The sequence below is a fragment of the Melozone crissalis genome, unplaced genomic scaffold, assembly GCF_028551555.1.
Source record: "Melozone crissalis strain CALT ecotype California unplaced genomic scaffold, PUWL_Pcris_2 ptg000027l_1, whole genome shotgun sequence".
NCBI classification, from domain to species: Eukaryota; Metazoa; Chordata; class Aves; order Passeriformes; family Passerellidae; genus Melozone; species Melozone crissalis.
Window position 1 is genome coordinate 9,826,602 of NW_026535805.1, and position 133,164 is coordinate 9,959,765.

Here is a 133,164-nt window from a genome sequence, read left to right on the forward strand (position 1 = left end):
TCAGCTACAAAGAAGGTATGTGGCCCCTGGTCTACTGATGACAGAAACTGCCTGTAACTGCAGAGGGTGGCACAGCACAGAGGACAATGCTTCTGTCCCAGGGGCACAGACAGCCCTGAGGCAATGCAAGGTGCCTGCCCAGCAAGGGAGCGAACACATAGCAGAAAATTAAATTCTCCTGAGCACCTCATTTCAGGCTAAGAAACTCGGCTCTGAAATCTCTCCATGATAATTTTTTTAAAAGGTGAGCCCAAGTCACTGTGTTAATCTAAAGAGATAAAATAGAACACATTCCAAAATTATTTCTTATTGGGCATGACTTTATTTGGATAGATGAATGCCCTTGCATGATGCCAAACATGTTGGTGATATGATGTCAAATCAGTCACAGTTTTCTTGAGGAAATCAGTTCATTTTCCATAATTGGGCTCCTGTGTGTATGACAACTGAAATCTTCTATGTATGATTGGTGTAGGGAGGGAAAAAATAATTAAAAAGCAGGAAAAAAAAAGGGCAAAGAGAGTATAATAAGCTGAATTTTTAAAGAACACTTTTTCTAATTTTTGTAATAATGCTAAAGCATCTTCAAGGATGTTCTGGAACAGAATGGGAATATCTACGTGCTGACAGAGATATAGGTTAAGGAAAGGAGTGACTGAAGATAATGTAGGCACAGACTCACAAGGCAGACTGGAGCCCATAGGAAAGTGGCTAGGAGCTTAACTCTCATTTATGGTTATCATGTTCCTTGCCTAGAAATTAATTTAAAAATGGATACTGAATATGGGCCTGTAGGTAAATCTTCCAAAAATCTCACCTGTAGGCTTTTGAGGAGAGAATTTGTCAGCAATCCCTTGTACAGTACTCCCTGTGGAGTTGGCTAGGGGCCACCAGGCAGTAAGAACAGTGTATCACACTTCTTTAAAATGTAACATAACAAATATCCTTTTGGTAGCTCAGACAAGGAAATTTTTCATGGAAATCTACCTTAGACAGGGGGGGTTCTTACTGCCTCCAGCCCAGTCAGAGCACAACTTTTAGGGTACTGTCCAGTCATTAGCTAGAAGCCAGTCCCATCCTTTTAACTGGCCAGAACTAGGCTGACATTTCAGCATGTGAACTGAAAGTCAAACCTCTTGTTTCCAGGTTTGTAGGACTTGCTGCAATATATAGAAGTGGGTATGAGACATAGATTTCATATCTTAGAAAATATTTGGGTTTATACTAAGTCAATCAAATTGTTCATTATTGAGTTTGAGGAAGAGGAGCAGAAGAGGAAGAAAATAAAGCCAGTTATTTTGGTGGCTAACTAATGTCCAAGGACAGGGTAGGCAGGAGGTAACAGACTCTTCTTCCCCGGTTTTCCATACAGAAAATGTGAAACCAGCTGTCCCAGTTCAAGGGCCAGGACACAAGCACCACAGAGATTCTGTCCTTGGCTGACTTCATGACTGGTGTGTTGCCACAACAAACTGATGCTTATTGTTGGCAAGGTCATGTTCTGTCACATTTCTGTTTTGACTGCTGAGGCAGTATCCAGGCTCCTTGAGGGGACAGAGCTTACCACCTCCATCACAGACCGTCCTACTCAGGCACAGTATTCTCCCCTATAAATATATCTATATCTTGTAGGGAAGCTTTCTGCCAGAATTTGTGTACTCCCAGACTGTCGTTGTGCACAAGCAAATGAGCTTTTTTCTGAGAGGCAGGTTTATTGGATCAGAAAAGGCAACATGAAAATGGCTAAATGGCTATCCCACTTCAGTGTTCCTGAAGAGTTTCTCATCAAGGGGTTGCACTGAATCACATAGATATAATAAACCCAGGAATCTCTGCACTGTTCTCTATTTCCTACTGTAGATATACCAGCATTACCATTTCCCAGCTGTAAACTGGAATTCCTTGCAGGAGCTGGTCACAAGTTCACAGTGACTTTGTGATACAGCAAAAATGTCTGTAGTAAGGTAACGTGAGGCCTTTGACAATCTTACAAAAGAGTTTCTTCTTTGTTATTCAGGCATAGGGAGACAAAGTTCTACTGTTATTAGTCTATATAACCTTTCAGAAAAGGATCTATCAATTACAGTTTATAACATACAAATAAACACAACACCTCAGTTGCTTTTTGCCCTGTTCCATCTATCATACACACTAGTGCAAAGCGAGGATATTTGCTCAGTAGGTGATGTGTGGAGAGCTGCATGACAGATACAGTGAAGATAAGAAAGACTAATGGAGTTACTGAGACCACTTCCTATTGAATCATTTATCAAGTGTTCTGTCAGTTTACAGTTTTTTCAAATCCCAAAGCACACTGAAGACAGAATGATACACAGTTCTCTAGAATTCCATCATTAGTTCTAGCTGAATATATTAGTTTTTAATTGCTTTTGGTGCCAATGATCCAATTACCTAGTTAAACTATTATTCTAGTTACTGAATAATCAGTAAAAGAGCAAGAAGGGATAGAGGGTACATGTGTATTTGCATATTTACCTTATGCTTTCCATATGTGTATTTTCTAAGAAGACACTGAAATGGAGCTATGGCAGTCTCTTTGCTTTAATTAGTTAGCTTCCCTGAATTCCTTGTGGAGAATGCAGATATCATAATGCCTTAAATGCTTTCTAATTATGTATTTGTTCAGCAAGTCTCAAGACATCCTCATGAATTTCTTTCCTCATAAATCTTCAAGAACTGCAAAAAGGATTTTCATCTCTGTCCAGGGATCAAACCTTGCAGTGCAATCAGGAAATCAATTTGGTTTTGCTGAATGACTTAATTGGCAAATGGGAGGCATAGGATACTGTTTGGCAGACATTACAGTAAACCTCCTACAGTAAATAGGTACAATATCCCTCATTCTCCATGTACCCAAGACTTTTCAATTTTAAACATGCTCTTGGTTTACTGATTTAAAATATGTCTTGATATTCAAACCAGAGAAGAAGCTAATATCACTTCTTCTTTCGCCCAAAGATGAGGCTGCTACTTCCACTTACAAGTTATGGTCTCTCTTGCTCTGTTTTACTTTCCTTTTCTCTCTCCAAACTTCCTGTGGCTTTGCCAGCAGAGCTGAAGTTAACTCATAGCAGGACAGTATATTGTTTTCATCACTTCTGCTGCAGTTATTGCCAATTTTTACTTTAATTTCCTTTTTTCTATAAATTTTCCATAGTTGCAAGGGCCCAGTAGGGTACATAACTGCATATGTTTCAAGAGCTAGAGATGTTCATGCCTGAGTAGCAATTGTCTCTTCACTATGTATTTCAATATCTGAAGATAATTTCTCAGTAAAGCCTGATGCATCTCATACCAGCATCTATGCTGAAGGCCAAATTTAGAGTAGGATGTCAGTAATAAGGGATTGTGAGTAGGTGCAAAGAATTCCAAAGGAATTCCAGAAGTTGAATTTTTGCTAGTCAGCCACTGAAAAATTTCTACAAAATATTTAATAAATGGGCAAATCAGCAAATGGTGTTGTATGTAGACACCAGCTGTTTCAGAAGACTCAGGTTAGACAGTCTTCCAATATACTGGATCAAAGCACTGTTATTTGGAAAAAATGGGATAGGGCTGGCAAAATATTTCCTTACATTGCTGCTTTTAGGCTGTTAAAGTAGCCAGGTTGTCTTCCTTAGATGCCTGTCAGGAAATAAAACATTAGCTGCTCTGCAGGACACACACTATTGCTATAGATTGTTTTGCAGTTGGGTTAATTTGTGGTTAAAAAATTAATCAATAACATTGTTAATGGTATGGTAAGAGGAGTTATCTCCTCTTTACATACGGGGAATTGAGCCACTGGCTAAAACAAATTATATATCCAAGCCTATTCTTTAATCTTACACCCTACATGTGCAACCATCCTTCTTTGCTCATATTTTCTCCTTCCAACTGCAGCAATAGATAAAATAAAATTCCTCTAAGAAAGGAAACAAGTATCAAAATTCTCATATGTGCATTGCTTTTTAAAAGCAGACAAAGGCTAAAGTGCCTCCTCTATTAAGTTTTTGATCCATCTCCATGAACTTTTAAAAATTATTCAAAATTATTCTAGCCAGCTGTGCTTCATTGCTCCTTTTAATGAATTTTGATGACCACTCAGAATATACATTTGAATTTCCTGAAGATAAGCACAAAATAAGCAGAAATGTATGTACATACACCCTGGCTGTACATAGATAACAAAGACAATACTACTTAAAGTGTCCTGAGAGAAAGTAATCTAATTTTACCATGAAACACATTCTTTTGTTTTTTCTACAGCTTATCTGATAAACTCAGGATCTGTTCCTTTGCCAGCACTGGGTACTTCACTTTCATAAGATGATTTATTACAGTTTCTTTTCTTTGTGCACCAAGAAAAGAGCTCTTCAATTTTGTACAAATAGTGAAAAACTATTTACCTGTAAAATCTGATTACCACATACAAACCTACTTACATATCTACATATATGACTATTTTAAGATGTTTGTTTGTCATGAAGGACAGAACAGGAAATATATATAATCCTGTGACCCATTAGGGCACATTAATTTTCTGAATGATAGTTTGGTTGAATGATATTGGTGTTTTAGTAATTTGTGAAGATATTAAAACCCTCCAGGGATCAGATTACCATCTAGACTAGTTTAGCAAACCTCATTTTCTTCCATGAGATTCCACTGTTTTTCATCATCCAGGAATTTCAGCTAGAATATTTCACAAAAATTCTCAGGCACTGTAGACAAAGCAGTGCTCTTTTGCCCAAAAGATAATGACATACCCAAATCCAAGTAACTTCTTATATCAGTTGTTTATGGAATGACAGAATTGTTTCATTAGGCCTATATTTTGGAGCTTCCTTAATTTCACACTTTACTCTGTAGTCATTAAAATTCTAACTACACTTCAGAAAAGCTAATTTCTTGAAGCCTGGGACCAACCCTACTTACTTTGGTGAAAAGGTGCAGCATGGCTTCTCCCATGACAGGTATTGAAACAATACTGTCAAGCTATCTAAGCTTGAAAGAAACTTGAAAGATGAGTAGAAGGCTGTGCATGTCATGTCTGGCTCCTCTGAGTAAGCAAAGAAAACCAACATGTGCCAACAGCCAGCTCAAAAGCCTGACCAGTTTGTTTTTCCTGAAATTCTACATTAACTTCTGCAGTTTTCCCAGGTAATATTAGAAATTACCTCTGAAAAAAACATAAAATTATTTGCAAAACCTGAGCTACATTTGCTGCATGCTTCACTGCAGTCAGTGTATCAATCACTGAAGCATTACAGAAATTTTTGCTTCCAAATCTATTGCTCCATGTTCTAAGCCCCAAGTTTTGTTCAGGTTCTGGATCATTGCTGGAGTCTGAGCCAAGAAAAAGCCAATCCCGAAAGATGAACACATCCTTTCTTCTGTTGGCTGTTCCAGTGCTATGGAAATTATTTCTCCCATTGCTTACCTACATGAGTTTCACAAGTGCCTGCAGCTCTGCTGGAATATAGGATTCCTTCAGAGACTGGTAGCTGACAAAATGTCATTTTTTCCTGTATAAATGTTGGTTGGGTGCTTCACATTTGAGATACTTTCTACTTTTCTCTCTAGAACCAAATCTTACTGCATTTGTTATAGGCATAGAAGCTGGCAAATCTCATTTTTTTGAATATTCAGGATATGTGTGTTCAGATGAAACAATTCAGTAAAATTAGAGGTTTTAGAAAACTTAGCATCCACAACGTAGCTACTTGAGAAGCCATCTCCAGTCTTCTGAGAACAGAGAGGTGCCACACATGCTGTTAGCAACTGGACCCTTGCTCAAGCCCCATACCACCACAGAGCTGGTGGATTTACTTGGATACCTGCTCTTATTATCCTCCCACTCTGGGAACTGGCTCACGATGACAGCTGTACTTAGAAGAGCCCCCACACTAATACTACTCACATTAAATGTCAGCCTAGTTACTCAGCCTGCTCCAGCTCATACTACGTGGTCAGAACTGCCTCAGAATGACATTAACATTTGAGATGTGCTTCTGAGTTATCAGCAATCCTTCTCCAAAAAAAGAGTTGTTGCTTTAAAGAGAAAAAAATCACTTCTCAAGCCATCAAAACTACAACATCCCTTTATATTTGGATATGAAATACTGTGAACATTCTCCATTTCTTCTCTTTTTTCTAATATATATTTATATACACATCTGTCATTTCTATCAGCTTTTGGGGTGGTGCTTTCCTCTTTATGACTAACTTTACTGAACACTAATATATCTGTCTTGATACACATATGTCCCTTCTCCCAGAACATTACCATATAAACCAAGGTCAGATGATTCAGTTAAAAGCCAGATTGTTTCTGGCACAGCTCTACTTCTGTAAACGGAGCACATTACTTATTTATCTAGCTTTTTTTTTTTTTTAAACAAAGCAGAATTCCAATAAGAGCAATGGAAGCACAAAGTACTTCTCAGTCCACTGGTTGGAAGTTGATAATTCAGGACGCACATATAAATAGCAATTTGGGAGATGATGCTTGGCATTTTAGAGAAGATAGGCAAAAAAAAGAAGGCATGAAAATCCATGTAGGACAAAGATACAAAAGTAGAAACAAGTCAAATACTTGGACAGAATAAAGAAAGCAAGCTAACAAATAGCTTTAAATGGCACTTGCTCCCAAAAACCAAAAAAAATTAATATCATCGAGACTCAACTCCCTCACAGAGAAGCTCAGGGAAACAAAGAACAATGGATGACTCAGAGAGGAGCAAAAGAGCAATGAAATATTAACTGAACATAGACACTCTTGATGTGAAAGGCAGTCTCTGTCTTCAGTCTGCATTTGTGTTTATTGCACAGAGAGGAAGACAGCACTGCACCATCCCAGGGCACGCATCCCCTTGGCAGAACGTAACCCTGCTCACATCGTGTCTTGCAGCTCCCTTTACATTCTCCCAGCAAGTTAGACAGGTCCTAGACAGCATCTGCCTTCTGGGGATTTTCATTTACTGAAAAATTTAATAAGCAACACAAGATTACCCACCCAGCCTTTCCAGATGGCTCGAGATCTTCCTTCTTAGTCCTGAGTGTAATTCCTACCAGCACAACTCATCTTTGTCATTGAGGCTATCAGCCTCCTGTTTCCTTACATATTTTCTGTCAGCTAAAATGTCTAGAGAAACTTCCTAAGCATCTCCCTTTTTCAAAGAGCAGATCACAGTTTGCCTTTCAATACTTCTCTGAGACAACTAACAGATGTTCTTTTAATGTTGACTGGGACATCCCCACCTGGTAAGCACATGGCCCCATTCCTCAGCTTCTCTGCTGCTGTCCCAAGCAGCCATCTCTTTAAATGGCAATTGTGGGCTAGTGCAGAGGGAAAGGCTGTAACACAACCTGCAGAGCATAAATCAAAGAATGGTGCTGGCCATCAAACACCATCAAGCTCCTTTACACCCTGTTTAAAAGACAATACTTATAAGCAATGACAGCCTTATATAATGAAGAAGCAGAGTGCTGTATGACCCTAAAGTGACCTGCTGCAGTTGTCATTCCTGCTGCCAGATAAACTACTGTGGCAACATAATAACAGCAAAGAAAATGCATCAGTCTGTAAGGCTTGGCAAACCATTCTGGAGTGAGTCCAGGAATGACAAATGGGTTTGCAGAGCCAGATGTAGCAGCATGAAGTGACTAGGCTGTATGGACAAAGACAGAACAAACTTGAGGGAAGTATCTATCACCAATACAATTATAAATAATTGTCATGTTGGGAGATGGAGCACACATGCTGAATACTGTCATGATCTGTGTCTCTAGTTAAATAGCAACTAGGCAGCCTTGGAGTAGATATGGCTATGAAACTGGACAGGAACAGCCTATAGGAGACTTTCCTCCATTACCGAACTTGCTGCAAAAGCACTCTACATTGAAAAAGTTCCGGTGCTCTGGGTGTGTGAATTTTATGCCTAATTATTGCCTATATTGTCTAGATGGCCATGTAACATATAATCAGTATCCAGAAACAAGCAACAGCATTACTAACTTACTCTTGGACACAATTTATCCTGCCTTACCCCACTTCCAATGGAGAAGCTAAAGGAGCAGTATCTCATCTAGATAATGAAAAGGAAACCAAGAAATAAACAGCTGTGGTGAGAGAGCAGAGAATACCTGCTGCAGCCCTGCATTGCATGGCCACAAACTCTTGCTGCAATTTGTGTTTGCAGAGAAGCTGAACATGAGTCAGCAGTATACTTTAACGGGGGAGGAGGGTCAATGGTGTGCTAGGCTGCACTAGTGAAAGTGTAGACAGCAGGTCAAGGGAAGTGCTTATTCTCTCTGTTCAGGACTTTTGAGATGACATCCAGAGTACTGTACCCAGTCTGAGCTCCCCAGGGCACAAAAAGACACTGTGAAACTGAAGGAGGTCCAGTGGAGGTATCATAAGATGACTCAAAAACTGCAATACGTTAATTAGATACTTGTATTTGTTCAGCCTACAGAAGAAATGTCTGATTTGGTGGTGCAAGTTCACATATTGAACTGAGAAGAAAATTTAGAGGAGTGAAGAGTACAGCAAGTTATAAAAGAGGGCTTTCTTTTCCTGTGGATATGCCTTTTCTCTCATGGAAGGAGAAAAACATATCCAGAAACTCAGTGTTTAATGAGTCAGATATTAAAATATCTTTTTTTTTTCAATTTCTCTTTTTTTTTTCCATGGAGCAAAAGGAAGAAGAAAGTACATTTATGTTATTGTGAAAATCCGAAAACCTAAAGGCTATTTCGAAAGTATTGTAAACTTTTTTTCCCCAATAGTATTGTGGCCATCAAAAAAAAAACATGCTTTCTTTTGTGTAAACCACAGCATTCTCCAGAAATCAATTAACTGGGAATGAAAATAAATCTTTTGCACCCATAGGAACTCTTGATTTTAGCACCATTTTGGTGATAAATGCCTGTTTAGATCACAGACATATGACGTCTTAGTATTATGCTCGAGCTTTCAGAAAGCAGAGAGGAGGTTAAAGGTTTCAAGTCAATACATACCAGCACAATGATATATAATAGCTATGCTGTATGACCATCAGGTTCTCTGCTAGCAGTGGTAAGAGGAAACAAAAAAAGAAAATAGAAGGAAGAGATTTTGAAGCAGAGTTATGGCTGTTTGACACTCAATATCTGAAGGAAGATGAAAAAGAAAAGAAATTATGCTCAAAAGAAAATACCTATAAAAGAGAAAGTAACCTGTGTCAGATCTTAAGAATGGATGATGGATTTACTATTAGCTCAAATAAGCTCATTGCTATGAACAGTGTCCAAGCCTTTCAGACAGTATTTCTATAGTCTGATATTTTCCAAAAATGGGAAAAGCAGTGTGAATAGGTCACTGGATTGACCCGTAGGTATCCCATTAGGATAATATATGGAAAAATATGCCTAAATGAGCATTTGTCAAAGCTGATTAAACAGCTTTTTCTGCAAAACATCTGAAAGACTTAGAACATCTTTGAAGGATGAAATTTACAGAATATTATGGAGGATGTGGTAGGATTCAGAAACAAAAATCCCAAAGCCCCTAAACATGTAAGGTGTTTGAGGAGGAAATGGAGAAGACATGTTGAGAGTCAGCCCCCAAATGTGTAAGCAAGGTTGGGGAAAGGAAGGCTGGGCAGGACACAGAGGGAAGTATCATCTCCAGCTCAGTTGTGAAATGCTTCTGCATTTTGCTAACATCTCCTTCCTTCAGAAATAACTCTTCAGAATCCTCTTAGTCTGCTTTAAATTAGATCAGGAAATATGCCAATAGTGCAAACACATTCACAGACAAAGCCAAAACACTCCTTGGAAAGCTCAAGTAGATGAGGTAGATTATTAAAATATGATGAAAGTATGATGAGTTCTGCCCTGAAGAATGAAGGTGAAAAGTTCAGAAGAAAAAAAATATTAAAACAGAGAAATATATTCAGACTGCTGAGAATAATTGACTTGATAGATTACTTCAGTTTTTCACCTATCCCCTAAGGAAAGTTATCCGATCAAAGTGACCACCTGACATGGATTGTCAGGTCCTTGTGCCATTACATCCTCAGGTCTTCATCCCCCCTTGCTTCACAGAGCATCAAAACTCTAATTCCTGTGGACATGGGCCTATTATGTGTTTTGTCTACTTTGCACAAAATAGGACCATAAATCTGCCTTCCATTTTGACATCTACTAACACAGTGATTTGAGTGGTCACTTGGAGTGATGTGGACATCCAAATTCATATCTCCACTCCAAACCAGATGAAGGATTCAAATAAATCCAAATTCTACATTTCAGTTTTTCAAAGAATGTCACAGCTTGAAACCCACAGCTCCAGCAATCATGAATCATATGAGGAGAGCAAAAAGCTGTCCATGAAGAAACAAAAAAAAAAAAGTCTATTCCTCCACTTAACATTTTCAGATGGTTATCTTGAAGGTCAGAATACTGATCAGTAACTTTTGAATTCCATTGAGCTACAGTTGAATGCCATAGCTCCTATGTTCCTTCATGGTGAGTCTGATTGCTGATTATATTCACATTTCTATTCTATGCACATTGTGATGGTGCTACATGAGTACTTTCATCTGCTCTTTGAAATAGCTTTGACATTAATTTTGTTCTTCTTTTTGTTTCATTTCTTTTTGAGATTCATGAAGTTATTCAACAATGAGTACATCTGTCAAAGCCCAAGCTTTTATAGCTTTCCCTGTGGAAAACAACAGGCTTTAAGGAGTTTGAGCACCCTCATCTGTTCTTTCTATCACTTCTGTGTACTTAGCAGTGTAGACTCATGTTCTTCCAGGATTTCTTTTTGCCCAATGTCTATTACAAAAGAAAATTGTCTGCTTGTCAGATTTTTTTCCTGTCTCGGTTCCTCTGAAGTACAGTTCTTATGATTATTCCTTTTTGTTCAGTTCTTCAAGTCTGTTTCACTTCATATTCTACAAAAGAAACACAGATCATCTTTTCTTCTTTTGATGCTCTCAGTTGTCTTCATTAAAACTGTTCATAAGAAATGGAGAATCTAGGATGGGGCAGAATAATCAGATATTTCAAAAGTACATTTGTGCTTAGCTGTTCAGTTCACAGGGAGGAGAGAAATGGCATGAGGAAATCAATACCTTAGAAACACATTGTGAAACTCACTTGAAAACACACATAAATGGTGAATGTCTATCTAATGGTGACAACATTTCAGGGTTTGCTGCAGGCCTGCTATTATAGTCTGACTAAGATTCAAGCTTCTGCCCATTTTTCCATCTCCTCCTCCTCCCTTCAGGGGTGACAGCATCATCTTCCTACTCACTACACATGAGCAAGGCACCATGCTTCCTCATGCCATCTCCCATATTCCCTTTTATCTTGCCTCTGTTTAAATGTTACTACTCCTTTCTCCACAGCTTTGCAAAGACCACCATGTTTTGCCTGAGAGCTGCCAAAGTGTTTCTCCATGGACCTATAACCATTTGCTTGACTATGCTCACCTCAACCTTTCCAGCTCTGTTGCCTCCAGTCTTTTCACCACTTTGTCTATGCCAGACGTTTTCACTACTGTTCACTTTACCCTTTGCCTTTGTAACCAGCTCCACCTTGCTTTCTTTTTGCCATCTTACCACTTTAAACATAAGCTTTCTTAAGGCTTTAAAGACTGCTGCAAGGTAACATCACAGATCTCCTTTGATACAAAAATGACAATGCTAGCCCATGTTATTTTTCTAACAAACACATCTGTAAATAACTTTCCTGGTCTGTCATGATTGATAAGTGACATAATATGAAAATCCCTTTCAGAACCCAGAAAAGCTTCACCAGCACATTCTTCACTTTCCTTCTTAAGTCTTTTCTTCTCCAAGTCTTTCAGTTAATCATAAATATTTTTAAGGGTGAACTAAGACCACTCTATAGCATGCAGAATCACACAGATAAAAAGGCATTTCCCAGCATAGAAAACAGAAAACAGGTGTCACCATAGGACACAAAAGAACACAAGCGCACACCGCTGCTCTCAAGGTGAAGAAAAAAGGGAAGTTTATTTTCTGACTCCAACATTTATTGTTTTCCAAAAGTGACAGTGGATTGGAGGGTGACAGTGCCACATCTCCAATGACACTGGACAAACCAACAGTCCATCAAATTTCTCCTCCTCCATAAAAAAATGCAAAACAATGAGTTATTTACAGAAAGTGTGTGAGAAAGTTTGTTACAAGAATGTCAACATCAGAAGGCTTAAGAGAATCTTGAAAAATCAGGGGGACATCCAGGAGATGGGCAGGAGAGAAAATAGGAAATGTGGGTTAGAAATGACAGCTTTAAATCAGGTGTCAGGTAAACTGCATATTGACCTGGCTCTACTCTAAGCTGCATAAATATGAGAAAATTCAACATCATCCAGTATTCCAAGCCAGAGAGACAATGGGCTCTGCAACCCCACAGGGAGAATCCTGGTACAGTGGGTGGGCAGCTCAAAGGTAACAGAAATGCTGTCTAGTTTCATGTTTACTCACTCTTTTTTATGTAGACTTTGAACTGTGGCAGAATTTAACACCTGTAACAGGAAGGGTTTACCTCTTCTGTTTGATCTTTTCTTATGGAAGTTTTTGTCCAGGTTTCCTGCACCTGTTAAATAAAGAGATGTTCAGACAACATCCACTGGCTTACTTCAATTGATGCCATTTTGAAAGGGCACAGAATTAGGCAAGCTTACATGTGATGATGATGGTACCCCTAAGTCCTTTCTTTAAATCTTTATATGCAGCTCTAACTAGAAACCTCCAGTCCTGAAAACAGCAAGAAAGACTTTAAAGGTTTAGTCATGATGATACAGAGCCCTGAAGACAGAAGGGGATGCAAAGCAAAAGAGTCCATGTGATATAACAGGACTCAGAAGTGAGGTAAGCTTCAAAAAATGAGGTGAGACAGTAAACAGTCTAGTTTTCTCTAGCTTTTTTTTTTTTTCCCTGCTTGTAAGTACAAGTGACCTTTGCTTTGAGAAAAGAAAGGCAAGCATGCAACAGTCATCCTGACAGATGTTTGTACCGTCACTTAGAGCTCAGTCCCACATTGCTGGTCTGGCATTTGGCACAGATGACAGGGGAAGACATTTCAAGCAAGGGAAGGTACACAAGCCTTTTAAATTGATAAATAAGTTTGTGAAAATGACAGTCAATAAACTAGTTAACATTGACAAGCTTTAGAGATGCTAAAATTTTTAAAAAAAAAAATTCTATCTTATTCTCACTTCCCTTTACTGGGTCCCCTCTGTCTTTTTTCATTCTGATGTTAGATATCTGGGTCTTCAGTCTCTGCTTGTCAGGAGGAAGCCATGCTGAGGGTTAAGAGACCCTCTTTTTCCTCTAGCCCAGCAGAACTGGAGGAAGTTTCCTGAAACTCACCACTATCTTCAGCTATGAGATCTCATTAAAGGAAGCATGTCTGTTTTTCCCTTCCTTGCCCCAAAGTGTCACTCTACACAGATGCCTGCTGTCTCATCAGTGTCCTCCAACAGGCAGTTTCTTCTGTACTTCCCTTCTCAGCCAGCTTGCCGTGTGGTACCTTGAATATACTGTTTTACCCTCTGCAAGGAGGAGAGGCCCAGAGCCCATTCTCTCCTCTGGAGCAATTTCATACAGCCACTTATCTTTCCAGAATTCCTTGCTGTAACTGCCTGGAGTGTACAGCCCCAAATCTCTTTGACTAGAGGGGAATATAAGCAAGGCATGGCAGAGGTTGGAACCTACACCACACAGGTCACATTTTTTTCTGAGGCAAGGGAATACTCATTCAGTCAGCTCAAAAATGCTCTGTGACTGAATAAACTCTGAGGGAACTGAAGAGGAGATTAGAGGAGCAAATCTCAGGCAAGGGAAAACAAGCAGTTGTGATGGTTAATAGACACAAGGACAGCTCATAGGAAAAGAATAATGAGACATGGAGCATGATGTAACAGAAACAGGCCAGATGGCAGTACAGCTGTGGGGAAACTCAGCTAGCTCTGAAATGAGTCTTCAGTTATTCAGGCTGCTGACTGCAGACCCGAGCCACTGACTGCAAAACAAGCTCTGCTTGTCTCAAGCAAGTGGCAGTTTGTTAACAATTACCCAATTGAAAGCAAAGTGGAGCAGGTGATAGTAAGAAATCTGCTATGGCACATCTGATGAAGAGCCATTCAAAAATGTCCACGGCCTCTTTTTCTTTCTATAACACAGATTTAGAGATACTTTAGAAAGTAGAAATAGAACTTGTAAATAAATCAACAGCTAATAATTTTACTTGGTACTGGATTATCCACTTGAAATCAGTTCCAGGAAATCTTTTGAAATCATGCAATACCTGCATGGATGACTCAGTGTGAAAACAGGAAAATGAATCCAGAAAAAGTTTGGAAAAAATAGTATTTTTGGAATTTCTGTGATATCTGTGAGTGGTTGTAGTCTGCCAATGATAAAAGCCACAAAGGCAAAACTTAACACTAGTCTAGGTCAATTCTCATGTGAATCAGAATAATTCTTCAGAAACACCAGTGCTATTAAATTACTAACTTTCATGCTAGAATTTAGCAGCTACCAGCTACTCAAGATATAGCACGGTGCTGTTGTTACAGTAACAAGAGTTAAATGGAGCAATGTTTTAGTTTTAGAACAGTGTGCTGAATGTATGTCCCAGAAGTCTCTTCTGGGGAAATGGACTATGGAACCAAATGCCAGTCTCCAAAGGAGTGAAAAATGAGAAGTTGCAATGATTTCAAGGGACTTTGCATACAAGCTCCTAGAAACTGTGCAAACTCTACAATTGCCTGAAAGGAGGTTGTAGTGAGTTGGGGGTCAGGTCTCCTGGGTAACAAGGGATAGGATAAGAGAAAATGAATTTGAGATGCGCCAGGGGAGGTTTAGATTGGATATTAGGAAAACATTCTTCACCAAAAAGGTTGTCAAGGTCTTGAACAGGCTGCCCAGAGAAGTGGTTGTGTCCCCAGCACCAGAGGTGTTTAAAAGACATGTAGGTGAGACACTTGGGGGACATGGTTTAGCGGTGAACTTGGCAGTGCTGGGTTAATGGCTGGACTCAATAATCTTAGAGATCTTTTCCAAGCTAAATGATTCTGTGATCTTATGATTCTATTATTTAAGTCATCCTTCAGGATTTAAAGAAAAATCTGCAGCTGATATAAAAATATATAAAATAGTGCTGTTTCTGCCTCTGGTAGTGGAGAAGAACTTCATGCACAAGAAAGGCAGAGTTCAGTGCCAGAATATTCAGAGACATTTAATATTCATCAACAAACACCAGCTGAATGGTTTCCCTAAGTAATGCCATTAGTCTGCAATTCACTGACATTCTCCCATGCAGTTCAAATGGTTTTCAGTGGATCATGACAAGTGTCACTGACAAGTGCTTGCCCTTGATATATTCATGGCTGAATGTCATTCAGGTGGGAGACCAGCTGTTCACCACTGCATGAGCAGTGCAGAGGAATGCAGAAAGAAGGCAGTGGTTTTCCCCACCTGATGAAATCCTCCCACATGTATCATCAGTTTTTGCTCTTTTTGCCTTGCAGCCTATTGAAATATCACAGGACATTTATGTGTCCCAAAAGCAGAGTGCTTTGTTATTTGCATTGCTTCATCATCACGCTCCTTATCCACACAGAAAATGAACTGCTTTTCTTTTTCGTTGAGACGCATCAGCTGTTTGTTATTGTATTGACTCTGTTCTACATAATTTAAAAATCTTTGGAATTATTTACTTGCTATTAGATCTTCCTCTCCACTATCATCCTTCACCAAAATTTCTGATTGCAATCCACACTGTTCAGATGTAAGAATGAATGACTTTACAAGAAGGATCAGCCACATGATAAAAGCTGCATGCATTTTTTTCTGGCATTTCACATCTGAAGAACTCATTCCATCCTTCAGATGGCCTATAAGCCCAGTAAAATATTTCACTGATAATAAACTGATAATATTTCACTGATAATAAACTGATTTTTATCAAAAAAACCCCCAAATTTAACTGAGTGTGGTATAAGAATGGATGAAATGAATATGTACCACAGCATTTTGTCAGTTCCTTGGGAGCTAACAAACTGTCTTCTCTGATTCTATGTGCAATACCATCTTAAATACCCCAGCAAGAGCAATCTGACTACCATGAGAAGTTATTCTAGAGTATAAGAGCTACTGCCAGGAGCATTGGACATGGTGCATTTCTTCCTCCATAATTCCATGTTTTCTCTTCCAGCTATTACTCTTAAAGGAAGCCACCACCAGGGAAAAAGGGAACCCTTACTTTTAAAAAAAGTAATGGCATGTTCTTATGTTGTGCTCCCTTGAAACAACACTGACCAGTAATACCAGTTACATTAAACAGATTTCTGTCTGACTGCTAAGCAAGGGGAAAAAAATAACAAAAGATTAGGGGAGCAAAGAATAGATTTGGGAAGAAAATACTGGGAAAGATTTAAAGGATGACTGAAGTTCTCAGGTAAAGCCTTAACATACTGCTGGGATCACCAGAGCATGGCATGGTTATTCAGAGAGCTGAACCAGTTCACTGAGACACTGCATTATTTTTACACTGATTAGGGCCAACTGAAGGGTATAAAAGGGATTACAAGGCATAGCTGCATACAATATCTGAGAACAAAACTGAGGAAGTCAGTTCTAGTCTCGTCTTTGTAATTCAGCCTGAATTAGACAAAATCCCTACTGTGAGCCTAGAAACAATTTAGAAAGAGAATATTCATGTCTCTCTCTAGTCATAAATCATAGTGCTCATTTTAAAAAGTTCTCTGTGAGCCTCAGCTTGGCACGACTATAAACTATTTAGATTAAGCAAGCTTAGACTTTGCCTCAAAATGAATGGGCAAAAAGAAGAAACGTAGATCAAAACCTCATTCCCACTTCTGAACTCAATTTGGTAAATAGAACCAGCCATAAATCCTGCAAATGTTCTTGACTAGCTCTTTTTCATTAAACTTTATCACCCATGCAAGTCTGGGTTATCAGCTGACACACACACATACTAATAAAGAGGAAGAACTTGTACAGCCACTGGAATGTGAATTAGGAATGTTATGTTTGATTTAGAGTTTGATGCAGAAGAAACAGATTTTACATCTGCATTACTGGCTCAGTGCTGTAGCTTTGCAGCTAGGTTGGCATTTTTCACTTCAGGAAGAAGAAAGTTACTGCCATACTGCAGTTTCAGTCCACTAATTTTCTATTGCAAGGGGACACTTAGATACCCACTGTTCAATAGCATCACCCCCTTTCACCATAAATCATCTCTCTCACTCCCCTTGTAGGAGTCTTTGCAGCTTACATGATCTCTCCAATCTTTTTCTCTAACACCTCCATGAATTTCTGTTCTATCCAACTGTTCACTGTTTACAAAAACCCCTCTCCTGAGGATAAAGATAAATATTTCATCATCTGCAGCTCGCTTAGAAACCTAGAAGAAAAGGGAATACTAGGCATGGTTTCCTGGACAGACTCTGATCTCCACACACACATTGTCTTTTGAAAAAATAAATAAAATCAAGCCCAAACAAATTATTTACTTTATTGAGAGAATAACCTCAATTTCAATATAAGGCCCTAAAGAAGATTACTGATTGTGTTGAAGATCTAGGTCCTTCAGGATCTGAAATTCTGAAGAACTTCTTCACAGGTGTAAGAAGTAACTCTAGCTGATTGACAGGACCATGGAGGGCAGTGAGGAATTTTACCTTTAGTTAAAGAGTGAAGATATATACTGCCAGTTTTAGCTATGGCCTGCAGCCTTATTTCCATCTCAGTCCCTTTTATGAATCTCTTGTCACACAGAGTTCTCATGAAGTAATTCCACTGAGGAGGGTTTGTTTTATAATGTCACTGAAAAAACCAGTGTTTTTACACAGAAACTGTCATCAGAGCTATCCCCTGGAAAGTTTCATACCTGCATATGTTTCTCAATGTACACAATAACCCCACTATTATCTACAATTATAAAGAGATACCAGTCATATGACTTCTAAATTACAGCTGAAACAATTTGTGGTGGAATAAAGGATAGGCATCTTGCACCCAGCAGCAAGCAGTAACAAGAATTCTTAGCTATTTTCAAGATCAGAAAATTCTGAGGACACAATAAAGAACACTGACAGAAGCTTAAACACTTCGCTACAACAGAAAGCCAGAGCTGTCTCTGGGCAAACACCTGCCTGTTATCAAACACCTTAGCTATTAGATTAATTTCTTGTATGGTGAGATGCATGGAGAATACTTCCTTTCTCTGTGCAGGGTGAAAACTTGAGTGGGCTGACCAGCCTTAAACCAACAGATTTCTGTAAGCATCTTGGCAAGGCAGAGAAAAATGTCAAGTGTTTGGAAATAAAAGAACATGTGATATGATTACCCCTGCAGAAAATCAGAAACTAACCAATTTAATCTCCCCAAGCAAGTCTTCCTGGAGTGCATTGTTAACATACCCTAAAGTATTGATAAACTGTGTCAGTTTTAGAATTCTTTCCCAAACACAAAACATTGTCCAGCCATTCAGACTGAGATCTGAGATGACTATGTGCAAAATATCCATCCATTAAAGTCTAAATTTAGATTCCACAATACACAGCAGGAACAGGACCAGGGTTAGGCACAGGCCTTCCTATTTTCTTCAAATCTGGGGCAGAAAGGATCCTTTCTGGTCTCTGGCATGATTCAAAGCGACTTTCTGTCTTCTTACAATTAGAGCCTGCTTCACTGAGCCAGTGGCCTTTGTGGAATTGTCTCTTGTCCTACTTCCTTATTCTAAGGGATGTCACCTTTGTGGGTGAATAAGGTTGATTATCTTCCCTCAATAGAGAACTATTTTAAATTATTTATTTTTTTAGGGAACCCTGTTAATTATCCATGTAGACTGATGGCAGCTGAAGCAGACCCAAGAGTCAGGTCCTACACACATTATTAAGGATTCCTTTCAGGACAGGAAACCAGCTTGATACTCTTCCTTTGTTAATTCACTTTCCTGGGTGATGAAATGAGCTAAATCGCAGGTGCTGGCATGTGTGGTGGAAGCGTGCATAGGAACAGGAAAAGCAGAAGAAAACTGCTACAATAAAGAAGAAATTAAAAGAAGCTGCAGTGCCATGAGGACAGGGAAGAAGTAAGCAGCAGATTTAGGGTGACAGGCATGATGATGCTGTAAGAAAAGAGGAAACAACATGCATTTCAGCATACATAAGTCATGCATAACCATAAATGATAATTGAAACAGCCATCATTAGAATGCCTAAGAGGTGAAGCATTTCCTATGGGATATAAGGGTAACAAAGCAAGAAAAATAAGTGGCAACCATTTTAAAATACTTTTCACCATTTCAAGTAAAATGAAATTTTTTGTATTTTCCACATGCCACTTTTTTTGAGAGCTTACTTGGTATATGGAGGGACTTCTGTGTACGAAGTCCATGTAACAGTAACTTACTTAATGTATCTGATAAAAAATCAGATATTTTTTATATCTGATTTATATATATATATATATATATATATATATATAATATATATAAAATATATATTTTTATATATCTTTATATATTTATATATAAATATATTTTTTATATTTTTTAATTTATTTTTTATATATATTTTATATCTGTTTTATATATTGAGACACACTAGTCTTTATTCTGCTCAAAACCCCTCATTGAGCTTAGTGGAGTACAGAGCCTTCTGGGCGAACAAACAGCTGCTCTGATGTGAAAATTCCGTGCGTTTCTGAAGAATTTTGGGAACAGTAAGGATAGGCTTTCTAGCCACCGGTGAAACGTGCCCAGTTTTTCCGCTCCCGGGGCGGGGGAGGGAGGCAGATGTCGGACGGAGCTGGGGGCAGGACAAGGGGGTTCCTCACACGTGCACGGAGAGCAGCCGCGGAGGGAGGGCGGAAGGTGCCGGCGGCCGAGGCCAAGGAGAGGACACTCGGCGGCACACAGAGCCCGATTTAATCGCCCCGAGGCGCCGCCGGCCCGGCCCCGCCGACGTGACCGGCGCGGCGCTGTGGCGGCCCCGCTACGTGCGGCCCCGATCGCCGCTTCCCGGGGCCCCCCCGGCTACGTGAGCGCCGGCAGCGCCCGCGGCGGGGCAGCCGGAGCTGGAGCCGGAGCTGGAGCCGGCCCGCCCGGCCCCTCCGAGCGCGCAGTCCGGCCCCGCCGGCGGAACCGGGGCAGCGCCGGGAGGAGCACGGAGCAATGCTGGCCTGCGGATGCTGAGGTCATAGAATTGGGATGAGCCCCAGTCTGTACATTTCAGGGATGAAGAATCGCAGTTTATGCTAGAGACTGAGGATTCATCAATTTGGAAGTGACTGAGAAGGGGGGATGCAGACTATGAGCTGCCCTGCTTGCAGCCCTGACAAAAGGATACTGTGTCCAGCTCTGGATTCCTCAGGAGGAGAGAGATGTGGAGCTCCCGGAGAGGGTGCAGTGGAGGGGCACAAAGATGATGAGGAGTCTGGAGCATCTCTCTTATGAGGAGAGACTGGAAGCTGGGCCTGTTTAGTCTAGAGAAGAGAAGCCTAAGAAGCGATCTTTTAAGTGCATATAATTATCTCAAAGGCAGGTGCCAAAAGGATGGGGCCAGACTCTTTTTGGTGGTGCCCAGCGACAGAACAAGGAGCAGTGGCCATAAACTAAAACACAGGAAGGTCCATCTCAACACAAGGGAGAATTTCTTTACATTGAGGGTGTCAGAGCACTGGAACAGGCTGCCCCAGGAGATTGTGGAGTCTTCCTCTCTGGACACATTCAAAATCCACCTGGACACATTCCTGTGTAACCGGCTCTAGGTGACCCTGCCTTAGTAGGGTCATTGGACTAAGATGATCTCCAAAAATCACTTCAAACCCCAACAACTCTCTAATTCTGTGAAATGTGATCCTAGGTGCTCCCAGTGTGAAATGCCACAGCACAAGTGTGAATATTCAGTAGGCCACAACTGAGATGCTACCTGCAACTCTGGTTCAGTCATCTGATTCTGGTCACTCACACTCAAATACAGGTGAACTGAGATGTGCATACCTGCTGAGAAGACTTAAAAGCAAGATAAGGAGGATGGAATCTTTTGCAAAACAAAAGGAGAGGGAAGAGTACTGAATACTTAGCTAGCTGGAGCTCTATCAGTTCATGACAAGTTTTATATATAAGTATATTTGCAGCGGCAGGAAAACTGGACTTGAGCAGGGTGTCATTTCCAATCTTCTGGTAGATGGGCCAGAAGTGTCTAGATATCTCAGTGATAAATCATGCAAATAAGTAAATACACGAACAGAAATGACATTCCTAATGTACTTATGCAGGGGGCTCCAACAGCTGTGCAAATGTGAGTGCCAGACACATATCTATCACTCAGCAAAAAGCTAAGCAGGAATTATTGGCTTCATGTTGAGCTGGGAACACTGCTGTATAGGGAGGCTGAGTATCTGGAATGAGCCTATTCCACAGGTTTTCTTGTCAGTAACCACAAAGCTCCATTGGGCTGGACTAGCAACACACAGAAGATCTGGAGTGCAAATACCCTGCCTGCTGTAAGAACCACCCACTGCTTAAGATGGGATGAGGGCCCTGTCAGTTTCTGGGGACTGGCCTATGCTGTACTGTAATGCTGTATTCTTTATAGCCCGGGGATAATAGAAAAGAATCAGAAGCTTCTCTGTCAATTAAAGCAACCTTGAAGTGGCTCTATATTTTGCTTGGGCACATCACAACAATGGAACAGTGTTCCCCCTAAGTGAAAGAACCATGTAACTGGGGGGAAAAAAAAAGTGAGTAACAGACAGAACTGAAAGAAACCACAGTAACCCTTAAATCTCTTTTACTACACTAAATGCAAGTCTTCATTTACATTCAACCAGCAACAAAAATCGCTTTGCATCAGCTGTCCTTCACTGGCCCATACTTCCCAGATACTTGTCCACACTCTCAGCATAAGCCTGTAACTACAGGCAACCTAGTGAAAAAGCAGACAATTTCCTTTGGCCCATAAAGAAAACACAAAACAAAACCAACCAGCTAGAAAAACTTAGCTACAGGATTTCAAGAATTCATCAAAGAAAAAGTGTTGGTCTACCTGTGTAGTCACTGGCCTCATAACAAAGGCCAGCTCTCAAAATACACATCAGCAGCAGGAAAAAAGGTGAAGTCTCTCCCTGGTCTCAGTCCTTCATGTCCCACACCCCAACCCAGTGGTCTTAGGCAAAGCTAAAACACAAATCTTTTCATCTAGAAACCATCATTCTCCCATTGTGCCTGAATTCTGGGCTGAAAAAAATTGTAGAGAGCAAATAATGCATCAGTCTAAAATAGGTTCTCTGCTTTTTTCACTTTTCCCACACAGGTTATATTTCTGTTCCTTGAATACCCAGCTTCTTCCCTGAAGTATTAGAGAAGCCCAGCAGAGCCCCAGCACTTTAACTTTCTAGCACTCCTGATACCCACAACCCTCCACTTAGTGGGAAGCTGAACCTGACCTTCTTCCATTATGCTGGGTAAATCTTGGGAGTCTCTCCCAGCTCTTTCATTGGTTTGCTACAGGATTTGTACAAGTGAATTCCTTTTTGTCAGTTTTCTCTACTAGAAAAATAATGGTTCATTTTAGTCTCATGATGTTTGAGTGTCTTCTGAGTCATGAAAGGTTGAAAGACAGAGAGAAGACATTCCCCATGGAATGGCATCTGTTTTCATAAGTTTTATTGCATAAGTTTTATTGCAGTTGAGTTATTGGGCAGCTTCAGCTCATAATTTTTAATCCTATCTAGTTATGTTCCTGCAAACAAATCTCCACATTTCATTTGCCTGGGAAATTAAATAAGTTTGTTTTTTTTTTAAATGGCATTAAGCAATCTGTTTCCTACAGGAGATACAATTTTTCCTTTCTGTGAGGCATTCATCATGACACAGGACATATAGCAGAGAAAAATTCTGGGCTGGACTCTAGCATTGCTGTTGAGTCACTTACACCATTGCTAGCAGCCACCAAGTGAAATGTTTGAGGAAACTTTTTATGTCAAATGCAAAGCACTGGAGCATTGTATATTGTGTTCTTTCTCACATGTTCTAAGCTTCACATTTTGGCACAAACATATAATTTCCCCACATTTCTAGGCAGTAGTCATATTTGTATTTAGGCCTGCATCAAACAATTCTATAAACTCATGTGAGACTTTTCCTAAATAACTAAGGTAGGAAAAGCTATTTATTTCAAATTTATGAATGCTGGATAAAGCTATAAAATTGCTGTACTGTGGAAAGGTTAATACTGTAGTGAATCAGCAATTTTCTATCACAGCTGGTGTCATATAACTCCCTGAAAAGGGAAAAATGCCTATGTGAGTCACTGCCATTAATAGCCTTCCACTTAAAAAGCACTGAAGAACTGTCTTAGAAGAAATGCACGACTGCCCTAGCACCCAGTGGTCTGTAGGAACTGGAGATGTGTCATGGAAAAATCCCAGAAAAAAGAAGAAGGAACAAAAAGCAGGAAGTGGCTTTTGAAAACAAAGATGTTAAGAGTTAAGGGAACTCAAAGGAGCACACTTTGACCAAGGGAAGTCTTTTGACCATTGTACTAGAAGGAAGAGGTACTGAGTTGTGAGGGAAGGAGATGGGGTTTGGAATACACACAGACAGCAAGTGGCAGCCTACCTCTTGGGAAGAGGCGGGAGAGAAAAACATGAAGCTGAGCAGATTCTTCATGTCACAAAAGAAGTACATGTGTGAAAAAGATGAGGCATGGGAATATGGCACTTTTGGAGAGATGCAGGAACTCATAACACCTGCAGTGAAATCTTTCCACAGAAACTAAAAGGCATGTTGTTTTCCTCATTGGTTGGAATTGGGTTGTTTACCCAAGAAATCTGAAAATCTGTGGATCTTTGGTTTGCTATTGTATCAATTTCAAGAGTTTGCTTTCTTCTGTCTTCCAGTTTCCTGCATAATCAATCTCACTGTATTAGGATGAGTGTACTAAATTACCTGGTCTTGGCCAATGGTCCCACTTCCAAAATACTTTCCAGGCAGAGTAGCATTAGAGCCAACCTACAGTCATCACAATTTGTGTGTTCATAACCACCTACTGCAGCTGCATCTCCCTACAGAAAGCAGAAAAACTTCTGGGCTGTGATAGGAACCTAGAAAACAAGGCAAAAATGGTCATAGGGAAAGGAGCATCTTCATGTTAACCTTTGAGATGATTTCCAGTTGTGACTTTGCACTGAAGCAGAAGAGAGCACAATTTATGAATCTGTTTCTTCAGCATTGACATGGGGCTGAAAGGACCATAGCTACACCCTTTAGCAGTGAAACTTCTGTTTTCTCTTCCCCTTGTGAGGAAAACCAAGCAAGCAGAGGAGGGAAATGGCCCTGCTTTGACTCCTCTGTGCAACCCTCAAGCCCCAGTGAAGACTTGCCAAGCAGCATCTCAGGTTTTTGGTGCTGATATACTGAGGACTGGCAGGCAGTTCAGTGTCTTGTTCTCTAAGTAGGTACAATGGGAAGGAAGAAGAGGCACTACTGCTTAGTTAATTGCTCTTTATGGACTGGCAGGGCTGTACCCCTTTTTAGTGGTCACAGGGATAAGAGCATCTCAAAGTTTTAGGGGAAAGATGGTACCAGGGACTTGCAAGTGGGAACAACAAAGCAACAAACAGTGGTGCAGCTGCCCTTGGTTTTTCATTATCTCCACACTGGCATTAGATACAAAAAGAAACCATGAGAACTGAGCCATCAAATAAAAATGCTCATTGATGTAAATTAAAGCACAATTAATCACAGGTGAAAATTATGCTTTTTAACTGTCCAGAGAGTACTGCTATTGATGCCTAAGCACTTCTTGTGTAAAAGCAATAATGTCCCAATGTGTTTGATTAAAGAAGGAATGTTTGCCAATAACAGCAGATACAAAAACTGAAGCCAAAAGTTTTAAATGGTCACACAATATTTTCAGATATGAGAGCCATGTTAAACTGTGACTTAAAATTGGCAACAGCTATTTCTTAAGGACCCTGTCTCTTGGTGACATTACTCATTAACTCAGTCTTTCACTGTTGACTCATTCAGACTCTGTCTAAGCAGGGAGGAGCTTACATCCTTCTCTTTTCAGCTATGAAATGTAAACATTTTTATGAAGGCAGAAATTGTGGTTAACATGCTACATGCTTGAAATTACATTAGAAGTCTCATGACTTAGCTGAAAGTAGCTGACAGGAAGCAGAAGAAAATGAGAGCTCCCTCAAGGCATTAAATATCTATCTCTATACCAAAGGTATGCCCGTGTATAGAAGTTATTCAGGCATGAGGTCTCAGAAGAAAAAACCAAGTGATGCCTCTTCAGTTCAGCAGAAAGCCTCAAAGTAAGTAGTAATCCAGTAATAAGGACCTCACCTGAGAGATGAGGAAACAGCCTAATTTAGAGAAGGGACAAATTGTGTCTTCCATCACTTAGTGAGTGTCCTAATCCATAGGAAATAGATGATTCTAGGATTGGAGTTTCTCCTTCTGTAGCAACTTCTGTTGTGATTCAGATAGTAAATATGGAATTGAGAAAGGCAGAAGGAGTCAGGCCTTAGAGCTAAGAGTGGTCTTCCAGGAAGTCTGAGACTTATGACACTCTGGCCTTCTGGACTCTGGATGCAATCTTGCACAAAGCTCTCTTGTAAGCAGTGAGTACTTTGACTGCCTAGACTTACCAGATTCACCTGGAACATACCTATCCTGTCCCATTAATATTGCATTATTGCAACAGGGGATTTGGTTCATCTGCACCTGCATCCTAATGGGCTGTTTTCCCTCTGACCTAGTTACCAGACCTAAAACTTTGATTGTCTAGGTCAAGCTCAGATGAAATTGGGAAATCTAAGCATGCCATTAAAAAAAAAAATAAAAAAAAACCCTTTCTGGAAAGTTCATGGTTTCTTTTGATACAAAATGAAGAAATACCTTCAAGACTTCAGAAATTTTAATGGCCTTTTAATGGCAAATTATTTCCATACAGTTATAGTGCAGTTGTGGATAACTGTAACAGAAACACTGAGAGTGGTATGAATACAAATTGAGTGTGGAAATTCTGAAAGGGACCCAGCCACCACACTCCCAGTCACCATCTTCCTAGGGCAAATCAGGAGTACTCCAGGAGCTCTGAGTCATTATTGCAGTGAATGAAGCCTGCCAGTCCTAGGACTTAGATCCAGGCATGTCTGCAGGCACCCATTTTTCAGTCATCTTGGGTACATTCACGTCCTCTTTTGCCTTAGGAAAACAATCTGGCCTACTTTGGCCAGAAAATTTGTGCATCCATTCCCTATGCTGTCCCTCAGAATTCCAAAAGCAAAAGTTTAGGTGCTTGACTGTAGTGAATCTAAAAGAAGACAACTCTAATAATCCAATGGACGACTAAGGACTGTCTTAATGTAATAAATAAATAATGTCTTCAGTCTTAGCTCTTTGTCATGCACAACAACCAGTAGATGGAGCTTATTTACCAGCACTGGAAGAACCAAAAAGCCTCAATTCCAGCATTTTTTGGATGGTAAAAAGCAGCAAGTCACACCAATGACAAATTTATGTACTGTGCCTTACAGTGCACATCTTAATGTACAGCACTGGCCTTGGTTGTGGCATTTTGTCAGTCCTTGAGTTTAAGAGACAAACCCTTGTGTCATGGATCTCAAGGTCCCCAATACAACTGGAAAAAGAATTACTAGATTAATGTACCTTAAAATGGCCTTATTTATACACTCAAAAAACATCTGTAAAAGATGAAATGTGTATACAGATTAAGATATCTAAGCATTTGTGTGCAAAATTTTAAAAAATGTGTTTTTTAAATGAAGTGTTTCTTCCCTCTTATCATAGTTTTCTGGCTTTCAAAAACCCTCTTCTTTCTAAATTTTCTAATTCCATTTCAAAAAAGAACTTGTATAAGAAAATCTATTTAAAAAGGAAAATGCAAAATAATTAGCACATTTCAACCATCTCATCTAAGAACGCTGCAGATTTTACTTGGGCATTTCCAGCCTTGAAATCTGTTTTGGCATTATCACACAGAGGTGAGTAATCTGCTGACAGCACTTCCTGCTCCAAGAGTCCCTCTGGGCTATGAAGAACTGGTTTAGGACTGACACATTGGCTTTTCTCCCAGCTCCAGCACCCAGGGAAAATCAGAAGCCCAGCCAGTAGACACTAAGCTTGGGGTAGTCTCTGCTTCACAGCACCTCAAGAGAGGCAACACAAATGACCCCAGCCCTGGGGAGGCTCCAGCTCACACTAAGAATTGTTGTGGGCCCAGCAGGACTCCAGAGTGTGGCCCCAAAGGTAATTGGACAATTTTGCTCCCGTGCCTGCAATCATTCACCTCTTGCCTGCAGTGCACAAACTGAGTAACAGGGTAAAATTCTTTAGGTTCCTCTGCAGCATTAAGCTATAGAAGCATTTTTTTTTCCCTGTGAAAACTGGATATACAAATCAAAACCAGTACTGCTGGCTCTTACAGATTCTATTGTAAATCACAGCCATCAGTCAAGTAATCACACAGTAAACACTTTCAAGTTTCCAGCTCTCATAGTGATGAAAACTCCAGAACAAGTAGCTCAGAAGCCAGATAACATTTTAAAATGCTCTAAGGCTCTTAAAAAGAAAAATCCCATGAGTTTTAAGTCCATCATGATGCTAGGATCTGAGTCATGATTTTTGAATATTTAGCACAGGTGGGGAAATCACTGGTTTTGCAGCACTAAAAAATGGTGGGTGCAGTCCTGAATAAGAGTGGAGCACCAGCAGCCTTGTAGGAGCAGCCAGAACAGTGAAGGACAGCACAGACAGCAGAGGTTCCAACACTTTGTAGATTTTTCAGCCCCTATGGCACTTACTCAGAGAGGGTTTTGAGAGTGGCAAAATCACGTCCACCTCATAGCAACAGCACATCCATGGCAAACTTCATCTTTGCTCCCTTAAAATTCCTTGGCTGGCTCATTGGTATCCAAGCAAAGTTTGCTTGACTGATGTATCGACTACAAGCTCTTTCAATGACTTTCAAACATGGTGCTTCATTTTCTAAAATAAAACTGTTTCTAAAGTTTTGGTTAGAGACAGTTTAAAACTTTTAACTTACGAATATTGAACCAGAAATTCCTGAGGACTACAAGTATAGTCTTAGAGATCTGTCACTTTCTGCCTTACATATAGGTACTCACTGGACATACCATCAGTTAGAATATCCCAAAGCACACTCTTGAAATTGACACAGTAACAGACTGACTTGGATCTTCACAGGTTTGTTGTCTGGGGTTATTTAACCACTGGCATATAGCTTTGAAATGGAAAGTTACCTGTTACCTACTACAATTTTACCAAGGAAAGAACTTTGGTTACTTTGAGGGTCTCAATAGCTGCCAGTCACTAAATTAAGAATTAGAAGAGAACAAACATCAGAAAACCCTCTACTTTCTCAAAAGAATGGCATTTTCTCTAAACATGCTGTGTTTTGAATCCTTTTAAGTTTTCCATTATTTCAAAACCAATAAATCCTTGAACTGCAAACAAAACAAATTAAAATTGTCAAAATAACCTTTGGAAGAAATGTGTATCTCTCTTTTCATGTGATTATGTGAGTGCTCACTGTCAAGGACCAGGAGTTCCTCAGCCAGGCAGTGCTCAAAGTAATCAGATCCTTTTAGGCATCTCAGCAGGCTTTAGCAATTGAATTGTTTAGTCACTGGAAAAGAAATATTAACTATGTGTGAGATGGTGTTGTGTAGAAAATCACACAGTGAAAGGCACACAGGAGACAGAGGAGCCCTGCAAGAATCAAATTAATTTGAATAAAGAGAGAGAGGCCACTAGGCCATACTCCTGTGGGGACTCTCCCGAGTTTTTGGAGGATGCAGCCTCCTTTTATCCTACATTCCCAACTGCATGTTGCCCCCCTCCTTTCCCCATTGGCTGAGGCACTAGGAAGAAACAGCCACCTGCTACATTTTCCCTTTTAGTATGTATCCCCCCCATCATGCATTCTATGACCATTAAAATTTGTTCTAAGCCGACCCTGGGCAGAGAAGTTAATATTCATAAGTCTCTTAAATCTGTGCATTTCCCCCCAAAGTTCAGAAGTTCAGCTTGTGCTCAGTCCTGCAACAAATTGTGCAGCTTGATTTTTATACAGACACAAAAACACATTCTTCCAGAACCTAACAGGTTCTTTCAGATCAAGTCACTTGTGAAGATGTGAATACCCATTTCTCCTGTCAGTGTCCTAATGACTCCCTACTCCATGCTTTGTCACAAGAGGAAAATGATCCTGGCATTTCAAAAGCTATTGCATTTTTTCTTTGATTGAGGCATAGATACTTTCTTGGAAAAGTAGTATCTCTGGAAAATAGTCCCAAAAGGAGCTGGCACTCTCTTCCATCTTTATTAGCGGCCATACATAAATTACAGATTGTGTTTCTGTTGCTTGCCTTCAGAGACACTTTTCACTGTGGCTGACAGTAGTTGCTGTAGTTTAGATAGGAAAAAAGAAAGTGGCATTGATGTGATTTTGGCTTGATGTGGTGTCTCTAGATCAGAGTTTAAAATCTGTGCCTGAGATTCTTCAGCAACGTGAAGAGGACAAGAGATTTCAGAAATGGGTGTTTTGTCCTCTTGGTTAGCATGAGTTAGTGAGAAGCCTCATTGCAGAGAGTGCTTTGAAGCTGGAATCATTACTCTGAGCATGAAAATCTGTTGAGAACTTTCCTCTGCCAGCAGAGGTCATGACAATATTTCCTTGCATGTGGAAATCTTTGCTTCATTTGCTAATTCTCTAGCATGTGAACATATGCAGTGTTGGTATCCATCTCCAGAAAAGTGTTAGAGTTAATTTTCTGGGATTCTCCACTGTCAGCCACCTCCTGCTAAGGATTTTTACATTTACTTAAAGGACAGATTTCATACCTGCCATGTGAGGTGAACTCTGGCTGCCTCTGCCTGCCCACATTTGTGAGGTTGCTGATGTTCAGTAGTTGCTCTTTTTAGTGTCTAAAGATGCCTGAGAAATCAAGGCCACTTCCTCACAGTCAGGTAGTCCTTGCCCCAAAGACCTTATGAAGCAGAAACTTTAGAGAGATAAGAAAGAAGTTTTTTCCCCTGTTCTTGCTGACTGACAGAGTTTGGCTGACATGATACCTTGCTGTGATACAGGCAGAGTGGAGCAAGAAGCATAAAGCACAAACGTGGCTCTGGTACATGTAACTTCTTTATTGTGGGCAACCCCAAGAGTGACCCTGCCCTTCAGCACTGAGTGTGGCAGGACATCCACTGCTAACCACCTATGTGCCTGTCAACAGATGGGGGTGAGAAACAGAAGATGGAAAGGAAGGCATGGATACAAAGACAAGGTAAAGAACTAAGTGAACTGCTGCAGAGCAGCAGCATCTTATGAAGTACTCCTGCACTTTCAGGGACACCAGGAGATACAAGTTGGTGGTCTATTTGTGTTATATAATGTGCACAGTACATCTAGGAAGTGACACTGTTGAAGTTACCACTACAGGAGCACTGTAGTTACCAGTACTTTACCAGCACATACATACTCGTAAAACCCAGAAATATGGATGCCTTATAATTTACCAGTATTTCTTTTTGGTCAAGTTTGACAACTGTATTAGGATGAGGGCTAGGAATCCTGATGTTTCTGTCAGAAAGAAAATCTGCTCACATACAAGTGAAGCCACCTGTCTTTTGTGAAATTCCAGTGCAAACTCCAGTTTGTAAATTGTGTAGTTGAATTTACACAAGATGCCAACACAACCTTGATACACTGCTCCGTGACACTTACCTTGCTCAATATGTTTTTTTCAAATCACTGTGGGGAGCACTGAGAACACTGCAGCAAAAGGGAATAATGTCAGGAAAACTGCCTAGGCTTTGAAGGAACCCAGTACAGTATTAAGGAGACACTGGGAATATAATGACTTTTCTGTCCTTTGGTGTGATTAAGCACATAAATGCTCTGGGTTTAAAGGCACATTGGTAACTCAAATGTTCTGGTATTTGAAGCTGTAGTATGTATGTCAGTTTAAATCCAGATAGCCAGGGATTAATATCAAGGCTTATTTTAATACAGAAACCACACAGGATTAAATGAACTACTTGCTTTTCTTCTTGTACAGAGAGGGTGAAAATAACTCCTGAAGAGCTTAAGATTTATGCATCATTTAAGTCCTGTTCTGATGCTGCTAAGTAGAGCATTGTGATGTATGTCTGCATAAAGGTGACCTTAGCACAGCAGGAGTACCCCAAGGTGTTTATCTGGCCCCTGCCAGGACATGTGAGAGAACTGAAACTCTTCTTAAAGGCAGATTTATAGCACCGGTAAGAACCTGATTAGACCAACAATTCTCCAAGGGTTTTCTGGCAAAACCTTCAACATAAGTGTTTTATTTAAATATTTATTGAATTCTGTACTGTGTCTCATAAAAGGTATTTGTCTTATTTAAATGTCTTCTACATGACTACTTTTAAATCCTGCTTCTAATCTAACCCCTTTAATCAAGTTCTTTTTATTTTAAATTAAACCACTGCATTGGGATTGTACAGTTTATTGCTGATTTACAGCCTAAACCATTGGTTTTCGACAGTTTTCCAAAATAAGACCCAGGCTGCCAGAGACTGGCATGATGGAGCTCCTGCTGGAGCCTGCCTGCCAGCAGATGTATAGCAGTCTTCCATGGACAAATGAGATTAAATTCCCTTTAAGGGAGCATTGTTCACCTGTGCTATTGAAACAAAATCTCAGTTTCAAAGAATTTAAATTCATACATATCAATTATGATGCTCTAGTCTGATTTCTTTCAGACAACTGACCAAAGTAATCCAGGAATTGCTATTTAAAGTCCAGAGCTCTCCTCTGAAAAGTAGTCAAGCTTCTAGGCAGACATCCTTTCTTGTCACAGAAACAGGGAATTCAGTAAACCAAACTATCTTTCACTGTTAAAAACATGCAGATACATGTACATGAATTGTATCAAGAGTTTCAGGTATTCATAACACACTAGGTCACTCACTTCTAGCCTTTTTGAGTCTTCCTTCCCATGGGGTTTATTGCAATCTTTGCATGCACAAAGGCTCTGATTTTTTTTTTTTTTTTTTTACTTCTTATGGAAATTGTATTTTGACCAGCAATCATGACACTGAATAAAAGCACAGAATCTAGACACTCTGAGTTCTGTGATTCTGTGGGAGCAGAAAAAGGATACTTGTGGCTATGAATGACAATGTGGGGCATTCAAGCTATCCTTCCAGTCACTGCTACCTTCTATGGGTCCAGAGAACCTAGACTCCATGGGGAAGCAAGCAGGAAGGAAAACACCACACATGTTAAATCCCCAGCCTTTTCTATCAGCATAGAAAATAGTCACAGACTAGCTCCTGACACCAGAATGCAGGATCAGTGCATTGCTGTCAGTCTGAGGGATGGATAAATGCCACACTTAAATATTCACAGAAGAGCTGTAATGATTTAGCTAAAAAGTATTGCAGCACATTTCTTTAGTTCAACGAGTGTGGCAGTGTGTGTACCTACATACTCTGTACCAGGATCAGGAAGGTTTAAAGGGAACACAGAGTTAAACTGGTGCAATATCATCCCTCTAATGAACCTGATCCATTTCCTCTGTGTAATGAACTGGTTTTCAGACTCCACTGCCTTGTCTGCACCACCACTTACACTGACAAGAAAAGGGTACCTTACCAAATCAGCGGGGGGATATTTCTTATCAGATCAAAAATTACCAAGGCAAAACCAAGGCAAATCTAATAATGACTTAATGCCTTTCCTGTTTGGTTTTTTATTTATAAATCAATCCAGGAAATGGCAGGGACTATAGGTCAGTATGATTGATCTCCCAAAGTCTGTGAGTATGGGGGTAATGGCCTATTTGACATGTGTGTGTGTGTCCAACAGGTTTCTTTGCTAAGCAAATTCCTCTGTGTAAATAATCTTGTCAAATGACACAGGGACAAATTCTGTCCAGCCTGTACTTTATATACAAGCTGCTAGCAATTCTAGGACTCTGTTTCTGTAGATCCTAGTGAAATGAAATCTTGCCCAAGAGTTCACATGACTACTACCATCTTACCAGGTACAGTGAAGGTCCTTGCTGCATCGTCCTGTATAACAGTGCTGGAGCAACTCTGGGATGCTGCAGCACCTGGATGTCCTGCTACAGGAACAGCTGACTCCTACCCAGCTCAGAAAGCTACAGTCCTTAGGGGCTGGCAGCCGGAAGAGGCAGAGCGCACTCAGAGGATGCAGTATTTCATAGACTCACCCCTGGAACACAGCAGGGATCAATTATGTGTGTGACACACACACACATAATGTACTGCCTCTGCAATTGCTCTGTGGCTTACTGTTAGGGAAGGTGTTAAGCTGTGGAAAACAAAAGGCAGGAGGAGGTGAAAATTGAATGAAGGTCTATTTTATTTCTTTTATACAATGCCAGAAAGGTCTAGTTCCTGGCCTTTGCTCCTTTGAGACCTCCCATCTGAGACATGGGCTGCATGGAGAAGTACATGCCCCACAGATAGCCAGCTGGCTGTGAATAAGCAGAGATCTTATTTGTCTAAGAGTTCCCTTTGCTAAGTAGCACCAGTGTCCTGTGGACAATGGAGTGCAAGTTCTTGCCCTGCAGTCTCTCTTTAGCCCCAGGAACAGGGAGCCCAATGCATCTGCAAGATTTGAGGTAATCAGAGGCCACAACGCCATGCACAGACACATGAGAGGAGCTGGGATCTGTCACAGTCCATTTGGTTGTCAGCTCTATTCTGATACATACAAGAAATATTATCCCTTGCTTTGTAAGAATAAGCTTATTTGCTCAGGATTTGTATTTGAGGCATGACTCTAATGCTGTCTGCCTTAGTCATTCAGCAGGAAATCTGCAGTCTCTCACTGAAATTATAGCAAGTCCCATATTTGCTCTGTATATGTTATGTAAGAGTTACTATTCTGGGCTATGCTAAATTTAAAAGAGAAATCTATCAGGGACTCCCACCAGCAACTTGGGCATTGAAATGTTCAGGAGAATCTCCTTCTTTGATTAGGCAGATTGTGAGCAGAAAAGCACAGTTTGAAGCTTAATTTACATCCCAGTTCAAGTCAAAAGAGAAAATTGTAAAGCCCTAGACAAATTGTCAATGATACTGTAATTTAATTTACCCCCAGAATAAAATTTCAGTTGCAGTGACACACAGCATTTATAAGGGGGCATATCCTGAGGTCCCTCACCAATAGATTAAAATCCTTTTCTAGACTGGTTTGGGAGGGTCTGGTGTACAAGTGATACAAACCATGGATAGCCTACAGTCAAGCCATGTAGGCTTATTAGAACCTTGTGAAAATAAGCTCTCTTCACTCCTGAATGTTCATGGCTTAGGTGGGGCTCACACACAGACCTTGTACTGCTTTACCTCCTATAAGTGATTTTTAACTACTTTTAAGTAGCTAAAACGTCAAGTGAATGCCACAGAATTTTTGATAGATTGTTTGTTCCTTTCACCCTACCCACATTCTACTAAACACCAACAACAACTGGATAACTTCTTAATTTACCAGCACTAAGAAAATTATAAGAGGAAAGAAAGAGATAAACACTAGGAGCTACATGTTCAAATGTTTACTGGCACCTAAATGTATGGCATAAACCTGTAGAAACCTAGATGTTTTGATCAATGTTTATAACATAATGAATATACACTGTCCGAAAACTTTTCATTTAATAGGACAGTAGATTGTAAAAAGGCTTGAATAACTCTTTTTGGAAAGCTTTAGCAAGAAAGCAGATAAAGTGAGACTCCCCAGAGGATGATGTTTGATGTGACAAACAGGTCAATACCTAAACCATGACTGATCCCACTCTGCTCTCTATCCTACTCCAGGCAATCTCATTCAGTTCAAATCCAGCTCCAAAGGCTAAGAAAGGCCTCAAAAGGTGCACGAGCTTTCTGTCCAGCGTTTCCTGAGGTGCTCTGTGCATGCCAAAGGGGGAAGCCTGTTCCAACCTGGGCTAAGTCAGTTTGCTCCACCAGCACCAGGGTGACACTCCCCTGATTTGAGGAATGATGGCGCTGGCCAGCAGGTTATTTTCCCCAAATACTCGCTTCCAATTCAACATTTTGCCATTAAACACCTTATCATGCGCCAGGCTAGGTGAAAGAAAGCCCCTGAGGTTTTTAAATCTCGGTGAAACGCTGAGAGCTGTATTTTCAGCTCTCATTCAGGAGTTGAGTGCAGGCTCACCGTGAACAGGAATGGTTCATATTTATCACCGTGGTTTTTCACATGTTTGGCAACCGGTGTGTTGCAGCGTGAGCAGCAGTTCTTTGCCGCTGATGGGTTTCCACCGGGAAGGTGCCTTCCCACATGCTGGGAAGGAGCTGGGGCTCATTGAGACACCCGAAAATCCCCATTTCCACCCAGCACAGGGAGGCATCACAGGTGGGCTACTGAAACTGCTGCTGCTTGCTGTGCCGAGAATCAGGCGGCCCTACAACACTTTGAAACGCTTGTATTTCTCCCCATAACAAGACGGACAACGAACAAGACGTTCCCCTCAGCCGGCGCCGCTCCCGGGCCGGCGGTGCCGCTTCCCCCCGCCCGACTCCCGCCGCCGGCCCTCAGGGGCCACAAGATGGCGCCGCGCCGTTCCCAACATGGCGGGCGGGGGCGGCGGTGGAGGCGCTGCGCTGCCGGGCACTGCTCCTTTTGCCGAGGGAAAACGCGGGGCCTCGGGTGTGGCAGCCCTGCCCTCGGCCTCAAGTGCTGCGCAGGACACACACTGCGCTTGCTGGGGATGAAGGCTCAACCACCCCAGCACACTCCAAAGGACTACAAGACCCTCGCTTGTGGTCAAGTAGTAGTACTTGACACATGTGTGCCGCACATGCAAACTTCTTGTCCGCAGATTTTCAGGTTTTAATTTTCCTTTGTGTTAAAAACTCCAATCACTTGTTTTTAAAATTTTAAAAGTTTAAAAGTCATGAAATGGTTATAAAAATAGTAATACAATTAGAGTAATAATAATTTGGACAATTTGGATTAGGACAATATGAGACAATAGAAACAAAGAGTTATGGACGTCCGGGTACCTTTTTCTGGGCAGCATAAGCCTGAAAAAGGACTAACCTTAATCCTTAACAAAGGATTAACCCTTAAAAACAATAGCCTGTTGCATATTCATACACTCCATACATGATGCATAAATTCCATTCAAATACAGGATTCTGTCTGGTCATCGTCAACTTCTTCCTCCTAATTCTAATGGCGTCTCCTGAGCGAAGTTCGTTTCTCCTGATACTGGGGCAATAAAGTCTCTTTCTCTGAAAGATTTAGGTGTCCTGTGACTGCTATCTCAGTGTGAGTCCTTTCTTTTAAAAAAGTATGCTACATAGCATAGTTTCTATTTTAAGATTTTGTTATAACCTAAAACTATTTTTAACACACTACTTAAGAGAATTAATACAGCGGTACTTTCTAACACAACAGGTATAGTATTCATTTTAATATTTGTGAAAAGCCAATCCTAAAATACGCATTTTTCACACTTTGTTTAAGAAACTAAGTAGTTACACAAAGATCTTCAGCAAAGTCCTGTAATGGGTCAGGGACAAAGCAGGGCACGAGCAGCAGGGCGCTGAGCTGCTGGTCCTTATGGGAATGCTTGTGCTTCAGCTGGGATACTCCAAATAACCACTGCTCTGTGCAGCCAGAGCTTTTCAAGCCAAGACCTTCATGGAGCTGAAAGCCAAACGTGACTGAAACCCGCTGTGTATCAACAGCCAGTTCTGGTGTGCTGTCAACATTAACCAGGCTAAGTGGGGTATTACAGGTCCAAAGAATCACCACTGCTCTTATAGGTGAGAATAATTGTACCACATTTCAATCCAGCACCAGGACAAAGAAAAGAAGGCTTAGAGGCAAGTAGTTGCACAGCAAATTCTTAGGTTTTTATCTTTTGGTGAAGCTATATGGAAAATTTCAGGTCTGTAGTCCATGAATAGCTGCTAAGTGCAGCCACATTAGCGAGAAAACTCTAAAATATTACACAAAAATCTCTGCACTTTTAGAACACTTCCCATTGGTGTAACTTGTAATGGGGATTAGTGCCAACTCTGGGATTTTAATTCAGGACTTTTACTTCTCAGCCAGCTGGGTTCCTGTGTAACAGTGCTGTGATAGAAAATTGTCCCCATGGAGCCAATTGCACCTTCAGAAATTTGGAAAAGGTGGGCTTCCCCTTCCTGCTGAAGTGGTGTACAGGCTGCTGAGAGAGTATCATACTGGGTTTTCCTCCCAGGACCCTTCTGGGAATTGCATAATTCAGAATCTATGCCAGAAGGAGTGGATGTACTTAGGAGTTCACTCAGCACCCCCGGAAAATCTTCATAAAGTTACTTCCTGGATGTTCAATCCTCCTGTGAAATCACCCTGCCAGAGCATCCAGAGTGGCTTCTGGGACAGCACCAGGGCAGAGATGGCCTCCTCGTGGCTGCAGCATCTCTCCCAGATCCCTAGAGGACCTCAGAGCTTGCAGCAGCTCCACTCTCTGCAGGGTAAACCTGTGAGGAGTCATGGAGGCATTTCTTCCCTCTGCTGTGCCTCCTGCAGATTTTTCCTTGGGAAGGGATGATCTAAGCCCACGTGATTTGGGATTCAATGTTTTTATCCTAACAACAACCGTAGTGCACCTCCCAAGCAGAGCTAAAGAGTTTTGCTTCTCTGCCACTGTTGAGCAGCTGTTAATAGCCTGTACAAAGTGTATCTCTGTGCCAAAATTCAGACTTCTCCTTTAAGTAACTTACAAACTAGCCTTCTGGAAATGCCTTCTGCTTATTTAAGTGCCAGCACTGCCCTCATCACTGGGGGAGGAGAGGAGAGAGCTGAAATATGAGGTCATGCTCTAGTCATGTGACTGCTGCAGCATCTGTCAACTGTGCTACAAATACTAAGCCATAACTGTGCATTTATGACATTCAAACCTGCTCAGCAAAGCCTCTCCTCCTGTCTGGTGCCTTTGTCCTTCCTCTACTTAGGGATCCTCTTAAAAGTTGCCTAAGCAAACTTGCGCCACAAATCACGGAGCATACATTTTGGTGGTCCTGTTGTACTGAATATTGCATTGTACCACAAAAATCACATTCTAATTAAATCCTTTCCCTGCAAAAAGCTTCAGGGCAGTCTCTTGGGTGGGACAGTTTGGAGTGGCAAATTTAACCACTGTGTTTCAGGAGAACTCTGAGCCTGTTAGGCTGAGCAGGAGTGAATGCAGTCCCCTGCCTGGAGAAAATGGGGTTTGTGACATTTTTCCAAACTATCTGCAAGATCCTCACCTCAGCTGCATTGTGGCTGTGGAGGTTATGCAATCACTGGATAAAGTAGTTCAGGATGTGAGGGTTTTTTTCCCAGTGACTGTATTATGACTACAGGGATAGCCAGATCCATTGTGGGTTACGTCAGGAGGTGCAGCAGCACACCACTGTTTTCTCTCTCTCTCTTTCTCTGCAGCCTGCCTTCTGTATTGCAGACTCAGAAGCATTGCCAGCACGGTGTGGACACATTCCCATTGTTTACAAGTTTCCATTTTTATTTGGTGAGCCATGGCAGAGAAGAATGAATACAGATTGTGTACTGGGTAACCCATGAATTATTAGAATCACAGGATTTAATTTAATTTAATTTAATTTGATGCATTTAATTGCAGAGAATCCAGCAATATCCAACAGTATTTGTTGTGAGTAGTAAATTCATCAGAACTGTACAAGGCCCTATAGATTACCCCTGTATGACACAGATTACTCCCTATGTTAGCCAAATGTAGATTTTTTAGGAAAAATATAAGAACGTTATGACAAACCAGAATTCAGCTGTCTCAGCAACCTTACATCAACAGAGGCCAAGGTCGATGCTTTGGGAACGTTTATCTCAGAAGAGTGTTTTTTCTCCCAGAACATTGTAGCTCTTTTTGGCAAAGTTGAAGAGTTTCCTGAGTCAGAGGTGGCATTTGGATCATCATATTTAATAGCCAAGGGTGGAATCATCCTTCACAAATCTTTCCAATCTTTTTAAAGCACGCTCACCCATTTCTGCGGCTACAACTGGTGGTTATGAGTCACAGCAGCATTAAGCACCATGTTAAAGCAATTGTTTTCTGATTGTTTAAAACCTGCTGCCTGGTAATTTCCGTACTTTTCAGTTCACATTTATCTCATCGGCTAAGCACCATAAAACCACTGGTCCCATTTGATGAGTTATAAGCTGATTCATGATTCTCTCCACACTCAGTAGAGAATCAGAGAGAAAAGTAAGCAAGCTATTGAAGTGGAAGAAAGAAGGACTGTGATCCTTGCTGGCAGCATTTGGGCTGTCTCTGACAGCTAGAGGTGATGTGGGAGAAGAGCTGTACTCTGTAGCTACCCTACAAAAGCCATCACATATCCCAGAAGAAATCTGGTAAAGGGGGAATGCAGAACCTCTAAGGCTCTTGCAGCTATTCATTGGAAGAGGTGAACAAAGGAGAAGAAAAGTTCACTTAAAATTCCCCTCAAAGCTTTGAGTCCCTTCTGCTGCTGCAGAAAGAAACCAGACACTCAGCTCTATGCTCCTGCCCATATTCCCTCAGCTGAAAAAGTTGCTTACCCAGGTGACAGTGAGTGTGAGGCTAAGGCAGCCTTAAGGTCCCAAGTAGATGAACTCTAAAGATGGATTTAGATGGATTCTAAAGCACCCTGAGGATGTGGTGGCCAATAATGCCTCAAATTGAAAATCACAATCTCTGGGAAATTTGTGATCCATAAATAATATTTACAGGGCTTACAAAAATTAGCAGAGGCTAATGCTGGCAATGGAGAAGTTACATGGACCGTGAATGTAATTTGCTAGCAGAATCCTTAGTGACTAACCCAGCTCTGACACAAGTATCAATAACAGCAAGAGTGACACCATCCTTTAGACATACCAAAATTTGAATTGGCCTCATCCCATGCTTTTAGTGTTATAATTAATAGCTGTGCTATGAGTGTGATGTTTGTAACCAAGTAGGGACAAGACTTATATCACACCCCTTGACAGAAAATGGAATTGTAAGTCTGACATTGACATAGAAAATTCAAGGGAAGAGACCAGTAGAAGATAAGGGCAGGCTTCACTTTCACTCCTAGGTATTTAATGAGTTAAGCAGTGCTGTCAGGCCCAGCTTCTCACTTTGGAAGGTACAGCACAAGCTGAAGGCTGTGAGTTCTGACTGTCAGCTGTAGCAGTTCATGTGCACTCTGCCCTCTGCTTGTCTGCTGGTAGCTTCTGACTCTTGCATTTGGCATCACTGCAGGAGCTAGGCTTTTCTCAGACTGAAATCTCCTTGAAGACAGCAATATCTTACTGTAGGCCATAGTAGGACAGAGCCTCTAACTGCAGCAGGAGCTGTGTTACTATGAGTGTCTTTGTTTGTATACGTCATATTTTGCATTTGATAAATAAGCTCTGCAATGGGAGAGATTTCCAGATGCAAGAAATTCTCTGAGAGCTTCCTTAATAGAAAAAGCATTTGATGCTTGAAAGAGCATAGTAACAAGTTGGCACTGCATCTAAGCCTTTTATAACAGTTTAATTCACACCCTCTCTCCAAATGTAAATTAATCCAGATTGGGAAATGTTGAAAATCTGAAGCAATGTATGTAATTTGGTACTAGCATAGGGGTGGGGAGGGAAGAATAAGAGAAAACATCCTGCTCAAATCCTTGTATGAGCATTAAGCCAATGTTTCTAAGCTGCCTGGTCTTGAGACTAATAGCACTGCTGACTCCAACAATCAGAAACTGAGCATCAGCCCCAAACTTCCCTCCCTGGACCTGCTGAAAAATTTTCTAGTATTTGAAACTTTACAGTTCAGCTTCCAGTGAAAAGGATTTTTGTCCTTTTCAAAATCAAGAGGGCAAAATTTTTAATGAAACCAAACTGAGTTTGGAAATTATTACTTCAGAGCATGGATTTTGAGGAAAAAAACCCTTTCCAATAAAAAAATATGATTCTTGCAAAAGAAGTACCTGCTGTGCATGTGTAGGAAAAACACACAGATACAGACTGAATCGTGTTTGGAAACACTTTTGTTCAGTTGCGTGGCTATTCTGTAACACGGCTCCATTTTTTAAAAGAAAATTTTCCCCTCTAATTATTGATTTTTTAAAACCAGGCCAGTTCCCATTAAAACGTTCCTAGGCACACCCTAGCAGAGCAAAGGCTGGCATCCTGCAGTCAGTCAGACAGGTGGCAGGGCACTTGCATTACAGCTGCCATTAGCACTCCCTGGCTGCTTCTGCTTTTAGCATTTAGCCCTTCTCTTTGGAAAGGGTGGGTGTATCAAGCCCTGAAGGTGGGAACCCTCTGGGGGGTGAGTCTGTGTTTGTGGAGGTGGTGCAAAGGAGGTGGAAGATGTTTTGGTTACTGCAGATTACCGTGTGAGAGAGGCATGACCTCAGGAACAGGACATACTTGCTGCAAGAGAAGTAAATTCATGGGGATAGCAACCTTTCAGTAATTAATGGAGATGGCAGCACCTTTGTATGCAAACACACAAAGCTGACTTCCACATAACTGTGCTGCATCCAGCTCTACTGCCAGGAAAGGACCTGAGGTGGTGATGTTATCTCTGATTTCAGAGTACAGGTTGTTCAAAATTAAGGGTGTTCATAAACACAGCAGTGTTGCTATCTAAGGGGGAAGGTGGCCTGTATTACTTTCCTCTGATGACTTTATAATGTGCAGTTATTTCTGCAGATGCTTATGTCCCTATGTCTGTCTCTTTGCATTTCTTGTGGTCAGTAAGAGAGATTCTAGAGACCTACACACAGGAAGTGGCAGCATCTTTATCTTTTCCAACCAGAGGATAACTCAAAGAGTGCAGTTCCATGTCTGAAAACATGAAGGAGAATTTTCTACTGGCTTTTGGGATAACATGAAGCTCGATGGTGAGTAAGGGAACTGGGATTTGTCTGGTGCCAACAGACAATTCTAGAACAACTCAACCAGCTTGAAATTAAAATATTTACAACCATTACTCCCAGGATTTTGGCAGCCATTCTAGTGAACAGATGATCATATTACTTATTTCTGGGAAAGGAAGGGGGCACACATTGTAACATGTGAGGAGGTGGCCAGTTTCCTTTAGAAATTTGTGAATTCAAAAGCAAGCCTGTTTTGAACTGAGAAGAAACAGCTCTCTGAAAATATTTTGCATGGCTTCAATCTCACATAATGACTGGTTGCCACAGAAATCTTCCTCAGGGAGACTGTTGGAGTTGTCTGTGCTTGAATACCATTTTTCCTCTCCTGCACTGCTCAACTGCACAAAGGCTATGTAAAATTTATTTCTTAAGCAAGATTTGCTTTGTTTGGATTCATCCACTGACCAAATTCAGATATCACAGGAGCTGATGCAACTGGGCTGATTTATGCCACCGCTGAATTCTTTTCAAAATCTATTACTATAAGCTGAAGTCTACATCAGCTTTTGTCTCCTTGAGCTCTTGATATTGCCCAGCATAAATCACCACTTTTTGATGATAGTTTCATGCCTAGAAGGAGCAGTGAGTTTGGTGGCAGGTGTGCTCCTGCACATTCCTGAATATTCATGAACATCTCCTGAGGTATTTCACCATTCTTAAGTTGGCACGATAATGTCAGTTTTCCCACGGAAAACATTTCTTCATGTTATTATTTGAAAATTTCAAATGCTTAAATTTACTTTAAAAGATTTTTTCTTTGCTCTTTCCACCACAGTGTTTTCCAGCCATCCTGGAAGAAGAGTTTTCAGGTTGTGGAAATGAAAGGTCAAGAAGGTTTCAGTTACCCTTGAGAGGCAGCTGTGGTATACAGGTTTACATCAGAGGACAGAAGGGGTCAGAGGTGTGCATCCCCTGCCTCCACTGGCACTGCTGGTCCTTCCTCTCCACTCTTCTGTCTGCATGACTCTTTTACCACAGCATTTCCATCCTTTCACAGAGCTCTGGAACTGAAAAATTCAGTAATGAGTTTGTGGCTGAGTTTTGACAGAACTTGAACTAAAGGATTAGATTATCTGGAGTCCTAGGCCAAGACTTAAGCTTCACTCTATCTATACACAGCTTGGATCTGTTCATGTACCTCACAAAGAGCTCACTCATATACTTCTCAAAGCCCAGCTGTAAAATGTGCCAGAGAGATCCACCAAGTATTTTGTGAAAAGTATCCTTTTTCTTTTTTTTTTTTTTCCCTGAAGAGATAGAAGTTGAGCTCATTTGAAAACTGGTGCAGTGTTTTAGGCTTCAAACACATACATTTGTAAAAGCTGGTTTCTCTGTATATACCTACAAAAAGAGGGAGCTCCTTGCTTCTGACTCTCATTAAAAACAGATCCCAGGAGATCAGTAAATGAAATAGCAAAAAGGTGGTGAACACCATTCACCTGCTATAAAAGAGTTAGTCAGCAGAAAAGTGTTCAAACCAAACTACCATCCCCCACACAGAAAAAAAACCAACCCAGTCTACCAATGCATCTAGTCCTTATCAGAAACTTCAGGACTCTTCAGAATTTTTTTCTCATCCTGAATCACAGACTGACACATCGCAAAGATGCTCTCTAAATATATTTTAAGAATCAAGTAAATAGTGAATAACAGATCTTTAAAGCATCTTTCCTTTTTACTGACTGACAAAATCCCTTAATTAATGCCAAGTTAGGATTTCCTGGCAGTAGTTGGAGCTGTTATAAAATATCAGCTTCAGCAAAATTCAGATTTTTTGAAGCCAGGAAATAGAGAGTTTAGGTCAACATTCAAGCAACCTTTATTTTTCCCTCCTGGGAGCTGGCAGTGGGAACAGGGAACTGGCAGTATTTGCTGAGCTGATTAATGCTCACCATTAATGTGAAATGGTAGAAAACTTAGTAAACTGATAGTAGGGGAAATGGGAGTCCATGCCTTCAGATGGGGCCTCAGCCCCACAGTGTTCATCACTTCTGTGAGTGGGATCAAAAGTGCAAAGTAAAGTAGGAAAAATATTCTGTGGGCTTAATATTATGTGTGTGACTAAATGGTGAGTCGGGGGAAAAGATAAAATTTAATTGTCATGGAATTTATATCTAGGAAATTGGGTCAGAACATGCATGTAAAAGAAGTGTCTCTTTGAATATAATCCACTTTTCCAAAGACAAGAGGTGCCTGAGCTACAGTAGTTACATACTATGTTCTCTGAAATCACTCATTGAAAAGGTGAATTATTTCCATTGCAGGTATATAAAGGTTGAATTGAATATTGTTTTATTATTCTCTGTATTTTCTGGTTTCTGAGAAGTTCAAATTATGCTGATATTGACTTCATGGAAGCAACTGAGAAGCTTTAAACATATGTCAGCAAAGTTTTCCAGCAAAGTAATGTTTTTAATAAGGACTTTTCTTTTTAGATCCTGGAAATTCTTTAGGTGCTTGTAGTTAATATTGCAGCAACAGCACTAATGAAATCAAATAAACATGTGACTCTGAAGCCCTGTTCTCTCTATGGTTATATGGAAAGAGGTTGTCACCACTCAAAATCTTTGAAATCACCACTTGAAATCTTTGGCATGTGAAGTTATCAACACCATGATGAGAGAATCCTCAGAAATTATGGTTCCTCTTTTATTCCTATACATACCTAAGATGAAAATTATGGGTCTCTTCTCCCTCCCCTCCATTTCCCATCAGGACATATAAAACTCTGACTGAGAAAATTTCCAGCATGTTCTTTTCTTCCAGCCCTATTAAACCATCAGCTTTCTAGAAGCTATTAGCACCTAAGATGTTTCTAATGTTTCACAGTGAGCTGCTTACAGCCCAAGCTCCCCTGCATATGCTGGACTCCCCAAGCCTGGATTTCTGTTCTCAGGTCTGTTTTTAATGCCCTCCAGCTTTCTCCACATGCCACATTACATGACAAGTCGTTGAAGGGGACAGCCAAAGAAGGAGCTGTCTTTCCCTAGCAGAGCAAGGTGTGTTTGGGTCCCAAAGCAGCAGTGGGGGTACTGTGGTGTTGCCTGCCTTTCCACTTGTTTCTCTTGTTCTCCACCTCCATTTCCCAGTATCCCATCTACAACCATACCAAAGATATTTGTATCATCACCATTTTGCTTTACAATTGAATCTTACTGTACATAAGATTAACTCATTTAGGGACTCGCTTCCGTCTGTCAAGCAGATCTAGACTCAAATTCAGAGAATTTGAGAAATTCCTGCTGGAAGAAGTCCAAACTTCATGAAAATTCAGACTTGAATCCAGACTTTATCAAAGCTTGGGGAAAATCCAGATGTCAGTTTTAGGGTCAGATACATTTATAACAAATGGAATTTAAAAGGTAGTTTTTCATGCATATACATCTAGAGCTGGAAGATCTGTTGGTTGGTTAGTTGTTTTTTGCACAAAGGGGAATATTACCAGATTTACCAGAATTAATAAATAATAATTTCTGGTAAGAATCAAGGGAAATAATTTGCTTTGAATTAGTGGAGCTCAATAAAAATGAAATTTGGAACACATAGGCCTTGCAATGCCTTGCAATGATGACATTTATCCTAGTAAATTAAACAAAGTCAGAGTATATTATCAAATGTTAAAGCTCAGTTGCCAGGACTGTAACATCCCTAAAACATTATTTGGGGTAGTTTTGAGTGCAGCAACAGCATGATTCTCCCAGGGAACTCGCCAATGCCACGTAGGAATCAATTTTAACTTTCCAGATCCAGATATTCTGGGGATTATTTTTGTTTCAAAACACAGGAAGGAGTCAATATTCCTTTCTCAAATCATCTCCCATTCATGTAACAGTATCTCTTTGGTCTCTGGCAGTGAACCAAGGTTTAAGATTTTATTTCATTCTCCTTTTGGTACACCAGGGTACACGACAGCCATGCCAGACTATACAGTCTTGAGTGCTGGGATGAGTCAGGGATGAATCAGAGGTGGGTATTTCATAGCACCTGTGAAAGGGATGCTCTGATGCTGTGGGGGTGTATGGAGCCATAGAGGTGGCATCAGCTGAGGAGGTTGAGTGCTTAGTGCTCTCTTCTGTGGCTGGGAATGGGGGTGACTTGTACAAAAAGCCCTATCATGATGCAGATTTTATTTCCAACAAAATGTCTGGTGAACTGCAAGGCATTGTTATCAGGTTGGCCTGAGGAAAAGAATTGCTGCTTCTTGACACTTAGCCCAGTGCTAAGTAGCTGAATAGCAATTTAATTCTGCTCAGGTTCCTTCACTGAATATGAAATAGCACCAAGAGAGCTCTGGCATAATTTATTTTTTATTTTAATACTCTATCTTGAAATGCAAGATTTGTCAAGAGACCTGTGGGAGGCAGGTGCCCTAATCTCACCAAGTTTCCAACAGATTTATTCTCTCTGGTGCTTCAAATCCTTGTGTAGAAAACTGAATTTTATTTTGGCCTGAATAAAACACAAGATTAACTTAAGGCATGGGCCTGGATCTGTGGACTTTCATATTTGAAATTTAGTACCCTCTCAGAAGCTATCTGAACCAGACACTTTTGTTTCTTTTTTTGGTTGGCTGTTTCTTTTTTTCTTTTTCTTAATATCTCTTTTAACCCTGCCAGGAGTATGAGGAGGACATAAGCTGTTCAGAGGACTAAAGTTCACTTTTATGAATATTCTTGAGATTTTTCTTTGTTCTAATTAACAATGCAATCTGAAAATTTTGCAGTCCTTAAAAAACCCCAAAACTTCTGCAAGAAAATGAAGCTGATGGAAATGTTTAATGATGGCACCTTTTCATTTATGTTACACCATATGCTATCACTATATATGCTAACCTGAATTGAAACATAGTGATTTAGAAATTAAAATGTTTTACACTGAAAAAATAAAAATCGAATGCTTTGAAGATGTCAGAACATTTGTATGGCTTTCTTAAAGCATTTTCATGGAATTGACATGACTTCAAAAGGTATTCTTCTCAAAGGATATGATTTTTCAGAGAAGATATTTCCACTGATGTATTTTCCTTGACCACTTTTAAAACTCCTGTACTAGAGTTATTAAGAAAAAGCACAGAGTAGTGATTTTGACACTTTGCAGTGGGAAGTGCAAATTTTTTTTTGAAATATTGTATCTCATTCCCAGCGATGCATTCTAGTTTTCGCCTTGGTGCTACTACTACGCGTTTTCTATTTTGCTACTATGTTGCTTTTGTGAGAACTCCCATCTCAGTTACATCCATGCAAAAAAAAAGAAAGGAAATGTTAATACAGAATCACAAGCTGCAACAGAATAGCAGAATGAGGCCAGACCTGTGCTTGAGCTTTCCAGGTAGGGAGCCCGCTAGGTTGCTCCCTGAAGAGAACAACCTTCACAGCCACTGGGACAAGGGGGCCACTACAGATACAGTAAAAAGCCAGTGTGCTCTAGCAGATGACCTAAAATGTGCCATCCTGTCATTCTGATTTCACATAGGCTTGCCCTTGCTTGGAGGTATCACCATGTTCTTGAAAAACATGAGGAAGGCAAACTCACAGCTGTGACCCTTTAAATTAGGAGGAAATTAGAGTGGAAACTGACATTCAGAAGGAATTAGATCTGCAACTATCAAATTGCCTATCCTTTTCTGGCACATTAGAAATATGTGATTTGTTTCCTCTGTATTAGCTGAGATACAGACACATTCTCGGCATTACCTAATCTTGGGCAGAAAAGCAAAACTGTAATGAGTCATAAACTGTAAAAGTGGTGTTCTCACCACTTATGAAAATTATTCTGACTAAAAACCAGGCTTGTGTTATATTCACTGAGGTGTAACCTTCTGCTTAGGGACATCTCTGCTTGAGGATGAGAGATTGATTGTTCTGAAAGACAATATGGTGCAAACGGGGCGTTCCGATGGCATCGCCCTTCCCACTGACTTTCCTAAAGACTTAACATTCCTTGTAAGTCTAGAAGGATTTTTAGAGAACTAGAGAACCATGGCTGCAATCCTCCACAGGCAGGGATGCCTAGAAAGAAATTAATCCTCTGATGGACTTCATGGGAGTAATTTGGGTGTTTTTCATACATTGCTTTGAGCTTTGACTGGGACCTGGCATTTTCAGGGGTCTTTCCTCAAATATTGGCTGTTTCCATGAAGTCGTTTCAGCCAGCATGGAAAGATGTCCACCTCTGTGGTGAGATGCATGGCCACATGCTAGTGGTGCACAACACCCCCTGACAAAAAGAGGCACTGCAGTTTATCTGGCAGCTGAACAGGGAGTTGGGACAGAGACTTGCTGGAGTGTACTCACAGCACAGAGTGCACAGAGTGGCAGCACAGTTGATGAAAGTAACAATATTGTGTCAATTTCTAGGTTAAATTCATAGATGTGTTAATAATGGACATGGACACATCCACATTTTCAAAATGTGTTTGATTACATGATTAATACCACTTATTTCCTGGTTCCATAGACCAAACAGGTCTTTTGCTGCTTGTACTAAGGCCTGGCTCCATTCCTTTCTCTTCTATGATCCCTGCTGCTGGTAACACAGATGAGGGATGTTTTGATACTGCTTCATTGTCCTGTGCCAGACAACGTGCCTGTGCTTGTTCTCTCTTGAAAAGTCGGTGTACCCCAGAAATTTCTTCCAAGAAATGTTCAGCTGCACAATCAGTACGGAGTTTCACTAGACTTGTGTCCTCATAGGCTTCCCATCATTTATTAGACCTTCTCCTCTACACGCTTCCCCCCATTACTGACCTGAATTGTTTGGAACAGGACCTCTTTCTGAGGATAATCTAGTTAAATTTCTTCCTCTCAATGAGAGCTCAGCCTCATATGCATATAGCAATCTTACAGAAATCCTACAAAGCAAAATTTTAGTTCCTTAAATGAAAAAATTGGCTGTTTATTATTCATATGTGATACTAAAGAAACCATTCAGTGCATAGCCTAGAACTACTCAGAACGTGTCCCTTTTGTGAAAATTAGATGGAACTGTTTTCTCATTTCCGATCAACATTATAGCAAACAATGAGGAATAAAAATACATTTTAAGTATCACTAAGATGATAAGAATTTCTTTTTAACATTTCATACCATTTTATTTTATGACCTTATGAAAGAAGTTAGGGGGGAAAAAGCTAGATTGGGAGTCTTTAATAAAGATATTTTAAATAATATTTGTTATAGGCAATTATTTTAACACTGTATTTGTACTGCTGAAAAATGAAAGCATATTACCCAGAACAGATTGCTAATCTATGAGAAAGAAGGATAAGGTATCTGTTGTGCCAGTACAGCTGAATTGAAACCTCCACTGAGGCAGTTGGTTGACACTGAGCAGATTCTAGCACATTCTTGAGGAGCTGCTGAAAGCCAGAGAAGTTTAAGACAATAAACAAATTCACAGGAACTTTTGAAATGTGTATTCTCTGTAGAACTGCGCCCTCCTTATCCCACTGCTCTGCGTGCTGGCTGGAAAATGATATCTGCAAAGGGTGGAAAACAAACCAAATAATTATGCTGTGCATGAAACCAACAGTCCTACACCCCTATGGATGGTTCCATAGAGCCATATCACTCTTATTAGGACTCTTGTTAGGTTTTTCAAGGTCCCAGTCCTTCAGCTATGTGATTCCCTGGCTGTAGAACTAGCCAAACTACTGAGGAGAGAGCCAAGGTGAGTGTTTCAGTTTGCCAGCTCTGTATCTTCTTCTCTAAATATTTAGTGCAGACTAATTGGCTATGCATTGTCTGAGCAAGATGGAGGACTGGATGAGAATCATTTGGCTGAGATTGTGCAAGTTCCAAATGATGATTGCAAGATTTGGGAAGCAACACTAGCAATTAAGCAAGCAGCAGAGTGGAGGAAGTATACTTCCCACTGAATTGTGCAGACTGCAGCCTGGGCTGCTCTTGCTCAAGAATGTAAGTGTGGGGTACTCCTAAATGTATACATTGGCAAGCAAAGGGGAAGTGGATGTCACCTGGGCCACTGAGTATCTGCATGATTTCAAGTCCCTCATGGATACCTGGAAACCTCTAAAGCAGTTTTCCTGGATGAGGAGCCATAACCCACCCTGAAACAGCTACTCCTGCAGGACGTGTCTTCTCACTAGGAAAAGTTGTTGTCTGGGAGACCTGTGTGCTGAGTTCTGTGCTGGCTGCTAGTTGACTGACTTCTTGGTAAATCCAGCTTCCTTTTAGAGCTGGCATTTCCCAAGGGCTCAGGAAATACCTCCTGGGGTAGGAGGCAGCTTCTGTCTCTTCATTGGTTTGATGCTCTCTGGATGAGAGAGCACTGGAGCAACCAGTCTTGGATGTCCTGCTCACACCCTCTGTTGTCTGAAGGCACTAAAGCTTGATTGACTAAGCTGAAAAACTTGCAAAGTAATAACTTTTGTATTTTGTCCTGGTTTGGAAATGTGTTTCATTGAATATTCAGATAAGCTTTGTGCAATGTGGGATTTGCATTTATTTTCTCCCTGAAGCATGTCAGATCAAATAGAAACAAAAACTACACAACATAGAGGTCTCCTCGTGGCTTGCACTGTTGTGTGCTGTTTTTGTTGTAATTGGATAGGGCTTATAGCATAAATCTGGAAAAATTTTAAACTAAAAAAGGCAATTGTTTCTGTCTGACTGTAGACATATTTCACATCACTTGAAAATGTGAAGTTGGAAACAGCTTGCTAAGGTGACAGCCTAGTGCCACTGAACAGTGGGATTTTTGCCACTGACACTAGTGGGAGCATGATTTCACTCATTTTTCATGCAGCATTTCTTTCTAGGTCTTGTTCTCTGGTCCTTTAGCCTTGACGCCGAGTATTCAAGCCTGTTCAAATGACACACGTTGGTTTTCCTTAATCCGTTCCCACTACTGAATTTAGACCCAAAGCCAACAAACTCAGCGCAGAACAAAATCCTTTTGCCTCCCTTTGATTATTTTCACGCTTACCGGCACAGCTAGGGGCTAATAGCAGGGGATGCTGCCGGAGTTTCCTTTGTACGCGCAGGGCGATGGTGGGGGATCACCACAGAGCCAGCGCTGCTTGCGCGGGGCAGGGGGTGCCCGCAGCGCCCAAGTAACTTGCGGGGCGGGGAGGTGCGGGCTGCTGCCGTGCATGCGTGTGCGGGCAGCGGGGCCGGGGCAGGGCCGCTCTCCACAGCGGCCCCGGCCCTGCAGCCCCGCCGCCCGCCCGCCCCTCCCGGCCCCGGCCCCGGCCCCGCTGCCGGGCAGGCGCTCCCTGCGCGGCGCGGCGCGGCCGGGGGAAGGCGGCTCCCGCCGGGCCCAGCGCGGCGGCGGATGGCGGGGGGGCCGCGCCCGGCGGGGGCCGGCGGGGGCGCCCGCTGAGCGGCGGCGGCGGCGATGCCGAGGGGCCCGGCTCGGCGGGGCGCGCCCGCGGGGCCATGAGGGCGGGCTCCGGCCATGGCCCATGGCAGCGCGGCGGTCATGCTGAAGTGCGTGGTGGTGGGGGACGGCGCCGTGGGCAAGACGTGCCTGCTGATGAGCTACGCCAACGACGCCTTCCCCGAGGAGTACGTGCCCACCGTGTTCGACCACTACGCAGGTGAGCGGGCGGGGGGTCCCGCTACCGCCGGGGGCGGCAGCCGCTCTCTGCCCTCCCTCCATCCCCCGGCCTTGCCCTGCCGGGGGGGCCGGCACAGGGGTCGGCCGGCTTGCCCCCCCTCACCCGCTGTGTTTCTCCCCCCTCGCAGTCAGCGTTACCGTCGGCGGCAAGCAGTACCTGCTGGGGCTCTACGACACGGCCGGCCAGGTGAGTGCCGAGCGCTGCCCGCGGATCCCGGCCCCGTCCCCTCGCCCGCCGGCGATCCCGGCGCTCCCGGCGCTGAAGTTATTCGCAGGGCTGTGGTCCGGGCTGGGCGCTTCAGAGGAGGCTTGGCGGGGGTGGGGGGCGATTGATAAAATCTGGCTTTAAAAGAAAGCCATCGATCCAACCTCGATTCCCGAGGGCGGGCAGGAGGAGACGGGCTTTATTTTTAGCGGTGCTGGGGCCGAGGCGCCACGGCATCGCCCGGCGCTGGGCTGCGGGGATGCCCGGCGCCTGCGGGGCACTGCTCCGGCCGGGCATGGCCACCGGCCAGACCCCCTCGCTCGGGGTGCCGACCCTCCCGCCGGCTCTCGGGGGGAAATGTGCCCCGTTCGGCACAGAGGGCACACGCTGCCTCCGCCGCCTCGGGTCGGATGGAGAGCTAGGTTGCCGCAGCTTGCCTTGGTTGTGATTTACAGCACTCAAATAGCTACTAAGAGTTGTTCGAACTAAAGGTGGAAAATAACAACATGTAATTCTCAGCCACTGCCTTTTAGATAACCTGGGTTTCTTTTGCTGTCCCAGACAACTCAAGTGATTAATTTGGTTAGGATCATTACAGCCAGTTGTGAAAGATGCTGTGATGTCAGCATGGCTCTTAAATAACTTTAATGATGGATAAAATACTGGTTGTTTGGAGGGGTCACTGGTCTAGTGGTTTTTAAAGGGCTCCATGATTCAAATAATCTCTTCCTTAGCTTAACTTGCATGGCACCAGCCACGAGCCAGGTTTGGTCTCCAGGGTTAGAGTACTGTCTGGGGATCTCTTATTCGAAACCGTTTGTGAAGAGCCTGAGCCCAGGAGGTGCAGGGCATATACAGAAACGCAGCATGGGTTTCAGTAAAGTTGTGTACTCCCTATATTAAACTTCTTCTTGCAGTGTGAGCATGTGCTTTGGTCTCACATGACCTCAGACATGCTTCCTTGTTGTAAAGAGCAGCTCGTAAGACAATCTCACTGAAGTGGCATAAACTGAAGCTGTAAATTTTAACCATGTTGTTCCTATACTTAATTGAACAACTGCTGCCTGAACTAGTGTACCTTTTTAGATCTATATATAGCCTTGAGTTAGGGAATCAACATTTAACCAGTTTTATATCTCTGTTAGGCCCGAAATCAGTAAAAAAATTAATTCCATGAGAATTGTAGGAAACAGCGCCATTTCCAGAAAGCTGATACCCTGAAGGATCAGACTCTTCCTACAAAGACTGACTTCATGCTTGTCATCTCCCTGATATAAACACAAGCTAGTCAAATTTATGCCAGCTAAGTGCATTTCTTACTACTATCATAGTCCTGTTTTTGAATAGTAATTAGTTCAGAACACAGCTTTAAAATGTTGTTTAAGTAGGTTGCAAAGTGAGGATCTAGTGCTCAGACAAAGCATTTCGTTAGTGTGCAACTATTTATTTTTCTTATAAGGAGTATTGGAAAGTGTGAAAGTGAGCCTAGCACTTCTGTACATATGCACGGTTTATTTGGGGATGCTTGTTCTGGGCTTGTTGTTGTTAATGTGAGTATGTGTTAGCTCTGTGTAACCTCAGCTAGGGTGGCTTTGTGGTACCCACTCTGCCTGAATGTGCTGACTGCAAACACAGGTGACCTTTGGCCTCCTCAAAAGTCAGTAGGGCAAACTGGCCAGTTTACAACAAACAGCAAATTAAGGTGTTCCTGTTACACTAAGAAAAACTTTTCACTGTGAAATTGTATATAGAGAAAGTTGAGGTAAGCTTTTTTCCCCAGTTTTTGAAAAGCTGAAATTTTAATTTTGAATTCCAGGGCAGTTTTTGAGGCACCTAGAAATAGATCTTGTTGGCCTGATTCAGAGGACCCTCAGTTCACATAAGGTGTTTTAATGAGGCTACCTTTACGGATATATCTGGTCTTGGCAAAACTCCCCTTTTAGTCAGACCTGTGGTACTGATAAAATCTTTACCACTATCCCCATCCCACTTCAGCATGTTTGGGGAACTGGTGGATGTCAGAGACTGCCCACAGGAGCCCCATCCCAACATCCAGTACAACTAAAGAAGGGAGTCTGTATCAAGATGCCAATCTAGCAACTTCATTCAGTTAAAAGCTGCTTTGTCAGAGCAGCTGACAAGCCTGTCTTCCCAAAGCTACACAATAATAGAAAGCTTACATTAAAACATAAATATATATAGTAAAGAGCAGAAAAGACATGAGTTGATGATGTCTTCTCTGTGTTGGGGAAACAGCACGCTGTACCTGGTACATGCCTGCTGCTTCCACAGACTTCTGTATGGATTGGATACATTGCTGCCCAACGCTAGAATTTCTATGCCAGCATGCATCTGGTCTTTTGTCTCTAATTCTGTCAGCCCCAAATAATTTTTCTGTAAAATATTGGCCTGATAGTATAGTTTTATAAAAGTTGGCTGTGTGTGATCACTGTGGTATCTAAGCAGTTCACAATCATCAGCAGGTTTATACTTCCAGCCCTGGACAAAGTAAATAGGTCCAATCTACAGATGTCTATTCAGGGGGAAGAGGAGTGAAAGGGGTTAATGAAAGTTCAGATAGTGACTTACTCCAAATGCAGAAAGCTGTTAGCAGAAGAAAGATTAAAGACAAGATTTTGATTCATAGCTGGTGCACAGCAGGCTCATCACCCTGAAATACTGGCTTATCAGTGTGTGGGTCTCTTTAACTTGCGTGGTTATGTATTTAGCAACTTGTGACAGACTTTGCTTTGGCAGAGGAGTTGCAAGCTTTTGAGTTCATCCAGTACTCACTTCTAGCTCGCTTCCTCACAACACACACAGGATCACATGTAGTAACTATAACGATGACATAAGGCCTCATATCTTTGTGAGTTTAAAGTAGGTTGAAAACAAACCTATTAAAATCCCATTTTTTCCCTGGTAATATATATACAGCAAGGAAAAATGCCACTAGTGGTTCACAAAGTTCAGTTTACACACAGGCCTTTGAGTGTTTGTGAGTTCAAGAAGGCTTTTCTCTGTCTGAAAATACTGAGGCCCTGGTTCAGCAGAAAATAGCCAGCACAGCTGGTGGGCTGTGGAGGCTCAGAGAGCCCATTTGGGCTTGCAGCTGTGGAGGCAGCCTCCCATAGCAGGGAGGTGGGTGGGAATCCAGTGCCATTCCTCCAGCAATTCCTCCCAGAGGTGGAGCTAGCAGCTCCTTTTAGCCTTGCTGTGTGCAAGGGTTTAGAGCAGGTCTTGGTTTCCCCAGATGAGAACTGTGGCACCTACCTACACTGAAGACACATCAATGCACTGAAGTTGAAATATGAGGTGCTTGTGATGCTGATGTTTGGAGGCCTCTGGGCTTGCAGCAGCCTCTTCTGGGAGAGTGTGTCAATACTGCTCTTCATTGAACAGGGGTGCATGGCAAAATCAGCTTGGGAAGAGAACCATGGCTTCATCAGGGGTCTGTTAAGATCACCATGTTGGAGAGGTTTTGAACTGCTGGCAAGTGATTATCATTTTGCTATTCCAAGATATCAGAAGTAATACTGCCAGCTCTCAGGAAGTTAACATTTTTGGAGGATGTGGCACCTCTTTGTTAGTCCACAAGCACTAACAAAGAGGTGCCACATGTCCCTTTGCCATGTCCCAAGTGGTCAGAATAAGTGGTAGGACACACAGGAGTTGCCTTTTGGGGATTTTGCTCTATATTCAAGGCTGTTGTTTAAAATGACAGTTGGGAGTCTATCCTTCTGCTGGTTCCTTTTACTGGAGGATTTTAATTCATGGTGTCCCTTTCTTCCAGCGTGTGCTGACGGCATACAGGAGGAAGCCTTGCTCTGCTCCTGTGTCTTTGCTGTAAAGGATGGTTGGGATCTAGAGGAAGGATGGGGGAGGCAGTAGCAGAGCCTGTACTGCTTGTGTTGCTCTGGGAAGAGAGATGCTGAGGCATGGCATGACTGTTTTGTGCAGATTTGGCACCAAGCCAGCATCTGGGCAGAGCAGGGTATGGTGAATCTTACTATGGTGCAGTGCTTCATTATAACATTTATATCCCTCAGCATCATTTACTGTTGATACTAGAGGGGCCTGGTCAGACAAAGCTGAGGTGAACTGTGTTCCTGGGCTCTCTGCTTTTATATCTCTGCCCTAAACACCCAAATACAGGGTCTGACAAAATGAAGCTCTTGGTGCCTTCTCACCTGTCCCCAGAACAGTACCACAACACATGGTATTCACAAGCACAGAACAAGCCACTTCTTTGCACATCTCAGCCCAGATGGTCACACTGGTTGCAGCCACAGCCATTTTAATTCAGATAAACTAATTTTTTGGCTGTAACAGAAGCCCTGATGCTAAAGCAATTTTATATTTAAGTTGGTCAGGCTGCTGAAGTGTATAAAGCTAACTCAGTTATTAGGGAGATGAGTGTCTGCATTAAGGAGAGGTGTAGAAACAAATGGTTATAAATGTGAAGGTGTCTGTATGTGAGGTGTGGTTATTAAAAATGGATAGTTCCCAAACCTGTGGTGGTTGCTATAAATAAATAGCAGTAATCTTTATACTCCTTCCTCTTTGTCTTGGCTTTGGTAAGTAGCCCTGGTCTAGCCCTAGGTACCACTCCAGTATCTTACTGAGAAGAGAGGCAGCTGCTGCTCTGTTGCAAAATAGAAATGTCCCTCCCCAGAGCACACTGCTCCTTCTGAGTTGCCCCTACCAGGCAGCCGTAGCTGCAAATGTCAGCCTGGAGTGAAGCACTCTCACACAATGCAAAGCCTGCCACCCTTTGCTGCAGAGGTGTAAACACCGAGCCCTCCAACACGATTTTGGCAGATCTAAACATGAAATGTCAGCAGCCAACATCCTGTCCCCTTCCTGCCCCCCCTGTGCCTCCCCCCTCCCACATGCATTTTGCCTCGCTCCCTTTCCATGTCCCAGCCGAGCTGGCAGCTGGCACTGGGGAGGCTGGGAGCTCATGAGCTCACTCCCAGCCCAGCCTATGAATAGCTCAGCCTCCGCTGAAGCTGCTCTGTGCCTCAGGATGTTGCCAGCCACGTAGATTTAACAACTGGATGTATGCAGATAAAATAAAAACATGCCTAGATTCTCCCTTTGGAATTGAAGATTTTCAGTGTAAGAGGAGGTGAAGTGCATGAGCTAACAATCTCTGTGCTTAGAGCTCTCTAGATAAGGGTTTAAGCAAAGACAGGCGTTCTCTTTAAAAGCAAAAGGACTTATACCTTCAGATTGGTTATTAAAAATGGCCTTGCAACAATAATACTGTCAGTGCAAAGCCTGCATCTAAACGCCTCTGCGTGAGCTGTGACTCACGCTTTGAAAGCACGGCAGCTTTCCTAGAAGGATAGGTAAGCACTGTTATCACCAGATGGGGAGGTGCAGAATGGGAGATGGTGTTCTGAGTTCCCAGAAGCATCCACTAGATAGATGCTGGAAACTCAAGAGAGTTACATTTCACTTTCAGAGTGCCAAAAGCCCCACGGTACTTCTGAATAGCGACACTGAGTTATGTTAAAATCAAATCTAAGGAATCCATTTGAAAATGTAGATCCAGAATATCTTTGCCACTTTAACAGCAAGTTAATGGCAGACCAAAATAAAGAACACAAAGCAAACCAAATTTGACAGGTTCTCTGAAACTTCAACTTTTGATATGTTAAAAGAACATTTTTATGGAGACTACTGACCTAGGATGGACCCTTGCTAAACACTGATTACATGGCCAAGTAAAAAGCCCTTTTTTCCTGGGTTAAAACTCAGTAGATATTCTTTAGTTTGTGACAGAGAACTGTCTGAATTTTACTGATTTTTAATTTCTTTGAGGCACAGTGGCATCTTACAATGCTATCTAAACATGCTAAAAAGGCAACAGTGAATACAAACAGTTACTGCTATTCCAGCACAGTATTATTGTGTATCCTCTTACTTCCCGGAGTTCATTTTAAGACTGTGTGTGCACCTGCACTCAGCTGAGTATCAGATAATCTACAGCTGTGCTGCAGGAGGCAGGGGTGATGGAATGGGACAACTGGCTAAGGTAGCATGACTTGTGGAGTTTTTCTGATAGAGAACATATGAGACCCTGGGAATTTTTGTCAGGTCCATACTCAGACTTCTCCATTGAAATCTGTTTTCTTTGCAAAGAACTCTACATATTTTGGTAAATAGGAGAAGTATTAAAAAAATGCAGTTTTCATTTATAGCCTAACTCCTGATTCAGCCTCCAAACTACATCTTAAAAGAAAGTAAACAAAATTAGATGGAGCACTGTCTCCATAGCATGGACCTGCAATGTAAAAGGGTGTGTTAGGGTCTAATCCAAAGCTCTGTGTTAGCTGGCACTCTACTGCTGATTTCAGTAAACTTTGTTCCAGTTCCTTATTAAGAACACACGGACAAAGTGGATGTAAAACCTACTTCAGCAAAGTTTTGTTAGTCCTGGGCATTCAAAATGATGAGCCAGTTCCTCCTACCCACATACACCACTACCCCAAAAGTCTAGGAAATTAAAATGGTTTTGCCCTTTGCTGCATGTGGGTTTTCTTTAAATCTTTGGCCTTCATCTATCTTCATGTATCAACCTTTCTCTGTATCTGTGAGGTACTAGAAATTACTCTTTCATTTAAAGGTGAAAAGGATGTGCTTTTTCTTTATAGAGACTCCAGGAACCTGGTAATTAAGAAATAATACAAAGCACACCGGTTCAAAATCCTGCAGTTCTACTGTGAATAATAAACTTCAGCATCTCAAAAATGGATGCTTTGGGGCAGAACTTCAGGACTTTTTTTTAAGCCTCCAAATTAGCACTTGCATTTCTAACAAAATTGCTCCTCCCCTAATGAGAAAAAATGCAAAATAAGGACACAGAGGAGAAGAACTGTGTCTTTTTACTGCTCTGTTCTGGGGTTTTATAAGCAGTCTATTTGTTTGAATTGGTGATAGGGTGAGTTGTGTTAAGAAAAATGTCTGAGTGCTACGTGACACTTTCAGCAGCTCTGAAGAGGTTGTGTCATTTGACACTTTACAGTTACTGTCCCCAGTCTGTTTTAATCCTGCTCCATGCTGCATCTGTGCTGTGGCACGTGTGCAATAATTCTTTGCTATGCCAGGCACACACTGGTGTGCACATAAAAATGCAGGTGGCAGCATTATTCTCCAGAGCAAAGCAACATCTGTCAGCATCCTAGGTGAGTCTATTGCTCCACATGAATAAAACACAGATTCAGAGTACCTCAGGCAGCTTGTGCTCTAAATTAGATGTAGTCACGAATACTTTAAGATCATCATTAGGACTTAGTGCTACTTCCTTGTTGGTCCTATTTCCAGCTGGGATTCAGTGTTGGAGTCAACAAGGGATGGATGCCAGGTGTGACCTGGGGTGTGTCTTTAGTTATGACCAACAGATAGGCCAGCCACAGGCAGTGAGATGGCTCAAAAATTCCTCACTTAATAAAAACTGCCTATGGTTTTTCTTTCAATTGCCTTAACATCTGCTAAGTGTTTTATCACATTCTTCAATGGGAGTTGCTAGCCCTAGCAAATGGGACTTGATATAAAACAAGGTGCAGAAGACTCTTAGGAACTCCTTTCATTCCAGAAAATCTTTCACTGTGATGTGTTCATTCAAGGTGCACATGATGGCCCTGGCACTCTCCTGAGAAGTTGTGTGATGGGAGCTAAGCTTGAGGAGGCAGAAAAGCTGTAATCCTCTATGTGTTCCTCAACACTGGACTGAAGAATGTTTTGGGGTTTATTTGTAAAAGGTGAAAGGGAATGGGACACCTAACTGATCAGTCTTGTTTGTCTGATCAGTCTCTATACAGGTAGCAAATGAAAAGACGTATCTGATATTATATGGATACCTGTACTAAACCAACTCTACTCTGTAGGTTATCTTGCCTGTGACAACAGGTCATATTCTTCTGTGAAAATAAAGTCAGAGAACCTATCTTTCCAAAGAGCAGATTCTGCAGAGGATCTGTCCAGATCTCCTGTGTCAGGGTGCATTTTATTTTTTTAACTTTATTTGCTGTATCTATAAGAATGGAAAATCCTGATCGTTCATGGCTGCAGACACAACTGGGGTGAATTCCCTTCCTGGGGAAAATGGAAATCTGACAGTGAGAAAAATGCAGAGCAGGACTGAAATTTCTTATGGACAAGGAGTGAAAGGGTTTGTCCATGCCAGCTACTCTGCCATTTCTCAGGAGCTCCATAGTGGGTAAACAACAGGTTTAGGTGAAGGTGTTCAAGTGAAACTGTGCCTGCAGTCAGCTGGATACATGTTCTGTTGATACAGATGCTAAAATAATAAGCCCTATAGGGAAAATTCAGGGACTTTCACTTTTAGAAAACCAACCAGCAAGCTGAAGTTCTCATGGTGATGGAGAGAAGGGAGTGTGTTATTGAGACCATCTAGGAAAGTAGTTTGGCATCACCACGTGGCAAGATGTAGCATTTGGACAGTACTGAATTCCTTATTAAGTCTAGGATCAAATCTGATCACTTAAAGGCAATTTTGTATATAATAAAAGAAATATGCTGTCCTTCCTGTCTCTAATGATCTAAAATCCATCTTAACTAGGCTCCATCTTCCAGCTAGTTATTTCTGTCTATCCAGAAAAGCTTTTCAGAGATGTAAGCAGCTGCACAGTTCTCCAATATGCCAGGGGGAAAGTTTTATTATTAAAAAAAAAGGTAATTCACAAACCCTGGGCTTTTTCAATGTATAATTCATATGTCCTTTGAACAGTCCTCCTCACAGGAATTCAGAAATGGATTTAGATCAGTTTACTTCATTTTTAGAATACAATGGAAGAGCACTTACTCTGCATACTTGCAGACTTTTCTATAAATTAAAAATAGATGCTGGGCCCAAACCAACAGCTTTTTGCACTCTCTGGGAAACCTGTGCTAACAAACCACAACAGGACAATTCTGCTTTCTTTAGCAATGCAAGCTATATCCTCAGAAGCCTGTGAAGAGACAGAGGGTCTGTAGTGCAGTTTTCCCCTGCAGCCAGGGAATAATCACTGCATCTTTCTCGTTTTGCATGTTCAAAAGCTAGGGGCTACAGATGTAGACAACTGAAAAATCAAATGCAGTCATCAGCATAGCAAAGCTTGGGTTGTGGAATTGGCTGAGCAGACAATGCACTGTCAGTCCAAACTGCAGCTTTATGCCAAATGGTCCTGCATTAGTGGTGCCTTGTGAGTGGCAGTGCCAGGAAACCAGCATCCTGGGGGATGCTCCACCCTCCTTCCTTGCAAAGGGTTACGGTGTTACATAGCCCAGACTGAAAAATCTGAAGAGTGTTTTTTAGCCAGAGAAGCAATTTATGCTTGGCATGGGGCAGTACAGGCCACTTCCCTCTCTCTCCTCCCCCACCAAGTGTCTTGTAGAACCAAAAACCACAGGGTGATTCAGCGCAGTGAAGTCTGGTTCCTGGTGTACTTTTGCAGCAAGCAGTTGCTTTCAAAACCTTTAGATAGAGGCTTTGCCTGGTGCTTATGGCAGAGCTGCAGATCAGCCTTTAATTCCAAATAATTTGGGGGAGATGGCGAGATGTGTCCAGAGGCAGCAGTGAGTTGTTACTAAGTCCACATTTATGTACATCAGTCATTATGGTTCACTTGTTATGCTTTCCAAAATATTACAAGGGGCCTTCTGAAACAGAAACTTATTTTCAGGGAGGAAAAGTAAAAAATGCAGTCTTGAAAGACAGGTTTGAAATGCATTTCAAAAACTGAAATATGGCAATTCATAATAAGAGAAGACTTCTGACTCTTGTTACTATAAAGTGGTTAAAACAGACTTTTACCAAGGATTTTACTCTGTAAAACTCTGCCTCACTGCACCCCTCTGAGCAGTAGTGATTACCCTTTGCTGCATGAAGGTTGGATTCCTCTAGCAACTCTGCCTGATGTCTATTTTTGGCTTCCCCTCTAAAAACAGATGGCTGGGAGTGAGAACCTCTCCTTACGATTGCTGTTGTAAGCTGTGAAAGCAACAGATGGTTGCTAACACAGAGATCACAAACGCAGAGGTTTTGAGCTCCGGTTTTTCTTCCAGTGGTGCAAGCTTTATTTTGTTTCCACCCATCCACTTTATACCTCTTGGAATAGAAATAGGTTTATCAAGGATATGTCAGTATAACAACTGAAGATGCATTGTTAAAATTTCATTCCTAAACTGCAAAACACATAAAATAATTCATTACTTTGGTTCTGTCAGAACAAGACACTGAGTGTGAATTAAAACATGACACATCTTAGGCCCTGTGTCACTGTTAATGATAAACCATAATTTGGTTTTTCCTATTTTCTTAAAAACACTAGCAAAGAAATAAAAATCAACCAGACAGGTCTAGGTTAGCACTGTCTTCATAACTTGCAAAGGCAGATCAGAGAGGCCTGGACTTCCTCAAAGGTTTTGGTCAAGGTGTGGGAAGGTAGTGGCTGCAAAGGACTAACTGCTTTCCATCTGTCCAAAGTGGCCAGAAAGCCCCCAATACCATTCCAGATGAGCAGGAGGCCTGGAGGCCTGTGCTCTCACACTGCTGACAGAGGGGTGTCTCTACAGACAGACTCTGTGTGTCCATCACTTCCACTGCAGCTGGGAGGAGCATGATACCATAAATCAGGGGAGCCACAAGGTCTCTACACACAGAACCTCTGCATGTCAGCGCCTCGCACCTCAGTGTTCTAATAAATATGAAGAAATAGTGCTTTCTGTGGGTCAAGAAGGTTGTCCAGAAATTATTATACTCCACTTTGTCTGAGTTTATTTTTTTAAAATATCCCACTGCACATAAGCTGTGTACATCAAAGGCTTTTGGAGTGCTTTGCAAAGACTAATGCATTATTAAGCTAGCAAACCCCTACAGATGGGAGGATGCAAACAGAGAGAGGATAATGATTTGCTCAGGACTACATACTCTGTCAGTGGCAGAATCTGGAATACAGTTTCCTTTTCTTTAGCTGAGTCTCAGCTGATATCCACAGAACTGGGCAAAAGTATCAGTTCAAAATGAAATGCATGACTTGAAATGGGACACTGTGTTCTGCTGTTGGTCTGAGCAAACCCATGAAATGAAGAATATTATAATGCTGCAATACCATTCTTCAGTCTGCATACAAAAAGTTTCCCAAGACCTCTGTTTCTGGACAGGCAAATGTTAGAAACATCCAGATTCTGGACATGTTAGAGCAAATCATCTTCACTATCCAAAATACAATATTCAAATACAAGGCTGCAGAAAATCTCAGGCAGATGATTAGGTACTGTAACATGGAAAAGGAGATCTAAAGGATAGATTTTAAGGAACCAAGATAAAGGCAATACTAGACATACCTTCAGCCTACCATAAGAAGACATGGTAATTTTAAAGCCTGAATTTCTATTCTCCACTTTAAAAACAAAACCCCCTGTTTGTAGTTGAGAAGCCAAGTCCTTAGCTCCTTCATCTCATCTCCTTCTTTATGTCTGTTGTGTACTAGCAGCTGTCCTGGCTTTCCACAGGGATACTAGGGAAATTATGAACAGCCCTGCTGTAGTGTCACGTCCTTTAGAGGGATCACAGCTCCACAGAACATTAATTAAATCAACATTCTTGTGTCCAGTTTTGTTTCAAGTTAATATAGCCCTCATATTTTCTGTATTCACCTGCTTCAGCAAACAATTTCTTTTAAACTCTATAGTATGTTGGATAATGAGCTGTTTCACTATTACAGCCTCAAGTATTTGAGACTTATACTGACTATTTCAATCCTTAGGGGCTTTCTTGCCCATCTTATTCACATTCTTAAAATATTCCTGCTAATATCCTTAAATATTTTTAAAGTCTATATATGCAGTGCCTCCCCCAGATTGTCTAATTATCTAATTGCTGTATAGTGTGGTATGTACATGCACTCAAACTGGAATCTATGTTGACTGGCTAGTATAATCAATTTTGCCATTGCATTTCAATTTAGAATTAACCACATTTATTTCCCTTACACTAGATTGAGGAAATAAATTATAGTTGAAGCAATAAGATTTTTCCAGGCTTCTCTAACATTCAGTCTAAATTAATTTGGTATTTCAGATTCTTCTACCAGTTGTAGCAGTTATGCTGGCTCAATACATCACAGAAAGTTTACAGGTTTTATTGCTGTTTCTGAGGGGCTGTTGGGAGGCAGAAGGAGTGTTTAAGCCCAGATGGCATACTAGGTGCTGGCAAAATTTAACCAGGGTTTCTCCCAGGAGGACTCAGGACCAGTCCAATCATGGGTGCCACTATTGGTGTCAATGCACACCTGATGTTCAGAGCATACACAAGGTTCAAAGGAGAGCCTGAGAGCACTGTCATGTTTCAAGCAGCAGGGCTGGTGGGTATAGCCAAATTCTCTGATAATTTAAGGAAGCTTAAATGCAGTGAAGCCACTGCAGCAAAGAGCACACACATCTTTGGCTGTGGTACATGATGTATCCAATCACATTGTACCTGCCTTCTGTTTAACTCTTAATTACACTTGCCCACAGCTGGCCCAGTGCAAGTGGAACAGGGTATAAACCAAAAGGCACACAAACAAATGCAGGAGCAGGAAAGGAGTTCAGACCTGAGACTGGCTTTAAGAAAATGATTAATATTTGCTATGAATAAAAGGTCCATCTGTAATTTGAAACGGATTAACTAAAGAGCTATTTTAAGTTTATGGACTAACAGTAATTTCTGGTGACAGTGAAAGGCTTTCTCCATTCCAGCTTTTATTGCAGGCAGTATTCTAGTTACCCTAATCCAGATATGAGATTTTTAGAAAATGTAGAGTATAGAGATGGCAGCTGTTTGGCAGTAGGAACAAATTACAGCTTTTAAGTAGATTTTTAAAAAATACAACTTATTCACTAATACCCCACATATGATTTAGAGCTGAATTTCAGAGCAACTGATGGGTCCACTGTGTGTTTTCATGCAGATTTTGTACTCCAGGGAACAGAGTAATTGGTAGTTGAGAAGTTTCTTTTAGGATTTTAATCTCCGCCCCAAAAAGCAGAGTGCAACCCTGAGCAGGATCTAGCTATATTCAGCAGTAGAAGTGAAACATAAAATACATGTCTAAAAAATCTAGCTGCATGCTAAAAGAGTTTTAACTTCCTGTGTTGGTGTTTTGAAGTTATTTCTGCATTCTATGATGAATGTCCACACATTTGGAAGAGACATGGTTACTGTTTCTTTCTTCTGAATCAGGGCAAGAGCCTGACACTGGCAGGGAAAAGGCCTGTCAAATGTTGTAGCTTTAAAGTGGTGTCAGTTACTCTGGTTGTGAAACTGGGATGCCCTGTCAACAATTAACATGCTCTAGCTAATTGACAAGCCTGTTTACAAAACTAGAGTGGATACTCAAAATGGCACAAGAATATGACGGGGAATGATCACCTCCTTGCTACTGCAGAATTTCTGCTTGGGCTTGTCTTTCCTCCAGTTCATGAGAATAACAGCTCTCTTCCCACAGCTGTTGACTTCCAAATGGAAAAATGAGCCAAGCAGAAACTGCTCTGAGGATGTTCTCACAGTTTTTCTGAAATTCAAGTGACCATGTTTAAAACCTAACAAATCAATGCAGGGCGTTTCTGAGGGTGTGACTATAGGTTAATAATCTGGTAATGTGGCTGTTCCCAAGGAAACAAAAATTTAATTTTCTGTCTCATTTCAAACATGGACTTGAATTACATTTCTGCCTCTATGTGTAATGAATGAATCATTGCAGTATTTGTGAGATTTAATTAAGATGGGGAGTTTACATGGGAAAAAGGGAAACTGCTGCAGCAGCCCTAATAAACTGGTGTTTACTGTGGAAGGTATAAATCCAGCATTTGTTAGTGTCACTGCAATGCCTGGCCTCAGTCTTAGTTATCTATGTTGCAAAAACCACCAAAACTCTATAGTAGGAATGGTAAGGCATTGGTTCACTGCCAAAGACCAAAGGAAGCCTTGCAGAGAGAAGCTCTGCAGAAGGGCATGCTCCCTGTGGCTGTTAGCTAAAACATGGGGCAAAAATCCACTTTCTCCTTTGCTAGAGAGAACTCTGATTTACAAGAGGGGCAATGCTCCTAGGTACTTGTCTTGCCACAGTGTGGTATACCCTGGCAGTAGGACTGCTGACTTTAAATGCTGGGGCTCTAAATGTCCTAAATAACTTTTTCACACTAACTCCTCTCCCACACTTCCAACAAACAAATAAACAAAGGCATTAATATTCCATAGTGTTCTTGATTCTGAATTTCTGTTCCATCTAATCCTTTGCTGGGCTTGCTAGTAGAAAGCACAGTCAGACAAAAGAGGTCCTTTCTCATCCTTCCTACTGCCCTGAACACCAGGAACAGGACTCTAAGGTTTCTAAGAAACAAAATTCTACACAGGGCTTTAAATATCACCTCTGTGTATGATCCAAAATAGAAGATTTAAGTGCATCAAACAGCCTTAATCTAGTCTAGCTTTGTATAACCTGGATGACTCTACAGCAGTCACACCTGCTCATTTCTCCACAAATAGTAGTCTTTGATCTGCAAGTATGTTTGAACCATAAGTCTTTTGTTTTTTTCCTGAAGTGAAAACTTTTTGAATGGTAATCATCTGTATATTCTCATAGAGAAGGAAGTTTCTATCAGTATTAACACATTTTTCAAAATATTTACATTCACATATAGTTATCTTCATATGTAAATTTTGCTCTAACAGCAACACTAACTAACTTGGAATAGTTTTAAACATTCAGAAAGTTTGCCTCAACAACCTTCATGAAATACAAATACAGTTTCTGAATATAACTGTTAAAATACAGGCAACAACTTAATATTGCAGATAACAGAATTTTTCTTCCTTAGGAAGACTATGATCGTCTGAGACCTTTATCTTACCCTATGACCGATGTCTTCCTTATCTGCTTCTCAGTGGTAAACCCTGCTTCATTTCAAAATGTGAAGGAAGAGTGGGTACCGGAGTTGAAGGAATATGCACCTAATGTTCCCTTTTTACTAGTAGGAACACAGGTATATTTGGTTCTGTTCTACTTTTATTTAAGCAAATAGGATCACTGTATGGTGCCTTTTCTCTGAGCTGGAAGTTGAGGCCCAACAGGACCTGAGCAGCACCTCCTTCTGTCTTTGGAGGAACAACCCTTTTACAGGTGGCAGAAAAACACAGATACGTGCTGTTCTCCAATGAGCTATCCCCATTTGTTAAAAAAACTTATGTCCATTGTAAACATGGTGGCAAGATGGGCTGCATGTCTCCCATGTGACTTTCTAAAAAGTCATGGGACTTATTGAATAAAATTGTCTGCTCATGCCCATGTTACTGGAATTTCTTGGGTTAACAACTATTAGTCACATGCAATATTTGCTGAAGCAAAGGAAAAGGGGAGAAATGAGACAACTTCTTCTTGCTTCTCATGGGTAGTGGACTGGGCTTCATTTATGAAGTGACCCACATGTTGGTGTTACCTATGGGTTATCTTTCTGCCACTGCAATTGGTGTTCTAAGATGATCACATCTAATTGAAGTGCTGAATTACAGAATAAATGTTTCTTCCTTCTAGATTAAAGGTTCACAACTTAAATTGAGGGCTCTTGAATCAGGAAGGGTCCACAATCTGAATCATGCCATGACTCCATTTTTATAGTGATAATATTCCATTGAATGATTCTCCTTTAAAAAGAGGGTATCATTGCCTGCTGACTTTTGTTTAGAGAAAGTATTCCAGCATGACTTCAATCTTTCTTGCTAGATTGATCTCCGTGATGACCCAAAAACTCTGGCAAGACTGAATGATATGAAAGAGAAGCCCGTATCTGTGGAGCAAGGACAGAAGTTAGCAAAAGAGGTAAACTGGATACTCCTAAATGAAACCAAGTAACAAAGAACAAAACAACAAAACACCCCTATTTCCACTTGACTTAGTCTTCCTTTACCACTTTTTGCATATATTTTAGCAGTCCACATATGAAATCTTGTGACTGCTTACCAGTTAACAACACTTACTTACATTAATGAGTAGACCTATGTAATTATACTTTCTTGTCAGTAACAGTTCTAATTTTCAGTGTAGACACTTGTAAAAGCTATACAAGCTATGTAAATATTACTCAAAGATAATTAAAATCCACAGACTGGTGGAGGTTGGAAGGGACCTCTCCTGCTCAAGCAAAATGCTGGAAGCATCTTTTAGACACTATTTGAGAATGTTATACTACCACTGTAACTACTGTGTGGATAATGCTTATCAGGACACTTACAGAGCATTTATTTTTGAAACACAAATGTGTAATGTAATAATTTTTTGCTCTTTAATTATCAACCATATCTTAGGCATCCACTGCCAATCTAAAGAACTTACTTCTTTCCCACAGAAACCAACCAACTTAAATACCTTCCAGATCTTTGGCAAAAGATAAAAATTATCTTCTCCTACAGGGGTGCACATTCAGATAACTTTTTTTAGATTGCAGCCAAACATTGTAATGTTGCTATGGGGGGAGAAAAAAAAAGCAGAAGTGCTCAGATGGAACTGAACAGCTGAGACATACTGCTATTGAATTAACTTATTTTCTTGACAGATAGGAGCCTACTGTTACGTGGAGTGTTCAGCTTTAACACAGAAAGGACTGAAGACTGTTTTTGATGAAGCTATTATAGCCATTCTAACTCCAAAGAAACACACAGTGAAGAAGAGAATAGGCTCAAGATGCATAAACTGCTGTTTGATCACGTGAGAGGCATTTGACAATGGCCAGGCTTACTGTGAAATTCTACTGATTTTAAATACAATGCATTAAGTACATAGTGAATTTGTTGCCGGTTTGAAAGTTAAACCTACGTTTCTGCCTTCTACAACCAGTGAAATCCAGAGGAATAAAATCAAACTCAACGAACTTGTAATAAGAAGCCACCACATCTGTTACAAATATTTTATTCAGACTGGAAGGTACAATCTCTCAGGGTTACACAGTCTAGAGGAAGCAAAAACTGCACCATGCTGAAATGGCATCTATGTGATTTTACGGAGTGGAGATGCTTGGCCTGAAATACTCTAACTGAATTTGGACAGTCTTCTGCTTTGACTATATATATATATATATATATATCTTAAAAACCCCCAACTTTTGCACAGCCTGTATGGAATCTGCACAAAGAAATACCTTGTCTCTTTTTGCTCCAGTTATCTGCTTTTGTATGTAAGCTGCTTCCGGTTCCAGTGTATCCACAGAGGTGCAATAATCAGACCAGCCATATAGCCAAAGGTAGCTCCGAGGGAACAGGAAATGGGCCATACCTGAGGGGAGAACACAAGGCAAAAGCAGACCATGAGGAAAAGGTCTGTGCTTTTTGTACTTCATGAGCACAAAGTCTAGGTACTGAAAGACAGTAGTCTTATTCTACTTTAAAGCTTGATGTGCTTTCCTAAAAATGCCAAAAGCGTAACAATCATCTTCATGAACACTAAATGCTGTTGTACAGTTTTTAATTAATATGCATTAAAATGTAAGCAGGCTTCTGGCTATTGCAGACTTTAGTTTGATAGTCCAAAAGCTATGTGGAAAAAACCACCCCTTAGAAGTATTTATATCCCCAGAAGCATTCAGCTGACCTGACTTCCTACTCTGCTGTACACATTTGGATACCTACAGATTTCTCAGCAACTTCTCCTTTCAATCTCTCATGGTGTTTTGAAACTTTCAGGTGTGCATAAAGGAATTAGTATTCAAATAAGGCCAGAGACTGAGATAGATAGAGGTTTGTTGGCTTTTTTTCTTGAAAAGTATATGAAAGGATAAATTTCCCTCTGGCTAGCAGTAGGGAGGGAACACAAATTTGGAAGCTGACTGAACATCTTGCACCCAGATCATCAAAGTTGTAGTAAGCCAGTTATGTCAAAGAGAGCTTTAATTATATGCTCTATTTTCAACTATAAGAAAAGGAAGCCAACTCAATAGATCTGACTCACTTTACCAAACCATCTTGTACTGACCCAGAGTAGTAATAGAATTCTTCCCTGCTCTTTTTTTAATAATTGATATTGATTTGCAGGGAGGAATGGCCAAACCAAGACTTAACCAGCTTGTCATCAGATGTAGCTTATAGTACCAGTCCACTACAGACTGCATTTGATGAAAGTCTCAATTAGGGCAGTAATGAATTTATTTATTTTCGAATAAACAGAATTCCCAGGCCTCTTTAAAATTCTCCTTTTCTTTTCTTTTTTTTTTTTTTTTTTTGCAAGGACAGGTTTGTAGTTCCTGCTCTACAGAGCATATTCCTAAAGCAAGTATGGACTGGACTCTCCTATTCTTTTGTTTTTTAAATTAAGGGGGATATTTCCCCCTTCCCATTGTACTTGAGACTGAGAAATGCACTAGACAATACAAGAAATATCCCAATCTCCAGCCTTCTTTTCTACTTCACTTTGACTTGCAATTCATGAATATCAAATGAACCTACTCTTAATGGTACTGGTTCCTCCTTTCATTCATTTTCCTAGCTCTGATTCTTCTCTTAACTTCATTATCACTTAAAAGAATATATTTATTCACATCCTTTGATCATGGGAATTTTAACTACAAAAAAGAATAATGTATTTTGTCCTCTGCTCTTTCATCTTCAGTCTCCTCAGTTATTTCATCTTCACATTCCTTAGCATTTACAGCTTTTATTTGTTATTTGGAGGTCTTAAGGAGTGTAGCAAAGATGATTACTAAACAAGGTGCCTTAGGTACTCTTTATTGACCTTGTTTCATTCTTTCACTTTCATACATTCTGTCTCTGCTGCTTTTGTTGCTGAGTATTTCAGCAGTTGCCTCTCAAGCCAAAGATTTGCTTGTTTTCATTCATTTACTGTGTATAGTAGATCATCTATAAAAAGCCTTGAGAGGCTTTGGCATGGTAAGTACTACATGCATTTGAAACTCACATAAGTTTGTGGCCTTGGCTAAACTTACACTTCAGGTGGATCTTTTCAACTTTTAAACAAAATGTAATTATTTCTAGCATTTTGCATATTACACTTGTCTAAAGGACAAAACAATAAAAAAGTCTCTGAAACCCTTCTGCTCACTCAGTACTGTTCAGATGGAACACAAGTCATACTTTTTTATCCACTGATGAAGTCAAATACCACTCCAATATCCACAAAACTATGGACAAAGGCTTCTTAACTTGGTGGTGCTTTTACATCAGATTTGCTGAGTGATCAATGATCAATCCTTCATCAAATTTTTACCTACATTAGGTGAATTTGTAGTTGCCTATTTGCTTTCCAGAACTATAAGTAGATGATGGACTCTGAATTGATCATATTCCCCTAACTAGAGAGAGAATATCCCTGATGACCCAATGACCCTGTATATTGTGCTATTTTGTGTATAGTGGGTGATTATTGGTATGATTAAATACATATCTGATAATTGTTGTAGCCTCTTTCACCTGACTGAACTGCAACTTGGGACATGTTTTTTCAATAGCTGTGTAACTTTTAATACCAATTATGCCTCTGTCTGTCTTCTAAAACATTCAATTTTTGCTTTGGTTTTTAAAAGTCAGTGTTACCTTACAAAGTTTCAAGCTCTCTCTCTTAACAGTTGAATCTCTGACCTCGGAACACTCACAAATGGCAGGTGGAAAAGATAGGGAACAAAGGGAAGAAAACATAAAACATGCCATCTCCCCATCTATGAATAAGACAGAAAGAGACACCACCTCATCCCTTCTAGTGGCATGGAACAGAGGGGTACTAGGCCAGGCACTTATTCTTACAGTGCTGCTTGGACAGCCCAAAGTAGTTCTGAGGGCAGTTTGGCCTTTTGAAAACTCCCTCAGCACAGCAGTTAAAAGCCTGGACTTAAGAGTGTTGCTGTCCTTCTGCCATTTTCTCTAACCCTCAAGACCTGGCAAAACCCCTTAACAAACAGGTAATAATAATAAAGGTACCACTTTTGCACCTTTTGTTCTTGACTGATGGCTTTTAGGCTACATATAGCCTGAGGCACCCATGGGTATATCTAAAGCAGCAAGTTATCAAAGACAGATTAAGATATGGTTCATAAGCACAGCAGCTGCACTAAAATAACACCACTTTCACATGATTTTGGCTGTCTACAAAAATGGGTTGTTTCTTTCTGTGGAAGTGGGTTGCTTTATTTTGTATTAGCTGCTGGCCTCATTTTTCTGAGTCCCAATCACTTTCTTCTGGACCTTTTTAAACGACTTTGACTTACTCAATTGGCCTGCTTTTGCCCCCTCTTTCATATTATCTCAAACTTGTCCTAAAGTCCTTGACTTGGTATGAACTGCCTGTAAGTGATAAAAATCTAAGCAGCAAATATCTGTCTGCCTGTTCCAAGAGATTCCATTCTGCTTGCTTAAAATATGAGACTTGTAATACACCCCTCTCATCCCCTGAGAACTTTCCAGCTCAGTTCCTCCTACATCATGCTCCCTTCTGCCTTGAGGAAGCTGACATATCCTGTCCCAGTACCGATGTCATGTCTGGGCTGGGTCAGCAGCAGGGGAATAAGATGTTAGGCCACATGGCCTAGCTGCACTTTTGCTGAGGGGAAAAAAGGCTGATGAGAAAAGTGTGGGGAGTGCAGGAGATAGAACAGAACATTTTTCATTAAACTGTCATGAAATGCCTTATCTGTCTCAGCAGCTGGGAAGCATCAGCTACCATTCTCACAGCCTAACACAAGAAGAATCAGTTTTTTACATATCAAATGCATGGTGAAAAGGGCAATTTTAACAACCTGTAGATGATTACTAGGAACCTGAACAGCAGCTTGGCAAAAACAAATCTTACCAAGAACAAAAAATGCATTTTAATGGGCAGAGCATGAGGCAGTGTTAAATGCAAAGCAATTCTGACTTCTGCTATTCGTTTAAATTCTCTTTTTGCCTTTTCATCAGGCAGCCGTGTTAGGACTTCACAGAAATTTCTTCAAGCTAGCTTAATAGACCTGCAGAACTGCCAGGTTTTTAGTGTATATTAGAACTCATTTTAAGAATAATGACCCAAAATAGGAATTGCCAACCTTTCAGGACACAAATGAGCTAGTTTTCCTCGGTGCTCTTTAGAATAGCTAAGATTCTATGATGTGAGAATGCTTAGCATATTGCATGGAAAGCAGAGCATGCTGCAGGATCCCAGCAAGGCACCCAGCTCTGCTGCCCTGTGCATGCAGCTGGCTAAACCAGAATTCTGACTGCATGACAGTTTTGTCATCCGAGTCTTGCATCCCATGCAAGGGAATTACATAGACATTGATAAGGACACAAGGGCCAGATGCTTATAGACCACAGGAGCAACACAAAGTTTTTAAAGATATTATGAAGTAAGCAGCTGCCTGCTGGAACTTTGATTATACAAATGCAAATACAGTGGGGCAATCTACTGTACTTACTTTTCAGTAAACTTAAGAGTGTTTTTCTCATATTCCTAAACACAATTTTTTGTATGCTTACTGTTTCAAAAAACTAATTTCTGACTGTCAATTAGAAGGCTATGTAATAATTTTTGTTTCATTTTAAAACTGAATAAATGAGCACAATTATTTTCCCTTCCTGTTTCTAACATGCCTTAAATTCCTGATTGTTTAGTCTGTACTGTCTCAAAAACTTCAGCACATGCCTTTAATCTATTTTGGTTGCATGCACATGTTAACTACAAGTGTCTTATCACATTGTACAGAATGTGTGTGTTGACAAGCACACACCAAGAAGAAAGTGTGAGGCTTTTTTCAGGCTGGCATTTGTAGCTAGAAGTTGATTTCATGGATTTGTGTTCTAAAGTTATAGCAAGCATAACAGCCTTTGATCTCACCATTAAGGTTTACATTGAGAAAACACATTATTAAATAAACAATGATAACCACACTAAAGTGGAACAAGCTTCTACCTCTGTTTAAAACAACTCCAATTGTGTATTTATCCCTTGTTCTCATATTAAGCAACTTCTCTTATAAAAAAACTTTCATAGTAGGAAGTAAATGCAAAAAGGAATACAAGAAGGAAACTCTCTGAGCTGTGTTAAGAAGAACCAAAGTAGAGTGAAAGTTTAAAGTCCCATTTCAGCTTACTTGAGTAAGCACCAAGAACTGTACCCAAGATTCTCAGGATTATTTTTCGGGCTACAAATGTCTGAGAGCTATCTAAGGCTAATATTTACAGTCATATTGGCTAAATTACATGGCAGTCAGTCAGCTCAGGGGAGCTATATCAGCACTACCTATTATGCTTGCAGTATCCACTATGAAGTAGGAATATAGCAATTTTACTTCTACCTAATGATAACACTGTAAGCAGAATATTGTTTCAAAGTCACTTTTTACCACTAGTAACAGGTACTACAGATCAAAATTATGCTACCAAAAAACCCTGCATGTATGGGAGGGCACGCACACAACAAACACATTATTTAAAAGTCTGCTATCAAAACATGCAATAAACCCAGCAATTCCCCAGTGAGCTAAATCCAGTTGTCAGTGGCAAATGCTGTGTCTGAAATAATAGTTCCACCACATATAAAGTGTGCTGATAAAGTTGTGGTCTTTACCTATACCACATTGTTCTGCAACTAGTTTCCTCAAGCTGAGTAGAGAAAGGATGTGCCTAGTAACTCCTGCATCATCCCCTCCTGTTTCAGTGGTGGTGTGTTTTGAGGTTCCACTTCTCAGTGACACATGAAGCCAATATCTTGATCACATGTGGTTATTAAAAGCACTCCATCAACGTGAAACAGGCAATCTGGAAAAACTAAACAACTGTAAGAACAGAAGTTATTTTCTATTTCTTTGTAGAACTGTCCTGGCTAACTGTAACCCTTACATACCCATTGAGCTTCAGCAGCCTAGAGGCATCTTGAGATGGATGTACAACTCTAAATTGTCTAGAACAGCCTTACTTAAATCATCACAATTAAGTATTGCAAACTGCTTTAAAAATTGCTGAAAAATAGGATAACAATCTCAAAACACTGGCAAAATTAGTCTACCAGTCTAACTGACACATGCCTGGCAGAACAAGTCCTGGAAAGTTTGTTGTTTTGTTCTTAATCCAGAAATGTAACTACTAATGCCTAACCTGCATTCCTGTAAGGCATTTATCTTTACCTTTGTCTGAGATAAGCTGAATTCTAGACCTACAAGCAGGAATAACAACAGACTAGGCATCCCTGACCAACTGTTTTGCATAGTTACAAAATTTTTCTTAAAGCTAGCAGAGGAGTAACATATATGGCATGCTTAAAAGATGCTTTAAAAACAACAGAATAATGAAAAAAACCCAAATCATAGGACACACAAACTGACTTTCAACAATATATTTTATAGTTCTAGCAGAAATGCTTTATATTTTTTTTCATCTCCATTCTCAAACATTATTCAGAAAATTAATGTTAGTTTATTTCTGAAACAATATTCTGTTCCTGTTAAGTAATATTTACTTAGCATAGAAGTTGTTGTATGCTTAAAAAATGCAATTAACATTATTATTTTTAAGGGTAGAGAGGCACACTAATCTGAATATCCCTTGTATGCAATATTTTTCAAACATAAACATGGAAAATAAAGTGAAATTTTCCGAGACATCTGTATTTATCTCAGTTTTGTTGCATGTCACAAGATGTACGTATAAAGAAGCAACATGTTTCCTTTGCTTTGTAAATAAGTAAGGATGAAGTAGCATTTGGGCTTTAGTCATTAGCAGATAAAATGGAATTCTTCTTATGAAATTCATCATCAGGTTTACTCCCCAGAACCCTGAAGTACTTGGAAGTAAAAACAAATTCTAGTGAAAGACAAAGGATGCTGACATCTGATTTTCTGACCAGGTAAGATCCAGGTAATAGTACAAAAGACTTCTCAACTTCTACTGATACATCTCAACCACAACATAAAGCAATGACTACCAGGTAATTTTTCAGTTCTTCTATTAAGTTTGCAGGAAAATATGATAGACTCAAAACAGACTGCCAAGGGCAGGGAAACAGTAGCAACAAATGAAACCAGTGTTGTTTTTTCTTTGAAGGACACAAAGCAGAAGAACTGTGGTAGGTGTGAGCATGGCAATTCAGATAAGTATCCTACAGAATAGTGCAGACAGCTTTATTTAATACTCTGCTGGGATTCCAGCATTCTCCAACTGCCTTCAACCTCTTGTTTGCTTTAGGTGAGTGACTACAGACCACTTCCATTTGAAGACCTTTCTATCAACAAACCAGACTTCACAGAAGCAGCTTTACATTCCCCCATTTGTGAATGATTTTTCAATTTAAAAGTTGACTGCAGACACCAGATTTGATTAAGTGCTAAATTCCAATTAAGTGGAAAAACATGCCAATTCAAGACACAGTGAATTTTTCTGTATAGCTTGTTTCATATTATGTTGCTGTAACAAAGCTAAGTCAATAGCATTTTTCATCCCAAACTCACAGCACAGTTCTGTACCAGCAGGATATTTTGTGGTTTTGACAACATTTGACATTCCAGGGCTACCAACAGAGCCAAAGGGCAAAAGCAAAACCCCTTTGGTTTGCTTTATCAAGTGATATTTCTCAATTATTGCTGATCCATCCAGTTCTTGTAGTACCAACCTCACCTTTTCTGTGACAATCTGCCAATAATGAATTGTCTGAAGTTACAGGTAGCAATGCAGCTGTGTTTCTATTGCATGTTGTTACACCACAAATACTAACAACAATCAATACAAACATCAGAACCAGATTTTGCAATAAGCAGCCTTAAAGGCCTTAACACTGCTCTCTAAAATAATAATACCACTTTAGTCTTCCCCAACAAAAAAGATTTAAACCACATTTTCTGCTTTAAAGCAGAACCACTTCCACTACAGATCAAAAAACCAATTGTTTACAGCACAAAGGCTAAAATACAAAAAGGAAAACAATCACTAATGAAACCTCTTTTTATCTCAGAAGCTGGTCTTGAGTTCAAAGACTAAGCTGCTCCATTTGAGTCCATTTTTGGACAGGAAAAGGGTAAATCCAAAACTGTAATCCTCAAGCTCTCTGTTTTTAGGCTAATACGAGAAACAGCTGATGTCAGAAGCACGACAGCTTAATACTTTACTCATGCAGATGTCTAGGAGTAATTTGGTTTTGACTGGGTTCTGATTACTTCTAAGTCACATTAAGGTCTACATTTCTTTCAGACCTTGCTTGGGACTTAATCTGTAGGTGCTCCCCTAAACATTCCAGCTGAAGTTCTGTGGAGTTCTATGCAAAACATTAGTCCTTGTATTTGGGGAATTAAAAATATTATTATTATTAATCCTGCAGCTGTATTATGTGGAGGTATTTTTATGTTCAGTAAGTGGTTAGGTCACTCAGGGGCAATCAGCACTAAAGATCATCTTCACAAAGTAAATAGTTATCTGCAAAAACAGCAGACTCTTTTATGAGGATCTTTCCTCTTTCCCCTGTATGAGGTTGAAGACAACACAGAAAGCACTTTTCCTCTTTTATTGTTATAGTGAAAGAATTCACTATGAGTTTCTGTAATCACCTGACATCAGGTAGCAAAAGGAATACTCAGGCAAAAAGGGGCTTTGTGCCAGTGCCCAATGAACTTCTGAAGAACATAAAAGTTTCCTGGTTCTGAAGATTTCTGAGACAGCCATGCAGCTACTACATGCAATACCTCGGTTGCTGAACCCATACTGTTCAGCAGGAAGAGAAAGACAAAAGACATCAGCTGTTGCATGAATTTGTGTTTCCCCAGAACCCGATTTACAATATTTCTCAATATATCTCTTGCCTGAGCTGGGCAAGCTGGGAAGCAGTGTTTCCTGGGCAAATACTGAAAATGCCTAGCCAGGACCCTGCCCCCACTTCTATGGTTTAGTGACCAATATTTAAGAGATCACCTTCACAAAAATATTAGATTATTAATAGGTCATTGAAAACTTCTGAGTGTTGTGAGCAGGATCCTTGGCAAGCTATTTTAAAGAGGTTGATTTCTGCCTTGAAGATCTGTTACAATTTTGGTGCTTCACTGTGTTGCTCTGCTGAAACAACTGGACTTGAAAAAACTACATTACATTTTAACAAGAACTTTTTTCATCTCCCCTAATACAGCAGATCTCAAAAACTTAGCCTTTAAAACTGCAGTTTCAGACTGTTGGAGTGGCAGCCTGCAGGACTGATAAGCAAACTCTCTACGGCTGCTCTTGAACTGCCCACATCATTAAAGATCAAGCAGGTCAGACTCAAAGTGGAACAAAAAATTTCTTCCCCCATCCCAATATTCAAAACTCTATAATGTGTAAGATAGAGAAGTGAGGATGGGAAAAATGAGGGGAAGGGAAAGAACAGCAGCAAATGCTCTAGATCTAGGCAAAAGATCTTTGATGTCGAACTTGAGTCATAAACTCTCCCCTGCTAACTTTGGTATCAGGAGTATGTCAGAAATGAGGGTGGAGAGGGTGAAGGAAAAGGGAAATTGCAGACATACAGGGAGCACTGGGGAGTATTCACACCCAGAAACAGCCAGTGACAAGTCTGAGTATCTGAAATTTCTGCAGATGCTTTGCTGTTCTGAGGAGTCATTTAGTATCATTTCAGATGTTTAAGTGTAGATTATAGAGCTAAATTTTCAGTCACGTTTGTCTTTTATTAACTTGGAAGACTTTTCAAACAGCAAAAGTTTTCAGACCATTATTAAACTTGTGTCTCCCACTATTGGAACATGTGGGAATGGATCAAAAGCTAAAAACTAACTCTACCTAAAGTATCTGTCTTCAGCTATTAGTGTCTTTGTTTTGTTACTCAGAGCCCCTTGACCTAAGTTTTCCTCATATCATTGGTGCATAAAAGGTGGAGGTTTTATATACAGCACATTAGTAAAGTCTGAGATTTTTGGGAATAAAACAACACCTGCCAGATGAGACATGCTATTTTAAAATCCCATCTGATTAAGGAAAAAGTGAGTGCCTCTCATCAGCACAGGGAAGCGAGAAAGACTTGGAAGGAGATTGCATTTCAGTGAATCCCTTGATTTTTGGGTTACATTCACGTCTGTCAACAATTAATTAATGTCAACACATACATATGCCAGATTGATGGTTAAATATCTAGCAAGAATAAACCAGGTGTTTTCAGGGAAGAAAATATTTTGCTTTAAATATTAACTTACTCCTCCATTATTTTTGACATACAAATTGTACTGTCTAACTACACTTCTGCAATGAAAGACTAATGGCATAAAGGCTGTGAGCTATTCACAGAAGACAAATTTTTTGTGCAGCTGTAAGCCACAGCATCCCTATAATATCACAGTGGAAAGTGTGCTGCCTGTTCAACTGATTTCTGGAAGAAACCTCTGAAACCATCTGCTGAAGAACAGGCCTGGTAGACACTACTCAGCCAAGAGTGAATGAGTTTGGTAACCAGACGAAGTTACAAAACACTGAGCACATGTAGGAAGAAGCTGTTACTAGTGCCATCATTTTATGGCAATTGCAGACTTCAGTTATGTTTAATTGAATCACTTCTCCATGCCAAAAAACATAGTAAGAAATTAGCATAAACATTGGAATTCATAAAGATAGAATTGCAATGCCAGCTTCACATTTCTTCTTGTTCAACTAAAAAGCTAATGTTTGCCTTCCTTTGAAATCACAAGTGTTTAGTACAGTGCTTTGGCTACACCATTTCCACAAACTGATCTAAATCCATTTAAAATACCTTCTGTTAGGTGCTTTTATGGAAGACGGGGGGAGCTAAAACCAGGAAAGCATTTCTTTCTCTACCTGTGAACAATAAAAGCTAGTAGACTGAAGGCAAACTTGAAGCCATCTTCATCATCTCCCATTTCTCCTCCAGCTTGTCTAGCTTCTTCTTATCCAAATCATTAGAGCTCTATTCCATTATAAAACTTGCATGCAACAGACACACACAAGCATGTAATAAAGAACCTATTTAACTGGAAGCAAAAATAATGCATTTTACTTCCTTACACCCTAAGCACAGATGTTTCCAAAGAGTTGTTAAAAGTTTGGCATAACTCTGTAGGAGCAGCTTATGACCAATTACAATACACGTGAACAGATTCAGAGCAATTTTGTGTAGTGTGCCTCTCCAGAAAATTAGTATTTTGTACCTTTATGGTAAGGGTGCAGATACTAACCTGCCAAGGTCGATCCCAGTCAAGAGGAATAGGAAATGCTCCAAACCAAGCTCCAAGTATACTGCACACAGAAGTAATCTGTAGACTGCTCTCCCATATGGACATAGCTCTGTAAAAAGTGTGTTGGAAGTTTTCAACAACAGCAGAAGTTACCATGGCAGAGAGTTAGATCAGATTTCTCCCCAAATTTTTGAGGCTACAAACAGACATAAAAATTCACATATTTGATAAATAGCATGCAGGTTTCTCCTAAAACATACAAACTGGAAGTAAAAATCTAAGTTGCATATTGTATCTATAATTACAATCTTTTAATACCACACTTTCAGGATTTGTTTTTCCTTGAGATGTTTACTGCAAAACCTAATTTATGTTACTTTGAAACACTACTAGACTAAACAAATAAATCTATCTTGATAGCTGTGTGCATTGCAGGGAGAGGCAGACATGGAAGTGTACTGTGGGACTGTACAGAATAGCACAAGCACAGTCACAGAGGACTCTGTGGTGTAGACATATTTGATGACTACAACAATTCAAAATTTAACACAGAGGTCCATTATGAGAATATTTCAAAACAAGTTTCCATCAACTGAAAAGAAACACTGCAAGTAAATGTAACTGCACATGGGAGCCCTTTGGTAGCAGTGCATCCAAGTTCAAGTACACTGGCTGCAGGATAACTTTTTTGCACACTAAAGAACTCTTACACAACCAGTCATGGCACACATTGTAAGAGATGTTAAATTACTTCAGTCTTCAGTTTATAGCCTTCTGCTACTGCTGATTTCAAAAGTTTTTGAAAAGCTGGATTTCTGTTAAACAGATGAGCACTTACTACCATCAATGCACCAACTGATCGCTCTGCTCAGGCCATGAACATTTGGGTACCAATTAAGAAAAGAGCAACAGAAGCTCAGAAGGCAGTAGAGCAGTTTCAGGACAGGAGAACCAGACTAGTAGAATCACTGCTCCAAATCAGTACAGCAGGAGAGCCGAGTTTAAAGTTTGCTACATCTCAGATTATAAATGTACACCTGTTAGCTTCAGCTAACGGAGGAAAAACAAAGAGCATTTTTCTAGCTCGAAGACTAGATGCACAGTAAACTCTGAACTTTGCATGTGCTGTTTAGGTTGGATGATATGAACACTTGGTTTTGAAGAGAATAAAATTTCTTTACTTCCAAGTACAGACTGCTGCACTTGCTATTGACCAAACAGCTCACAAATTTAAAGCGAACATTTTTCAATGTTTGCAGAAAAAAAATGTCTTGCAGACTACAGTACTGACAGTGCAAGGTTGACATTTTGAGCACAACTATTTCTTCTACAATCACATGAGCCCTTTAACTTTAAATACTCCAGTTCACAATCCTACCAGTTTGAGATTCTTTTTACTGAGAAGTCCTGATGTAACCGGAAAACTGTTTAGGAGTCTGCACACAGAAAATTCTTTTGAATTATTTTCAGAAGCTGAATAACTAAGCAGGGAGCTGCCAGGCAGAACAAGGAAGAGAACATTCACAACAACCTTAAAGCAGCAAAAGAGACAACAGAATACACCAAGGACTGACTGAGGTACAGTTATACCTCACAAGATATCTTGTGTGTGTGGCAGATTCACCAGAGACTGCTGTACCATATGGAGAGATCAGACCGAGTTCCAAATGCAAAACAACAGAATTAGCAAGGCACGGTGCCCAAGTGAAAAACAGCCATTGGCAGTTTGGCAACTATTTCAGCTGCTAATTGAACCCCTCTGCAGCAGGGACTGGCTACCCAAAGGCAACCTGACTTGTCCTCCAGCATCATCCTGAAGGAGCAATCACTTTTTTAAGTCATTACTTAAGTACTCACTTTTCTTCTTGGAATGACTGACACTTACTGGGATTTTTGAAGCTATTATTTAAACCATGACATAAACTCCTCATTTGCATAAGACTACCGACTGCAGCAATGTCTATAAACTTTGCATTTTCCATATTTCTTTCATTTAAACTAAGATAATCCTGCAGACAAAAGTAGCAATGATTAAGATAATAAACGAACACTAGTGTCAGAAAGGTCCTTAAAAGCCTAAAGTAATTATTTAACCCCTTTAAATAACATAGTACATTCAGTTCCACATCAAATAATGTTTGAATTAAGAGGTTAGCTGACAAAATAATCTCTTGAGACAGCTCCTTCATAGACAAGATTTGGAATTCTTGGCTGTAGTAGGACTAAATACTAAGGAGCCCTTGGCGTGTGATGATGGCCCTACATTTACAAGGGGCATTTAATGTCTGTAAGAGTATGTAGTTCACAAACAAAGTGATAAAATAGGCATAATGAAAACAGGAAGAAGTCCTAATGATGTGGTTTTTTTACTATTTTTTGGCAACATCCAAATAAGATCTCTTTTCTACCCTGATTACACCTTATAATTGCTACTATAATTTCAACACAATTTCTCAGAGCAGTGATTTGAAACAAACAGTCTCCAAGAGGAGAGAGAGGAAAAACCCCAAAAAACTGGTTTCTTAAAGACTGTTATGCAGGAGGCTATTTCAGCTAAGTTACTGAAACACCATTTAAATAACAGCCACATGCTGCCACGAATGCTGATAACCCTTTCTGCAGCTCTTGCTTCCCTGTAACCGCTCACAGCAGCACATGACAGAGAATGAGCAGTGCCATGACCCTGACATCAGTCACAACTCCCGATGTCAGAGTAAGGAGCCCAGAGATGCTGGCGTGGGCTCACTCCTTCCCAAAGGCAGAATTAGTGAAAAGGGCCCTATTTATAGCTAACTAAGAATGGAAGGGTTTGTCATGTAGAATACACAGACTGTTTCTCACACATTCTATGTGCACATAGGCTTAAGGTTACTTAATTCTAAACTGCACTCAGGTACTTAAAAACAATTTTTTTTCCATACTAAGCTATACACCTAATCAGACATTCAAGCTAACTGATCCAGTGCAATTCAATTCCCTAAATTCTGCTTTCAAGGAAAGCAGCTCTGTTGATTTCACCTAACCATCCTTTTCTTTCATTTAACCAGTCCCACCTCATTCCACATGGTTAAGTTAGAGACAACCTTTTAATGCATCATGTCTACACTCATCTCATGCCCAAATCTAAGATGTTCCAATTTCAAATGAAAAAACACAGGATTATTTTTAAATAATGCAGCTTGCTTTTGTAAGCAAGCTTAAAATTATTTAAATAATTGTAGCAGCTTGCTACAATCCATAAAAAACCCTGCTACAATATTTCTTTGTAGTGTATATTCACTAAAAGTGTAAACAAACATCATTAATAATAAACATTTTTCTCACATAATGTCACATGGCTCACTAGTAAGAAGTACTGACAAATCCTCACAGCTAAAGTGTCAAAACAAGACAACTGCTTCCCATGCAATGACTGTGCTGAAATTGTGTTAAGATCTAGACTAGGAAAGAAAGAAATCAACAGGCATTCAAAATCTACCTGGCACAAAGACAGACTGATATTGTCATAAATCTGTTCAATTCAGCTGTTAATTCAGATGCAAAACCTCCAAAGATGACCAAGTGAATCAGCAAAGATTTATTTTGGCTAAATGACTCCTTGCTTTTATTACAGTATATTTACACTTCCACTGAAAAAAACAAGTGTAAATGACTTGAATAAGGATTCAAGATATTTTTCAGTGCATTGAGAACTGAGATAAACCAAAATTTAATACCTGAAAGTAGCATTAAAGTCTCCTCCTCTAAAGGAGTGCAAACCAAAAATAATTCCATAGGTTAGCAGTGTAATACAACCTTTTGCTGTCTTCTGAGATGAGACTTCACCATTACAAACTATTAAAAGGGAATGAATACTAAAATCTCATTGAATCTCAAGCATATGTGAAGCCTCTTTATGTTTCAGTGTTCCATTCTTTCAACCTGCTATTATTTATGGAATGACAAAAGGCAGAAGAAATGGAAATCTTCGGAAAAATACATTATCCTTGATAGACGCTATTGCCATGGCTGCGACTGGAGGTGAAAATGTGGTTAGAAGGCTTGTTTTACTTTAAACATACTCCTGAAAATATTAATCCTTGAAAACTCTGACACTGAAAATAGCTTCCTTTGAAATTGAAAAAAGAGCATGGGTTAATATCACATAATTAAGAACAGAGCAAGTTATGTGTAATTTTCAGTATTGTACTCAAGTTTAAAACAGTGCTTGTTTTGACTTCCTATTCCTACTTTAAAAGTCGTATTTCCGAAGGTACTACTGGATCGTGTGCAAGATTCCCCATGCACAGCTCAGTGTCAGGTCTCCCCTTTATTTGACAACCATCATATACAACTGCACAATGTTTTTAGTTCTGTAGAATATGGGCTGGAAACTTTACTTCCTTCTCACAAAGTGAGATTTAGCATCTGAGCACCAAAAATAAAAAGCCGTTTTTCTGAATCAGTGTCTCCAAATAAATCTTTCTTTGTCAGAAAAGCTTCCATATGTCTGTAACCACAAATACAAAAACCACCCAAGATGTTTTCTTTTCTTTACAAAAATTCCATTACATATTTTTACACCAATTCTGTCAGTTTCTATTCAGAGAAATATCACAAACTTTAGATTAGGACTTACCCATTTTTACTAAATACCCGTATCCATGCCTGTATGTTTGGTCCCAGCAAACACAAGCATTGTAAAGTAGTAAATGTAGACAGAAGAACTGCAAACAAAAATGTCTCAGTCACTAACCTACAAAAAGAAAAAGAATATTACAAAATTAAGTGAGGTGGTTGCTAATGTTCTAAAAGTTTCAAGATTTAGGAAGAAAAAAGCCCCTCTAACTCAACTTGTGAAAGCACGTGTGCTTTCTTAAACCTCATATTAAAGAATAAAATATTTTCTTCTTACTCTGTAGAATAGTAAAGGAAGCTGGAAAGAGTTCTGCTGTTATCTCAAGAGTGAGATGTAGCAATTTTTAAAAAACCACAGGTGTACTTCACATAGATCATTAGTTCTAAATTGAAGTGTGCTAGGACACTCACTCCATTATTCCATTTATTTCTCCAGTTGTGACAGCAACCATGACACTAAACTACATGAAACAATTGTTAGCCAACTACTTAGTGTATCTCTCAACACCCAGGTTGCTTCACACTTCTTTCTTTAAACTTTCATAACAGTTAGAACACTAATATCAAAAGGATGAAAAATAGGCAAGATGTGTGGTTTAGAATCATATAGGGAAAATGACTAAATGAAACTCCAAAAAGTGTTTGTGTCCACATGTTCACCATAAAAATTAAAGTAAACAGTTGTTTGTAACCGTGTTACAATTTTTATTTACAGAACTCTCATTTAAGAGCTGGCTTCCAAAAAAACAACTGAACAAGCAAACAAAAAAAAACCCAAAACAACCCAAAACCAAGAGAAAGCTGAAACAGCCACCCTTCTTCCCCCACCTAGGAGCTGATCCCTTAACTTCCAGTGTACCAGAAAATTCCCAAGTACTTATACCAACACCTGAAAGGAGAGCTGCCCCTTAGAATATTTAGAGAAAGAGAGGGTCTTCTGACTTACTCTATGAGAGGTGCTCCATAAAGAACAATAATCGCATGAAACAGTATGCAAGACATGAAAAAGTATATACAGCATTTTAGAAATCTGGATATCTAAAAAAGAGCAATGAGGTATCAGAACAATGCTTCAAACCAGAACATAAGTAACACACACAGTCTATATCTTATCAAGAGCATGGTACTCTGATTACTTCTTTCATTGCAGCTGCAGCACAATATAATAGCATGGCACATTTCAAAACAGTTTTCTATATATTAATACTTTAAATAAATAATTAAAAAACATCACACTCTACCTACAATTGTTTTTTTGTGCATCCCATTAAGCAGGGCAAACACACAAAAAATATAACCAGGAATTACAAGATAACCATAAGTAATTTTATTGGACATTTTTACACTTCTGTTTTACATCTGACTGTCATATCCATTCATTAAAAGGCAACTCTCACAAAAAGTGAAAAAAAATTTAAAAGCAAGAAAACACACAATATAAAAAAGTCTGCTATGTAAAGAATCAAAATTACATTAACTAAAACTACATGGCATCTCTTGAACTTGGCATCTTAAATTCTGAATATATTTGAGAAATATCCTTAACTTTCTATAAGTCTGCAAAACACATAATATTCAATGAACTTAAACGAGTTTCTGGGTACTCACTATATCATGTAGAAGCACAAACACTTGATAAACAGTTCTGGTAAGGTCTGTTCTGATCAGGTCACCAATGCAAAATCCGTAACTTTCCTTGAACCCTTATTTTTCTACATTTATTCCTTTCTATATTTATTTCCTGGGATGAAATCTCACCTAGAACATGAAGTCTGCTTCATTTTCAAATCACAGATGGTTAAAACACTTGCTTCCTTCCCATCATGGTTTTGTGCGTTTCACATCCTCCTAAGTCAGCAAAACTACACAGGAGCTTTGCACACAAAGATATGCTGGCAGGGATGATTACTTAAATGCTTAAAAACCACCTCAGAGCATTACATCTTGCCTGGCTCAGCAAGTCAGAAGTAGAAGACTATTACCCCGACTTCAAAACTCTGGGGAATTCCCTCCCTGCTGGGTAAGTCATGTGCTGCTCCAAAATCACTCTGTTCCAAAGTTTTTCATTGGGATTCATATCTTTAATGCTCCCCGCTGCAAACTGTAACTACAAAAAGTTTCTCCCAACTTTAGATTCTTCTGTATGCAAATTTCATCATTTCATCGTACAAGGAAATGCAGACATTTTAATACTTTTCCATATGATTTTTTCAGTTGTTGAAATGTAGCATAACATCTCTTTTGTGTCAGATTCTGACTTTTTTTTTCCCTTTTAAAGTTATTACAAACTTACAACTACACACCAGAAATGTGTGATGACATTTTTTCCTGATATATCCACTTATCAAGAAGATAAGCCAGGCCTGGACTGCAAAATGAGTTTTGAGCCATTTCATTTTGCCAGGTTTTGCCACCACACAAATTCTTGGGACTACAAACAACGCTGCACTGACAAGAAACAGGAAAGCACAGAATCACTCACCTGAACAGGTTATTTACAGGTAGAGAAAGTTTAACATCATGAAAATACTGAAAAATCTGTTTCAAAAGGTGCTGCACTCAACTCACTAATGGAAAATGAGACAAATCAAAAATTGTCTTCTTTCTCATTTGATTACTTCACAGAATTTGCTTCCCCTCTGTATTGCCTGGTAACAACTTAAGAATTTAAAAAAAATAAAAAATCTTACCTTGTGACCAAAGGAACGTCTCTTAGGAGACTGATTAGGTTTAAGGACTAAGTGCAAGATTATATTAAGGGTAGCGACACAAACAGAACAGACACACAGCCACGCGAGGTGCGTTCCCAGCACGCTGAATCCGTCCAGGACGAAAGCGGGGCCCAGCGTGGCCAGGACGATGGCCAGGGCGCAGAGCAGGTTGGCAGCCAGCAGCCTCCACACCTCCGCCTCCCTCATGGCGTCCGGGCAGCGGCACCTGCAACACACCGAGCCCCGCCCCGTCACCGCCGTGCCGGGACCGCATCCTCCCCGGCCGCGGCGCGCAGGGCAGAGCTCCGGGCCGGCCTGGGGGCCAAGGGGAGCACTTTGGGGCAGGAAACAGCGTTTGTTCAAAATAAAACCAAACCCCGCGCGGCCGCGGGCGCCGCTCCCGCCTCTTACCGCGGAAAGCGCGGCGCCGCCCGGCTGCGGAAGGCGGCGGGGCCCGGCCGGAGGCGCTTCCGGGGCGGTGCCGGAAGCGGCGGCGGCTGTGGAGGGGCCGCCATGGTGTGCGACAAGTGTGAGTACGGGGGTACGGGGGGCTCTGCCCAACCCGGCGGGCCCTGCCCTGCCCTGCCCGCGGGGATCCAGGGCTCCCCTGAGCGGAGCAGCCGGCGCGGGTCCCAGGCCGCTCAGGGCAGGCCGCGGGTGGCGGTTCCCGTCAGGGCCCTGTGTGAGCTGTCGTTCTCTCCTGTGAGAGCTGTCGTTCTCCGTTCTACGCCTGTGAGCGTAATTAAGTGCATAGTTTAAATTATTCTGTCCTGTATCAGCAATAGAGTGAGCGGCAGGACCGGGGAAGGGATTGCTCCGCTGTACTTGGCACTGGTGAGGCCACATCTCCAGTGCTGTGTTCAGTTCTGGGCCCCTCACTACAAAAAGGACGCTGAGGTGGCGGAGCAGGTCCATACGAGAGCAGCAGTGCTGGTGAAGGGTCTGGAGCATAAAGTTTGATGAGGAGCGGCCGAGGTTGTTGAGGTTGTTTAGTCTGGAGAGATGGAGGCTCAGGGATGGCCTTATGACCCTCTTCAACTCCCTGAAAGGAGGTTGCAGCCAGGTGGGGATCGGCCTCTTCTGCCGGGCAACAAGCCACAGGACAAGGTGACATTGTCTTGAACTGGGCCATGGGACATTTAGAATGGACATTGAGAAGAATTTCTTCCTAGTCATGGGGATGAGACATGGGAATGGGCTCCAGGAAGGTCCCGGGCTGCTCAGGGCGGGCCGCGGGTGGCGGTTGCCGGCAGGGCCCTGTGTGAGCTGTCGCTCTTCCCTATGTGAGCTGTTGTTCTCCATCTGTGGAGCGTATTAATGTGCATTGGTTAAATGATTTTGTCCTGTATCAGCAATAGCGTGAGCGGCAGGACCAGGGAAGAGATTGCCCCGCTGTACTTGGCACTGGTGAGGCCGCATCTCCAGTGCTGTGTTCAGTTCTGGGCCCCTCACTACAAAAAGGACGCTGAGGTGGCGGAGCAGGTCCATACGAGGGCAGCAGTGCTGGTGAAGGGTCTGGAGCATAAAGTTTGATGGGGAGCGGCCGAGGTTGTTGAGGTTGTTTAGTCTGGAGAGATGGAGGCTCAGGGATGGCCTTATGACCCTCTTCAACTCCCTGAAAGGAGATTGTAGCCAGGTGGGGATTGGCCTCTTCTGCCGGGCAACAAGCCACAGGACAAGGTGACATTGTCTTGAACTGGGCCATGGGACGTTTGGATTGGACATTGAGAATAACTTCTTCCTAGTCATGGGGATGAGACATGGGAATGGGCTCCAGGAAGGTGGTGGAGTCACTGTCCCTGAAGGTGCTTCAGGAGTGACTGGACATGGCACTCGGTGCCAAGGTCCAGTTACATGGTGGTGATTGGTCACAGGTTGGACTCGATGGATTCAGAGGGCTTTTCCCACTTAATTGACTCTGTGCTTCTGAGGTTTTTTCCTTTATAATGTTTCCTTATATAGGTGAGAAGAAGCTCGGAACGGTGATCACACCTGATACATGGAAAGATGGTGCAAGAAACACTACAGGTAACCTCAGCAAGGTTTAGCAGCTTGCTTTTGAGGTATTAGAAAGCCAGTTGGGCACCTGAGCTATGTTACCATCTTAAGAGCAAAACTTAATATTACGAATCAAGTTAAATATTAAGTCATGTACTTTCCCTCCCATGCTGATTTAATGCACTGGGAATTTATTTGTCCAGAACTCTTCAGTATTGAATTTGCCTGGTTTTGTTTTCTGTTTTTTTCCTTCTTGCATGGGAGGACAATACATAGAGTATTTAAATGGAGCATAAAGTGTTCTGTTACACTGTCCCCTAATGCTGTGCTGAATATTTTATCTGTCTTTGTGACTCTATTTGCATATGTGTAAAAGTTGTAAATGAAGATTTTTAAAGTATTCTTGGAAGGGGATAATTGATTTTGGTTGTTTTTTTTTTTTTTGTAGAAAGCGGTGGTCGTAAATTAAATGAAAACAAGGCATTGACCTCAAAGAAGGCAAGGTTAGTACTTAACACTGATTTTGGCTGAGAACATCAATTAGCAAACTAACTGATGTTTCCTGCATAGCTGGGCAACTACTTCAAACTTGTCCAAAATACACTTCATAAATTAAAATTGCAGGGATTATGGTATTTGATTTCTTGGTAAAAATATGTCCATACATATTTCATGGGTGATTTCTGCTCAGTCATAGAGTATTTTATTGCAGTTCTCACTGGAATTGCTAGGATTTCATGCTTTTGTAGGAGAGAAGCCAAGAATACTTATTTTCTGTGCTGAGATTGCCAGGATAATCTCTTGAGCATTTCCTTCATGTCTGCAGGACTTTCTGTTTGCAAGGGGTCAAGGAAGGTGTTTAAGTTCAAAGTCATGTAGTATCTTAATAAAAATAAACATTTTTAGTTCTGCTTTCATGAAGTTGTTGTCTGTGATGGAAGAAATGTCTCTTAATAGGGAAAGTGGGAGCTTTTCTGCATACTTTGTGTAGCCTATTAGAAATAATTATTGTATGTCCCTTTTCTAAATTACAGTTTTTGCTGGAGTTTCTGACTGCACCCTCTAGCTTAGACTTTTTAGGATGAGGCAGAAAAAAGACTTCATTTCAGGATGCATAAATAAAATATTTTTCCTTTTTCCCAGGTTTGATCCTTATGGAAAGAACAAATTTGCAATATGTCGGATTTGTAAGAGTTCTGTCCACCAGCCAGGGTCCCACTATTGTCAAGGATGTGCCTATAAAAAAGGTGAGTTTCACTGAGTGCCAAAATACCACAGTTTGGGTTGGGACAAGAGAGGAGGTACAACACTTAAATTTGTATTTATGAAGAGAAGTACAACACTTCAATTTGTATTTATTTATTAAGATGAGGTTTAATTGCTATCTTCAGCTACTGATAGGCAGGCACAGGGAACATGGAGTCAGACTCTTAGGTACACAGTAATGGAATAAGAAATAATGTACACAGGTTAGAATGTGGGAAGTTCTAATTATATACAAGGAAAGCAATTTTTGAGTCTGGGAGTGATCAAATACTCTGGTAGCAGGAACCATCAGAGGTTGTGGGATCTTTACAGCAGGTATTCAGAGAATGGCTTGAACAGTCCTGAGCCAGGACTGTTCTTTCTTATCCAAGTTGGCTGTTTTGAGTGGGGCATGACAAGAGACTGAAGGAGATACTTTTAAACCGTTGTCATTCTGTTATTCTGCTTCTTTTAGAATGTTTCTGGTGTCTGAAGCAGTACATTTGGAAATTTAATCTTGGCAATTGCTTAGAGAACTGTCATCTAACAAGTTTGATTTTCCTCAAAATCCCAAAAAACCCCTGGTCTTCTAAAACTCAGTTGCTTGTTGCAGTCTCTTTTCTGGTCCCTTCTCTCCTCCCCCATTTTTATAATAACTAAATCTAAAATTCCTGGATGGAAAAAAGCATCATGAAGTCAGTTACATGATTTAATGCTAAAGAGTTCTTATAGCATGAGGTGAACTGATTTTTAGGTGTAGAGCTACAGCTCACCAGCTTTGTTTATGAAATTAATTGTTCAATAAATATATGCTGTGTCACTGGTTTAGCAGCCTGCTGTAGGAATGTTGCCTGCTGAGTCCTCCCCAGACAGCTGCCTGAATCCCATACTGTAGAACCTTGTTCTCATTCTAAAATTTATGTCTGGTTTGGGTGGGCTTCAGGATTTGATCATTCTTTGTGTATCTTTCCAGGCTGAACCTGTTATCTTCATAAAATTAAGAACTTTTTTAATTGAGGTTCTAGCTCTGGCCATCAAAGATGTCATTAGGGCATACTTCTTGAAGCAAATGCAGTCATACAACTCAGTGCTTCAGCTTTTGCATATCTCTGAAATTGGGAGGCAATCTCAAGTTAATTAATCTCAGTTTAAACCTGAAGTCACTATTTAGTGGGCTGAATTTTGGTCTTCAGAGTAAATCATGTGCCATGTTCTCTGCTGTTCTCTTCCCTAATGGACTGCTAGAAGCATGTCCAGTCATGATGTCAGTATATGACACAACTTGGAGAAAGCAGCAGTAGATCAATTTTTTGTCTGCAGGTGAATGTTTGTGTGAATTGAGGTGTGGTCCTGCCAGATAAAAGACTTAGCACCTTTCTGCTTTGAAAGGAGAGGGAAAGATTGAGACAACCCACCCCTCTGCCAAACTTGTGTACATTTTGGTACTCTGGTCTTTTGACTTGACACTCTTAGAGTTTAGGACAAAGTACTTTGGGACATCAGTGTTCAGCACTTCAACTCTCAAGTATTCTTGGTGTTCATTGTTTTTCACTTCTGCTCTATAAATACCTTAATTCTATGAAAACATGTTCTGAACTTCCACAGTTCTCCAAAGCACCCCACCTGTGAATGCCCCATTTAGCAGTCAGTCTGTTGGTGATTGTGTTTTCTTAGTCGTGCTGCTCTCTGCCCATCTCAGGCCTCGTTTGTGTACAGGACTTAAAATGATTAACAGTACACCATTTCTACCTTTTGGTCAGAAGTGAGCCTTTCCTGGCTCTCTTCAGGCATTCCAGCAAATTATAGAGGCTTCCAGCAGTATTGTGAATGATAATGCTCTCAAAATAGAGCTTATTTTCTTCAGAGGAAGGATTACACACAGGCTGCACATATTAATTTGTATTAGAAGTTACAATATTACTTCTAAGTTTGTAGTATCTATTGAGAACATGTCTGAGAACAGATAGATTGTTACTGAGCTCATTTGAACAATTTCTTGAGAAAAATGCTTACAAAAACATAGTGACTGTGTTTTTGAGAAAAGATTTTAATAATTTTAAAATCATTGACACACTTTTTGTGTGCTTATAGGCATCTGCTCAATGTGTGGCAAGAAGGTCTTGGATACGAAGAACTACAAGCAAACATCTGTCTAATTGTACTGACTAGTCTTTTTCTGAACTTTACCTTCTGTGTCTTTGTACAGTAACTTTTCTCTAAAATGATTTGTGAATATTACTTTCTGGATGATAGTACTTGGAATGAGAGGTAAAGACAGCCTGCTTGCCTAAAATGTACATAGTATTTGATTATTGTTGTTTTAGCACTAATATTGACTGGTATTTAAAGGTAATGGCTTTCAGCAACCATTAGAGTTCAAAGGGAAGGAGAAGAAGCAAGTGGATGGGTTGAAACTAGATTGCCATCAGAGCAGAGATCTTTGAGATGAAGACTTTTTTTTTCCCAATCACAAGTCTTCTGCTTGTCTCATGGTCATGTTTTGTAGATGTATAAAATACGAACTTCCATCAACTCATTAAAGTATCTTCATTTAGTTGTATGCCTGTAAGTATTTATAATTATTTTAACCCCAAAGTATTGTGACTTTGTTCTTCAGATTTTAATGCAATTGTCCTGTTGTATTTTGTTTCTGCCTACAATATGGTCGGTTAAATCACAAATTGTTAAGCTAGTGAAATCTGGTGTGTTGCCCTGCCAGCAACCAAGCCCTACTGCTGCTCCCTCACTCTCCCACCATCAGGATTTAGGAGAGAATTGGAAGGGCAAAAGCCTGAAAATGTGGGATAGAGACAGTTTAATAGGGAAAACAAAAGAGAGAATTAATTCACTACTTCCCATGGGCAGTCAGGTGTTCAGCCATCTTCAGGAGAGCAGGGCCCCATCACCCATTATGGTTTCTTGGGAAGACAAACTGATCACTCAGAATGACCCCCTTGCCCCTTTTCCTCCCACTTTATCCACTGAGCATGGTGCCATATGGTCTGGAATGTCCCTTTGGTCAGCTGGGGTCACCTATCCTGGCTGTGTCTCCTCCCAGCCTCCCAGGCAGCCCCAGCTTCATTCCCATTGTGGCAGTGCAAAAGGCAGAAAAGGCCTTGACTCTGTGTAAGCCTGCTCAGCAATAACAAAAACATCTCTGTATTATCAACCCTGTGTTCAGCACAAATGCAGAACACAGCCCCAGTAACCCACTAACAATGAGGAAAATGAACTGCCCCCCATCCAACACCAGCACAGGCTTCAGGACTGATCAGCTATTCCCTTGTTAGCCCCCAAGGAGACTTTACATATGGTATCAGGTGGCCCAAGGCAATAAAATAATGAGCATCGATTTCTAAATATCTCAGTCTCATAATATTCTAAGGTAGTCTGTCTTTTAAATACTGGGTTTGAGTTCTGTGATGTAATTGCTTATATACATGTCAAATTTAAAAGATGAAAGCAGGCTGCCTGTTTTCCAGCTCTGGTTTGATACAAGGAGTCAGTCTCTGAACATGAGAGGCTGGCTGTGGCTCTGCAATTCTTTTGTCTTTTGCTTAGTTTCTACATATTAAACCAATTCCTGTTATGGAGCATAATAATTATTCCTCTGCATGTATTTTAAGAAAATTATTCATTCTTAATTCATGGTTAATTTTTAATTCATTTTTAATTTAGGGTGAAGAATTATTAATTCTTAATGCATGGTGAAGTTTTTACTAGACCTATTAAAGCGTTTACTCCCCTGCATCCTCCTCTTGGCAATTTCATGCTTCTGCAACTGTTTCAACTGTAACAGAAAAACTATCAATGAGAATTTCCCTATCAACAGATTCTGTTTTGGGTTCCTTTTTGTTCTCATATTATTACAGAGGAAACTACATGACTAATGGAAACTGAAAAAATTGCTGTTCCTACTGTAGGGCAAAATGAAGAACACTGGGCTTGCAGTTATCCTCTTTGTTGTTGCCTTCCTGCCATGCAGTTGCTGAAGAGGTAGTTATTTTTGGCATTTTATGTTTGCTGAGAAGCTTTGTCAGGATAGTGGAATGAGCTGGGCCTCCCCAAAGAGAGGAATGCTGCTGCTTTTTATTGCAAAAGCTTCTCCTACTGTAACAACTGCATGGAGATACATGGATTAGCTAGCTGGTGATAGCTTGGTGCTGGCCACTTGTTTCCAAACGCATCAAGGAATTCCCATATTAGTGTATATGACACATCCTTTATATGGGTGAGAGGAAAATGTCTGTAATTGGCTTCAAGTTTCACAGCAAATCTCGTCAGCAGTGTGTGTGACAATTTCAGGTGGCAGGTTCTCCAATAATCCCTGAACTCTTCACCCTTAATGGATATGTGCTGTAGGATTGCTTTTTGCTATTCTGTGAATAAAACTTCTCTTCCTAAAACTGGCCAATATCTCTATTTCAAAAGCATGGCATCACAATTCTTGATTGAATTGAATGTTTATTGCACTCCATAAATATTGGCATTGAATGAATTCCTCCTTTTGAAGGATGTGTTGAAGATTGAAGAACAACAGGAATTTAAATACTGTGATGCTTGGTTCGTATTTTTTTTTGTGAATTGAGCTTTTTCACATTTGTCCTATTTTTTACATTTGTTTTATTACTGGACAGCTGCTTTTGCATGTTAGGATCTGTTTTTGTTGTAAAAGGACAGGTTTTGATTTGGTGGTTTTTTTTAAATTGTGCATACAAACTCTTCTGTTTTTTGGTGGTTTTTTACATACTCAGGATCTTTCATCTGTAGCTCTCAAAGCTCCTCAGCTTCATGAGAGTATCAGTTCCAGAGATCTGTAAATTTTGCTGATATAACACTCAACTTTGAGGAAAGCTCATTTTCCAAGCATTATTTTGAAGTCTCACTGCTTTAAATGTAGATCACAAGCCATCCATCTCCTGAACCTCAGAGATGTACCACAGTTCAAGGCAGCCTTGGCAGAGGAACACTTAAGGGTAGCTATTAAACTTATATACACCCTCTGTATAATTGAATTGTCATATATAAAAGCATATTGTTGAGGCTAAAAATGTTTTGTAAGCATGGGATGTCTTTCTTGAGACATTATGCAGTGAAAAACAAAATTTGTAATGAAAAATTGCCAATTTTGTTTAATGTACTGAAAAGAACACAGTAATATTCCCAGATGATCAGCCTGTTCTCTAAATCACAGGTTACATAAGAGATTTGTGCTGCCAAATTTAGTAGGATTAAGAATTTTCCTTGGTACTGCTGAATTCTTAGTATATACTGTCCTTGCTGTTCCTTTGTGTGCTCATTGGCCAGAACTATTACTGAGCTGAGTGTAAGCAGTGCAAGTACTCTGCATTTTGGTGCAGAGTAAGAAGAGAACAGAGAAGTCAATCAGCTGAAAATTAAACAGGAGCTGTTAAAGGGTATTCTCCCATTCATTCCCATGTTGTTTTATTTTTTTAACCCTGTTCTTCCTGCTGCAGAAGCTGGAGAGAGGACCATCCAAGAATTATCATTTGGCAACACTGTTCCAAAGCATTAAGTCTGTTTTAATTGTTTTCTTGTAGAAATGTGGTGGTGGTTTTTTCCCACTTTGGTTCATTCTGTTCCTTCATCAGCAGAATAATAACCAGAAAGACTTTGTTTTGTACAAGGACATCACTGTCCACTTTGCATTCAGTTTTTCTTGAAAGTGGCCCAGACTTGCACCAAAATCTTCCTTCCTTTTTTTTTTTTTTTTTTTTTGGCAAAGTAAGGGATGTGCAGGTTTCAAATATTATGTCTGTTGCACCTGCTTATTCTGGCATCACTCCTATCATCAGCCCATCTCTCTGCAGTGCCTCAGATTGGACAAATCTTCCAGCTCTGCTCCACTCAGAGATGCTCTGGCTCTGACTCTGCCATTCTCCCCACAGTCCTGGACAAGAATGGCTGGTGCCTTTGTATTATCAGTGGTGATTAAAGCTACATGCAAAAGTTGAAACACAGCTGTTCAAAGTGGTGCAATGAACCATTTTGCTTTATTTTCCTAATACAAAGCTGTAAGATCCTAGACACACAAGGTTCCCCAGCGTGAGAGATTGATTATTCATTGAAAGATGATAGCCAAGAGACAAGCTCTTTGCATCTATAATGACAAAATTTAGTTTATGATAGGGCCTCTGTGCTGTGAATAAAATTCTGGAGCTACCAAAGTCTTTAGAATTCCCCTTGAAAATCATTGCTTTTCTTGGATTGGAACTGGGCTTGCTGATTTCATGTAAGTACATATGGCCTAAATATGTGTCTTTTTCTGTCATTTACTTTGGCTGTTGAAGAATCCAAGAGTGGTTTTTGGCACTGACCTTCCAGTTGTTTAATAAAACTGTCTATTCAATGAGCACTGGTTCAGCATGGGATCATGAACATACCTCCTTTGTTTATGAGTTCCTAATTTGATCACTTGTTTAGAAAATAAATGTGGCCAGGTGCAAAAGGGAATAGAGGTGACAGGAAAACTCTCCCTGAATATCATGAGAGAATGAAAACATTGCTGTATCGCAGTTGAGGTTTGCTATTAAGCTAAAGTATTTTTGCTCTCCCAGTCATCAGAACTGGTTGGACAGTATGAAAAGCTTGATGGCAGCCCTTACAAATAACAGACCCATGTGGTTTTTCTTTTTGTGGGGTTTATAGCTGTGTCTCATATGAAGACCAGTTGGTTTTGTACTGCCTGTCTTCCTCCCAGATGTGTGCTTTTATGGATGAAGTTGTCATCTGAAATTCATCAGGAACTCGTTTTTTATCAACTTTTATGGGAGGGGCCATAGTTGACTTTGCAGAATGTGTGTGCATCGTGCCTGGCTAATTCAGAAAATGCAAGTGCTTTGTTGACAGGGAGTGCTTACTTCTTGTACTTAAGGGCAACAGAAAAAGCTGTGTTCAAGGAACCTGGAAGAATCTGAAATCTTGCCAAGCAACTGAAGAAAGAGATGGGTGAAGTATTCTCCATGTGGGTATTGCTAGTAAAAGGTTACTTTGTTATATGGTTCAGGAAGGCACTACTGACATTTGATTTTTTGCCTTGATGCCGTTTGTGATAAACAGCAAGTAGATTTTTCAGGCACTGGTGATTCAATGACCAAATAACTAACTAATTAGGCAGCCATTTTCAGACTGGCTTTCTAGTAGAAAGCTTCTCAAAACTACTCCTTCCTTTCTGTCTCTTTGCACTAGAAGATGCAAACTGAACTTAGCAGTGTTAGTGACTCATTAGGCATCAGCACTTCCAGCAAATGCACTTGCTGTGTGCTTATCTGCCAAGTGCCATTGGGAAAACAAATGTTGAGGAGGGTTTGTTTTCTGTGTCATCACGGTGCTGATGATTCAATATCAGGATTGTTAACTGTTTCAGGTCACATGCAAACACATAGAACTCCCATATGCCATTTTCTACTGGCTAATGGGTCACATGCATCTTAAATATATCATAACCAGCCCAGTCTCCAGGAAATCATTACTTGCTGTTGATTTTTGGTTGCTCCTTTTGCTGCCATAGAAGGTAAAGATTTTAAGTTGCTACAGCTCCCAAATTGTGTCATGGATGTTTACTGTTCTGATATGTTTACTACTGTTCTGTAACACAACAGTGCAAGTAAGACTATGTGTGACAAAAGGCGTGGCTCTCAGGGAGTTGGCTTCTAGCCCAGTCTAATTGTCATATTTTATTGATCAAAATATTTAAATGCTAATTGGATTAAGCAAAGACTTTACTCTGACATCTTACATTGTCTGTCTTTCGGTGGGAAGCTTTTGAAAAAGTGATGACATGACATTTCAGTGATGAATAGCCCTCTTTTAATGGCTTTCAAAAGCATTGTTTCCTAAAGGATGGGAAGTAAAAAAATCTGATATAAGGGAACAGTTATTCTACCGATTTTTAGATTGATTTAGTTTGGTTTGTTTGTTATTAGAATTCCAAAGAAATCTTTGAAAGATCAGGCATATTTTGTTTATGCAGTGGTGTCAGCCTGAGTTTGAAGTGAGCCTGATGCTGTGACTGAGTCACTCTACTTTAAAATAAATCCTTGTTTGAATAGTGAGGTATTAGCAACAGTAATTGCTGCCTTATCATCAGAATATGTGAAATATAAATTCAGAGACTCACTAAACTGGCACGTTTCCCAGCCTAGCTTAGAAGTAGTGGCCAGGTAAGTAGATCAGTATGGATTTACATAAATTTGGTAGGGCTGCCCTGGAGATGAAGAAGAGGGGTATCATGTACACAGGAATGTGTCATCCTGCAGTGCTTGTAGAGGCATTGAGCAGAGAAACTCCTGGTGGTAGCTAAAGAAAAATGTGTCTGCTAGTGAGGGCAACAGAATACAGGTTCTACAAGTCAAAGTACTCAAATTTAATTTCTGTGGCAAATTCTAAAACATTACAAACAGTGAACTGTGTGAGTGAATCTTTGAAGCTTCTAGGAAAACTTTGTAGAGAGCAGCAAATGCAATTTATTCCTCAAGCTGCTGCTAATATTCACAACCCTTCCCCCACCCCCCCCTTTTTTTTTTAATCCAGATTTGCAGGGTAACAGACAAGCATTTATTACTGGTGAACTTTAAGTGCAGTACTGATAGTTGCACTGAGGAAAAAATAGATGACCTGGTATTATGATGAATGAATTAAAAAGAAAAAAAATTTTTTTTAAAGACTGTCACATTTATTATAAAACAGAAAACTTTTGAAATTATTTATCTTAGCTGAATTAAAAACAAATAGTCATGCAAATATTAAGGTTATAAACCAGCTTGCCATCTCCATGCTTTTTTATTCTATGAAATATTTGTGAGAATTGTGTTATGGTTTGGTTTGGTTTTTTTCAGAAACAACTGGGGGCCAGGGACATTCTTTTTAAACTTTAAGCTTACTTAAGGGAATAATTAAAAGTTTCAAATCCTTTCCAGTATAATACTGTATATGGCAAGGTCATGAAGATTCATTGCAGGTGAATATATAGGTTAGCCAGGTTTTGACAAATGTGCTTGTCACATGCTAGCTGTGAAATGCAATTCTATAAACACTGTTCAACCATGAAGTGCCATATGCTCTGGCTTTATTCCTGCCTTTATATTCATAATGAAAATGTCACCATTTGGAATGAGGGACAGAATGGTAGGAGTAGGACCAGTGAAAGTGTGTGGAACATAAGTGCACTCTTCTGTCACTGAGCACACAGTAAGCATTCATTTTCCCTTACAATCCCACACCAGGTGGATGAATAAGAACCACTCAGATGATTTGTGCAAGGCTGATGAGGAAGTTGGTGTCAGGTTGGGGTTGGAACTCACTGAAAAGAGCTGTGGATATGTAGATTGCTGGGAGGTGCCTTGTCTCTGTGTGCCCTTTCCATGGGCAATCTTTTGGTACCTGTACGACCAGGGCACACTGGACAGGAGCTTGACACAAGAAGTGTTTTAGTGAAGGAATTAATTAGTTTGAGAAACAAGTACAGCAGAGTTTTCATTTGGGATTTTTTTTTCCCCTCAAGGTCCATTCAAACAGTTTTCCATAACATTTTATGTATGTGTGTAAGTTTCATAACAGTACTTAATACTTTGGGCTGTGCCGCTGTTTTGTTTGTGTAAACATTTCCTCTGTATAATTGGTCAGCTTTCAGCATTGATTAAAGTTAGGTAGGAATTGTGACATTTATTGAACATTTCATACATAAAACTATCTGTTCAATTCATTCTTACTTGAACACGTATGGGCTATGGTATATTATCCCAGTACTGCCAATGATAAAGGCATATCCAGCTTGTTGTAGGGCATTTTTCAAGAAGATGGTCAATAGGATTACAGTGCTTTGAAGAACAACTATATCTGAAAGTACATTTGCATTTGAAAAATGCTGTATTCATAAAACTGGCAAAACTAGGAATACTGACTAAATCAATAATCTGATAGGAAAAAAACCCTAAAATCCATAGATTCAAAATCTATTCTGATTCAAATTCAAATTAATGGTCAGATTTTCACACACTTCTTGATGCAGTATAGTATCTCTTTCTCCCAAGTATTTCTCCTCCTTTGGTTTGGAAGTGAAAATATCTAAGGGTAGTTAGGAACTTAATTCCCATTAAATTTATTTCATTGAGATTTGGTGCTCACATCAAGCTGTGTAATAAGGTACTGCACAGCGTAAGGTACAAAATGTGGCATATCAGAACACGTGGTATTTTTTTTATATACTATCACCATCTGATTTACTGTTACTGCAGGTTTCTTTCCAGAAAAAAATTAATAAAAATTCAGTTTGCCATTAGTGGGTATATAGTGATACAATAGAGGCTGATTTTTTTGTATTACCTTATTGATTCTGTATTCCCTTCAAAAAATGGGAAACTGCTTCTGAGCTGCAATTTCTAGCTAGTGGTAAATAAATTGTCTTCACTGGAAGTATGAGGCAGCCTGTTAACTCTTGACTGAACATTTTTGATACATCAAAACAGGCTGAACATGCAGTACTTAGATACATTGCACGGTACTTCATTGAATGATACAGTGTATCATTCAATCCTTCTCCATGTTGGTCTAGAAAATTGCTTTTGATTGAGGAAAAGGATTAAAAATGTTTTTTGAGGGCTAAACAAATACAGGTTTGTCCTCTTCTTTGGATTCTGCAGAAGGCCCCATAACATTTCTATGTATTAGAAAGTCCTAATTTCAGGATATAGAAACATTTTTGTGGAGGAAAGGGGCAGTTCTGGAGGAGAATGGCCCTCCACAACCACATATCCATATTTCATTGTAGTCCACTTAACCAAATTCCAGTCAGTGACTTTTAGGTATGGGCACATAATTGCCTTGCTGTTTTTCTGGTGGGTCATGAATTCCAAAGGGCAGCTTAACAGACAGCTGTTTCTGAAGCATTGTGGCATTTTTGTTTAACCATGTCAGCTGGGAATTTTAGCTTGCACCCTAATTATGCCAGCCAGATAGGATAGAAGACAGTGGAAAAGCAGATTACATCAATTCTGTATTTTCTGGCTGTTCCTAGGCAGGATGCTGTAACATCTTTTTATAAACACCTTTTACAATCAAGGCATCTTTTAGTAAACAACCCCTAGAGCCCTTTGAAGTGGGGCTGAATCCTCAAGAGCGGGGCTTAGTGTTCTGAGTCCTCAAGGATGTCCTCAAGGTCAGCCAGTTCTCCATGACATCTGGTTATTGCCTGCTTGTCTTTGGGAATATGCAGTTAAGTTTTTCTTCTGTACACTTTGTTAATATGTGGGATAAGTTGGTTTGGTTTTGATTTCTTATGTGGGAATGAGTAGGTGGTTTTAGATTCTGACAGTAAAATGTTACAGTGGCATTATGCTGTGAACAGTGAGAGAATACCTCATCTGTTTTTTGTTGGGTAGCCATGAATAAAATACTTTTATTCTGTAGCAGGAATTTTAGGAGACTGCAGGGTGCTAACAGAACGTGAGAACAAAGCTGTGAAGTAGCTGCTTCTCTGCTAGAGTTTCTCCAAACATAACACAACCACCACATATGGTAGCTCTAGTGTCTGGCAATTGTTTTTACTGTTGGTGCTGTCAAACTGTTGGAGTCTGTTTCCATTTAATTCTTGATCAGCATGAGAAATGTCTTCCTTGGATTTGCAATCTCCTTGCAAGAATGCAAAATAATCATAGAACAATTAGGAGTGGAAAAATCCTCAAGGTCTTCAAGTCCAAACTTTGACGAAATACCACCATGCCCACTAAACCATATAACAAAACACTAGGTCTGCTTGGTTTTTGAACACTTCCAGGGAGTGTGACTCCACAACTTCCCTGGGCAGGCTGTTCCAATGCTTAAAAATGCTTTCAGTGAAGACAGTTTTCTTCATATCCAGCCTCAACCTCCCTTGGCACAATTTCAGGCCATTTGCCCTTGATGATGCTGGTGACTGTCCTGCTGTTTGTCAGCACTGAGCAATAGAACACATGCATCCATACAGTGATTTGTTAAATCTTCAATCTGAGTTTAATATTTTAGAATATTATGTCTGGACAAATGTTCACATCAGTATCATTCTTAACTTTTGAGAACAGCTCTGAAATGAAATGCACTTTTGTGCAGGTAAGCAGCACTGCCCATCTCAAGGCTGAATATCCCACTGCATGTGAATTAGCCTAAAATGAAACACTGGAGCACCTCTGTCTCCTTGGTGGAGCCAGCTGCAGGTGACTTCACCAAGGTCATGGGATCTGGGTCCAAAATCAGCTTTGGCAGCTTGTACTTGTGAAGTAGCAATGGAGATGTTCCTGCTGACCTCCAGGCACATGCCATCACATTGAACACCAATCATGAAAGTGAGCTGTTGTGCTAAAAGCATTTGTTTAATGCTTTGAAAAGCCAGTTAAGTGTAGTACTAATGAGGAGTACTGGGCTGAGAATACAAATGATTGTACACCACCATATCTAATCTGACAAAAAAAGGCATTAGGGCCTATTCATAATGTCCTATGTGCTAGTTACCATTGCTATATTCTTTGTAGAATTATCTCTCAAAATATTTTTGTTTAAAAAATACTCAGCTGCTGTTACAGCTTAGATTATGTATCTGCTGTGGCAGTTCTGGGGTGCATTTAAAGAAGGCATTAGGGACTCCCAGTCCCATTTGTATTAGCCATGGCTCACTTTCTGCAGCTCAACTATGGTTGAAACCATTTGCTTCTCCTCTCTGGAGAAGTCTATGAGGCCAGAGTTAAACCAGCAACCACTTATTTTAATACATAATTTAAACATTAATAAATTTTACAATCTTCTAGTGTCAACATATGAAAACTTTTTTTTTTTTTTCTGTAAGGTGCCTGTCAGCCACAACAAAGAGATCTTATTTTACCAGTGTAATCTATTTCCAATGCATCATCAGCCTTGCTATCACAAGGCTCCAATATCCCAGTCCATCCATTGCACTCACAGTAGGAATACAGGAGGGTCTCTGGCACGTGCTGGTTTTGGGTCTGGGGTACATGGACCATTTTTTCAAGTGCAGGGAGCATGCTCAGTATTTCATAGCATCAGCCCCTTCAACAGAAAGGAGAGCTCCTCTATTGTGAGAAATCTTTTTTTCTACCCAGAAAGAGGCACCAGTCTGGAGGTTACAGGTATCCTTGGTTTGTTTGCAAAAGTCATCTGGCAAAGCTAGCAGATGCCCAGCAGAGCCATCAGCAGCTGCCAGTAAAGTATGTACATATGGTGGTCAGATCTTAACTAAGCAGAGCAAAGAACCTTCCCTTCATACAGGCCTCAGCTTCCTGCCAAGTCCCTGCCCGCTGAGAGGTCTGGGCAATAGGAAAATCTTTGCAGCATGCTCTTGAAGCTATTTCAGTTCAGGGTGAGGTGCCAACTCCTCAATTAAGCACTTCTCACACAGAACGCCCTCCTGCCAATCTTTCTGCTTGTAGATGATGGCAAGTGTTTTGTGTGCAAGCTTTCAAGAAGTCTGATTGAGAAATGCTGTCACAAAAAATAGCATTTCTGTGGCATGAAACAGCCCTGCCAGTAAAAAGCTGCAATTAACCATATAAATTATAATAAAATCTTATTATGTAAACTGTAATTTCCTACAAAAAATATTCTGAAATCATCTTTGTTACTGGTCTAAACAAAACACAGTCTATCATTAACACTGTTCCTGTTTGTGAAAGAGCTTTACCTGCCATAAGAAGGGGAAAGTATTCTCAGAACTTGAAGTGAAGATTCAGTTTCACCTGTGTAATTTGCAGCTGCTCCCTGAAAGTCATCTCTCTTTGTCAGGTTGGGAGCCACTGCAGAGCTTTTTATCTGCCAGTTTTGTCATGACTCAAAGGAGGCACCTGCAAAAAGAAAGGGTCTAAGTGCTGAATAACTCCTAGGAGTGATCCTAGGAGGAAAGGTGATGTTTAAATAAAGTAATGAGCAGATAGGATTTCTGTGCCAACTAAATCTGTGAGGTGGCTTCTGACTACAGCAGTATAGGTGTGAGTCAGAACCTGCAAATGCTGAGCTCCTAAACTGTGGTCTTGAAGCTTGCGTGTCTGCCCAGCAATACCTATAGGAGATTCACTCCTGCATCTGAAACAGAGCCTAGAAGCTGTAAACAGGGCACATGTAGAGGTATTTTACAGCTGGGGTGCTAGGGAGCTGAAAAACTTAATCCCCTCCAGTTTCAGAATAACACTACTTTCATAGCATTGTGAAGGATGGAATGCCCAGGAACAATCATCCAGCTCATGAAGACAAAGTGACATTTTAAATGGGAATTTTATTTTGAAAAGCCTTTTTATTCATATAGCTGGGTATTCAAGCTGATTTTATTCAGCTAATAAAGCACTACTTTAATTTTCTGAATGTTTTTAATATATTTGAATTCCAATTGGCATCTAAGCATAGCTTAACACTAATCAGGAATCAAAAATAAATTGACTCTTAATAGCAGCTACTTTTTTCTAGAATGAAGTATAGGCATTAAAAATCTGAATAAATACATGCCATGTTAAATGATTGTGTATGAAAAGAAGGTGTCTTACTGATTAGCAAAATGAAGCCCCAAAGTAATATGAAGGCTATGTTCTGCTGCAAATGAGCACTACATTACTAATCAATGAGAATCCAACTCTTTCTGTGAGGTAAAAAGCCATGGAAATGGAAAACAATAAATGATCCAAGTCAGGAATTTCCATTTGCTGTATTAAGTCATAATTAAATCAGTGGTTCAAATTATTAATCAATTTATTTTGAGGCACAGTTTATGTGAATCTGGATTAGAAGCAGAATTTTTGCTAAGGCAGGTAGGTATATTTTTTGCATATTCCAAGTCATTCAAGCTGCCAAAGATTCATATGGAATAAATACTGGAGACATGCTGTAGCTTGGCAGTGTGTACATAGTAAAAGTATATGGCTGAAAGTGAAAAAAAAGAAAGTTCTACTGGTTAGGAAAGCAAAAGAAATTAGTTTAAATGGCATTCCAGCAAATAAATGTAGAAGGTGTTTCAGTTGTGGAAGGATCTGAAGATCAAGCCAGTGAATTTAAAATTTGGATTGAGCTTTTCTGACTTCAGGTAGAGACCTTTGGTGTAGTTTGCATAGTGTTTGCATGAGCAATACTTGCCCTGTTGTCATTAATTTCAGTGGGGATTATGAAAACCTGAAGGAGAGCAGCAGCTTTACTCCTTCCTAGGCCATCAGCTTTCAGCTATTTATCTACAGAAGTAAATGTAACTCTTTCTTGAAGGACATCTACACCGACCAGCCCTGGACTGCTTTATGCCACAGATGCAACAACTTTCACATTTCACACTCCCCAAAGAAGCTACAATTTAACATATACCTTTAAGGATAAGTGTTTTCTTTTCTAGTTTACCTCCTGGAGCAGTAAGAACTCACAGCAATTTTTTCCTCTTTTATTATTTTCACTATTATTTCCCTCTTTATTTCCTTTTATTCAACACGGCCTCCAAGACTCTGAAAAACAGATTTTTCTATAAAGAGATGGACAGTAAATAATCCTTTTAGTTTTAGGGTAGTGAGTGGTACTTACATGGAGACAGCCTGTCAGTATCCTTAATGGTCATCATCTCATCGAGACCTTTATCAAGACAGCATCACTGAGTGTACAGGAAAGCACAGATGAACTTTTACAGGAAAGGAAATACCTGACTTTAGAGCAGAAAACTCCACTCTAAAAGGGTTTATGGTGGTAATGTGACAAATGACCCATAGAGCCCAAATGGGAAATATAGGTGTCCATCCAGGCTCTGAAAACAGCTTTAGTGAAAAAACCTGCAGTTAACTTGTGCAGTTACTCTGAGGACAGAGTTGTGCTAAGAGGAGCTGGGGGTTTGCATCCAGACCTGCTCTTTCCTTTTTCCCTCCATTCAAGAAAGTGAGAAATTTCCTCTGGGTGCAAATCTGTGACTCAGGAACATTTACAGTCTTCAACTTTTCACCTGGTTCTGAATATTGCTGAGAATTCACAAAATTTGAGTTCTGGCCAATTTCTGTCCCACTCACAATGTGATAAATTTCTAGGGTTAAACTTGATTTGTTTAACTGTTTTACCGAATGCAAATCAAGGCAGAGTAAGAGGACCTTCTAAATGTGAAGTCTTAGAATATTTTCAAAATACTGAAAAACTACATGGATTTATTATACAGAAAAAAAAAATCAAATAAACTCTGAAAAATCAAACTAGAACCCCAAGTTTACAAGTAGTGATTGTGCTGAGGGGATGAGAAAATAGGTCTCCCATGCACTGCAGCAGTAGAGGAACCTCTTCACAAACATTTGAATTGCAATGAGAGCAAAATCAAGTTGACACATAGAAGCTGTGATCCCCAAATGAAATATGAGTCACAGAGAAAGCACTGGATAAATAATTCTTTCCTTTCACAAATAAAAGGGTTCAGCCCAGAAAGCAGTGATAAAAAAGAAGGTAATTTTCCAGTATTAGAGAAAGTGAGCAGAAGATGCAATTTATTGAAGGAGATTTTTTGAGTAAAGCATTTTTCACACTTTCCATAAAGTACCTGTCTTTTGTGCACACTTCTTCCCTGCATTGTCTTTCATTTTCTTCATTCAAGTCCTCAAGTCATTGCTGCAGTAATCCCTAAAAATGCTTTTACCAATTATTAATGAAGCTACAGTATTATCATAGCCTTAAACTAGCCAAAGAAACGAGCAGCTTGCCAGGGCAAAACCAGAGGTGAATCCCAGAAGGCCTTAGCAAAAGAAAGGGAAAGCACAGTCAGACTAAGTAAGGAGGATGAGCTCTGCAAATCTCTCTTCTCATTACACTCTAAATGCTAATTGCTTTTAGACTGCTCCCTGACGTTTCTTTGGTCTTAAGGTCACTGTCTGTGAGTTCCTTCTGACCTGCTGCATGACCTGGTTTGGTGAACACCTCAGGACCACCATCACTTTAACCATCTTAGCCCAGGCAAAGTCCATGTGAACAGAGGTAATACCTACATCAAATTGTTATATACAATTGAAAAGGAAGCATCTTAAAAGGTGGCCCTGGAACAGATTCTCAGATGATAAACAAAACTGGGCATATTGTTGTTTGTTCTTATTTTCATTTCACTCATGACCAATGTGTTTGTAACTACTTGCTGATTTTTCTCTTTGCCTGGGGATAGTTTTTTTAATTGGTCTTTAAATACTGACTCATAAAGGTCCCCACTAAAAGGCTTATCCTTTACATACTTTCAACAAAAGAAATAATAGGAGACTTTTCTAATCAACTGTTATGTGAATTTCCAGAATTAAAAATACCCAGCAGTGGCAGTGATAGAAATAATGTGTGTAATGGGTTTCCAAAGGAACATTAAGATTTTAAAGTTTACAAAATGTACTCTTTGGTATTAAAGTTTAGATTTTTTATCATCCATGTTATTAACAAATGGAGAAAAGAAAATAAAAGCTTGGGGATTCACAAAATTATAAAACCCCTTTGGCTTTTGGAAGCAGGGCCTTTTTAAAAAATATTTTTTCCATTAAAATATTCTTTATAAGCCTGATATGGCAGACTCATGAGGTTTAATAGGCCATTTTAGCAAGAGGATACCTGATTAAGTAGAAATGATTTCCCAAGAAGTGGTAATATGGTGCTTTAAGAAAAGAGGAAAGCAGCCAGGCACTGGCTGCATCCTTCATATTAGGAGTGTCTGATCTCCCCAACCTTAGGAGGTACATGTTAAAATCTCACAGCTCAGGTCTGCAGGGCATATTTCATGTACTGGAGGAGACAATGGAGGGGAGAAGGTCCTGAAGATGTGCACAGCTGAGAAAACAACAAGCATTTTCCATATGAACAGCAGAGTAGCATAACAAGGTGTGCAGAGCTGGTAAAGTCTCAGATATTTTATGAGCAGTGTGTGATATAGCTGCTCCCTCAATAGTTTCTGTGTTGAAGAAATCTGGGTACAGCAGATGAGCAGCAGATCACATCTAGAGTTAGGGTTGTCAGTAATCATTCTTGTATCAGTAATAGAGCTTGGAATTCCAAGCAGCATCTGTTTGCCAAAGATATATGGTATCCTGTATATGACACAGGCTTCCCTCCAGAAAAAAACATGATCTGGTGCATTCTTACATAGTTTTGAGGAAGGTCTTCTAATCTCTCTTCCACTTTGATTTTATACAAGGAACAAGGCAGACTATAATGTTGTAGCTTTAACACCATATTTAATACATTTGCATATGAGTTCATGATAAAACTACTTTTGATGACATGCTTGCATGACTTTTACCTTTTGAAATTTGACTTTTTGGAAAGCCTCTGGCATTATTGGAGTGCTGATTCTGTTGAGAGAAATGGCCCAGAGAATAATTATCCATCATAGTGAGACAGAGGCATTAATGACACTAAGCCTTTCAAAGTGAATCAGTCCTCCAAACTACGAAGCTGATTTAAAAATAATAGCATTTTACCATGTGTCATTCTGTGAGGAGGGACTTGGCCTTCTTATTTCTGAGCTCTTAGGATTTATGGTTTTCCACCTTTCTCTGTAGTTCTAAAAGCAGTTAGTTTACTTTTTTCCTTTTGTTCTTTTTTTTAAAGATGAAAGTGGAGGGTTTCACAGAACACTGGAAATTTAAATCTGTGGATTTAATTTAATTTAATTCATTCAATTGTGGCCAGCACTGGGATCCTACCTTCTCTCCAACTCAATAAAGACCCAGAAAGGGCAAAACCATATGGTTTTTATATTAGGTTTTCACTTTCTGGAATCAATCCTGGAATAAATGTCATTCTGATCTTCAGCTCTAGCTCAGCTTCCCCTGCAGTAAATGAAACAGCTCCTGCTGATTTCAGTGAGAGCTGGGGCAGGCTCTCACAAGCTGTGCTCTTTAGTCATTTCTCTGCATTCAAAAAACTGTTCAGTACTTTGTGACAGTTCCAAACCCATTTTAAATGTGGGGAACATATTTAAAGAAGAACTTTAATGTCAAATCAAACCAGCCACACAAAAGTGCCTCAAACAACTTCCTTTTAGGTCAATAAGAACTTTCCACTGACTTCACTGGGCATTGAATCAAGACAGAAAAATCAAAGCCATGCATTTAAAATCTGAATATAATTAAATAAAACTGATAGCCTTAAAAAGAAGTTCTAGGCAATAAGCTTCATACATTGCCAAACCAAAATTCAGAGTCCAAGTGCACAGTAATAAAAAAAAACTAGGCAGAGTGCATCTAAGTGTGTGTGTGATTTGCTTTTATGCTGATAGCATAAGTGAGTACATTCAACTACAGCAGAAAATCAAATTATCCAATGTATTTTTTAGCTACATAATGTGTAAAACATACTAGATGCATATTTTTTCAGGTTATTGCTGCAATCAATATTTTTCTGAAGTCCTCTGGAAATAGCTTTGGATGCAGTCTGGATTGGCACATTCAATCAAAAATTCCTCCAAGCAGGTCTTGTGTGATGTCAGTAATAGATGTATCAAATCAGGTCCTGCAAAAACTCTACACAAATGACATTTATTAGGCCTGGATTTTGTTAATGGCAGTGGATAGGACTGCATTTGGCAAGCAGTTCAGGTAAAATATAGTCATTGTGCCCTGGAAGTTTGTCTGCTTTTTCCTACTGTCACTAAGATATGCCCACAGCTTTCCCCATCTCAGTCCTGACATGCTTTTGTGTTTCTGGTGTCCTTCCCTTTGAACACTCACTGCTGGCAACAACAGCAATACCCAGACAAGATTCAGTGACCCCAGTCCACAAAAAAAAGAGAAAACAGAAACTGCTGCCACCATAATCTGAGACTTCTGAGTGTGGTTATAGGTGCCAGCATTGCTACTATCATTTTGCCAAAGGACTTACCTAAGTACCAATAAAATGTCTACATGTGGCCAGAGAAGATGAGTATGCCATCAGTAATTCTGGGGGTGTCTTTATAGAAGCAATGAATCATGTTTCAATTTTGACTCTCTGGCTTTTCTCACATTTCACTTTCTTCAAAGCTTTGTGTTGGACCAGGCTGTGTCTGCTAAACCTTCATTGTTCTGTGGGAGAGCTGTGAGTTTCAGTTATTATTGCAGACGTTTATTTGGGGTCTGAAACTGTTAATGAATGTTTTGCAGTGACTCAAGAAAGCTCTGACTGTGATTCATCAAACCTGTACTGAAAATTCTTTCCCGAGGCAGGTGTCCCAGACTGAGAATGCATTGTGCTGTGCTCTCCTGTGCTGTATTGACAGGCTTTGAGATGTGAGTAATTCTATCAGCAGAATTCTGGAGGCTTTTAACTTGAATGGCTTTCAAAGTGATAAGATGCAACTGAGCTTTTAATCTTACAGTAGTTATTCATGCATTAATGTACACCTCAGTCTATTCTTAGTTATTTCTTCCTGAAATTTATCCTCTAGATTACTATTCCCCCTTCCTTCTTGCCTAGCCATGTCATACACTCAGAATATAATGTTTTTCATGACTCATATTCCAGGCAAAATGCCATTCATCCCAATAGAGTGAAACAGAGTCTATTTCCCTCCTATTAATTGTTCAGATAATTTTCTGTACTTTCAAATAAATCTTACTGTTCTTCCAGCTATCTTCTAGCTGAGGACCTCATCACACTTTGGAGTTTCATGGATTAGACTTTGTGACTTCACTGTGAAGCAAGGAAATACTAAGATTGGGGTTTTTCAGTTGAAAAATTCAGATATGGAAAACATATAAATTTTTTTTAATGGCTATAAACTGGTAAATGGATGGTGATCTGGTTAAGTATTTCTTTATTCCTTAGCTTCTTAGCCTGAGCTTAAGTCTTACTTACTTGGAGCATAAACAGAGTTTCTTAGGTGAACATGTGTGTAAAACTCATGCTTGTGGAAGTGAAAACTCTGCCATGGTATCGCATAACCAGTTTAAGTTGGGAAGCAAAGTTAGGAAAGACAGTTCTGACACCCAGGGCCATTCTAATGATCTATAATAGTTCTGTATTGTGGGTTGGGATCACTGATGTGGTCTGTATCACACACTGACTTTATTTCTGTAAGCTGCTTGCCAGCTCTAGACAATGAACATTCTTTTCACAGTGTGCTCATAGATGTACTCACCAGTTCATCCCTCTTGAGCCTGAACATCAATCTGAGAGCAGGAGCTGTTTATCTCAGTCATTCCTGATAGCTTTTGAAGAATTATGATGCCTCTATTTCTAATCTCATACTGGGAGTGATGTAGTTGACCTGTGAATTATGTACTATTCAGGTATATCTAGTGGATCTGCTGCTATTTTTTTCTCTTCTCTCCTCTCACCTCCCATTAAAAAGGAGAAATAAAACCCATTTATTTGATGTTTTGCTTGCTACTGGGAAAGTTTTGCTTATTGAACATTGCAGCTCATTTATCTGCAGTACCTTTAGTTTGAGTTTTCAAACTAAAGGTACTGCAGATAAATGAGCTGCAATGGCTCATTTTGGCTCATTCTGGCTTTGGGCTTCAGTTGATGCTGTGTAGGTGGATTTGCAAGGACACCTAGAAATTGAAGTTAGCTTTTTGAAGCTATCCACTCTTTGACAGATGATCTTCAGTGGCAATGGCAGGAAACAAGAAGGAGTGCTCAAGGGCAGGACTGCTCAACACCTGGGCAACAAGGCTGCCTTTGGCCCACAAATGCATTGGTATTTCCAGCTTGTGCTCATCTCCCAGTCATGAATTGTAGTCCTGTGTCAGTGGGGCTCACCTGTGTACTCAGAACTTCCCTGGATTTTGGGGAATGGTCAGTTACACAGACAGGCATGAGGTGAAACTTGTGGTAGCTGGTTCTCAGAACTGGGTTTTTAAACAAAGTCCTTATTTCTTATGAGATGAATGGGTAACAAATTCATCTGTCACCGGGCTTCTCTTTTAAAGAAAATATTTAACTTGACTTTGCAAAATGCAACGAGGTCAAAATGAGATTGAAATGAGCTCACCCTAATTAGCTGATCTATACACAAACATGCATTAGAAATGACCCAGTGGTCATGAGAAGTGAACTTATCTGCAGAGAAACTGCACAGGGGGTCATAGACTTACATAAGTTTCATAAGCAAAGCAAACCAAATTCCTGAAATATTTCACTGCAAACTTTTTTCCAATTTTTAAAGTCAACTATGAGTCTACTTTGAACCTTCTTAGTGTCTCCACACTGAAATTAGTGGAGATCAATCACACAAATATCAAATAGGCCCCTTCAGTTTTGATTTATGAGTACATTTATGGATTGCATTAGGGCTTTTGGCTGCAGAATCAGAGCACAGGCTGAGTGTTCAGCAGTCAATCCACCTTACTCATTGCCAAATCCTTTCCAATGTCACATTTTCACATGAGAGCTCACCCGGCCTTCACCAGTTGTCTGAATATGAGGGTTATGCTTTCATCCTTGATGTAAGATTTTATGTTTCATTATGTCTTCTGTTTCCAGTTGAGCATGCCACCCAGACCATTCTGTATTATTGATCTGTCCTCATTCTCCACATCTCCACTTTGTTGTATCTCAAGACATCACTATCCATTAGGCAGAGATACATTGTTGTTTCCCCTTTGGAATGTTTGTGCCCACCACGGCTTCTGTACACAAGTGTGTTGGGGCAGCACAGCTCTGGTAAATGCAGGATGTACAAACAACAGAGACAAGGTGCCTTCTGTTTGCTCAGCCTGCTCTGTGCTGGGCTGCAGCACTTTGTTCCTGTGTCCTGGGGACTGGGTCAGCCGTGGGAGAGGCACCTGTGGGCCGGTCATCCAGGAGGAACTTCCTTTCTTGGTGTGCATGGTGCTGCCACAGGACACACAGAGACTGCACTGTGGAGGCATCCCAGCCTGGTTTCCTGGAAGCAATTTTGCATCAAGTGTGGATCCAAGGATCCTTCCTAAAGACTTGGATCAGAAGGCTTTAAGAAGTGGTACTTTTCTCCACTGAGAAGACAGACTCTCTGTCCAGTTACATTGTTATCTATGAGAGGTTCCTTAGGAGCATCCTTCTGAATACAGGATCAGGATCTAACACCTGTGCTGAAGATAACTGCATGAGCTGGGCACTTTCCCCAAGACTCAGATAATTCCACACTTCTTGCATATCCTTGGCAGACAGACATTCCTCTTCCCCAGAACGCTGACTGAGTAGAAACAGGAAAATCTGGACTGGGAAAATTGAACAGTGTCAATAACTTGAAACAATAGAGTATTAGAATAAAAATGCTAATGAGGTGTCAAAAAATTTTTTTTACCTTTCTTGCTGTTAATTTAATAACAGTCTTCCTGCAAACTCTCAGTATCGTAGTCTCACAGATAACAGTTTCATACAAACTGCCTCAAGATGATACTGGCTTGAAAAATGGCTACAGATTTTCCCCCAGATATTGCTGTAAAGCAGTATGCAGAGGATATTATGCATTTCTGATTTAAAGTTAGGGTAATTTGTTTCTCGTTCCCAAAAGTTTGGCTGTATAGTGCGACCAGTAAGAGTATTGAATGAGCAAATATAAAATTTTCTATCCAAGAAAACACTAGGTCCATTCTGATAACACCCCTGTATTGAAACTTTGTGTCTGATTTGCTGTTCTCTCTCGGGACTCCAACAATAATTTAGCTGTGACTTGGGTTACTTGGGTTAGTATCCTCTTGTACAGAATTTTTTTCCCTGTGACTTCCTTGGTAATGAGACATTCTAAGAATAGATTTTGAACTAATTCAGAACTACAGAACGACCAAACGACACCAGTATTGCCAGTAAAATGAGTATTTTCCTTGCTTTTCTTTATATGTGAGCCCTTGGCACCATCTAGTGTTTGAAAATGCAGATCAGCTCTCAACCCTGAATACAGAGCATCACTACAAAGAGCTTTCAGCCAAAATAAAAGCTAACAGTGCTCTGAACCATCACCTAATTAATTTCACACAGGTGCGTTTTTCCAGTTACCAAATTCAAATATAGATAAGGATACAGAAAAGACTTTCTGTGCTTGTGATTTCCCTTGTCTCTCCCATGACATTACACTGGAACTAGTAGATCCATGTCAGAAAAGGACCTCTGTGTGCCCACTAGTGGCAAATGCACAGTACTCTTCATGGAGGTTAGTATGGTGTTAGATAAATCTTCAAGCACTGCCTGGATGGAGAAATTATCTTCTGCTTCTGCTCTAGATTAGAGCTGTTCTGCAGCTTCTGACCCAACCATAACAGCAGCCCTTTGCATTCCACATTTAGCTGCTAATTATTCCTCTTTCTAGGGATTGATGTTTACCTTCTGGTTCTTGCATGAAGCTTGGCAGAACCAAAGATACATATAAATGTATGTAGTAGTACATGTGCCACTCTGCAAAAATCTGCCAGCAAAACCTTTCTGTCAACAGTTTGCATTTCATGAGTTTGTTACCAAAGTATTTGTTTTAGTAAGGTGAGTAAAGTATTGCTTTAGCATAGAATTCTATGGCTGCTAACAAAGCTGAGACACCACAGTCTCTGATTTCTGATACCTCTGGGCCATTACTTGCAGCAGCTGAGTGAAAAGATCTGTGTGAAATGTACAGTGTGGCTAGCCAAGTGTGAAAGGGAAAAATTGCTGTGACAGCAAATTGCACTTCCTTCTACGTGCTGTGAGAAATGTGGGCAGGCAAAAAAAAAAAAAATTGACATCCCTTTGTCAGTTCATGCCAGGCCAATGAAAGCTGGGGAGAGGAGATACAATTTTTAACTGATAGCTTTGTCTTGTTCTTGGGACTCCATGAATATGACCCAGCTGCTGGTTATTGAGGTATTGCCAGGAATGGCTGGGAAAAGACAATCTGCTATAGATAACTAGAGCTAGAGGCAGAGGATGTGTGGAAGACAGAAAACAGAGAGGATATTCAGCATTTAAACTAAATTTTATGGATTCTCATACGTATTGTGAATTTTGTTATGCATGGAACAGATTATGAGTGCTTTTCTGGAAAAGTAATCACCTTGACTAGAGAGTTTGGCCCATCATTAAGGAAATAATTGTGATTGCCTTTACATGGCTGTCAAATAATTCACAGCTGGCCTAAGGCTGACCTAGTCACTCCTCAGTGATCAGTGGAGAGAGGCAGCACATTCAGGAGATGATTCCTACCTCATCTCTAAGACATTTATTTTGTGATGGGGTGAATCCAGGTCTTGAAAGGTAGTTTGGTTTTTTTTTTCCCCAGATTACTGAAAAAACCAAAAGGGGCTTACACGTGACACCAGTTGAGATGTGAGGTGGGATGAACCGACTACTAATTTGGAGGTAGAAGCAAGGTGAGAAGAAGGCCCCTGAAGAAAAGCACACCATTAGTGGTGTGAACTCCCTCCTCTGGGCATTCTTCAGTACACAGAGGGTGAAAGGAATATGGCATGGCAGTCTCGAGACCCATGACCTCTAAGTGTGTCACCTGACCTGCATGTGCTTGACATCTCTTCCCTACTGCCCTCTACTTCATTTACTTTTGTTTCAGTCCATTTTTATTGTATTAAATGATCTGATGAATGCAAGGATCTACTCCTAAAACCAGGGGCAGGAACAAGCCTTTCTCTGGGACTGATTGCACCTAGGTCCCTGTGGAAACAATTTGACAGCGTTATCCTTGAACTGTGTCTAGTTGGGTTGTGGCTGGTGGATACAGGCCGTGAGGCCCTCTTCCCTCACAGCTGTCACAACATGATGGGATCTACCCCCTGATCCACCCTCATGTGTCCCTCAGAGTCAGCTCAGACCCTTCAGCAGGGCTCACCACAGCCCTCTTTGCAGTGAAGCACCCTGGCTTACCTGGGTCACAAGCTGAACACGAGACACTGACGTGGCAGGATTGCAAAACCAACAATGTTCTGGGAAGTTTTAATAACAGGACCATACATAAGCTAAAGAAGATAATTTTTGGGGTCTGTTTGGCACTGTGATTTTCCTTCCATATCTGGAATAGAGAGCCACATTTTGGGCACTATGTTTTTAAAATAATGAAAAACTAGAGAGAGCTGAGAGAAAAGTTGACAGGCAGTTCAGAAACCCTGAGCTGTGAGAAAGGATTGAAGGAATTTAGGCTTAAAAAAATGAGGAAACTGAGAAAAGGGAAATTATAGGAATCTGCTGAGTATGTTTTCAGTTTTCATGAAACTGATTCAACTGGCTTTGTACTTTGCAGGCTTTGCAGGTACAAAGTTAAGAAATAATTACCTTAGCTTTAACCAGATCTGGCTTGGCAATTAGAAAAGCTGTCAGGTTAGAAGGGCAATGAAGTAGCATGAGGGAATGCTGCTTGTGATTACTGCAGAATCACCTTAACTGGCAGCTGTTAATAAATAAGCATCTGTCAGGAATAGTGTGATTGACATTATTCTGGGCTGATGCTGGAGCATGGAGTAAATGATACCAGAAAATCCCTTCCAGCTATAGATCTCTAGTCTTGTTAATGCTGTTAAACTTCAGGAAAACCTGTATTTACTTTACTCAGATGGAGTGACAGCTATACATGACCTTTCCCATCAATTTAATAATATGCCTACCCTTGTTTTCCCCCCTAGAGCTGGCATACCTTGGCTACCTCTGGACGTGCAAATTGCAGTGGTGGCAGGAAACATTGTGTTTAATTGTTTCCTTGTGCCTAACTATGAACCTGTCTTGGACAATGACTGTGCTGCCTTTGTCCATCCATTTCTCACTTCCGTCCCAGATCATTGCACTCACTCTCATCAGAACAAAGGTACTCTGAGCTAATTCAGAAGTGTGCACTCCTACTCTGTTTTGTGTCATACACAGATCATGGCACGGGGTTTGGCCACTGTGTTGCTTTGTCTCAGTGAAGACACAGTAAGAACCAAATGCAGTTAACCTATTTAAATGTTTGTATCACATGTATCTTTAAAGTACAGACCAATATAGAATGTAAGGTCCTGTCAAAGATACATTCCTCACTGAGCCATGTGTGCCATGTAGGAAGCACAGGGGCAAGAGTTTATATTTTATTGTAAAGTGATGAAGAACTTCACTAGCTGCCCAGAAATCTGAAAGACAAAAATTAGCTTTTTATGTCTGATGCAGAAACAGAAGAGAAGGGCAGGGGGAAAAGTTACTAATGTTGAGTGTACATTAACAAGATGCAACAGAGCCTTAAGAATGGAACATTTAATATGTTCCAATTTATTTGCTTAACAGCTCTTTTCTAGAGAGACCATGCCTCCAACACAGAATGTATATATCAGAATTCAGTATTAAAAAGGATCTCATACCTCACCTCCTGAGGTGTTTATAATTGTCAGTCATCCTGCAGATTTTACAGCTGATAGGAAAAAGAGAACAGTTTATTGTCTTACTGTGTCTTGAAGGTTTTATGTGCCTGGACTCATTAAACAATGACCTTGTCAGATAAGAGCTGAACAAAGGAGGATAACATAGCAGTTCTAGCAGTCCTGCTGTATGGTATTTTAAACAGTGAGCTGTAATATTTAATAAACCAAATACACAGCCTTCCAAGTGGCAGGAGAGATAAGTAATGGAATAGCTAAAAGTACATCTGGTAGGATAGTTTCTTCCCTTTCTGTCATCTGTAAGGAATGTTCCCAAGACAATAAACTTAGGATTCAAGTGGAAAAATGGTAATTGTTTTCCACTCCTGTCATCAGGAAACTGAGGACAGAGCAAAGCATTTAACTCCTTTTATCACACCACAGATGTCTGTAGCATTCCCCACACCCCTTATACCCCCAGATTGTTTGCTTAGTGTTTGCATTCAGGGAATTTAACACTTTAGGATAGGTATATGCACTGTACAGGCAACCTGAATGTTCATGACTGTAAAAAAATACAGAATTACCTAGGGTTGACTGTAACTGCATGTTACATTCCATGCCCTTTATTTCAAGTCGACCACTCAACAAGATTACAGCCGGCAAAAAATTAGGACTGAGAGTGATGTATTCAAAGTTCAGGAAAAATTTTCCAGCTGTAATAGTTCAGAGTCTGGCAAATTCCATCAAATATTTCAAGGAAAGAGAAATTCCTTCCTGAAGCACACACTGTGGAAACACTGAGGTTCAGTTGCCTAATCAGAAGCATCTGTTGTCTTCTTACACACTAAGCAGACTCCAGCTGCTGCTGCAAAAGGGCTTAGAAGACCTGTAAGTGATTCCAGAATTTTCTCTTTTTTTTGAATTTCATTTCATTTCATTTCATTTCATTCCTTGATTTCTCATTTCATATAGAATTTTCATTTCATGAAAGGAAATGAAATCTTGAGATTTCCATGAGCATACTTTCACTAACTTTCAGTTTATTTCAGTGCACTTCATTCCATTCCATTCCATTCCATTCCATTCCATTCCATTCCATTCCTACAACTTCTCCTAAGAATTCTCTTTTTTTTCACTTTCATTTTTTTCATTCAATTTCCTCTCCTGTCTTTTCATTTCACTTCATTCCTTCTTTTCTCATTTCATTTCCTTTCATGAAATGAAGATTTTTCATGGAAAAATACATGAAATTTTGAGATTTTCATAATTATAATTTCCATAAAGGTTTGGGTTTTTTCACTAAACTTCCATCCATTCCATTGTGTTTAATTGTTTCCATTTAAGAATTTTCATTTTTTTCAGTTTCATTTAATTACATTCTATTTCCTTTCTTCTCTTTTTATTTCATTTATTAATTTCTCATTTAATTTCCTTTTATGGAAATTCTTTATTTGTATGAAAGCAAATGATAACTCAAGATTTCCATGAGTACAGTTTCATTACATTTCTGTTCATTTCACTGCACTTCATTTAATTCCTTCCATTTAATTGTTTTCACTTCATTCCAAAACTTTCTTTTTTTCACACTAACCTTTAAACAAGTCTGGGGCTGCAGCTGAGGTGCCCAGCCCCATACATGGCCCTGAAAAGTGTGGAGACAGCATTGTTATTAAAAAAAGGCAAATCTGTAAAGAGAGACAAGGTAAATAATTATCTTAACAATGAACTTTATTTTGAAAAAATACAGTGATCTGAGAAACAATTTCATATGATGTCATTCTAAATCCTAAAACCACATTACAACACTGTAAAGCTTACTGACATTTAACTGTAATGGATCTGTAACACTAAGATGAATTTATTTGAAGAAATATTCGAAATGCCAGGATAATTAATGTAGTTACAATGGTCTCTACTCTCTTGCTAAGCCCCACAGTCCTCCCTGCTGACTTTTTCTCCAAAATAAATGTTAGCAATAATAGAGGCTAATATCACCTTACAAAGCTGTAAGATCATATATCATCAGAAAGGGAAATTCTTTTCCAATGAAAATAGAAAAAGATTTTCACATTCTCAAATGTCTTAGCTTTTGGCCTGTAGAGCAAAACCAACTCTTTTTGAAAAATAAAGCATTATTTTATGGAAAACTTATGCTCCTTTAGAGCCTAGGAGCTATAATAAGATACTTCCTTGAAATCATTGCAACTCTTAAAACAATAATGCAAATCGTATGTTTTCTAAGCCAAATTTAATTAGTTTTCATAAATATCTCAACAAAAGCAATAAGTCTTTCTAGGAAGCAAACATGTGATAGGAGAACCCACAACTTTTTTCAGTGTCTCTCCACTGTAGATGAGAGCAGTCAAAAAGAATTGAAAAGCATTCCAGAGGTAGAAAAATGTGTTGTGACAGAGTGAGTGGCACATGGGAATCCTGCAGCCACTGTCAGTGCTGTTGCAGTGCTGTGCCAGTACTGCTCTGCCAGGAGCAGAAAGGAATTACTACATAAAAATGTGTTCAAATTATAGATGAATTCTATGGAAAACCTTTACCTTAAAAAACAGAAAGCAAAGTTTGAAGATCTTTGGAAATAATTTGAAGATCCTTTAAGCCTCTCTAACTCTGCTTTTTGTGCACATGAACATATTTACTGTTCCTCCTATGCAGGAGGACTCCACAAGAACATGGGCTTTTTCTGTGTCTCCCTTAATCACTTCATTTATTCGTAAGCCCTGCAGCCAGAAAGACTCATTGCAGATCAGCTTGTCTTATTCTGGCATGGTAGGGGCAGCTGGATTTCACTAACCAAGCCCTCCACTTCCAGTAGAAATACACCCAGCCTGGCTTTTGAAATGCAGATGCCAAGGGATCCACAGGCCAGCCTTCTCCAGTTTCCCTGAAACCCTCAAGGTAAACCCAAGGGCTCTGGCCCCAAAAAAGAAAGGAGTTTACCTGTGTGGAGTGGGTGAGAAGTATTCTCTCAGTGTCACTCTTAGTGAAGAGACATCCCATTTATTGGGACAGGATTTTTTAAACTTACATGCAGAAGCCTAGAATGAAATCTACAGAGTTGGATAAGAGTAGACTATTAAAGATTCAAGAAGAATGAAAACTCCTTTTCAAACTTTTCAATTTTGACAATATTTGCTTCAGATCACAGAATTCACATCAGCAAACCAACTAATTTTTTCTGTCAGAGAATCTCAAATCACACAGCAGTGCTAAATGAACAGAAAATAAGAAGAATAATTTCTATGCCCTTTTCTTGGCTCAGTTAATTGTAAAACACATTTCAGCCATATTACAGAAAGGCCCCTGAACAGACTGTGAATCTGCCAAATTTTAGGCCCAAGGAAGGGGAAAAAGTTTAAGACATCTACAGCCAATCCTTCATATTGAGAGAGTTTGATTGCTGCACCAGTAGGTATCAACTTGTTCCAATAGCACCCTCATTCTATACTGTGGGAAAGGATGGCCAAGGCAGTCAAAGAGATTTCCAATTCATTCAAATTTGAAGGGTAGATTTTAAAACAATCAATTGTCTTTATTTTACAGTGTAATGGATTTCTGCAGTCCTTTGTGAAACACCTGAATTTATCAGTGTAAATTCAGACCACACTTGTAAAAGATCTGATAACTTTGTAACCATTCTGAAAGCAAAGTTTAAACACTACTAGGAATTAACATCCTCCTGACCATATGAGAACTGTGCTGTTGGCTACACATTAAAGCAAAAATTTTGTTCTTATGTGAACTACTGCACCACAACTCCAGACCAGTCAGCAGGGATCTCTGGATCTACTGTGAAAAAGAGGACAGAGCCTTGTCCTGAATCAGTTCATTGCTTTCTGCTCTGCATGTGCAGAAATCATACAGAGGAGCCTTTAGATGATTTTAATTGAACACTTGATAAAGAGGTAAATCTGTTCTAAGATACCAATTACATTTTTAAGGGAAAAGAACAATAGAAAGAAAATTATCTTATGGAAAGACAAGTGAAGTTATATAGAAATCCACATTATCACTATTAAATGAAAATAATATTTAAACTTATTGAGACGTGAAGGTGTATAAATACTGGAGCAGGGTGAAAGGCATTCCACTATCATGAAGGAGTTACAGAGACTTCAGAAAACAAATGCACAGTTGTGAAAGTTCATATATAAACTTGCTATCTTGATACTGTCCATCACAAATATACAACAAGTATTGGGAGGACAAAAAAGGAATCCATTACAAGCATTATTCCTGTTTTTTGAAAAAATTATGTCTGCTGTGACATAATCTGTTAACTTTTAGCATTTGGTACCTTTAAATTAGAATGAGAAACTAATGCAATCCACCAAGAAACTCAGCTAACAGCCTTCCAGCAACTCACCACCAAAACTGGAGAAAAAAAAAAAAAAAAGAAGGCAGAGTTAAACTGAAACACTGACAAAACTGAGTTCCCAGTAATATGAAAAAAGAGAGCCAAAGCGATATTCCAGATGGAGATTATTTGGATTTACAGCAGTGAACTGTGTAAAACTAAAGAAATGGTAATAAAGAATGAAAGTCAATCTGACTGTTAAACAGAAGGGATAAGAAACAGTGCCACTGAGAGATGGGTGTGTTAGTCAGCAATGTGAAATGGGATATCTTTGCAAGAGATTGGCTCCAGAGCTGACAATCCTGCAACATGTCAGTTCTTTTGAAAGTAAAACCAGTAACTCCTATTAAATGCCAGCTAATCTGTAGTGAGTTATGAAAACGACTTGCCCATGCACTGTTACTTTACAACAGGGAACAGAGGAGGGGTGGAATAACTCTCCGCATCCCTCCTTTGCTCCAGAGGCTGGCTTTGCAGTACTGGCCCTGGAAGTGTCCTGCTCTAGCAGTGGAGGCTGATGGAGGACCCCATGCCTCAGGGAGATGGAGCAGCTGCAGCTGCAGCACCTTTGCACCTGAGCCCTGAGCCCTGAAGCTCAGTGACAGCATCCAGTATGCATTCACCAATTCCCTCTTCACTCTTAAAGGTGCTGAAGTAAGGAACAAAGAAGATATCTGGGATGAGACAGTTTGAAATGGACTCTCTGCTGCCTTCACAACTACAAGTCAGGGTCTCAGCGCAGATCAGACAGCTTCCCTCCCACTGGGAGAGCAGCACAGCTGGGAAGAGGATCCCAGGCACTGACCTGTCATACTCAAGGGCATCAAGGTATCTGAATCTTTCTTAATGCTGGAAGAGTAAATTATAAATGTATTTTATTTCAGTGAGATGTTAGGCTACACATGACATTGACATTTACAGGCTTCTTCACAGCTCAGTTTCCAGTTTGCTCTCACGTTTATCTGGTGTCTTTATCAGAGACCACCTGCACCCCACATAGCTCCAGCTGAATTCTGCACTGCACTCACAGACAGCCCTTGGCCATATTAAATGTTTAACCTGGGGTGTGGCAGAACCTTTTCCCTGCTAGGGACTGAAAGCCTTCTGATCACCTTTGACAGTGCGCAACTTGACACACATTTTTACATTATCCAATAGTAACCAGAAAAATAAATAAAACGTGTTGGCAAGCAGCCTGAAATAAAATCACAAGTCACATTGAGGCCTGACTCCTATCTCACCTTCTCTTGTTGTTTCTTTCTGTCTCACTCAGCATTTTAAAATCTTATTCTTCCTCAAAGCATCCATTTAAGGCTGAGATCAGGGAGTAAAAGCCATGGGCCTGAAATGCTTTCTTTTCTCCCATTGCCTAGAGATGCACAGCAACAGCTGGAAGGGGCCTTGTTCTTCTGGACACAACCCACAACTCTGAACTCCAAAATTTGGCTTCTGCTATTTCTGCATCAGCCTCCATTTGCCAGCCCATTGCTGTTGTTTGCTGCTTCTCTTTTGGTTCATTCACCCACTTTTCACTCTTCCTGTGCATCCTGGTTTTTACTCACACCCTCCCCTCTCCAGTTCTCTTCCCACACTGTTGCTCCTTCCTTTCTTCACCTTTGTAAACTCCAAGTCTTGCTGCATCAGCTTCTAACACCCAACAGCAATATCTTCTAGAACAGGGTTTTGACCTCTCTCTTCATGCTCATGTGCACACACCCTTTATGTGACTCTTATTTATGAAATACATACTTAATAGAGCAGTAGATGGTTAGTTATCTTCCTGCATCAGGTTGAGTGGAGAGATCATTTATTCACACAGGTCTCTGGAAAGGACTTGTATTGGAGCAGTGGTTGGTTCCCTACTCTGTGGTTGCTTGGTACTCTGTTCAGGATCATCCATGAAAGAAAGGACAAATTAGACCAGTTCACTCCCACAGGTAAAAGCAGCAAACGGTAATAAAACCCCCCTAAAAATAAAAACAAAACCAAAGCCAAAACAAAACAAAAGAACCACCAAGCAACCCACTAACAAAACAAAGAAAGCAGACAAGAAAAAGTCCTTCACACAGAAATCAAGGTTAACGGTTTAGCAGCCAGAACAGTATCAGAGAGGAGAACTTTATATGACAAATATCACATGATAATCAGAAAAAAGGTGAAGCCAGATGTCTGAATTTTCAGAAGTCGCATGTGTTGGCTGCCCTGTACAGCTCCTAGGGGAAGGAAGTACTTGTATTTAAAGCCTTCTTTCTATATTGTTTCTTAAATTATACTTACTGCTTGTGTAGTAAGTGGAAAAGTGATCTACACCTGTTATATCTAAATCTCTTACCCTGTTTGAAGTACACCAGAGCAGAACATCTATCTGACATTTTAAATTAATGAGACAGTTGTGTACTGTCTTTAGCTGTGCCACTGTCAATCAGCTCCATTTTGTTTAATACACTGTGCTCACAAAATGTGTGAAACGTTTTCTAGATAGAATGGGAGTGTAATCCTGACCTTTAAAAAAGGGTAAAATTTAGATAGCTCATTCTCACTCTTGGCATATTTTACTGCTAAGACATATTTAGCACAGTCTTAAAATTGAAACTCTTATCAGAGCTAACATAGAATGGAAAGTAAAAGTCAGTAAGAATGTCCCTAAATTAAACTGTATCAGTCTTTCCCACAGTTCCTGTGATATGTTCCAAATGGATGGCAGTCAGATGGTAATTATAAAATCACTGCTTTCAGTTTTCTAACTTGAGCATGGTCCAAGATAGACAGTGAACACCTCTGAGATAGCTTATACTGTCACCTCAAAGACTTCAGGAAGATGTTAGGTTTGCTGTTGTTCTGTAGGACTTACATGGCAAAATCTGCAAAGTGTCTTCTCACATAAGGCTTTTGTACCCCTTTGCAGTTTGAGAAGGTGTTGGGCAGCAGCAGAGACTCTGGAATAATCTTCTGTGAACTCAGGAAGATGGTACTATACCGTGTCATTTTCAAGTCACTTTAGAATTTTTTTCCAGGAACAGCACTAGAAACCTTTTTTAAAAATGAAAGATATTGGCATTCATGGTGGGGAGCGGGGGGCATCCTGCTGAGTGGATTTTAGACAATTTTTTTGATCAACTGCTATCTGCCACTAACTCACAGAAATATATTAATAGTGCTCAAAGGATCATGTATTGCAATCTTGATCTGTGAAAAATACAGAGTGGGTAAGTTTCCTACTTGCAGTTTCCTCTTCCACAGCTCGCAGGGTCTTGTGAAATGTTCCAGCAAATTCAGGCTGGAGTAATACTAGAAGAGCTATAGAAAGTGTTGGATACACAAAAACGAAGCAATGGACAGTAGGGGCTCTTCCAAAAGGAAGCTTGAGAACACATAAATATATTTCAAACAAAAGTTCTGAACCTGGTGAAATTTGTGCAGAGGCTTAGCATTTTACTTAGTGACTAACTCTATTTAAATCAATGAGGCTCTTCACAGCATGTAAAACTTGACACATACACAAGGCTTTACAGGATCAGGGCCAAATATTTTTTTTAAGAGTGTGACTTGCTTGGAGACATTCCAGAGGAAAATGAACCATGTGGAGCTCTCTATAAAATTGTTGGCACCATTCTGCTTATTAAATAGACATGAATTCACTCAAACAAAATAAGGTCTAGACATTTATATCAAGTATGTGGAAGTTTGTGACTATTCCTAAGTTAAAAAAAAAGTGATAATGCTTCTAGATTTGTAGGTTGGGTTAAATTCTTGTAAATCTTCATTTAAAGTTTTACAAGCTTCCCTCTCTTACCTATTTTAGTATCTTACCTATAGTTTTTCTTTCAGGCTAAGTTTATTCTGTGAGCCAGTAAATTGCTGGAAGCTTCAATGGAAAATAATTTTTATTATTTACTTCATTATCTTAGATGTGGCAAAACATAAAACTTCCTATCTTACCTCAAGTTGATTCCATGCTGAGACAAGAATTTGTTGTTCAATTTGCAGCTTGTCTATTGAAGAGCGATATATTCATTTCAGGAACAGAGTCTAATTTTAGATCCATATTGAAGGTGTGATGAAAAGGCAAATGCTGGGAGTGTCAGTAGGACTTTTCAAGAGCAAGCCCAATATAGTTCTTGAACTATATAATGATTGTGGGATTAAAGAAATCATAGAATAGAGTTTACTGATCTAAGTGGAGCCTGTGACTTACCTGAAATTATTTACCCCCCACCTGTTATCATGGGCATGGCCTCAAACTCCTTCAGATAAATGTGTCAACATTAGAGCTCTCCAAGAAAACAGAATTAGTCATTTGGCCCACTGGGTGCTGGACTGCTGGTGGGTCGCTGCTGCCAGCACTTTAAATAAGAGGTCAGGGGAGACATGTGGAACATCTGGCAACAGCAGGTACTTTTGTTAATCCCACAGCCCACAGGTCACATTGCACCACAGCTCACAAAATCAGCCACTTTTAGCAAAGCAGGTTTACTTGACCTCAAGGTGTCTTGAGGTCAGATTCAAAAACTTCTGCAGATGTAGACAGGAACCCAGCAGGATCTTCACAAGCCCCCAGGTGCTTGCTTCCAATTGGTTTCTCACTGGGACTGTCTTTGTAGGAATACTTTAAAAACAGTTCAAAAATATGGCATTAGGTGTCTTAAGGCACACTGCTTCAGGCTGCAGACAGCCAGATGCTGCCTTTTGGGTAATTGGTTTTCAGCTAAAGTTAGGGCAGCTGTCCCATATCCATACCAAAATCCTCTAGTCCTCCCAGTCTGGGAATGTAGGAGACCTGGATGGGTTAATAGGAAGAATTGCTGCATGAACCAGGTACATTTTAGTGAACAGAATTGCACTGAATGTCTTAGAAGTCTTCTTCTCCTGTGACAATCCCTGTGAGTTTTTCAACAGATATAGCACCCCACATATATGGGAAAAGAATAGTTTCTTCACCAGCTGGGCTGGGCTTGATGCTTCAAAATCATCCCTGAAACAAGGATTCCTTCCCTTCTATAGGCATACTTTCCAGAGCAATTTCTGCATTCCTATTTTTAAAAGCTGCACATTTTGAAGATATGGGAACACATGCTCTTTGCAAGATAATCTCCAGCTCCTTCCCTGCTCCATACTGTCACACTGCTCAAAACCAATTTTAATGCATTGCTGCAAAGTCTGTTATAGAAATGTATATAATCTATATGATGACTTGCCTGAGAAAAAATGGGGAATATTGCCAAGAACGGTAATTGCATTTTTAAGGTTTCAGAGTGTTTAGAGGTGGAAGTATTGAATCCAGAGCAATGTCCTTGAAAACCATACAGCAAATACAAGGATCAGCAGATGAGCACTAGATGGCACTACAGTAATTTCCACTCAAAAAGCAGAGGCCAAGCCCAGAGAATGATGGACTCAGGTCCAGCTCTGAATGGGAAGCTCAGATTTACCATCCAAATTTTACTTGTGTGGCCTAGGGAGATTCTGGGGAATATGAGGTGTAGCAGTCTTTCCAAGGATTAAAATATAGGGCCTTCACTTGGTTGAAAACTTATATAATACAGATGATGAAGAGTGGAAAGCTACCTGAATGTTTTAATTTCACAAAGTGAGAAAACAATGTACCTGAAAATCTGTTATGTTCTACTGAATCCAAGGTAAGCATACCTAGATTCAGAATATCAAAAGGATTCTCACTCAAAAGCACATCAGAAGTGTTGTGTTGTTTGGGCAGACAGTTCATTGTCTGTCTGCAGGTACAAACTGCCTGTTTGTAATTACAATGGTTTGTGCTTAAAAGTGAAAACTTGACTTCCTTGACCAAAATCACCTGGATTTTGGGACTAACCTCATAGCTTACATTTCCTGTCACACAAAGTTAAATGCTGGCTGTTGCCAATTTCTAGTAATATTTCCCACGGGTGATAGCTAACATCAAAGCTCAATCCATATCTTGTTCTTATAACAGTCAATATAGCTCATTATCTCTAGCACACTGATTTGAGAGCTTTTGGAATTTTGCAGAGGTACAGTCTTTACACAGGCAGAACTGAGTGATTCTGTAGCTTACATTATCAAATACATATAGGAGAAAATAGAGCCTGTCAAGAAAGTCATACTCATTCTTGTAGGCTGAACCACTTTAAACTAAATTCATATGTTTGTGGCATTGAAAAAAAAAAAAGACAAACCATGGTCAACCAGATTTGAATTCTAAAACACTGTAGAACCAGATTTATAAATCTTGAAATTCCTTTAAAAGAAATACCCAAGTGCAGATTATTCACTGCAACAGCACTACAAGTTATTTTTACAATAGTATTATTTTTCTATTATTCTATGAGTTATATTTTGCCTTCTGTTATGCTCCAGGTTCAAATCCTCAAGGGTAATTATTATCTATTTCACTGGAATCAGTGGGAGTTAGATATTTCAAAGATAGGAAACTCTGACATTTAAATTTTAAGGCAAGTTCAATATGAATGTTTGAGTTTCTTCAAGCAAATCTTGTTCTAGTCATACAGCTACATATACTTTAGAGATATTGCCAGCTAAAAGTCCATTTACTTGTCAGTCAAAAACAACCAAAAAACCCCTACTAGTACATTCCTTTACCACAAGAATGGTCTTTATCAATGGAAATAGCCTGACTGGAGACAATATAATCACATAAGTAAATAAGCACTGGAACCAGTAGTATTTGACCATAAGCTCTGCTCTCACCCAGCCACTGTGTGGAGGTTAACTCGATGGGCTTTCATCCCAAAAATGCTGAAGAGGGTTAAGAGCATAAAAATCTAGCATTGCACCCTTGCTTCAAACTGCCAACACTGAAATAGCATCATTTAGTAATAAATGAGATGCCCCTTGTGCTGGAATTGGACTGTTTGCCCATGCAAGGCTAAACCTGTGGTAAAGAGGAGAGACATATGATCTCCAAAAACACTTTAAACTGTCTCTTTCAGTCATGAGCCACTGCTCTTTGAAACGATTCCTGTGTGGCTCTGAGCACATCCTGAGAAAATGTTCTGGTTGTCCTACTTCTTCTAATGTGTTCTCTAATAAGGGCTCCTTTTAATCTGTGCTGTAAATCTCCTTTAATCTGGTCATGGTTTCACACTTTGAGATGTTTCCCTGAGGCCTCCTCTCACCTCAGAAGAGGCTTGAAAACAACCATAACTTGCTGCTTGCTTTCTCAGACATGTCTATGACTGTTTCTGGAGTCCATGTTGGTGCTGACAGACACTGCAGGCTCCGTCCTAGATGCAGGAATGGTCTGTGTAGCTGGCAATGAAGCATGGCCCTCTTGGAATTACTTGGTGAAGGTCTGATGAGACATGCAGTTTATTGTTCCCATCTTGCAACCTGGGTGACTTTACCAAAGTCAATCCCAAGAACCCATTTGAAGTCCAAAATGGCATCTGGAAAAGATCCCCAGCAATGTGTTATGCCTGTGGGAAACAACAACAGTGCCCCAAAGCTCACTGTTTTCTTTGTCACCGCACCAGAGCAGGGTGACACGGAGGTGGAAGAGCAAGGCCAGCTCCAGTGGAGGTGTATCAGTGCCCAGCTGTGCAGGCTTGGGAAGAGCACTGTGCTTGACAGATGTGCTCAGTGCATTGCTAGGGACATTGGCAAACCACTCTGGGTCTGTGTGGGTGTGGGTGTGTGAGGCAGGAGAGCCAGGAGTTGTCTTACCTGGCTCTATCACCAGGTAACTCGCCTAAACTAAACCTATGCTCTCTTAGTGACAATGGCAAGGTAGGTAGGCTAATAAATATATTCTGTTCTAACCTAGGAGACAAAGATTAAAAAACTACTTTAGAAGGTTATTAGCTACTATTTAGTTAGCTGAACATGTAATAAAAGTTTTCCCTCATTTAAAAAATAAGGCAAACAATCGTGAAATATTTTCAAAATATAGCACATTTATGACAATCTAATTCCCTTCTAGGTTTAATATTCACATTTGAAACTTTCCCAACTTCTTCAATTTATCTATTGTCTTGAATTTTGTCCCTCTTCATTTCCAACCTAGCCTGTTTCACTCCTCCTCAGACAGCCTGGGCTACCTGGGGATCACCATAGTGCTGCTGCCCTTATTGAGGTGCTGGGGAGTGTTTAGCTGCATTCAGAAATCACATTAGTAGCCACCAACACCAACCATTACTGATTATCATCAGATTTTTATGAAAGTAAAATAGCTAAATCCTAAATTCTATATTGCTGATGTTCAGTGTTTGAAAACACAGAACAAGTTCAAAACTTCTTTGCTGCAAGTCTGGAAATCTCCAAGTAGAATGAAGCCACCAACCAGAACGTCTCCCAAACTACCTTGTGGTAGGCACTGCCTCAGAAGAATACAGCCTGCACAAATATTCTCGGGGACCGTGCAGCTGCTTTGATTTTTTACACTCAAATTATGCTGACAATCATAATTGGAGAACAAAGAGATTTTTTAGAGCTATTTTGTAGGTTGTTTGGTAAAAAACCTTGGTCAGTGTAACACAGCCCTGTTGATGCTGGTGTCAGGTGTCACACGCAATGTTGCTTCACCTCTCTCCAACTAATGGTGATTTCTGCAGATTAAAATTGCTCTTACAAGTGCTGAAAACCAGTCTTCCATGTTGAATCATGGAAGGCATGGTCTGCCAATCCTGCAGTACAGTGGACAGTCAGAGGGACAAAGCACTGAAAATACAAGCCTGGCATGCATCTGGGTGGTGTTAATTGGGCTTCAACCCAACCTCCTCCTACTGTTGCTGTAGCCTGAAAAATTGTGCAAATGCATTGCTGCTGAAGAAAGGAAGGAAAACGAAACAAGTGCAGAGAACAGAGCCACCAGCTCACATTAGTATTCTGCCCCGGTGAAATGAACCAGATCCTTCAGACTAAACAGGCACAAACCAAGATCTCCTCGGGAATACAGCTGCTTGAATAGGAATGGCTCTAATCTCAGCAGTACCACAAATCCCCTTTGAGAAAAGGAACTTTGGGACTCTTTAAATTTTTAATTGTTCCTCGTTTTCCGTGAAACAGCACTGTGCCTCAAGCACTCTAATAACATTGCTGGCTTGCTCTGCTGTAACAATCTGTAAAAACTCATCCAGTCAGATGATTTGGAGTTTAATATCAAATTGCTTTGGAGAACATTCATGGTTGGAAGTGCATAATAATATGTTTTATTATTGCTGTAAAAAAAAAAAAAAAAAAGAAAAGCTAGAAGAGAAGTGGTTTGCTTTCATCCACTGGGGAGCTCTGCTTTGTTATTACATTCTGTGCAATGATAATTAATGATTCCACAACTAGCACTAAAAAAAAATGTTCCCTGGCTAAAATTTTCAAAAGTAACTAATGGTTTGAGGTTTCTTTGCTTTTATGTATTCAGTTTGAAATACCTTGAAATGGACCTGGTTTTCAGAAAATGTTAAGCACTGATTTTCTGCAATTGGTCAAGCTACCTCTCAAAACCTTCAGACCCTGTCATTTTAAGACCATGGTAGATACTGTTTACTGGTGACAAAAGTATCCCAATTCATGAATTAGTAACAGAGCACCAGATTAGATCACAAATAAATCCATTTCAAAGGAAAAATTATACCTTCCTTCCACCTGCAAAAACAGACTTCTCAACTCTGGGATGATTGGAAGTTACTTAATGAACAAACAAACAAGCAAAAGAGGGTAGGCTAGGGACCGGTTCTAGCAGTTGCTTTGTATTACTCAGTAAAAGAAAGATGAAGAATGCATACTACACTCTTGGGTGGTGCTTGGACATGTCAGAGAACTTCTGAGTGTCACTGCATGTGTTGTGCCTGCCTGAAGCTGTCCTGGAGCCTGGTTGTCCTTTTTCTGGCAGGAGGAGTCACTATTAACACCTATGCAAAGTGGGATCCTGCAACCAAATCAGAAAGTTGATGTTTCAGCTTTGATGTCGATGCTTCTTCAAAGTACAGAACAATGGAGAAAGGAGCATCATAGATGTTCTTATTTCATCCACCCAAATGACTCAGCTTCCAAAAAAATCATAAAGGCTTCCAGGTCTTTTCCCCAGCTCAGCTGCAGTGGAGGAGGCAGAGGGAAGCAAAGGGCTGGAAAGCAAGTAACCAGCCCCTTCTGAGCTCTTCCTCCACCACAGTGATTACACTGGGGTATCCTTATTTCATGCCCCTGTATTTCTAGTCATGTTCACTTAGCCCAGATTAAACAAACTTGGATTTATATTGTCCAGCTTAGTCCAGTCACTTCACCAGCCTTGCCTTTTCTTTGGAGGGCAGTCCCTGGCAAGGGCAGGTGTGCTGGATGTTCAAATCAACATTTCAAAAATCTATTTTTCTTCTGATACCTGAGGTTCTTGCATTCTTAAGTGCAACCTTGCCTTCTATTTATTTAGGCAAGATAGAACTTCTGGTCCTGTAAAATTAACATGATTCTGCTTGTAAACAAACAGATCACCAAGCTGTTACTGATTTTACATGTAAGCAAAGCTGCCAGAGGCCAGTGAGGGCAAAGCAGGGCAGCACTTGGTAGGTGAAGGTGCCCAGCAGGCTGGCCTGCTGATGAGGGTTCCTCCATTCTTAATGCTGAAGCTGTGCCACGTTGGGATTATTTTTGTTAGATTAGACACCAGACAAGACCCTGCATTTGCTCTACCTTTCCCAGGATTGTCCACTTTTGCTTTGCAGAAATCTCTTGTCCCTATTGCAAGTCCCTCTTGCCAAATCTTGTGGTTTATCTAGTACATGCTCATCAGCCTTTTGCTTCAAGGTATCCTTTGCTGACAGGATTTATCCACAGACACCAAGATTTCCTCAGCAGGATAATGAAAGTGCTTATTGTTTTACTCCTCCTCTCTTTCCTTGCTATTATACTAGGTTTTCCATCACTAATTATTCTTCTCTGCCTGGCTGAAGGAGAGAGTAATATTCATCTCACTCTGAATGGAAAAAGACTAGAAGTAAGGAGGCAGCATGGAGTACTCAC

The 133,164-nt window shown here is 40.3% G+C and overlaps 3 protein-coding genes across 3 annotated transcripts; 2 read left to right on the forward strand and 1 right to left on the reverse strand.

Annotated features, from left to right (window-relative positions):
• Positions 1-51,445: 51,445 nt before the first annotated feature.
• Positions 51,446-69,053, forward strand: RHOQ (ras homolog family member Q). Its single transcript, XM_054280207.1, has 5 exons — positions 51,446-51,625; positions 51,774-51,832; positions 66,725-66,889; positions 67,627-67,722; positions 68,456-69,053. The coding sequence occupies exons 1-5, from the start codon at positions 51,484-51,486 to the stop codon at positions 68,609-68,611; spliced, it is 618 nt and encodes a 205-aa protein (XP_054136182.1). The 5' UTR covers positions 51,446-51,483; the 3' UTR covers positions 68,612-69,053.
• Positions 67,496-87,810, reverse strand: PIGF (phosphatidylinositol glycan anchor biosynthesis class F). The gene is made up of 7 exons (XM_054280206.1): positions 87,769-87,810; positions 87,337-87,583; positions 85,593-85,684; positions 84,648-84,764; positions 80,030-80,138; positions 69,038-69,171; positions 67,496-67,690 (listed from the first exon to the last, which is right to left on the reverse strand). The coding sequence occupies exons 2-6, from the start codon at positions 87,562-87,564 to the stop codon at positions 69,058-69,060; spliced, it is 660 nt and encodes a 219-aa protein (XP_054136181.1). The 5' UTR covers positions 87,565-87,583; positions 87,769-87,810; the 3' UTR covers positions 67,496-67,690; positions 69,038-69,057.
• Positions 87,811-87,833: 23 nt separating this feature from the next.
• Positions 87,834-94,350, forward strand: CRIPT (CXXC repeat containing interactor of PDZ3 domain). The gene is made up of 5 exons (XM_054280208.1): positions 87,834-87,886; positions 89,320-89,385; positions 89,804-89,858; positions 90,499-90,602; positions 92,692-94,350. Exons 1-5 carry the CDS (start codon positions 87,871-87,873, stop codon positions 92,754-92,756), a joined length of 306 nt encoding a protein of 101 aa, XP_054136183.1. The 5' UTR covers positions 87,834-87,870; the 3' UTR covers positions 92,757-94,350.
• Positions 94,351-133,164: the final 38,814 nt, after the last annotated feature.

Coding starts and splice junctions, on each gene's coding strand:
- RHOQ (XM_054280207.1), top strand. CDS start 51,484: ATGGCCCATGGCAGCGCGGCGGTCATGCTGAAGTGCGTGGTGGTGGGG. Junction 66,890..67,626: donor TTTTACTAGTAGGAACACAG/GTATATTTGGTT, acceptor CTTTCTTGCTAG/ATTGATCTCCGTGATGACCC. Junction 67,723..68,455: donor GACAGAAGTTAGCAAAAGAG/GTAAACTGGATA, acceptor TTTTCTTGACAG/ATAGGAGCCTACTGTTACGT.
- CRIPT (XM_054280208.1), top strand. Junction 89,859..90,498: donor TTGACCTCAAAGAAGGCAAG/GTTAGTACTTAA, acceptor CCTTTTTCCCAG/GTTTGATCCTTATGGAAAGA. Junction 90,603..92,691: donor AGGATGTGCCTATAAAAAAG/GTGAGTTTCACT, acceptor GTGTGCTTATAG/GCATCTGCTCAATGTGTGGC.
- PIGF (XM_054280206.1), bottom strand. CDS start 87,564: ATGAGGGAGGCGGAGGTGTGGAGGCTGCTGGCTGCCAACCTGCTCTGC. Junction 85,685..87,336: donor GACGTTCCTTTGGTCACAAG/GTAAGATTTTTT, acceptor GCTCTTTTTTAG/ATATCCAGATTTCTAAAATG. Junction 80,139..84,647: donor CGGGTATTTAGTAAAAATGG/GTAAGTCCTAAT, acceptor CACTTTTTACAG/AGCTATGTCCATATGGGAGA.